The sequence below is a fragment of the Primulina tabacum genome, chromosome 15 (assembly GCF_025594145.1).
Source record: "Primulina tabacum isolate GXHZ01 chromosome 15, ASM2559414v2, whole genome shotgun sequence".
In the NCBI taxonomy this organism is placed as follows: Eukaryota; Viridiplantae; Streptophyta; class Magnoliopsida; order Lamiales; family Gesneriaceae; genus Primulina; species Primulina tabacum.
This window is the reverse complement of record NC_134564.1, coordinates 28,643,224-28,787,402: the sequence shown is the minus strand read 5'-3', so window position 1 is coordinate 28,787,402 and position 144,179 is coordinate 28,643,224. Positions and strand designations below refer to the sequence as shown.

Sequence of the window (144,179 nt, the reverse complement as noted above, 5' to 3'; positions counted from 1 at the left end):
GTAACCAAAAATTCCAAAGTGACTAATTATGATTTTATTTAGAATAGTTTGCGAAAATGCGAAAGAAATTCTACAAAAACATGTTCAAGATCTTACATGAAAATAAATTTTTGCACGAAAACAAGCAATTTATTTTGATATTAAATTTATCAAAGTAGATAAAAATTCCACACATATTTTTTTACTCCATAATCTTTCAAAATAGAGTCAATAGCACCTAAAAAGGATAAAGACAAAAAATCTACCCAAAATCATATTTGATTAAATGAAACCAAAAAGTTGGTACTTATGTGAGACGGTTTCACGAATCGTATTTTGTGAGACGGATATCTTATTTGGATCATCCATGAAAAAGTATTACTTTTTTTGCTAAGAGTATTTCTTTTTATTATGAATATTGATAGGGTTGACCCGTCTCACAGATAAATATTCGTGAGATCGTCTCACAAGAGACCTACTCTATCAAAGAAGAACTTAAAGATACAACTCGGTCAAAACATCGAATGCCCAAACAAGAAAATCATGATCTTGAAACCAGATTCCAAATTCTTGAAGCATCAGAATTCGAAAAAGTATTAGTAAAGTCCAATAAAAAGAAAATTCCGATGAAAAATCCTCAAAATCAATCCACGTTTCAAATACTTTCCGGGCAATACCAAAATCAAAATGATTCCTCAAAAATTTCACAAAAACAATCTTCGAATTCTTAGCTTTCTTTGACTCAAATTTCTCCAAAATCTTTCCCAAAATGTTTTGAAAAACCTCAATGACATAAAATTATAAATATTGAAAAATGATTCCATGATCAAGACCTGTTTCAAACTCTTCAAAATTACATTGGAAAAGAACAATCCTATAAACCATGGGATATAAACAAAATCCCTTACTTTTATCAAACCATTATTGATATCACCGAATATGCAAATTTTAAAAATTTCGTCCTTGAAGCAAAACATGGAGATCCAGCATATTCCATTTGTAAGATTTTAAAGTCATTGCTCCAACTGATTAAGGATTTGACTTATCCAAATCCCATATTTCCCAAAAAAATATAAAGAAACACCGTTCTTCGAAACCCCTTTAACTACTGGAATAATCATCAAGCTTGATACAATTCATTTTCATCCAAAACCAAAAGCACATTTTTTTTTGTTTTGATACCAAAGTTTGTGATATCAAACAATTTCCAAATTGATGGTTTCCATGGTGGGAATACTTCAGTTCGACCTATGAATTTCTAAAACTTTGAGTAAAAAACTATTTCAATCTATTCAAAATCCAGTACAAACCTTTCGATGAAGAAAAAATATTTTAACCCTCTCTCTTTTCTGTACAAAATTATACCTTTCATGGGTTCTTGCATGGACGGTTCAATATTTAGATAAAAAAAGTCGCATGATCAGAAGAAGATTCAAAGTAAAGTGGTGGAACAAATTCAAAATTCCTCCCAATCTTTAAATGACAAATGTATAGAATTGGATTACAAATCATAAAAATATTCCGACAAGGATTCCATTGAATATTGCAGAATTATTCCAAACACCACAACAGCTAGAATTCTTTGCACATAAATCTCAAATGACAGCTGTGCTCGCTGTAACAAAAACTCATGATGAGATGCAAACCATTTCGATAAAATTCATACCAGAGCTTTCATCGAGATCAAAGTCTTCGGAAATTTCAATTAATTTAGATTATGATGATGACGGACATGTATTTGGAAACAGTCGAATGTAAATAGATAAAATATATGTATGTGTGCGGTGTATATATATATGGCTTAAAAAAATAACGATAGCATAACAACCACAAATCACTATTCAATATTCCAAAAATATCAATGAAGATGCCTATAAAAAAAAGACCAAATAACAAGGTTATAATCAAGTTTATAAGAGAGAATATAGAATTCCATGTATCTTTCTTGTATACTCTCCACCATCAACTTCACTTCCAAAACATTGTATGATCTTAAAAAGAAGTATCTCAAATTTTGTAAGAGTGGATTTTCATCTTAAACGATTTTATAATATCTGGATTCCGTTTTAAGAGTAGGTCTCTTGTGAGACAGTCTCACGAATCTTTATCTGTGAGACGGGTCAACCCTACTGATATTCACAATAAAAAGTAATACTCTTAGCATAAAAAGTAATATTTTTTCATGGATGACCCAAATAAGATATCCGTCTCACAAAATACGATCCGTGAGACCGTCTCACACAAGTTTTTGCCCTGTTTCAAATATCTGCATGATATTTTATATTTTATCATTATAATTGCTTAACATTTATTTTTTAAAAAATCAGATTTAAAAAAAGAAAAAGAAAATTAAAAACACATCACCTAATATGTCGAATACATTAATATCATACTATCATTTTTTTTAATAATTTTTTTTAAATGCCATGTATCATAATTTAATACTTCAAACTAATATCATAAATTTTGAATTTGAATCTGATACAAATAAAATGTTTAAAAAATGTGAACATGAATTAGAAGAAAAAATAGAGATATATGCTAAAAACAAAAAACCGCTTAGGCGCTAGTCAACCGGTGGCCGCCGGCCCGACGCCTGATGCTTACAATTATCATCCTACCGCATCAAGGTCAAAACAGCATTCAAATTTTCTTCTGACTTAGATTTCGAATCATACCAGTGCTACATAGACTCATATTTATCTTATCATTTCAGAAAGGATATTTTTCAGAATATTCACTTATACCATCGATTTAAATCACGTATAAAAGGCAAAAGGCAAAAGGCAAAGACCAAAGCAGAATAGGGGCAACACTCAACATCAACAACTTCATCTGAACAAAGCTATGCAATTTCGGTCTAAATGCAAATTTTTAGTTTTTAGTTTTAATTCGATATTTCCATTTTTATTTTCCATCAGTTGGTTTATTTCCTACAGCTTTCAAAATTTATCTTTCAAATTTATTTCCTTGTAAAAATATTGTTTTTAATTCATGAGTGACATAATCTTGAACATCCAAACTTAAAATCACATAAGTTAAAATTACACAATCTAAGACTTCTACATTTGTCAGGTTTCTGATTACAACATAAATGAAGAGAATTTCACCAATTTACCAAGAAAGCAAGCATTCTTGTGAAGAAAACACATAAACCTACTAATACATAATCAATCAACAGCTCCAATTATGCTCAAGATCGTAATTACCTACCACTTTAGGACAACAACCTAACAACGGAAACTTCGATACAAACAAACCTCGATCATCTACCATACAGTGAGATCACCATAAAATAATCAACTCATCATTCGCGACGTATATGTACAAACAGCTGCCATGTCTGCTTAAACTCATCAGGCATGCATTAGGTCAATACCTGGATTTTTAACTCCTGCTCGTGAAACCGGTGGCCAAATGCTTGTCCAGGCTTTAGGAGTAAGATTTTGAGCAGAAGCATCTTTGTCCCGTGCTGCTGACTTCTCTGTAGATTGGTTGGTCGGAAAATTTTCCTCCCTCGTTTCAGACTCGGCTTTCGTTTTTCCCTTTGAACCACCATACACAAAACTGCATGCAACCACCTACAGAACCGTTTTTACACAATAGGGGTACTTCAGTAAGCTTTTTAAACAAAAAGGAGTACCATAAATATCTGAGGGCTATTTAATGTCGGCATATTTGTAAATCTTTGGCACAAATAAACAACATTAATACTATAAGGCCCGAGAATTTGATTTCCGTAATCTGAAATGATTTTGTGATAATTGATGTGGTTATAGACGGGGCACTCCGGAATTAGATATTGAGTTGTTGGAATGTTGATTTGGTGTGCGTGACCAGGAGGTCTCGCGCATATGCGCGAGGAGTAGGCGCGCATATGCGCGAGCTGTGTGGAAGCCATGGTACTGGACCGAACATTAGCACAAGTAAGAATTCCAGAGAGTTCGGCGCACATGCGCGGCGTGGAGGCGCGCATATGCGCGAGGGGTTATGCATCGAGACAGTAGGTCTCGCGCATATGCGCGGATGAGGTGCGCGCATATGCGCGTGCTGTCGAGAAGGTAATGTACCGAGACTGTAAGTCTCGCGCATATGCGCGAGCGGTGTGCGCGCATATGCGCGAGATGCTGAGATGATTATTGCGGAGACCCGTAGGTCTCGCGCATATGCGCGAGTGATGTACGCGCATATGCGCGAGACGTGCATCATGAAGAATGAGCCACGTTTTCTCGCGCATAGGCGCGAGTGATGTACGCGCATATGCGCGAGACGTGCATCATGAAGAATGAGCCACGTTTTCTACGGCATGCACGATATATATATATATATATATATATATACACATATACACACTTGCCTTCATATTATCAGAAAGAAAACGAAATTCAGGGAATGCTTTGAAATTCTGAGTTTAGGAATTGAATTACGAACGATCCGTCCGTCTGAATTTAGATCCGACTTCAGTATCGTGTTCCTATCGACACCAGCTACAACAGGACGTAAGTTTTATTACGTTTGGATATATTTCGAAAATATGATAGTGAAGGAATCGAATATGATTCATATATACTGTTCTTGGTATAGTAGACATTACATAATCGAGACCGGATTGAAGAACAGATACCGTATAGAATTATTATGATTTTCAGAGTTGAATTGACTGAGATTTGATATCAGATTTGTATTGTTATCGAGTATGAGTTACAGGAATTGATATCTGTTGATTTATATTGCGTGGTATATTTATATGATACCGTTATGCCGTTGAAACCGAATTCGATTAGGTTCTGATTTTATCTGATATTGATTATGAGCCGTATTATTATATCTGTAATGTTGAAGTTGACGGGGTTATCGAGGTTGTATTATTATGCCGTCGAAACATCAGTGAATTGATATTGATCAGATTCAGTATTGATTGAGATTGTATTATGGTGTCGTGATATCGATCAGATTAGGTCTTAATTGAGTTATACATTAATACAGTATATTCGATATTGTTATTGCCAGATTGATATAGATAGGCAGTGAGTCCAAGACTTCGACAGAGTCGGACTGAAGATGGACAGAGTTGAGTTTGAGGCTTCGTCTTCGTCAGACCGAGAAGAGAAAGGTATAAGTCAATGTGGTATCGAGAGATCGACTCGAGTATAGTATGATATACTTGAGTTTCCCTAAATCACATACTTCTTATTATTATGTTCATTGATTTGACTGGATATGCTTGTACTATGAATGTATAGAAAGCAGGTATTAATCGAGTGATCTTGTGACAGAAGTACCTGATAGTGGCGGGATCGCCACGGGCACATTGCACGATGTCACAAGATAGTAAATTGGCGAAAGTGCCAATGTCTATCACGTATAGGTCACCGGACGATTAGGAGTCGATGTGGATAGAATTGGAATTTCTTCTATTACTGGTGATCGATATCATATCGATGTGGATAGAATTGGAGTTTCTTCTATTACTGGTGATCGATATGGAATGCCAACGTCTGAAACCAGGATCCCTAGACTAGGAATGAGTCTAGTCTTAAATGTGGAGTCACGAGTCTGATTGACAGTTTTATATGGATTATGTTCTTAGGAATTAATATAGTATTACTAGTTCGTGTTCCCGATTGTGGTACATGTTCAGAGTATGATTTATAGTTTGATATTGATTCATGTTCTGATTGCGATACATGTTATGAATATATGCTTCATGCTTTTATATCTGTTATATGAAATGCATGTTTCGTTGATTTATACTGGGAATATAATTCTCACCGGAGTTATCCGGCTGTTGTCTTGTTTGTATGTGTGCATGACAACAGGTGGGACAGGTTCAGGGTCAAGGAGATGAAGAGAGATCGTGATTAGAGTGGAGACTACGGACTTTGATTAGAGATAGGATTTGGACACTTGATGTTTAGTTGTTAAACCTTAGTTTGAATAAATGTATGCTGTACAGGACTCGTACCTTAATTTATACTGATATGTATAATAGATGAATGCCATTACGTTCCGCATGTAATAGTGTATGTTAAAAAAAAAATTTAGACCCTGTTTATTATAATTGAGTAATTAGTCCCAAAGATGATTAAGAATCGAATTAGCGTCCGGGTCCCCACAACAGGTGGTATCAGAGCAGTAGGTTCCAGAATTGTAGGTTACCTTAGACTAAGATAGAAGTTAGTGAGCGGGGTAGATTGAGTTTTCTTTCCTTGCTTTTGATTGCTAGCATGATCTTATGATTTACTGCTTTGAAATACATGTTACTTGATTATCTGATTTGATTAATTACATGTATTATTTGAGAATGAATCAGAACTGATTCCCGATCAGCAGTAAGATGATCAGAGAATGACTGAAACAGGTTTGTTGTATTTGGTTACTAATTCTTTTGGTAATCAGATATACCTCCTCGAAGAATTCGAGAACCGGATAGTACTTCGAGTTATCAGATGGATGTGTCAGAAACTCCGATGGAAATAATGTTGAAGAGGTTTCAGTTATTTCAACTGCCGATTCTGAAGGGTACTGAGACGTCTGATGACTGTGAGAGTTGGCTGAATGATATTGAAGTGCTGTTTAATTCACTTGATTACCCCGATGAGCGCCGAATTAGACTGATTGGGCACCAGTTACACGAGGTCGCAAAAAATTGGTGGGTTGCAACCAAAGAAGCCCTAGAACAGCATGGTACCGTGATTACGTGGAAAATCTTTAAAGCTGAGTTTCATAAAATATTTCTCCCAGTATCGTACCGACAAGATAAGAGTATAGAATTTGCCAACTTGAAACAGGGCCAGTGGAATATTGAAGAATATGTGACAAAATTTTCTACCTTACTACGATTTGTTCCTAATGTGGCTGGAAATGATAAAGCTGTAGTTGATCAGTTCATCAGTGGATTGAATCCTGAGATATCTGCATTGGTGAATGTGGAACAACCCCAGTATTTTGCTGACGCCTTGAACTGGGCAAAGAGAGCGGAGGCAAATTTGATACAACAACGAGGAATGTCGTATGTTGCACAACCCCAGAACCAACGACAACCTCCAACTCAATTCCTGCCAGCACCATCTAGATTTGATAGTGGCAGAAGTAGTAAGGGAAAGGAAGATTTCCTGAAAGCTCGCAAGAAGCAGTTTAATAAGCTAGGGAGTGGTGCATCTAGCTCCAGTACTTCTAGCCCAAGTTATACAGGAGTTTATTGTAGCACTTGTGGAGGAAGACATTCCACAGAGCAATGCCGAGGTGTGTCTGGAAGTTGCCACATCTGTCGTCAGCCAGGACATTTTGCTAGAGTATGTCCACTGAGAGATTCCCGAAGATCCCAGGAGCAGAACCATCTGTATCAGTGGAACCGCCTGATAGACAATCACCGGGTGTTCACTCCTTCCAACCACCGACGACTCCCCAATCACAACCAAGGCCGGGACACACCTGACGAAGTAGTGGCAGGTAATTATTTCCTGTATTGATAATTTGCATATGTATTGATAGATACTAATGCATTCCATACGATTATCTTTGAATGAATTGCATTGATATATGCTTTGAGTATTGAGTTATTATATGCTGTAGTATCGATCTCTTTTCTGTTTGGAGAGGTTTTGTATTAGCAATATCTGTTAGACATGGTATGCTACAGTATGACAGATATGAGATTGAGTTAGATTATATGATACTTGGGTTGTCTGAGTTTGACTATATTATCAGTATTGATATGTGGACCAAGTACAGAGCCACCGTTGATTATTTCCAGAAGATGTGAGATTCAGACAGATATGATTGATGAATAGAAGTATTAGGGTAAGGATTCTAGATGTAGAATTCCTTGAATATAAACGATGTTGATGACTCGATTATTGTAGAAAAGGAGCGGAGAGATTCCTTATCTATTCAGTGGATTTACTGAAATCGAGCCTAATATTGGCTAATTTGCCAATTATATGGGAGTTGCTATTATTCCCAGATGAGATTCCGGATTTGCCTTCAGTCAGAGAGATCGACTTCAGCATTAAATTGAATGCTTATCATGTATAGTTTTTATATTTGAAATACTGGATAAGATAATACTGATTGTATTGAAAGAGCAGTTTGAATATTGATGAGTTCCGAACTATTTTGATGGTTTTGGGATTATTCTATTGATGACATTCTGATATATTTGAAAAACCTGATTGATTGTACTGTTTATCTGAGATTTGTGTTGAGTACTTTGAAAACAGAGAAATTGATGCCGAAATGTGAGCTCAGCTGAGACAGATTGTTTTGTTGGGGCACAGTATATCCGAAGATGGTATAAGGGTTAATCTGAACAGCGTTGCAGACGTGATCAGTTAGCCGAGATCGATAGTATTGTCAGAAGTTACAGTTTTCTGAATTTAGCAGATCAGTATCGATGAGTTATGTTCGAATCTGATTGAATATTGCTGTTGTTCTGAATCCGTGTTTTGAAACAGATAGTAGACCGGGAATAATTTATATTGTACAGGCCAGACCAGAGCTGATTTTGAAAATTAAAGCAGTTCAGGAAGTTGATCATAATGTTCAGAATTCGATATCGACAGTCAGAGTAGGGTATCAATCAGAGTAACAGGTTGTGACAGTATATTTGTATTAATAATCGTATTGTTGTGCCAGAGGTTCAGAGTTGAAACAGCAGATATGGTTAGAAGCGCATAGCAGTCGATTCAGTATTCATCTTGATGGCAGAAATATACAGTGATATGAAAAGACAGATTTCGAGAATCACAGATGAAATCAGATATTGCTGAATTGGTATCGAAACGTCTGAATTGCCAGCAGGTAAATACCGAAAGACAGAAACCAGGGGGATTGTGACAGAGTCTGTTTATTCCTGAATGGAAATGGGAGTACATTTCCATGGTTTTTGGTAACGAACTTACTGAGATCCTCCCGAGGTGGTGATGCGATTTGGATCATAATTGATAGACTGACTGAATCCACATGTGTTATTTAGTACTAAATGACGTACAGATATGATCTGATGGCAGAGAGCTATGTTCAAGAGGTGATCAGACTGCATGAAATACTGAAGTCGAGTGTTTTAGACCGTGATTTTCGGTTCATCCGCACTCTTGACAGAGTTATAGTGAGCTCTCGGTACGAAATTATGTTGAGTACCGCATATCATCCACCGACTGACGGACAGTCAGAGTGGATTATCCGGACATGGGAGGATATGCTTAGAGTTGTAGTGCTGGATTTTAGCACTAGTTGGCAGAATTCATTGCCACGATTGTGAGTTTTCGTACCATAACAGCTATCAGACGAGTATTGAGGAGATACCGTTTGCAGTGTTGTACGGAAGGAAGTGCAGATTTCCTCTTTACCGAGATAATATCTCTGAGATTCCTGAGATTGGACCTAATATGATTAAAGATGTAACTGAAAAGTGAAGCTTATTTAGGAGAAATGAAGACAGCTCAGAATAAACAGATTTGATAATAGCTGTTAATGTTGACGTGTTATGAGCTCGTGATTGGATATACGAATGTTGTATAACCAATATTTGAGATTGATTTTATTAGAGTTACTTCAAATTATATTATGATATTATATGTCTTGAAGTATTATTCCAAAGTGAAATCAGAATCAGTAAAAGAAAGATAATTCAGAATGAAGACTATTCTATTGGTGAAAGTTCAGTAGAGTGGTTAGAATATCAAGGAAGCTATTTGGAAGACAGAATCTGAGATAAGATAAAGATTCAAAAAATTGTTTCCTTACGGTGAGTTTTACGATTAACTTCCGTGATACATTTCTTCCTGATATGATATGATTACCTGTAATAGGATCTGATCGCTTGTGATTTCGAGGACGAAATCGGATCTTAGGGGGGAGAAATGTAAGGCCCGAGAATTTGATTTCCGTAATCTGAAATGATTTGGTGATAATTGATGTGGTTATAGACGGGGCACTCCGGAATTAGATATTGAGTTGTTGGAATGTTGATTTGGTGTGCGTGACCAGGAGGTCTCGCGCATATGCGCGAGGAGTAGGCGCGCATATGCGCGAGCTGTGCGGAAGCCATGGTACAGGACCGAACATGGGGCGCATATGCGCGAAGATGAGCGTGCATATGCGCGAGGTGATCAGTAGCACAAGTAAGAATTCCAGAGAGTTCGGCGCACATGCGCGGCGTGGAGGCGCGCATATGCACGAGGGGTTATGCATCGAGATAGTAGGTCTCGCGCATATGCGCGGATGAGGTGCGCGCATATGCGCGTGCTGTCGAGAAAGTAATGTACCGAGACCGTAAGTCTCGCGCATATGCGCGAGATGCTGAGATGATTATTGCGGAGACCCGTAGGTCTCGCGCATATGCGCGAGTGATGTACGCGCATATGCGCGAGACGTGCATCGTGAAGAATGAGCCACGTTTTCTAAGGCATGCACGATATATATATATATATATATATTCTTGCCTTCATATTATCAGAAAGAAAACGAAATTCAGGGAATGCTTTGAAGTTCTGAGTTTAGGAATTGAATTACGAACGATCCGTCCGTCTGAATTTAGATCTGACTTCAGTATCGTGTTCCTATCGACGCCAGCTACAACAGGACGTAAGTTTTATTACGTTTGGATATATTTCGAAAATATGATAGTGAAGGAATCGAATATGATTCATATATACTGTTTTTGGTATAGTAGACATTACATAATCGAGACCGGATTGAAGAACAGATACCGTATAGAATTATTATGATTTTCAGAGTTGAATTGACTGAGATTTGATATCAAATTTGTATTGTTATCGAGTATGAGTTACAGGAATTGATATCTGTTGATTTATATTGCGTGGTATATTTATATGATACCGTTATGCCGTTGAAACCGAATTCGATTAGGTTCTGATTTTATCTGATATTGATTATGAGCCGTATTATTATATCTGTAATGTTGAAGTTGACGGGGTTATCGAGGTTGTATTATTATGCCGTCGAAACATCAGTGAATTGATATTGATCAGATTCAGTATTGATTGAGATTGTATTATGGTGTCGTGATATCGATCAGATTAGGTCTTGAATTGAGTTATACATTAATACAGTATATTCGATATTGTTATTGCCAGATTGATATAGATAGGCAGTGAGTCCAAGACTTCGACAGAGTCGGACTGAAGATGGACAGAGTTGAGTTTGAGGCTTCGTCTTCGTCAGACCGAGAAGAGAAAGGTATAAGTCAATGTGGTATCGAGAGATCGACTCGAGTATAGTATGATATACTTGAGTTTCCCTAAATCACATACTTCTTATTATTATGTTCATTGATTTGACTGGATATGCTTGTTCTATGAATGTATAGAAAGCAAGTATTAATCGAGTGATCTTGTGACAGAAGTACCTGATAGTGGCGAGATCGCCACGGGCACATTGCACGATGTCACAAGATAGTAAATTGGCGAAAGTGCCAATGTCTATCACGTATAGGTCACCGGACGATTGGCAGTCGATGTGGATAAAATTGGAATTTCTTCTATTAATGGTAATCGATACTATATCGATGTGGATAGAATTGGAGTTTCTTCTATTACTGGTGATCGATATGGAATGCCAACGTCTGGAAACCGGGATCCCTAGACTAGGAATGAGTCTAATCTTAAATGTGGAGTCACGAGTCTGATTGACAGTTTTATATGGATTATGTTCTTAGGAATTAATATAGTATTACTAGTTCGTGTTCCCGATTGTGGTACATGTTCAGAGTATGATTTATAGTTTGATATTGATTCATGTTCTGATTGCGATACATGTTATGAATATATGATTCATGCTTTTATATCTGTTATATGAAATGCATGTTTCGTTGATTTATACTGGGAATATAATTCTCACCGGAGTTATCCGGCTGTTGTCTTGTTTGTATGTGTGCATGACAACAGGGTGGGACAGGTTCAGGGTCAAGGAGATGAAGAGAGATCGTGATTAGAGTGGAGACAACGGACTTTGATTAGAAATAGGATTTGGACACTTGATGTTTAGTTGTTAAACCTTAGTTTGAATAAATGTATGCTGTACAGGATTCGTACCTTAATTTATACTGATATGTATAATAGATGAATGCCATTACGTTCCGCATGTAATAGTGTATAAATTTAGACCCTGTTTATTATAATTGAGTAATTAGTCCCAAAGATGATTAAGAATCGAATTAGCGTCCGGGTCCCCACAAATACTCCCTAAGATAGAGCATGACTACAAACATTTCCAAAGGAACAACCCTAAAGATATACAAAATATCATAGCATTCAACAGAAAAAGAATCAAAAGAAAGGAGATTGGGAAAACATTTTATAGAGGCATGCATGTTTTAGCCAAAATGAAATCTAGTCAAGATGTGATGATGGATTTTGATTATAACCAGTTTGAAACCAATAACAAATCTTAACCAAAAAAAAGCTTAATAATCTTTCACTAGACATGATTTAAACCAAACCAACATAGTAAAGTTTTTGGGGTGAGAGAGATTCTAGTTTTTGCACAAATTCAAGCATGACCGTAGACTTGAGGCATTCGGGAAAAAGTCTTTGATTAGCTTTAATTATGATGGTTATTTCCTTTCAGGATTTTGAAGCAAGTGATGAGATGCCTGCATCGATGAACAGGGGTATAGTAATATTTACTAACACCAGAGTGCTTAAAATAATTTTAAAACTAATGAAAGATAATGTGGTGTAGTTGAAAGTACTTTTAGCTAAGAAAAAGGAGTGAATCAATATTCTTATTGACTACTAGTCCTGTCAAATTTAGTTCAAAATCTAAATGGGAAAAGATTAACAAGTTCATGAGAAGGATCTTTATTCTTATTTTGACAACAGTACGGTTGTTATGTAGTATATCTACATTCAAATTTGGTAATTCAACATCAGGAAAAAGTTGTCTCATTCTTTGTGCCTTCCTTTTTTATGTTAAATACGACAACCAACATTAGGTTAAGGAATGTATAGATCTAAAATCAGTCAACTAATATTTTTGTGTTCACGTTAAAAGTTTAAGTTAATATGAAAATTGTGAGGCCTGCTTACATCATTTTGATGCAGATATTCTTAAAATATATGGTAAGTTAAAGGAATTTAAGTAAAAATTTCAGATTCACGTTCGTTTCACTAACTTAAATTCTATCACAGCTGTCATAGATTTGAAATACTCCCAAAATTAGAATAATTTCAAATACTTAACTTCAACCCCTTCCCGAAATCCATATCCATCAATGCAAAAACAAGTTATGCATTTTAAGGAACTCTGTCAATAAACATTGTGCACTTTTTGGTGTCAGTGCTGAATTTAAGGAGTACATTGAAATAGTTCAAGAAGGCTTTTCGACACTTCTACAATCATGTGTGCTCGCCATCTTGCTATGTCTGGCACGATGTATTTCACTCAGAGAGCACGTAATAAGAAATTGGTCAAAGTGTTGATACTAGTTTGAATAGTTTATTGTTTAAGGTTAAGTTACACGGATCCATTGTTCATAACGTCATTTCCTGGATGTTGATTCCATCGCAGATATAATTATCCAGACTTGTATACCTGAGTACGGGCAGCATATTGTGCATTGAAGCTTTTGATCTATAAAATTTACTTCATGGATTTAAAGGAAAAACAACTTTTCAAGGAACTCAGGGAGTCAGGGTTAAATATCAAGCAACAAAGTGGCCAAACTGAAAATTAAGTCCCTGAAATAAAAGGCTAGACCAAGCAGAAGTATTTACCTGTACCAGGCTTGCTGCAATGAGCCTACCAGCCAATTGCACCTCCCATCACATGCCCATCAGGACCATAAACTGAAATACTTATACCACCAGTCCTATTTCGAGGACTGCCACTTTCAGCAACCAAATAGGAACCAGACAAGCATAATATCTCGAACCGACCCTAGATACAGTAAAATATGTCCACGTTAATTCCCTTCAAAAGATGAAACAAAATATCCAGTGGCTTACAGAAAAATTTTAAGCCTTACGAAATGCTCAGGAAGATTTGAGAAGATTGAGCAATTCATGCACAAATTTATCTTGAAACTGATTTGTTGTAACATGTTAAACTGCAACCACTCAAATTTTGATTCGCAATTCTGCATGATTTATTTTTTACGTCTTTTACAAGACATGAAAAGAAGTCAAGAAGCAAATAAATGATGCCGACACCAGCCTTATTTGAGTAAGTAATCCATATTTAGGAAAGGTTGTTTCTACTTCAATTATGACACGGATATGTTTCTGTCAAGGTAGAAGTGCCAAATAAAATATTATATCAGTAAATTTCATATTGAACAAATGATAGGTTCTGTTGGACGAACAGAAGTGGAAAAACTAGTTGGGATCATTAAATTAGAAGATATATCACACTGCGTAGTAATCAAATATAAACATATCAAAATGGGCTAGAGAGGTGTGCTGGCACGCAACCTGGAGCAAACCACCATTTTGACGGGTTGAACAATTATCAACCCAACCCAGCTATTTTATATGGGTGTAGGCCTAGCAAATTTTATGTTAAATTTAGCAGGACTGGGCGGCCCTCCAAAAGTAAATTGCCAACACAACCCACCTTGACGTAAAGCCTCCCGGCCAGCCCGTTTTGACAACTGTGATCAAATTCAAGTTTACTTCAATGTGAATGAGATTTAGGCTTCAGCACAACCAAATTTGAATACAAGGCCAATTTCCATAGATTTTAAAATTTAAGCCAAATGGAAAAATGATGAGATGAGTGCCCAAACCTCATATGTGACAGTGTCACCAGAAGCTGTAGGTTGGCGTAGAGTTGCTAGAGAAACCGATCCATTTGCTGACAAGATGCATAAAGCTCTAGGCCTTTGTTGGGCAAATGCCAATATTTTTGCTGCAATATCCTGCAGAGAACAGCACTGACTACATCTCTTTCCACTCCAAATGACAAAGGATCCAAATTTGTCATTGCAAATAAACATCACATAAATATGAAAATTTTCCAGATTAAAAAATTTGGTGCATACGAGGTCTATCATCCAGATAAAATGGAAAAACTTTAGCAACGTAGCAGAGAATTCAGGTAATCATACAGGAGGAAAATCGACTACGAGTACACCAAAATCATGCCATTGCTAAATATTTAGCGCCTCTTTTCTTTCAAGGACATTTAAATCAGATTTTATTTGTTTAGTAAAAAACCAATACCTCTCCAATAGCAATACTCAATATGTGTGGTGTAAAAGCTAGTCCAGCTGAGCTGTTCATCCAGTCACCTGGTCGAAAATTACCAAGATTTTGGTCAACGAAGGTAAAAAAAAGTAAATCTCAATTTACAGTGTTACTGGCAGACAAATTATAGATTCACATCAAACTCAAGACCTTCAAGAGAGAAGCAATTCCAAGATTTTTTTTCTCCCTTTACGACTATGCTTTCTTTTGTTTACACGTCCATAATAGTAACTTTATATTCTGGTGTGTTTGAGGTGAGAGAATGGAGGGAGGGACGGAATGAAATCAAAGCACAACAAACATATCATTGCAAATTAAATACTGTTAGGAGGGATGGAAATGTAATCAATACGTAACAAACAGATGATTGCAATTTAAATAGTGTATACAGAGATCAAGCAAGCACATAAATGAAACCAACAGGACCACTGAGAAAACCGCTTAAAGCTTCCACCGCATTCCCCAAACCCTCGAACGAGCGTAATTTCTTCCAGCATTAACAAGAAAATTAGAAAGCAATGAACAACACAATTTAAAAACTAGCTATAACACTAATATCATTTACATCTAACTGTTCAAATCAACAAAAAATGTCAGGTTAAATTTCGTATGTAAGTTACTTGACCACCAGATCAGCATCCTACAAACCCATTTTTATTACTGATTTTAACTTGATCAGTTTTTGAAGCCACCACTAGTATCAAGAACCACCCTTGTAACACCATTAACATAGTATGCATCAACTTATCTAATGCATTGTCTCAGTTAAAACAATTATAATCCATCAACTTAAGCAAACATAACAATTCATACAGAATTTAAAATCATAATCAACACCAATTATAACTCACCGAGTGGAGCAAGCTGCTGCTTCCACCCAGTCCCGCGTGGCCGTCCTCTCCGTGGTCTTTCCGCCGAGGTCATCGCTCCGAAGGACCGCGTGGAGGCAGATAGAGAAGACAATTTTAAAGACATATTAGCTTCATCGGGGCCATATTTCCGAGGTCTACCCCTCTTTTTCTTAACTGGGTCACTCCCTTGAGACACACTAGACGCTCTAACCATGTCCATTCCATGAGGAAAATTGGGTGACGGATTTCCAATATTAAAGGCTGAACCACTTACCGAACCACCACTAAAGCCTACACTTGGAACATTGGTATTTGAAAGATTCTTGAAAACAGGTTGGGCGTGTAATACAGGAGTCTTTGCTGTGGATGAACTCCCAATTGCAGTATGAACATTAGAATTATGCCCTGAATTACCTGACCAACTAATCCCACCTCTTCCATTATTAAAATAATATGGAGCCGACCCAGGTAATGTCATACCTTCTCTAACTTCCATGCATTAAGTTGGTTGAAAGAACACTAAGAATCGGTGTTTTTTAAGATGATTTCACCTTGAAAACCAACACGTACCTTGCAACTTTTCAGTCTTAACCTGAAATATGAAACAGACCCACGAAAGTTGAGGAAAAAAACTTCACAAAAATCCCAGGAAAAGCAGGAAACCGGAATTAGAGAATGTTGTATTTCTATCGATTTTTTTTACATGGATTTTCCAAGAATCACACGAAAAAAGCAAAAAAAATGAAAGCTCAAGCTCCAACACTCACAAAGAACAAAATTTAAAGAAAGAGACTGAAAGTCTGAATATTTTGACACAACGAATCTCAAAGGAACCGCATCATCAAAGCTTATTATCAGAAATGCAGAAACTTACTTCATAACCACTCAAACTTGTTGCTCTGCCATACTCAACCCCCTCAAACAAGAAACAAATGAAACCCTAAACTTGGACAGTGCGAGGAAAAAAGAGAGGGGGAAGAACGAAGGCAAAAGTTACCTTTAGACTTAAGCAATGAATCATTGGAGTTTGCAGGTGTTCATGTTGCAAGAATTCTGACTCCGTGGACTTTGAGACCATTGGGAGACAGTTGGGTGCACCAAAGAACATGTCTTTTTCAACAAAACGCAGCGCTACTTATTAATTATTTTATGTTTCACATTATTATATTTGAAAAAGTGTGATAGGATATTTTATTTTTTTAAAATAAAGAATAACAAAACTATTTAAATACACTTTCCAAAATATAAAATAATAATAATAAAGTATCTTATCACACTTTCCAAATATAATAATGTGAAACATAATAATTAATATATATAGCACTGCATTTTGTTGAAAAAGACATGTTTTGGTACTTAGTTTGGTGTTCCTATTGATATTCAGAATAAAAAGTAATACTCTTAGCATATAAAGTAATATTTTTTAATGAATTACCCAAATAAGATATTCGTCTCACAAAATACGACCCGTGAGATTCTTTTTTCACCAAGCCATGCTCGAGCCAGCCCGAGCCAACTTCGAACCAGCCCTCCCCTAGACCCTCGTGAACCCTTAGCACCCCTAGGACTTGACCCCAAGCTCGAACCGCAGCCTCCCACAACAGCAGCAAGCCACGGCCAAGACTCCTTAATAGACTAGGACTCTTCGTTTTGTTGCTAAGACCCTAACCACCGAGCCAGTCACCCAGACCCTTGTGCACCCTCTTAGGACCCTAAGGACCTAGCCTAACCCAGCCTTAAGTCCCCTAGCCGAGCCACAAACCCAAGCGCAACAGGTGCTCTTGCGTGCAACCTCACGCGGGTGGAGTCCTAGATTGCTATGACTCCTTCCCAGCTAGGACTCCTTCCCAACCACTCCTCTCGGGTCCTAGCGTGGCTAGGACTCCTTTCCTGACCCAAGCATGTCCTTAGCCCAGCCCTGGTGGCAACCGAGCCAAGCCATGCATGTATATCCCTTAAACCGAGCCCTATGATAAAAAAAAAACGTTTCAATTTCGGTTCCAACTTGATCAATTCACGTCTGCAGCGTTTTCGTGCTTTCTAGGACTCTATAAATCGTGTAAAAACACCCTTTAAACATTCCCTAATCATGGCAGCCCCTTCATGAACATATACATCAAGTTTTTGGATCAAAGCATGCTTCAAAAATTCACGTGTTGTGCAAAAGCGAAAATACATAAAAAGTGTCACATAATTTTCATACAATTCATGAATAAATACATAATATGGTGTGATGATGAGTAAAGGAAAGAATATGGCGTGCTTTTGTGTATTTAACGAACGAATAAACGTTGACGAATCGAAGAACGACGACGAACGACCTTGACCTGAATTTCCTAGCAATTTCGAAGCGTCCCTTGCTTGATATTCTTGTGTGCCGTGAGTTTTGAGTGCTTAGGAGTCTTGGTATAAAGATTTTAGGGTGTGGTGTGTATAATGATTTAATTATGGGGTCAGTTATGGGCTTATATATTTAATTAAAACACTAGTAATAGCTTAGGTCCATTAACAAGGTTAGTTAAGCCCAATAACTATTTTGCTTATTAGTCGGGTTGTCAAAACGTTCGTATTTTTGTTGAAATTCATATACCGATAAAAATTACGTCCCGGCATATAAAATCACCTCAAAACTCCTTATAAAAATCATCACCCATATTTTAAATAATTAAAAACAATTATTTAATAAATTTTTTTTCATTTTTTAGCCCTTAGTCTCCGTTCCTCGATCGCAACTCGAATAACCTTTAAAAATACATTTTAATGCATTCAAGTAGACAACAACTATAAAATCATATAAACATATCAATATAATCAATTTAGTAATTAAAATCAATTAATTAGCTATTTTCCATTTTCCCTAGATTTGCACGCATGTAGGTTCACGTAGACCTTCGAACTTTCGGGACGTTACAGAAGATATATATCCTTAGTCTTAAATTAACCATCTTTTTTTTGGTCCCACGTGCAGTAACTTGAGATAATAAATATGAAAATAAAGAATAAATTGGACACCGAGACGTGGAAAACCCCTAAAAATTATTAGGGTAAAAGTCACGGGTAAGATGAAAAGAATTCAACTATAATATTTTATTGTATACATTCATTGTGTTTCCAAAGAGAACACACATTCTCTTAATATAGGAGAACAAACACCTCAAAAATATTATAGAACTAAGCACTTAACGCTATAAGATGAGAGAAAACTCGATGAAGAGATGATTTTAGAATGAAGGGAGAGCTCTCCGTAAGTATGAAACCGCTAGTAGGAAATTTTCTTCTATTTGCAAAGCCTGAATTTTCCTCATAATTATTTCATACTTGTCTGCCCAATTTTTCCAATTTTCCAACTCCATCATTAAATGACATCTGCTGACAGTTTTTGTGCATAAAATTTGTTTCGCCAATGATGTACATGAATTTTGAATATTGAAATATTAATTGTAAAGTTTTAGTTTCTTAATTAAAGAGAATTATTATAATTATTATTATTACATGAATTAAGTAAAAAAAAAACAGGAAATTGGCCTTCAGTCCCCAGCCGTCGATTTTTTTTGTGTTCAGTCCCTGGGTACTTTTTTAGTACCACATTTCACATGAAGTGTACCACATTTTGTATGACATAGTACCACAATTTTGTGGGTAGGGAGTGAACCCAAAGAAATGTTTTGATTGGGGATTTTTCGCCAACTTCTCCTAAAAAAAATTGTATATTAATTATTATTAGTTTTGTTTGTGTTGCTGAAAAAAACGGTTTAAAACCATTGTAGAATGGTTGTCTTTTGAATTGAAAGACAAAGGCTTAAAACTATTGTTGTTGAGCGTACATGTAACGCCCCGAAAATTTAAAGGTGCACACGAACCACATGCATACAAATTATTAAATTCTTTGTGTATTTCAATTAATTGTTTTAATTGCATTAATTAATTATGTTGTGCATATTTGCATGTTTAAAATTATATTTTATACATGGTTGCATTAAAATGTATTTTTAAAGGTTATTCGAGTTGCAATCGAGGAAGGAAGACCGATGACTGAAAAATAGAAAATGTTTTTATTGGTAATTGTTTTTAATTATTCAAATTATGGGCGATGTTTTTTCTTATTTTTGAAAATATGAAGGTTTTGAGGTGATTTTATACACCGAGACGTAATTTTTATCGGTGTTGGATTTTTAACAAAAATGCGAACGTTTTAGCAATCCGGCTAATAAATTCACAAACTTTATTAAAAAAAATTATTTTAAATATTTTAATTAAACATAATTGGGCCTAATTAACCTTCCTAATGGGCCTAAAGTTTAATTAGTGATTTATTTACTATAAAATACACAAAACCCACCCCATAACATATCATGATCCTGAGATATGTTTCGCCTGAACTTTGTCTATACAATGGAACGAGATTAATATACCGCAGTCATGGTAGAAATTTTATAGATGCAGAGGACATAAGGGTAAGAGATTCTTTCTACATCAAATGCTCTTGAAAAGTAAAGATAAATTTGGATTATCATTTGAGCTGACAAATCGAAAGTTTTAATAAAACTTATTTTACTTTAACAATAAAGAAATCAGAAGGTCAAACAATCGCAAATATTGACATATTTTTGCATGACTATGTGTTCAACCATGATCTGTAATATATGACACTTTTAAGAGGAGTCTCACAAAATTCTACAAAATTTTTGGTAGAAGAAGGGAATTTAGAATGTCAATTTGGTGTCTACACAAGAATCGTTATTTTAAAATACGTATTGCTACATAATACATAATGATAAAAGTGTAAGTATTCTAATTTGTTGATGTTAAAAAGAGAGTTATTTTTTACAAATTTCGTTCGTAAAAGAAAAGAAAAATAAAATTTCTATGCAAATAAGTTATAACGACCATCCATTTTGGTTTTCCATACTGGTGTGCCACTAATCCACTAGAATCAAAATGTGTGTATTGTTTCATATATATTTTTGTATTATATTTTGCACAATTTCTGCCAAGTACATATCAAACATTTTTTTTAGATCCTTACTTAATATATTGTTTGACTTGTAGTTACGTGATAATTGAAGTTATATATCTTTATGATATATTTCAATTTATTATTATCATATTATACATCGTTTAGATAAATTTAAAATTTTACATCTATTATTTTAAATCCATGTCCCATTTTTTATATTATTATCGGATCTGAGGCCAACATTAGATGTTATCAAAGCCACGTTGTCAGTAAGAATACTGAGAAATAAGTGTTAAGCAGATGAAAGTGCTACGTTGCTTGGGAAACATCTGCTGAACCCACGGGGTACAGTGCTACATGCACAAGAGCAACATCTTGAACTCGTATTAACCACTTCTAGATTTCACGAAGCCGGTGGATCAATGGGGAAATTTGTAAAATACACTTGAGAAGGTAATTATTATTAAAAAAAGTTGATCAAGATTAAAAAATATTTCAACAATGAGTCAGGCAACGATGCAGACATCAACGTCGATAACAAAATGAGAAGCTTAAAAAAATTTGATATATATTATTAATATTAACAAAATAAATCTTTATAAGTGTACTTCACTTTGAACAATTTTGAAACGGTGACCCAAGATTAGTCAAGTGATCCCATAAACACGGAAGACCACTGTTGACAGGACAGTTATCAAATCGACGAGATTACATAATTTATTCTCAACAGAACAACAAATTTTGTATAAACAAAAATCAAAAGATTGGAATACAATCACAATTACGCCGACAAGATATACAGATCTTGGGAAATTCGAAGCAATTATTCACTCAACTGCACACACAGTAAAACTGAGCCAACATCACCAAAATATTCACCGAGAAGATTCATCAAACAAAGGCATCTAAGTGTCCGTTTCCTCGTCTTTGTACTCTTCTTCTTCATTATCAGCATTCGCATCCTGATACTGCTGATACTCTGACACCAGATCATTCATGTTACTCTCCGCTTCGGTGAACTCCATCTCATCCATCCCTTCACCGGTGTACCAATGTGATACCCCATGGATGGGCCAAATACCCTTGGCCCATCCCTAGCCCAAATGGAAGACAGGCCCATCAAAGGCCCATGTATTCTCCTATAAATACCAGGTTTGAGTTTTCAGTTGATTATTCACTATATTATTTTCAGCAGCACCCTTAGCTGCTCCCCCATATATCCTCAGTCACTGACTTGAGCGTCGGAGGGGCAACGTCAGGACACCCTCCTGGACCCCTTCTAACGGTCTTTTTCGTGATTTCAGGCCCAGGACACTTTCAAAACCCTGCGTCTGTACTAATGACGCTTGCAGGAATCGGACCCTAAATTTTCCGTGAGTATCACAATGCAAGAAAGCTTTTCTCCTGAACATGACGGTGAACTGATCGGATACACGCCCTGAACATTTCTTGAATTGAAGTCGAATTCCCTATGAAGGTCGATGACATCAACAGGCCGGTTGGTGCGATGTCGCAGACGCTCGATTTGGCGTTGTTGGGGATCCACTCGACGAAGTAGGAGGATTTCTTGTTCTGCACGTTGATCATCTGTTCGTCCACCTCTTTGGTGCTCATCTTTCCACGGAACATGGCGGAGGCGGTGAGGTAGCGGCCATGACGCGGGTCGGCGGCGCACATCATGTTCTTGGAGTCCCACATTTGTTGGGTGATTTCAGGGATTGTGAGGGCACGGTATTGCTGAGAGCCACGCGAGGTTAGTGGCTCGAAACCCACCATGAAGAAATGGAGCGTGGGAAGGGGATGAGGTTTACGGCGAGTTTTCTGAGGTCGGAGTTGAGTTGACCCGTGAAACGGAGGCAACATGTCACTCCGCTCATCGTTGTTGATATTAAATGGTTCAGATCGCCAACTGCGGTCATAAATTACAAAACCAACATCTCCATTTTCCTACCTATGCATTAAGCAGTCCAAAAGATCTTACATTGCACCATTAGTTAAACATCATTCCATTTGATCTTCATGTTTGTAGCTAAATGTAGAAAATGGCATCTATTTCGGGCAGTAAAAATTGTGCTGCGCAAACTGTTTTACCCAATACCTGACAGACTCAATGGATATGCTTAGGATCAAGTTAATGGTACTTACAGCTAGGATTAGTGAGCTTTAGCGTTCGGAAACAAATTTCATACAGAGCTTCATTGTCCAGGACCATGCATTCATCGGCATTTTCAACTAGTTGGTGCACTGAGGAATGATTTAGGCAATCTTTGGAACCATTTAAGTGACATAGGAATGATTTAGGCAATCTTTGGAACCGTTTAAGTCTTTGAGCCTACCAAATAAACATGAAATATCCCTAGTGTCCCTTTTTGAGTCTATTTAAAAAATCAAGTGGTGAGTGTCAATGACATACAATTTGCCCCCACTTGTATCTATTCTACATCCCACAACAACTACCTAATGAAGCTTATACACTTATTGTTCTACTTAATTTTGAGAGAAATAAGTTCATTGGTATTGTAACGATACAAGTACTCCTTGAAAAAAAAGAGAAAAAAAAAACGCGAAAAAAAAGAGTTGAAAAAGAGACGAGAAGAAGAAAAATAATCAAAGGAAAAACATGGGAAATGAAGGATATGATTGGAAGAAAACAATGAAGTAATGGTGAATGAAATAAGAGTGAAGATGATGAAAATTCGATTATTTCTCTCAAATTTTGATTTCCATACCTTTTATTGTAGTCATGAAGCCATAGCCTAACGTTACAAGCCTACAAGACCTATTAACCTTGTCACATTTATCCAATATACTAGTGGAGAAAAGCTGTTCAAGTCAAGCCTATGGATTACCTGTGAAACATGGTTAGTAAGTATGAACTTTAATCATTTTCATGTAAGCATCTCATTGTGTGACTTCATTTTTGGTATACTTGTGTTGAATATCTTATGAACCAAATAATCACCAATAAAGTCCTTTGGGATCTGTGTAAGTAATCTGTATGTTAATGAAGTATGTGTTAAACTGAATTGAAAATCTCTCGAGTTTATAAGGCTAGTAAGTGTTGTGAATCTATTTGAGCATTTGATTGGGTAAATGAACATTGACATATCACACATGCACGTGACTCTTGAGTAATTATGAATTACATAAAAATGGATTAGTCAGGAGGCCAAGATCAATGGTTGCATATCCATGACTTTAGTTGTTATCTTGACTTGTTGATTGGATTCCTAGTTTTACTTTTATTTTGCTCGGGACTAGCAAAAGTTCAAGTTTGGGGGGATTTGATAGATGCAATTTGTGCACTTAAATTATCCTTATAATTCTTATAGATTGTTAGTTTTTTGAGCGGAATTATGCGGCTTTTGTTATTTTTTGATGTGCCTACAGGAATCTAGGTAAGGCTACTACATGGGCGCGAAAAGGAACGAAAATGACACTTAGAAGAAAATTGTGAGCAAAGTCCAGCAATGAAGGCAGCGAGACCCGCGCATATGCGCGAGTCAGAGGTGCGCATATGCGCGCGAGAGAATTGCCCAACGCACAGAAAGACCCGCGCATATGTGCCGGGCAAGGGCGACGTGGTGTACAGATTTCTTAGGTTTTGTCGTGGGATTTAAAAGAAAAAGAATCAAGAGCCAACAAAGGACAGCCGACACAGGAGAATAAAGGAGAGCAAAAAAGTGAGAGCGGAGGACGGAACACGAAGAACAGAGACAGAAGACGCTTAATCCGGACACGGAGACGCACTTTCATCTCTCTTCAACACGTTTCCAATTCGGTTCTTTACTTTTACGTTTTTAATGTTTACAAACATGTTTTGTATTGATTTAGATTCGAGTATGAACTAATTTATTTTCTATAGATTGACGTAGTTGTGGTCGAACCTATGTTATTGACGTTTTGAATTGTCATTGAATTAATTCATCGTGTGTATTTGTGATTTCTTGTCGTTAATGCTTTTGAATTACTGGCCATAATTCGATTGATCAAATAATTAAGATCCAACACTCGAGAGAGGGGATTGACATTAGGACAGGGGAAATCACATCGTCAGATGTTTATAAATGCAAAAGACGCATGACTCTGGTGAATCCATAAAAAGAACCTTGTTTGCATATATTATGTGCTACGTGATTTTGAATAGACATATTAGAATTAGTAATAGATAATACAGTTCTGTTGATCACTTGAAAAATGGAATAGATAATTGCGAGTTCTTGGTTAGTAAACATGATGCAATTTAATAATGTGTTAGTCAATTTTAATTTAGCATAGGGGAGACCAGACGAAATCATATCTCTAGATTGGTTTACTCACTGAATTTCAACTGCGTGCTAAGAATAAATAGGATTCGTTATTTGCTTTGAATTGATTATCAACTATCTCTTTGATTTTTCTAAATAAAGTTGAACTATGTCAATTATGGTACTTAATATACAGTCTTAAATAAGTACTCCTCGTGGGATCAATATCTGTACTCAAACCAGTACTAAAACTTGACACCGTACACTTGCGGTAGTGAAAATACGCAACAACAATACACCTACTAACATAATATCTCCAATGTGGGCTCTGTTTCCCTACCCAAAATCACTAATCAATCCTCAACCCTTGGAGCTCATCTTATAAATTGTAATTTTGGAGTAACTATATGGTAATTTTTTTCATAGTATTAAATCGTTTTTACGCATCGCGCATGTCCGCAAATTTATTAATTTTTAAAATTTTTTATTGTGTAATCTCTAAAATATAAAAATAATAATTTACAAATATATATATATATATATTTATATTTTTAACGAATCCAACCGAGATCGGGTTGACCTTTTACGGATTAAACGAACAAAAGTGAAAATGACTTGTTTAGAACCCAAACATTCGCCGAGAATATACTCGTCATATCCGCGGAGTGCGTCGGCACACAATGCGTCGCCGCCGCTCTACAGGATCAGAGAGCAATGACGAAGAGGACGAAACGTCGCGCTCACGGCGTGGTGGAAACCTAGAGAAGCGTAAAAGAGTACCCGTTGCCGAGGACAACTGTGAGGCGAATGCTAGGGAGAACTTAAGATTGATCGAGTTAAAGAAGAAGACGAAGAAGAAGAAAAAGAGGAAGGACAAAGATGAGTCCGAGCCTGTGGCGGAGGCGGAGGGGGAGGGGGAGGCGGAGGACCCCGAGAGTGAAACCGACGAGCATGATGACCTGGCTCGGTCGATGGGTGAGGTGGTTAGGGTTTCGGGGACGGGAAAGGAGAAGAGGAATCATTACAAGTCTTTTGAGTACGATGGCTTCCAGTATCATCTCGTGAGTTATTGTGTTTTAATCCGATTGAGATTAGGGATTTCGGTTCTGCTTTTGCTGAAAATTCGTTTTTATTATCAAGAATTAATTTTTGTCATATTAATGTAATATGTAACGTTACCTTTGATTGAATCTTCTGAGTTATGGAAGCATTACAACAGCGTGCAAAATTGACACGAAGAACAATACTGTGCCTCATAATTTGATACGAGAATGTTCGTATAATTGCTTAAAAAAACAGAATGTTCGTATAACTCTGGAAAGAATGCTTGTGTGACCAATGACTTTGAAGGGCTAAGCCAAATGCCTTCAAATGGCATTTAATCCAATAATTATATGGTATGCAACTAATGCAAGCATTACGAAATTGCATCGATGCTGAAAGTTGAGAGTGATTTTGTTTTGTCTCTGCTTTGTTGATATTCTTTTAATCATGTGAGAGAATTGGATGGATACTTATTCTGAGTTCAAGTGCTCCTGTGTTGACTATTGGCAATATTTTTGTATGTATACATGAGTGAAGAATTGAGTTTATGGACCAAGTGCCTGCGCTCTTGGATATTGGACCCCTTTTGAATTCCGGGATGGAACTCGGCTTAGTGGTTGTAGTTGTTTGAAGTCTCAAAAAATTTGGTTTTTCTTATGTTCACACTTTTTTATTTATTTATTTGTAGGAGGATCCTGTTCTTTTAGTTCCTGAGAGAAAGAATCAGAAGCCTTGTGTGGCCATAGTTGAGGCAAGTTCTCTTTTTACGTGAGTTTTCTTAGAGAACACGAGCATGTGGAAAATACCTGTAAAACATTTGAGAATTTTTTTATCACCTTGGTAATCTTCTTTTTGTGACTGAAACTTGGTTATGGATGACATTCGGATTTTTCTGTTGGTACAAATCAACCTAAATTTCTTTTTCTTCTCTCTTGAACTTTGGAAAAAAGATTGATTGAATAAGAAGGGATATGATTGGGAAACATATGGAGCGAAATGTGATAAGCGTTGTAAATCTCTCATGGGTTTTGTTGTGATGATGATGCGATCTTGGCAAAGCTTTGAGGGGTTTTGTCTTTGTCCGTAAACCATAGTTATTTAGGACACAAGGCGCACTAAAACAATAGAGTACCTTAGGCGAAGTGCACGCTTTATCGACAACATCTAGGATAAATTAAATGTATAAGGAGTAGTGGACGATTCAACAACACATAAGAGATATTACCTTGATTGAACGTTGAGTGCAATGAAGAAACTCATAAAACAGCACACCGCACTGTCAGAAAAAAACTTAAAACGCCTCACTGCTTTGTCCAAAAAGAATTGGAGATGAAAAGTCATGTATGCAGGTTTTTTTTATAATTAAATAGCTACAAGCTTTCTAATTAGTTGGGTTGTGATTTAATTATTATTTATGTTAAATATTAACCTTCTTAAAGCGCACGCGTTTGCGCCTCAAGGATTCCTCGCGCCCAGGCAGAGGCGCGTACTTTTTTCAAGTGTTACTCCTGGCTGCGCCTGTCGCCTCGGCTAAGCCAGGCGCACGCTTTTAACAACTATGCTGTAAATGTGAAGCAGTCTTCAATATCAGGTTGTCAAGTGGTTTGCTTTGAGTCAAATCCTTTTCTTCCTCAATTATAGAAAAGAACAGATGGTGTCTTTGGTGGTTTCTTTGAGGTCTTTGCATCAATTTTCAGTTATTTTTATGCGCAGGACATTTACCAGACATTTGATGGAGCTATAATGGTAGCAACACAGAGATTATATCGTCCAGAGGAGGCGGTGAAAGACGGAGGTGGATATTGGCCGTCACGTAATACGAGGGAGGTGTTGTATAGTTTCCACAGAACTGAAGTACCTGCAGAATCTGTTATGCACAAGTGTGTGTTGCACTTCATACCTTCAGATAAGCAGATTCCTCCTCGCAAACAATTACCGGGATTCGTTTTCCAAAAGGTGTATGATACGGAAAGACAAATGGTCTATAAACTTACAGATCAAGATCATGAAATTTATTCAAAGTTTTTGGTGGGAGATTGAAGCAAACTTATTCTTGTAACTCGTTATGCCCATGTAATTCCATTGTCAGTTCTATCATAATCCCCAGGATATATCAATTCCAAATGATGCTCGCACCTGTTTTTCGCTTCTTCCTCCCTCCATTTCTTTCGCTAAATTTTCATTTCTTTTGAAGCCTTAAATACCAATTTCTGATACGAGTAGGGGTCTAATTAAGATTTTAGAAAGAGGCAGAAAAAAATTAATATTTTTTTTGGTGGACAAAATTATAATATATTGTATGTATTTTATTTTAAACACTTTTTACTATAAAATAATAAATTTTATTGCCAAACTCACATCTATTGGGATGGCTCGTCAAAGGATATATATGTTAAAAGGTAGAATCAATATATCATTACAGTGATATTTACAATCATTATATTGTGATATTTTATTGTTATATCATGAGATTTTGTATTCAATATATAGTGAAATTTTGATAAATTGTAAAAAATTTTTTGTGTTGTATAAATTGATGTACAAATATAGATGTACATGTAAACACACTTGTGTCAGAGGGGAAGAGGCTATGTTACTCATAGAGGATAAGTTTTATGTTATGTTAATTAATTATAAAAACGTAAAACCCAAAAAAAATTTAATACTCTTTTCAAACAATCAGTCTAACAAATTAATAAATGATCAAGCCAAATTAATACTGATATTCTATTAATTAATTATAAAAACGTAAAACCCAAAAAAAAAAACTAATACTCTTTTCAAACAATCAATATAACAAATTAATAAATGATCAAACAAAATTAATACTGACAGGTGTAGATTTAAATTCAGATCTAAATGGAAAAATTCTCGATTCATCAAGCTGTGACGACTTAGAACTCAACTCTTCCAAGTCGAAATCTGAAATTTTAGAGTATGCCTTCAAGAATGCAACGTAAAGGTTGTAAATACCCACAGGATATGCAAAATTTGGAAGTTATACGATGCTCATCGATCGGTGTCTTCTTCTTCCACGTACAATTCTTAATGATCGACCTCTTCTTTTCAACTCGTAAAACAACGATCACATCACCAGTCAAATATAAAGTTCAAGGCCCGAGAATCTGGAACACTTGGCTCAATCATCTTGATTATCTCCTCTATTCCTTTTGGAATTTTTTCGAGCATGTTTGAACTTGAGCGTTGGAGTGTTTGCGTTAAGCACCTCAATGCTTCCAGACTTTGCTTCGTAATGTTAGTTGATTACGATGATCGGCCATTTACTCAGATCTTCTCAAATCGGCTAAGATGATTTTTTTCGCAGCATGAATAGTCATTAACTATCATAAATGAATTGTATTTTTTTTTATAGGATCATTGAAAACCTTGATGCTGCTAGAACTTATTTTGAAGATTTTAACCGACTTTGCTAGAACATATTCTTTGCTTAATTGCAATAAAATTAGTATGCTACTATTTGAAAAAATATATATTGCTTTTATACTGGTATCATGTTTGACTTCTGTAGAATCACATTTTATGAGTCTTTGATAAATACAAATGATAAAAATATATCTCTACACTCTTACGAATCATTTATAGTAAATATCGTGCAACACTACTACAAGTACCTGAAAAAGTCGAAGAAGAGGTGTCAACTTTCTCAAGAAGAATCTCTTCCGTAAATCATGTCCAGACTGAGCTTCCTTCTCGCAGAACTCCTGCAAACACAAATCAAACACTCGTGAAACGATGCCATAAGGGTAGGAGTAGGTGTCTAGGAAATAAAATTGTGGTTTGGATTTTATTGACTCATATAAAAACGATCTTTATTTTAATGATATTTTATGTTTTTATCTAATTATTATTTTATATGTATACCCATGCAAAGTGCATGGATAAAAGCCTTGAATATAAAATAAGTACCATGAAATCTGCCTCTCAATATAGATCATGAAATTAATTAGGAGGTGTAATGTATATTCTAAAGTAGTTCCCAGTCGATTCAGCCTCCTAAAATAAGATAAAGATCGGTCAAGCTCAAGAATAGCATTTGTGATGTAAATTAAATGATAAGGGCATGAGATGTCCATTCATACTGTTGAGTATTCATTTGATGTGATACCAAACAACCCTCTCTCGGACTTTCTAAGTGGTTATCTTTATGGTGTGGATTAGTCTGCGATTATGGTTTGTACACAATTACTCCTTTGACCCACGACAACATGGAGGCTCTGCGTAGTAGCATACACTTTAACTCGTTTACCTACTCTATTGACGATCATCATGTGGCCAGGTTGTGTGTTGTAAGACACATTTATTATGATTATAATTAATTATCAAACAATATTGATTTAATTTAAAGTTACAGCAGAAAATAATTTAAAATAGTTAAAATCGACCTCATGACCTGGAAAAATTTCGGCATGACCTCCCCGTAAATAGGACATACCAAAAAAAATTTAAAATACATGTAAAAAAAGGTCTCAAGGATGACGCTGTTGTATTTGTGAAAAATCACACACAAGTGTCGACTATACACAAATTAACAATTCATAAGCAGCAGTTCAAATATGCGACAAGTTTCACAGCAACATATACTAAATACAAACTCACCATTACAGCTTCAAATAACCACACAAACATACAAGACATCTCCCCGAAAAAAAAAGACTACGACATAAAACTTACCAAACTCTAATATAATAAAAATGAACTAACAGAGAGACTTCAACCCTACCAACCAAGAAAGCCTATCTCACTCAAGAGCTCCACGGGCAGAATCTTCGCATGGTGCTGCAAAACTACTCGAGTGACCTACCATGACGCCCAACAACAACCACAATAGCTTCTTTCCAGTATAAAAAATTGATATTAGGATTCTGATATGAAACAATGCATGAACATGACAACATGATAATTTGAGTTAATAAATGGTAGATAACCATAGGAGTAATGCTCGAGCAACAACACACAAGGGAGCTACATCGTTAAACAGCTAAACTGCCCTGCCAAATATACGAGGTATGTCATGTTGTGTCCAATCAAACACCCATAACTCGACCTCTATACAGATGATAGGGATACAACAGGAAGGCACAATAACGAACAATGTACGATGTCAATATTTCAAGTGCATATCACACAGAAAATAGCACCAAAAAATAGACTAATATATTTCGGTATCAGGGATAACTTGACTCGAAAGTCGCTAAATGATTCCGAAATAAATCACCTCATGTGCCAAGAAAATAATACAACAAACAGAAAATGTAACAAGAATGATAGGGCTCAATATGAATGCCATAATATTGTGCCCTATACTAGATGCCATAAAATATGTCAAATAATTAAACATATAAATCAACATGACATTTAATTAACATAAATCACATGAAAAACTTTAATACGAGTAAAACATAATTTATAATTTACCATCATAAGTTACTGAATTGTAACATACCTAAACCTGCTTGAACAACTGCAAAACAACTATCAACTTTCTTTTAAAAATCCTCGACATAAAATTATTAAATGCCCTAAAACGACCGGAATAGCAGCCGGAAATAGGAGAAAAACCAACTAACATATTACGCTTCAAATCCTTATCAAAAGATCAAGAATCAACCAAGAAATCGAACCACCAACTCACCATAAACGAAGGAAGAAGCAGTGTGCAGGTGGGCTCGCGACAACGATCGACGTATCTTAGATTTTCCTCGATTCAGGTCGCTGCTGGGCTGGTTTTGTCCCGAGCTACCTTTGGCATGGTCGGATCCTCGTATCTCAGCAGCGAGGCGACAGTTGGTGGAGGAGGAAGGTGGCCAAAAGGCAAGGAAAAAAATGGAGAAGGGTTGGGGCTTGGGGGCATGGGTTTCTTTCTTTAGTATGTGTGTTTGTATGTGTACATGTATATTGAGTTACTAAAAATAGTAACTCAAGTCCATTTAACCAAGTTTTGTAATTAATTAACACTTGTGTGTCATTTAAACTCTATATGTATTTTATATCGTTTAAATCTCCATTTTTTAAATATATATTTTTAACACACTTACATAAATAATTGTTTTAAATTAATAAACTCGATAATTATTTTCATCATGTCAAATTAATGGATAATTAATTACATGCCATTACAGGTGTAGTTTCGAAATACAGAAGAGCTAATGCATTTTAGTATGAGATTCACCGCTCACCTGCTGGTGAAGATATCTTATGTGATTTGATGAGTCAATAGTGTAAAGAGTCTCTGGCTAAAGCAATACATGTGCTTTTGGGAAATGTGTTTTAGTAGTTGCATATACAATGTCATTATTATTACTCAAATATAAATCATGTTGTTATCAAATTCATTTTCAAATCTCGATAAACCAGTGGTTGCAGATTCGATAAGATATATAAGTTTAAGGGACCGTACTGTATGCTAACATAATCTACTGGTTCTTACAGATACTATCAATGATACCTAAGAGATCATGAAGTGATGCTACTATATGCTCTTATCATGATCCGATGCATGCAATCAGACTTAAGTTTTGACGTTCTTGATCAAGGGGTTGATGAAAAAAATGAGGTTGTTGGAACATTTATGTTTTGGTGTTAACAAATGACTTAGGGCAAAACTGATCTAAGCTAAACTGGTTTACCTAAATTGTACCGGTGAAGCAAAACTGACTCAAAGAAAAATTAATTGTCATCAAAACATTTATCAAGTTATCAGTTTAGAGATCATCATTCATTCTCAAGTATATCGGTTTACACCAGATGGCTAAACTGGTTATTGGATAAGTTTTTCTGTACATTTCTGATACAACCAAATTCAACTGAACTACATCTTGTACGGATGCCAGAGAATGATGACTTGAACAAAAGACGTAGCAACTGATCTTTTTTAGGGTTGTGACTGTTGCAGTTTGAAGTCTATAAATAAAGATGAACATCAATTGAGTAGCTAACACCAAGTTACAAGAACAACAGATATACACTTATAACGACTATTTGTTTCAAGCTTACAAGTTCAAGAAAAACTGATCATACACTCAGACACACTTTACAAAGTATTGTATCTGATCATTGAGGATCATTAAGTACTAAGAATTCTTTGTAATTCATTGTATTCGAGAACAATTTATATATTATTTCTTCGTTCAGTGGAGTAGACCAAAAGTTTTAGTTTTGGTAATGTTAAGTACAAATTGAACTGGGTCTTTTGCAAATTCCTTGTAAAGATTAAAGGTTTCTAGTGTGAGCTTTCCCAAATGGAAGAAGAGGTGATGTAGGAGCTTGAGTTCTCCGAAAATCCAGAAACAAACTTGTGTCTATTTACCATTCAGTTTACCTAGTCAAACCAGTTTTGAAATATTAGAATTTATCATTTTGGCTTCTTTTCCGCACATATTTTTGTGAGTCAAATGACATTGACATAGAGAATACCAAGTTTAGTTTCTAGCCAGACTAAATTATTTTGAAGTTAAGAAATTTGTTATGAGTTTTTATTCAGCCCCATTTCTAAACACTTACATCATTCCTACCAAGTTGTATAAGAGAGAGGCATATTGTTGTCTCTGAAAATTTCTTTGAATGGCTTCTTTTAAAAAAATTCCAATGTTCTCAAAGGAAGATTTCGACAACTGAAAGATAAGGATGCATGCTCATTTAGTTGCACAAAACGATGATATGCGGTACATCATTACTGATGGACCAATGAAAAGTATGAAAGCAAACAGTGTTGTTGCTATAACTGATGGGGCACCTTAGAAAATTGAAAAGCCTAGAAATGAATGAAAAAACAATGATAAGAAGAAAACCAACCTCGATAACGTGGCTAAAGATATACTATATAAAACTCTGAAAGGAAATTTATAAAAAACTGATTCAATTGTTCAAAGGAAATGAACAAGAAAAAGAAAAAAATCTTTATGTTACTACACAGAAGTTTGACAGCATCAAAATTAAATAAGGTGAAGTAATGAATGAATTTTTGATGAATGAGTTATCAACATTATCACTGAATTGAGTGCACTTAGGAAAGTGGACAGTAACTGAGAAGTTATCCTGAAAGTGATGCGTGGTTTGCCCAAGGAATGAATGTGAAACAATCAATGAGGTAATCTAAAAATTTGAAAAATTTGAGTTGCACGACCTTTTTTAAGGATTTAAAGGCGTACTAGTTTGAGTTGTAAATAAGAGAGGATAATAAGTCTAGTTCTCAGTTGACCAAGACCTTAACGAAAGTAAAATTGGAACCAACAATTTCGAGTGAGAAGTCAGCCGAGCAGTAAAGTAGTGATGTCATGTCATTGTTTGTGAAGAAGTTTGAAAATTTTCTAAGAAAGAATCAAGGCATTTTTCAATGTTCTCACCGAAGATCTTATCAGAAGAGAAAATCTACTGATGATTGCAACACTTGTTTCACTGTGGTAAAACTGGACACTTTATAGTTGACTATACCAAACCAAAGAAAGATGACAAGAGAGCTGCTGAGAAGTACAAAAAGTTCTTTGACAGAAGTAGGTCCAAAGATGAGAAGAAGTCCTTAAAAAAGAAACATAAGGTGTTGATGGCCAAGGAAAGCAAGTCAAATTGGGTTAATTCTGACAATGAATCATCTGAGTCAGAAAGCTCATGCAGTTCGAGTGATGATGAGAAAGTGAAGTGTTTGATGGCCATTGATGTTGAGCTGAAATCTACCAGTGAACATGTATTTAATTTTAGCTCAACTAATTCCGTGAGAGATAATCTTGTCACTGCACTGGAATAAGTCTTCAGTTTCTTTCAATGAAATGCAAGAATTGCGAAAATTATTTGGAGACAAAATTAGTCTCGGTTTCAACAACAATGAAAGCATTGCTGATACAAGTACTCAACCAAAATTGGAAATTTGCAAAAGAAATTTTATTCATATTTTTAGATCCACTTTGGTATGTGAACAGAAAGAACACATACCTCAAGTTGAAAAGCTTGTTGAAAATAATAGTAAGGGTAGAAAGTTTGATGTTGGTTATGTGCCTGAGAGTTCTAATGCTAAGCCAAATTGGAAGCATACCGAACCGGTTTTTCAATGAAAGGCAAGCCTAATAGATACTTTAACAGCAAAATCCTGTTCAGAAAAGAAACAGGAAAATCAATGAAGTTGGATGGCTAAACAATATTTTGTATCTACTGTTCACATAATACACCACACACATGCATATGCACAAACTCTTTGGAACACAACAAGTGACCCGTCAATTAAATTGATCCAAGTTTGGGTTCCAAAATAACTAATAACGTCTGGACCCAAGTAGATATGGATAAAAATAGTTATTCTTCATTTGTGATTGCAAGACACATGAACTGAACAAATCAAGAAGTCAGTTCGGTACCTGGACAGTGGATATTCAAAGCACATGACTGGCATTACAAAAAAACAACGGTTAACCGTCGCTAAAAGGGTTAGGAGACGGTTTTAATGATGGTTTATAGGTCCGTAACGGGAGGTCGCGTATAGCGACGGTTTTTTTATAACCGTCGCTATAATAAGCGACTGTTTTGTCGAAAACCGTCGCTAGCCGTCGCTACAATAAGTGACAATTTTTTTGAAAACAGTAGATTCATGAAGCGACGGTTTTTAATCAAAATACTACGCAAAATTTCATAAATAAAATACTACGCAAAAATTAAAATTAAATATTAAATTATCTGTAAAGAAAATGCTTTAAAAACCTGACGTGCGCGAAGATATGCAGATCTATGTAACGTTGGAAGATCACACCGATGAGCAAATCTACGAAATTAATACAAAAAAATGTTAGTACAAAATAAAAAAACCGAAACTTTGAAAGAATTTATAGATTTTCGCTACTACCAGAGAAAAAAGGCGCAAATCGCTGAAAAAAATGTTCGCAAACCTAAGTATATATAGAACCATAGCGACGGTTTTTGCAAAAACCGTGGCCATTAGCGACGGTTTGGAGTTAAACCGTTGCCAATAGCGACAATTTTTTATAAACCGTCGGCGATCTAGATCGACGACGGTTTTTTTCACAACCATCGCTATTGGCGACAGTATAGGAAAACCGTCGCTACTGGCGACGGTTTAGAAAACTAGTCGCCGAATATTGCGACGATATTGTTGAACATTACCATCGCTAATTTAGCAACGGTTATATAGCGACGGTTTAAAAAAAAAAATTTCCTTGAATACGTAATTATATAAAAATATATTTTGTCAAGTATAATTGAAAAAAAACTAACAACAACATTTGAGAAATGTAATCATATTACTAATCTAAAAATAATGATACAAGTGTTTGGTACAAATGTCGTAAAAAAAATCAGGAAAAAACGTGTATACGGTGACTGGGATGCGATCTCTCAGCATGACGTTCTCCGACGACTGACTGACACCCGATGACCCACCACGTCGACCCGGAGCCATCTCATCTGGATATAAGGTGCTGGCCATCGACCCACACCCATACATCATCCCTTTCTTCTTCCCCTCAACCACAGTCTTGAACATTCTGTTCACCGACTGTGGGCTGGGACAACTCTGATTTTTGTCATCGACTCAGCCATGTAGCGCTCCATCTCCTCCTGTGATGTTGATAAAAAATGAATCATATCGATTTTTCTTAGTGTAACGTTAATGTGAATAACGAATTTTCATAAACTTACGTGGTGCAGGCAGGGATCGCATGTCAGCGGACGATCCCTAATTGTTGTGCCATTAGCAACGGTTTTGAGTTAAACCATCGCTATGAGCGATGGTTTTAGACAAACTATCGCTATTAGAGATGAGGCGATGGTTTGAATACAACCGTTGCTATTGGCGACAGTTTTAAAAACCGTCGCTAATAGCGACATTTTACATATACCGTCGCCAAATATTGCGACGGTTTAATTTTATACCGTCGCACATGGCGACGGGTAAAAAACCTGTCGCCTAATATGGCTACGAACATAATTATAACGTCGCCAAAGGCGACGGTCAAAAAACCCGTCGCACAAAATGGCGACGGGTTTGTTCGAACAGTCGCAAATTAGCGACGATTTTTAAAAAAAACCGTCGCTATGTTAGCGACAGTTTTTGATTAACCGTCGCTATTCTAGCGACGGTTGTTGATAAACCGTCGCTTACTTTAATAGGCGAAGGTTTTATAAAAAACCGTCGCTAATAAAGCGACGGTTTTTGATAAACCGTCGCTATGTCAACCGTTTTTTTGTAGTGTGGTGTAGCTAAACTTCTATATAAGCTGGCTCCTTTGGAGTACATCGTACGAGGGATTGAAGAGGTTGATGCGGTGCCAGATAGGTGTGAGTTGATAGATGAGGAAGAGGCTTTTGGAGTGATTGTTGACCACGCACAAACTCTCTCTCAGTCGCAGGACATCTAAGTTTGGTTGTTTATAATTAGTTTCAGGGCCGATCCTAACAATATTTGGGCCCGAGTCTAACTTTTAAAAAGAGGCATCTGAATCATAATGTGTGTTCATATTTTTTTTAGTTTCATAACAATTTTTCAAATTAAATCAATACGTTAAAGACAATATAAAAAACTAAATGAATAAAAATATCAAACATGTCCAAAATGATCACTAAAAAACAACCCGCCTAATAGTTTTAGAGCTAAAAATACTAATCAAGTCTGTATAAACAAGTTGTTCAGTAATTTCTTTCTCAATCGATAACATAACCAATTCATTCAATTTTTCTTGTGACATGATCGGAGAAAAGATTTGATGAGCTTTAACTTGAGAAACTTCGCTCTGCACTTGCTACTGTGATCGGGGACAGTCAACAAGATTTTATAAGCAATATGAGCATTTCGGAAACACCCATCCATTTTCTTCAAGTAATTCACTACATCAATGACCAATTTTGCTTCTCTTGGTAATGAGCACCTCAAGAATGTCAACTCCGAAAATAGATCATCCCCATTAATATCAGAACAACCCTTATGAGTCAAAGAATTTTCAAGATTTTTGCAAGACCTCAAAAAGGTTTCATCGTCTGCACGTTGTAACCTCTCTAGATTGAACAAAAAACCAAATATTTCTTCATATTTTTGAAACTGTTCAAATCGAGCTTTCATAGAAGAACGAACTTGATCGATTATAAAGAAAAAGTAGTTAATTCGAAAAGATTCTACAGCTGACTGTATCACTTCTTCACTGTTACTTTCACCAAATTGTTTCTTTCTTCGAATAACATGTTTCTCTCGGAATACAGCTTCAATGCCCATCTCACATGCCATTTCTTTAGCTATAACCATGGCCTTATCGTAACCATCTTCTCTAAATTCTTCAAGAAATAAAACAATTCCTTGTAAAAGTTTGATAGCAACATCAATATCTATATTTTCAGATTAAAGAAATTTGCTCACAGGTGTTAATAGCATGCAACAACTTGTACCAAATTACCACACCAAGCAAGAATTCAAAATTCTCAAGTTCATATAACGCTAAGGACTCAGCGTCACTCTTCGTTTTGGGATCTTCACTATCATTTGCCAAGTCATACAACGCATCTCTTATTTGTGCAGTTTGCTCCATTATAGGTTTAACACTCTCAACATGACTTTCTCATCGTGTTTGTGACAATGGATTAACTGTCAAACCCTTCACGTGATCTTTGAAAATCTTCCACTGCTTGGTGGAAGAGGAGAACAATGTATAGATCCGTTGTATTACTCCAAAAAATGACATAGCCTTAAGACAACAAATATCATTTTTAATATTCCCCCAGTTCTAAACAAGTCACATATTTAATAGGAAAAATAAAGTTATTACGTGATATAAGCTATAATATTAAATGATCAATTGAACTATGGGCTATAATTAATATTAAATTTCATGCCATCAAACATGATTAGATCTAGCTTGAAGCTAGGTCAAAGATTATGTTGTGGTTTTCTGTTTTTATATTATATTTAGTTTGTCGTTTTGGTTATTCTTTTCAATAATTATAATATAAAATGACTGTTTTAAATTGATTTAATGAATATCAAAAATTTCTCAAGGATGCAGTGTATTAGTTTTTATCCAAATAAATAGTTGATAATAAATATTGTTTTTTCTTGTGAAGTTAAAATGAATTATGTTTTATTTATTGTTTATATGTAGTATGAAACTCAAAATCGGATTCAAACCAGGAAATTTTTCGCTTTTTTTTTTATAATTTTAAATTTGTGTCATTCGAATCCTTTTGGAAATACCAGGAAATTTTATATTTTGAGCTTCTTCAACATTCTGCCTGCACCTTATTACTTGAACCATTTCATAAGTGCGGCCTAGGCAAATTTGGGGCTACTAAATTTTGGACATTCTGCCTACACCTTATTGCTTGATCCATTAATATCATTTTTAATACTCCAAAATATTACATAGCCTTAGGACAATAAAGATGTTTTGGGCTATCTAGTATTATATATAAAAAAAAATTTAAAAATTTTTGGACCCCAAAAAAGAGATGGGCCTGAGTCATTGGACTCACTTGACTCTGAATAAGCACGGCCCTGATTAGTTTGGAAGTGTTTGTGGTCGTTTTTCCATCATTTCTCCAAACTCAAATATACTTTCTTAACTGCAGTTTTTACTTGGTGCCTCTTAGTTAAGAAAGTTGAGCAAAATAAAACAGAAGATTTTATGTTTTATGGTGATAAGAATTAGGGTCAAGGCTGTTATCGGCTCAAGTTTAGGAGGTTTTGAAGAATTTGATCTAGACAGGAAATACAGAAAAAGTTGAATTATTAGGTCAAAGCCTCCTATATTAAAAGTTTGCACTAGGTGGGTTCATAAAAGGGAGAGAGTGTGGGCTTTATGCATGCAGCGGAGGGAATAAAAAGAGTTGGAAAGTATATTTGATGATCCAAATGCAAACTTTCTTTATCTCACAAGGGAATCATGAGTTACCGTTGTGACCTCTGCATCATTTATGTATACTGTGAATTGGTTGTTGTCCATCACCATCAGCTAAGCATTTTCAGAAGTTTTGTGATCTAATGAAGTTTTGAAGGGCTATACATCAAAGATAAAGCTCGACGTACGTAAATGGTGCATGCATGCATGCAATAAAATTGTCTCGTTGGAAGTGTCCACTCTAGTCTTTTTGTTGAGGTCGGACTCTTTGTAATTTTTCATCTTTGGATTTGTTAAAGGAAGAAGTATTAAGCGCATATCGTTTTACTTTGAGATAAATTTAATGGTTTAATTTTGTGAAAGTTTGAAATTCGTTATACTAACTCTTCACTCCAACTCGTATTAAAATTAGCAACTTCAATGGGTAAAATTTCAAGATAACAAATTTAATCAAAATTATTTTGCTAAGTATCTTATCTAAACACACTAAAAATGCTATAAACAGAGTCGAGGATCATAACCACTCTTAAATGATGGTTAAAGTGGTTAGTTGGAACAAGTTGTATAAAATAGAATATAAGCTTGATGATATTCATTCAGTTCATGTTACAATAAATGTTCTCTTCCATTTTCTCTCTGAAATTATCTTCTTTTATTTTTCATCATCATTCTTAGGAGGCTAGCTATCCTCGAAATATGTAGAGCCCAAAATCAATATACGTAAACCAATGCATTTATTAAATTGTTAAATTAATTATTTAATTTTAAAATACTTTTAATGATGCATGATTTATGATTTGCATTATTTTAAACTATTACATGTTTATTTTATGCACGTTGAAGCGTTTTCTTGAGTTTTATGTTTCAGGCGAATATTCGATACGAGATCGGAAAAAGAGACCGGTGATGATTTAGACGATTTATGAAAATGTGGTATTTTATTTCAAGTCAAGGAAATTGATATTTTAAAATGTTTATGAAAATTTAAGCCTTTTAAAAACCTAATTTAATTCATTAGGTGAGTTTAAGATTTTAAGTTTTTCTAAAATACTAATTTGATTAGCTGGGAATTTTTAAATCTTAGAAGTTTAGCACATGTGTAGTTTATTTAAATTAGGGGCTGTTAATTGGTTATTAGTATTTTTAATTAAACTAATTATCTCTTAATTATCTCCCTAAATCTCTACACACACACTCTTGCACGCCACACACACACACTTAGCACACACATTTTTGTGCTCTCTTCTTTGATAAGAAAAACTAGGGTTCCTGAAACTCTTTCAGCATCCACCCTCTCAACCCTTTTCCCTTGCAAATTTTTGAAGTTTCACGTCCCTTTCTCGAGCAAGAATCGTGTAGCAAGCGTTCCCCGGTCGTCTCCCGTAATCCACCGCGTCGGTATTCGTTATCTTCGAGCGTTTAGACACAAAGGCATGTATATTCTTTTATTTCTGCATCGATCTTATCGTAGTAAGTATTTGAAGCATATTGTGTGTAAAATTTGTTTATTTTATGCAAAGTTTGAGCAAAAATGGTAGAAACGCTTTTGAACAAGTTTTTAGATCTCAAAAATCTAATATGCTGTCATTTCGAGTCCCGCGAATTGTTGGTCGATTTTCTGGAAAAACTTTCAACATGTAAAACGTAGTAATTTTTTATACCTTCGATTTGACAGTAAATTCATAATTTTCGGACAAGAAATGAGTGTGTTATGATCATTCTCGTGTGACTGCTCAAACTGTGATGTTATAAAATATGTTCTTCATGTTTCTTGAGTTTTATTTGGTTGCAAGCTTGGTTGGGAATCGCTTGGGGATCATTGCTGCGTTTAGGTATGTCATGGGTTGTGGTCAGATGCCAATCGGTGTTTCGTTTCGAGTCAGTATGGGTTTGATTACATTAGAAGTCATGGAGAAGTGAATGGGTAGAAGATGATACTTTTGGGGTTTTGTTAGCATCGCAGCACTGCATTTGGAGCGCTGCAGCCCTGCAGCTATGTGCAGGGTAGCGCCGCGGCGCTGGTTGGTAGCGCCTAGGTGCTTGACCAGGCGCTGCAGCGCCTAGGCGTTGGTTCATGGGTCTTCGAGCTTCAAGTTTAGGTGCTATTGCTTCATTTGGGTATTAATACGTCGTTATGTCCAAGCATAGTGATGGTTAAATTAGACGTTACGAAGTTTGAATAGGAAACGTTGAACTATGATTTAACCGAGGTCCGTGTCTTTCATTGCTTGTGAAATGTTCATACTCCATATAAAGATTGTTTCGAGGTTCGATGTCATGACTTAGTATGATGATTAAATATGGTCGAGTCTTGAGTGGTCTAGAAAGTCATAAGTTATTTAATTACTTCGGTGGTGAGTTTGATTGGTACAGTTAAGTTATGGAATTTTAAGTTGTTGGAATAATGTATTAGTATGTATGTGCAGCAGTATCCCAAGCAAAATCCAACGAAGCCCTCAACGCTATGTAAATATGTTCGATGTGCAAAAAGAAAATGTTTTGTGTTTTTGAGGTATGCGAATTGTCTTGTGACCAATTATATTAAGGGTTTGGAAGCCGGAGAACGTGTCTGGGGACCTCTCCACCCCGATAAAGCATGACCGGGTTTTGATCAGGACTGAAAAGCGGTAAAGCATGACCAGAGACCAATCCACCCGGTAAAGCATTACCGGGGATCTTATGTATGTGGGAGTGAACGTTCGGTCGAAAGACTGTGATGATCCCTGCCAGCCCAGTACTGTGGTTTAGTCTGATCAGACGCATTATGTTATGGGTCACTTGCTTTGAAACATATCTTTACGTAAAATGATGATGATTATGTATGTTGCAAGCACTGTTTATGAAATGATGGCACATCAATATTTATGTAAGTATGCTTAGAGTTTAAATATGTATTGGGCTACTTTAAAATGCATGTGGATTTTATTATTTGATATTCTCAGTTTATATATGTTGAGTCTTTGGACTCACTAGACATGAACGATTCAGGTGATGACGAGTTTGAGGAGACGAGAGACGGAGACCAGTGCGATGGCTCGGACTGGGCGGAGGACTAACCCGAGAACCGCTTAAGTTTTAAGGACTTTTATGCATGTTGACCTCATGTACTATGATTTTAATGAATTACTTTATGTTGTTTTAAACAAGTACTTGTTGCAAGTTCGTTTACAGTTCAAATAATTGATCAAGCATTTTATTTACAAGTGTATTTGAGAGATGGTTAATTATTTAAGAAAAAATTTTATTTTCCGCAAATTTTAAGCATGTTCAAAAGTACAGTACGTTACAAAATAACTCTTGCATATTGCTAATAATAGAAGAAAAAGATTTGGATATGTCGAATTTTGCCATAGATGAGTGGCTGAAATTAAGATTCGCTTATATTCTTTATATTTATAATCTCGTAATATTTTTTTTATCTGCACGTAGAGATTTGTTACAATTGGATCTCAAACTTAAGACGATAAATTGTCACAAACTTGAAACTTTGGTGGTAGATGAGCTATCAACATTGACCGTAGTATTTTATGTTTTTAGTCAGGAGAAGGGGATTGTTACAATTTGATCTCGATATATTTATATATATTGTCTCATCTACTCGTGGTATCTTATTTTGATATGCATAGTCTTATCAAAATGATATATCTATATCTACACTGTTCTAAAAAGTGTGAATGAAAATCCAAAGTTTTTCAACTGTGAATTAACAACGTAGCCCAAATATATATATATAACAATCCAAAACTTGCAATGGTAATCCTTGGAAAATTGATTTCAAAAAACAAGGATATAAAAATGTCATTTGCAATCAATGTAGGGGTAAAATACATTAATCTGATCGGTAACAATTTTTCTAATAGAAAATGAGATGATATCCTTGTGATATTATTCAAGGGTGCATCTAAGTATGAACATTTATCAATATATATAGGGTCGTGGTGTTGTGTTGAAAATATTCTATGTTTTGGTGATAACAAAATAACTTCGAGTTATTTTGGGTCCAGCTGTTCTTGTAAGTGTAATTGAATGGTCCAAGTCATGTATGCAAACTCTTTGATCAATATTTACTCAGTTCATCAGTTTTATTATAAAAATATATATATCATAATGATCACCTCGTTGGAGATAGTGAAATGCCTTTTTTCAATAAGGGGAAGTCACTTAATACTTCTTTTCCTATGCCTTTGATCTATAGCAGCAGACTGAACGGCTCCAATTGCTTCGTACACCTTCCACTCCATTTGGGTAAAATGGTTTGAGCTTCATTTGGATTCTATTTGCAACTTTTAATAACTTATTGATAAATTATGTTATGACTCGTCGGCAATATGCTAGGTAGGTGGCAGACAACATTTATGAAGGTTGGTGGCAAAACGCGTTGAGTCATCTTGAGAGGTTGGAAGAATACGGACGAAACGCATTGAGAGAGAATAGAACTCTCCTCTCCTCATTTCAGATCATCCCTTCATCGAGTTATTATATTATCTTATAACATTTAATTACTTAATTATATAATATTTGTGAGATGTTTGTTCTCCTGTATTAAGAGGGAGTGTGTTCTCTTTGGAAACACAATGAGTGATTTGGAAACACAACGAGTAATTGTACACTATAAAATATTATAGCGAAATTCATTTTATTTTACCCGTGTTTTTTATCCTGATAATTTTAGGGGTTTTCTACGTAAATCTCGATATCCAGTTTTATACTTTATTTTCATATTATTATCTAAAGTTGTGGTACGTGAGACCAACAATGATGTACTCGACTTGAGTCAATACTGTTTTGGCACACCACAAAGGTAAAATAAGATTCACCAAATTCTTAGGTAGTGGCATTTGAAAGGGATTATTCACCGGTCGAGCTAGTAGAGTGCAAAATAATTTAACCTAGGCAGGCCGGTGAAGGGTCGGGGTTTTCCAAACCCTGCAGCCAAACCATGGAATCTTTGCGTCAAGCTGACATTTCTCTTAACCAAACTTCTTGTTCAGTTGTTCTCTGCCAAATTCAGGCTGAGTGAATTCGTATTAGTAATATTGACTTGCCACTAACTCCCTTAACCTGTGGATGGAGAGCTACATAGCATGTTGTTGCTGCTCCCCAATCTCAATGAACTATATGACTTCGGTTCAAACTTCAAATGGTTAAAGACGATATCTTAGATCTTGATTTAAGAGATGACATGTGAGAAAATCACTTAGTTTGGAGAACTAATATCTATGTAGCCGACCTAACAACTACGAGAAATGTCCTAATGATTATGTCTTGCTTTCAAAATAAACCATGTCTCTTCTTCTCATCAAGATTTCTGAGGTCAAAGATTGAACAATTATATATATATATATTATTATTTTGTAATCCAAAACGTGAATTAATTCAAACTAAGGAAGCATTAATTCTATATAAAAAATATTATCATACAAATATATCAAGTATGAGCAAATAAAAGATGGCGGCAACAACGCGCACGTACGTATGTTCCTTTGTTAGATGTTTATGACAACGAAGGATCAACAACATTCTTAATTTTATTTTATTTTTTATCAGGAGAGGGAAGTATTACAATTGGATCTTGCGCATGAAACCTCCTAAACTAAATATCTTGGTATCAGATGAGCTATATGCCATTATATAACATTATTAAACTTAGTCTTACATCGAAATTTATAATTCCAAAGACCAAAAACAGAATTCCAAGACTAAGAACGTTGTTGGTCCTCCATGTCATAAACATCTAAGAGAGGACGAGGAACTCTGCCAATAAAATACATAAATTGGTTAATCAGTCGCCAGATGCTAAGTAACTGCACAGAATGGTGCATACACGTCTGAACATTCCCATATCAGAGAGGGGTGTATGCAACATGTAAACAAACAAAACTGCAAATTGAGTTGCACAATTTTTATTTTTTTATGAACAGAGAAAAGATGCCCTAGCCCCTAAGGCTAGCTAAAAAGAAGCTATATCATACATCAACAAGCTTAACTGGCACGATTGTCGTCTGAATTAAAAATCATTGCCATCACCTTGAAAATGAAACAGTTCTAACTATATCAAAAACTGAAACAGTTCTAACTATATCAAATTATCCTAACTTACAGAAAAACGAAAATACGTATACATCAAGAAGTTTCCATTCGGGGTATTGCAGTACAGTCAGTAACCTAACTAATTCACTTTCTAGATAAGGAAGTGCGCAAAAAACTGCCTTCAGTAATAATCAGTCCTGCAAAACGTGAATAGCTAAATATTCCATTTGACAGTGTAAGGTCAAATTGTACCAAGTTGTCACTGGATGTGTTCTAACTTTATATAAGTGATGTCTTCTTTCGTGTTTGCTGCAGCTAACTGACACCAGTCGGCATGAGTGGGAAGAAAGACCAGTCATTCAATGATGCTCCCTCCTCACCAAGAATCTTCTCATTCGCCCACCAATCAGACCCAACTACAGGTTCATCGCAATGTCCATCTATATTGTCAAATTTGAACTCTTTGGCTGATCCAAGAGTGATTGTTCGGGTTTTATTATGACGCGGCCCATTCTCACTGTCGCTCTGAGCTTTCTCAGAGATGCCAATGATAGTTTGTCCAGTTTTCTCACTGTCGCTCTGAGCTTTCTCAGAGATGCCAATGATAGTTTGTCCACCTGAATCACCAGTTTCATTAGTTATTTGTAATGGCTTTTCTTCTCCTCTGAATTCTACATTCTCAACAGACACTGCAACGCCTTTGGGTAACAAGGTCACTGGCTCTTTTTCCGCACATTTTAAAACTTCTTCGGCCGGTATCTCGAAAGAAACTCGGTGATCAACCATGGTATCATCATTTCTTGATCCATTATGTGTATCTGGAAGAGAAGCAACGTCTGAATCTTGGCGCTTCACAAGGCAAGGCTCACAAGATGTAGCACCAGCAGCATCTGGAGTCACGGCACCTGATCCTTGGCATGACTCCCATCCACGAAAAATTATCTTGTCGAGATCTAAAAGTTTAGGTGGATTTCCAGTTCTGAAATCAAGGAAAAAGGGATGTCCACTGGCAAACTCACAATCAGGGAAAGGTGATGCGGTACCCGAACCAGAGATGCCCGAGCAAGGAGAGATCAAATGGCTGACTGGACTTCCAGGTTGAAGCTGATAGGATTGAAATTCATACTGGGATAAAGGGTATCTTTGATCACCTTCACTATTATGATGGAGGTTGGGTTCGAGAAGCTGAGCAAATGGCACCTCGGGAGAGGATGGCGTGGTCAAGTGGGCTGATTCTGGGGGAGGAGTATAGGGTGCAGTTGATGGTTCGGTGCTGAAGGTCGAGAAGACTGGGGGTGAGACTAACTGGGTCTCATAAGCATAAGGGCCAATAGCAAAAATTGAAGCAGGGCCACCAGGAGAATACATGTTTGCAGAGGCAGAAGTGAGGGATAATAAGCCAGTCGGTGACTGAGTGGCAGAAGGTGGTTCCGAGGGAAGAAATGATGCCGGAGATGAAGGCGGGGCGGTAAAAGGCATTACTATTGAAGGTGGATGGGATGGATCTTCAGGTACAGAAGCATCTGCTCCTGCACCCGCAGTTTCAGGAACAAGAACTGCATGTCCAATTCGATGGCTATTCTTGTGCGATCCAAAACACCAATAAAGGCTCATGCAGCTTCCCCACCTTCTTTTCTACAATAACAAAGGACAAGTCACATTACATGAGAATGAGAATCGCTATACAGAAAATCAATCTGATTTAGGAAAAATGAAGCCCTTGAAAGTTTAATGGCACAAGACAGTAATAAAAATAAAGCATATGTACAGCATCTTCATTAAGTTCAAAGTGGAAAATTTACAAGATTCAGAAATTCACCCAGAAGTTAGTAGTATCATTATATTGTAGTACAAAGTAAAGATACAATACAAGGCAACATCTAACAGTGTCCACAATCACAGTGAAGAAACTTCCTCCCTTCGTCAAATTATAGTGCACGAGGGCAATTAGACATAGCAGCCCAAAAGAAATTATCCACTGTTACAAAAAAGAGTGCTAGAATTAACTTCACCAGGAAAATCAGAGTTCAATAACTTCAGTTTTCCGAACGAGTGTTTTGAGTTTCTATGTAACCTCAAAGAGTAGTAGAACAGGGAAAAAAAGGCAAAAAAAGAGCACCACTGGGGCTACATCATGGTACTCTAGTCTACAGTGGGTATTGAAATCTACAAAGGATTAAAAATTCTGATTACAAATTATTAAAAAATTCTTCAGCTTCAATAAGTTCTAAAAAAACCCAACAATTCATGGCCAGCAATTCTATATGCATCAAGAGTTGCGCTCCTGTTTCAGGTTTATCCTAGCAAATAAAGAATTTAATCAAAGTAAACACTGACTGTGAAGGTCACTGCTAAAATGGTAACATTCGAGACTAGCAAACCAAACCACAATAAAACAGGCAGACCACTTTGATCAACATTCCTTGTCATTTCGTATGTGTATTTATAAACTAAATAAATATCTCAGTAGAGAACTAGAAATCTGCTTCTACAATCTTTCTCTATTGACGAATAAATCCTACAAGGTCGATATAATCTTGAAACCCTTCTATCAAGAAATTCCGTTAACTGATGACCAACGACGTTCTGAAATTTCGTGTGATATTCTTAAATTTCCTTTACAAAAAAAATCCGGTTCACGCAAAATATCGACGTTCTCAACAATACAATATTCATGCCTAAAACACATCAAATTCAAATTTTTCAACAGCATCGACAAATCATAAGGACTAAATCATCAGATCTGTAACCCATTAATAAAAAAAAGAGTTCGAAATGAAACGAGCATTAAACACTCAACTAAGCGAATTCTAGAACACCACCATCAAACTACAACCAAATTCAAAGGTAAAGAAATCGTCACGGAGTTGCTTTCAACACGAACCAAGTATAAAACGCTTAAATCATCAACCTTTTCCCGGAGAAACACAAAAAAAAAAAAAAGTTACCGAATAGCTCTAATGAAGACAAACTTTCCACACCTGAAACGAAGCTTGAGGATCGCGATTCTCCAAAGATGCGACCGCCGTGGCGGCAGCGCTTATCGTGTCTATCGCATCCGTTCCATTCACTCTTCTCATTGTTGACCAGATCGATCACACAAAATTTCAGTCAAAAATTCAGATTATCGAGCTTAAATTTCACATATTCATCGAAGAAAAACCAAAAGAAAGAAAATCAAATTGTGATTGAATAACGACGATAAAGAAAAATGTAGATGTATGTATATGTGTAAGTATAGATTGATTCGGAGGTCAAACACGGCAACGACTTGAAAGGAGGTTGTCAATTATCCAATGGTGATGAATATTAGGGGAATGAGTACAATTACATTATTGTACACGAAGGAAATGGCATAAAAGGGCTTCCATCTAGGGGCTATTATAGGTATATTTCGGTTTATTTTTTTAATTTTTAATTATATATTAAGATGGTTCATTTTTAATAAATATTTTAAATATAAAATAATATATAGATCTTGGCTCAGTTTGAATAAGTATTTTTTACGGAATTTTTTATAAAATATTTTAAAAGTTTTTTAAAGAATAAATATGTGTTTGAACAATTATGGTATAAAAATATTTGGCAAAAATTTGTGTGAGACGGTCTCACAGGTCGTATTTTGTAAGACAGATCTCTTATATGGGTCATCCATAAAAAAATATTACTTTTTATTGTGAATATCGATAGATTGACCCATCTCACAGATAAAGATTCATGAGACCGTCTCACAAGAGACCTATTAATTAAATAATTAACACGACATTATTTTCAATTTATAAGAATTGTACAGTTTAAAAGAGAAATTTTGTTTAGAAACAAAAGTGATTCGAAGAATTTTTTAAAGTAATAGAATGTAGAAAGAATTATTATGAAATTAAATATTTTCGTGTATTCCAAAATAATTGCTACGACGACCTATTTTTTTATATATAAATAATAAGGTTTTATTAAGTTGGGAAGATAATAATAAATTAAATAGTTTAAGGGTAATTCGGTAATTGAAAACAGCACTGAATCAATTTTTAATGAAATAGATGCTTGGTGGACGCATCTAATCGCTCGTGCGCACATCGCTTTTCGTTGGCACCCCGGCGTACGTTTGGGCCCACCGTGCAAAATTCTCCCCCTTTACCTGCAACCCAAACTAACTTGCACGGTTGGTTCATGTCTCCAACGCAAGTTTTTTTATTTTTAAAAAATATTATTATATAATTTAGTTGATAATGGAAGGTCCTGTTTCCGCTGATTGGCCCAAAAGTTGTCGGTCCAAAACTACCATGTTCACTTTGACCTTTTTTAACTTTTTTTTGGCAAAAAACCGTGTGAGACAGTCTCACGAGTCGTATATTGTGAGACATATATTTTATTTGGTTCATTCATTAAAAATATTACTTTTTATACTAAGAATATTAATTTTTATTTTGAATATCGGTAGAGTTGACCCTCTCACATATAAAGATTCATGAGACCGTATCACAAGAGAGACTACTCTTTTTTTTTTACCCTTTGATTGCCTAGCTTTTTGCTTATGTTGGTTATGAAGTCGACATTTTTGCGCCTCATGTTTTAACTTGCTACAAGATTTATGTTTTTTTTTTTGAGTTGAAAAACAATTTATTATAATAGGATCTTGAATATGAGATCTCGTCTCAAATTTTGAGACTTGGTTTCATATGGACTATAAGTTATCAGCATGTCATGTAAGATTTGAATTGCGTTTGGTTGGAGAAGCCAATAAACTAAAAACTTTTTTTTTAAAAAAAAAAGTTAGAATGCTAGAACTTATAACATGATTTTTTAAAAAATTAGAATTTCAAATTATTGGGTTTCTGCTTTTATAAATTTTTTTAAAAAATCAATATTTCACATTTATTTAAACACCAAAACCAGTTTCTTTTTTTTAATAAATTTTTTTTAAAAAACCTGAACTTATTTAAATGTTTTTCTTAAGCTACAATTCCTATATTTAAACTCTCTTAAAGTTCTTTTGGTTGGAGAAACCAATAGATTAGAGTATGCTTAGATTAAAAAGTTTGAGCATGAACAGTGTTTTTTTAAAATATAAAATGCTTTTATAATTTTATATATGTTTAGTGCTTTAAAAAGTAATTAATTAGACTAGCTTTTCAAAACTACAAACTTATAACACCAAGCCGTCATTTTGAAATTTCAAACCATCTCAACCTAAATTCCTTCATTCTACATGTAAAATTTTCAAACTATTCTACTACAATTTTACGTAAAATAAAAAAATTTGAATTTTTTATTTATTTGGTTTTATTCACATGAAATTATTGACATCATGTTTCCTATTCGTATATTTGTTTTATGATTTTATGAGTACATCTTGTAGGAAACTAACGACGTCGTACAGTAACCACGGGCGGAGCCACAAGTAAGAGTACCTGGGCTGTAGCCCGAGTGCTAATTTTTTTTTAATTGAGTCTGCTAGGGCTTCATTTATTTTTTTAGGTTCAAGTTGTGATATGAATGCAGCATGCATAAAGTCATCTAACATTTGTCCCCTAGAACTAAGAGGTGCGGTTGGGTTACGAACCAGTTCGAGTTGATGATTCTTATTCCAGGCCGAAGACTAGGTCCAAAGAGATTTGAATTTTGATGTTTAGTAGATTGATCCTCATTGGCGTTTGCAACATATTTTTTGGAGGTATTTCTGGCCGGTGGTTATTCACTAGTTTGACTTCATCTGCATCTTGGTCAACTGTGGTTTCTTCAAGTCCAACTTGACGTATCTCTGAAGCAACTCTAGTTGTTTTTTTCAAATCTATCTCATCATCACTTTTATTATAAAGATTAGTAGCATATAATCTATTTCTTAAGTCATGAATATTACTATTTTCGCTACCTTGACAGATATATATGATCCATCAAATACAATATACATAGATTCTTCAACAGACAGAGTTATATTATCATAAACTCTATAATATTTGTTAACAGAGATGAGTATCCTAGGAATACACCAGCATCATATTTAGCATAAAAAAAAATTTAGATATGTTTTACCATTGTTATAAATGAAGTATTTGCTAAAGTTTGATACATCATGAATATTTATAATTCTCGATCTTATATGGAGCCTTATTATGCTTATTATTTATCATTGATATGTTATAAGTGTAGCAAGCTGTATGAATTACTTCTGTCCAAAATATCTGAGTTATCCCAGAATCAGCTATCATTTTTCTGGCTTATTCCTTCAAGATCTGGTTCATTCTCTCAGCAACATCATTTTGTCGCGGTGACCTAACAGTAGAAAACTTATGCTTGATTCTTTGGTCATCTAGATAAGAAATGAGGGTTTTGTTTGTAAATTTGGTGCCCTTATCACTCCTTATCATTTATATCACAAAGAATTTCTCATTTTGAAGAGGTTTTAAAATCTTGACGAACTGGACATGAGTTTTGGAAGGCAAGAAGATCCCCCAAGTAAACTTGGAATAATCATCATTCATTTACTAGAATATATCTCATTCCACCTAAGATTTTAAATTGTATAGGAATAAATATACCAATGTGCAGTAAATCAAGCATTTTGTTGAAAAGTTATGCCCTATATTTTTAAAGGTAGATCTCATTTTCTTATCAAGTTGGCATACAGTGCAGATCTTATTTTTGTTAAAATAATTTTTAGGCAATCTAAAAACCAACTCTTTCTTACCAAGACTGGAAATATACTTGATGTTTAGATTATTTAGTCTTTTGTGTCATAATCAATTTTTATTACTATTCAAAACGAGAAAAGCAAATAAGAGTAACAAGTTGATCATCATTTCAACTAACTTTATTTCATAAGTGTTCGTAGAATTCAACTGAGTTATACCATAAATTTTCAAGCAACAAAATATTTTTTAGTGATTACTTTGCCGCAAATAATCTTACCCTTAACCATAGACTTACTTTTACAATCATCTCCAAAGATGATTCTTGGTCCTTTGCAATTAATGACTTTTGAGAGCAGCTAGACACTTCCAGTCATATGTTTGGAACAACTCCTATCCAGATACCAGATGGATTATTGACAAAAAATTTCTTGAATAATTGCAATCATCGAAATAAAACACTAGGTACCCAAATCTAACTGGGTCATGATAGGATTAACTCTTTTGGAACTCACACTTGAATTAGTCTAGTTGGTCTACTAGTATGTGTATCCAAAATAGTGCGAGATTGTGCTACAAAAATGTGTGGTTTTGTGTTTTATTCTTTGTTTCACATTATTTTGTTTGGGTCATTCATCCTTATCATTTATTATGTAAATCTTTTGAACCACGTTGCAATTGTAGTACAAAATAGGTTTTCCCTTCATAGATTAATGTCTGGCTGGACTAGACTTATGATTATATGTTTTTACATTGTTATGTTAACCAAAACCAGTGGAACCTTTTCTATAATTTATCCATTTCTGACTGGACATAGAACACCGCTGTTCAACATAGCCAAATCCTCTATGCTTAAACTTTTCTCATAAGTAATAGTCAGACGGGTTTGGACTTATTGCTAATCATGTTCGAATATCATGCTGGACTAGACAAAGTATAACATTTTAGACTTGTCCTTTTATAGACACGATTGAGTACGCTCCGTAAGAATTGCATTTAGTGTTGCTAAACCCTAAGCCGGTTTTATCTCATGTTGGTTTTTTCAACTCATTAATTTTCCCAATAGAAGCAGAAAATTTGTTCCAAGAATTGACTTATTATTCTCATCGATAGATGCTTGGAACACTCTTTGTAGATCATCATTCTCAGTTGCTAGCAGATTGAGCTACACCTTTAGAGTGTCAAGTTTTTTGTATTATCCAGCTAAAGTCACTTAACTTGTCTGTTAGGCTATTCTTTTATGCCTTAACTTCCTATAATGATTGCAAAATTCTTTTAAACTCATCTGACATGCCCTGAAATGCATTAATAAGATCTTCATTCGTAAATTCATATGAGCTAAAATCAAATACCAAATGGCAGTTTTCACATCAAGTTCTATAGTCTCCAGCTCGACATATCCCATTAGGATTTGAACTCATTTTTCCTCACTCTCACTGGATGCGGTTTCTAAGCTTAAGGAGTCTGAATTTGAGTCTGCCCATTTTCTTTTTCTATCCTCATCAACAAAAATTTTGGCCTTTTTTCTTGTTGGAGGGTTTCTTATCATCTCACCTTCTCTTCTCTTAATGCTTCTTGTCATTCTTCTTTGTCCCTGTTACAATCAGCAATGAATGAACATTCTTTTCACTGTTAAAAAAAGCTTGATTATCATCATATTAATTTTTTTATTATAAAAATTGAATTTATAACGATACTTTTTCATAATTATTCCAAATTTATGAACAAATAATGATATGGTTCCATTCCTTATCTGATCAACAGATTTTCTGCTATAGGATTCTTCAATATTGGTTGATGTAAGGGTTGTAGTGACTAGAGAATTAATAGGCTGAGGGGTGGTATTTGAAAATTAAATTTTTGGTGATTTGAAAAATAATCTAAGGCTGCTGAACTCAAAGTAACCAATTTAAAGAGTCGAGCTAAACTGAATTTTCGAAAGACGTTGATTTCTCAAAGACAATATTTTTGTTATCTAGAGAATAAATCAGGTAGGCACATTAAACCTCATTGAACTTATAACAATCAAAATTTGAGTCATTCGGGATTATTATTTAAAAGATCATATCAACATTATTCAGTCAGGCTTATGAAATCAGAATAATATTCGTACAACATTTTGAACAGATTTGAAAGTTGAAATTCTTATTGAATTACTAAATCTTTGAAAGCCTTATTGATCTAGAGTTGTTATACCACACACTTAAAGTTTTATTCGATTATTGTGAAGATCCAATTGTGCTAGATTATTTCTTTAAGAACTACTTGTAACTGACCGAAAGAGTTATTCTATTCAGATTGTTAAGTTGAGTGATAGCTAGAAGTTTCAAGCAGGCCAGATTTACGCCCTTTGAAGTGGTTTTTTGAAAATTGTTTGTAACTTCCAAGGTTCTTATATTAATTCCTTTCGACAATAAAAGACCAGGAGACATATTACACCATTTTCGAACTTTAATAAAAAAAAATGTTTGTGCACTTTACCTTTTATTATTTATTTATCCAAGGTGAATATTGGCCCCATGTTATAACTATTTGAGCGAGCTCCATTCCACGCAGTTACACTTATTACTGGCTTGTTGAGATAAACTGATTGGGATTATATTCAAGAGTTACTAACCCAAATGAATTTTTATAGATTTTGAGGAGTAGATTTCTTATACACTGCCTCTAATCAATATCTCTTTCCTAACAAGTGGCATAAGATTAACTCATATAAGTAGGATATAAAAATGCTTAAATAAAATAAACTAAAAATAACATAAATAATAAATAAAGATTAAATAATATTACTTTATTATCATACCGAGAGTTTCACATTTTCATCTCGATTTTGGAAGATCAGCTACTCATGATGGTAATGAAGAACTTGAAATATATACTTAACATGATAATTGTATTTAAGTGAAGAATTTAAGAGAATATAAAGAGAAAATTATGAAATCAAAGTTTATTTCATAGAATATTGGATGATTTTATTTATCAGAATACACTCCTATTTATAGGTTACTTTAAAGAGACAAATAAAAAATAAAAAATTATTTTGTCCATGTAATTTGTGCAATTTCATGAATGACTCAAACATATATTGTATCTTGCACTCCATCTTTGACAATCTTCCCAACAGATTTGATTCTTTCACATAAAACAAATGTTGTTCAAAATTTAGTTTTCTGAATTGTGATAAATTTTCATATAATTTTACCAAGTATTTTGACATATATTGTCAAAATATTCAAGTTTCGTAAAATTACAATTCCACTTGTAACACTTTCATTTGTTATTCAATTTGACGTTAAATGTGCAAAGAATTTTATCTCACGATTTTCATCAATATTGTGAATGTTGAAATCAAATTTATACAAGTTTGCCCAAGTGTTGCACGATGCTCGAGTTTGAATAATTCAACACATGACATTTGGCTTTCTGAGTTAATTGCAAGCAATTAATCTTGCAAGACCTTTGACAGACTTTTGGATACTATAAATAGAAGTCACATTTTCACAATCCAAGAAATATAATCAAATGAAGCAACACAACACAACACTGACAAAAAGATCTTTGAAATTCATATTGGTGGATTTGTCCACATTTTTTTCATCATTTAAAGAGTTCGAGAAACTTCCAAAAGTTCGCTAATTATTGTGATTTGAAGTGCTAGTATCACAAAAAAAAAAAAATTGTTGTAACTCTAGAGACAAATGTGATATATCATTAACACTGTTTGTTACGCAAATTCGTCTTGAACACGTAGAGTTTAACTACATCCTCGATTTCAACCAAAATGGTCCATTTCATATTTCGTTGCAACAAAAATTGAGACAAAGTTCCGTCCAACAAAGATATCACATCAATACACCAAACAATCGTTCCCTTGAGTAAATATTTGGTCTGCGAACACACAGCTTCAGCATTCAACTCTTTCATCAAAGTTCCCTAGTTTTAACAAAGAACATTCAAGAAGATGCAAATGCGAAGCGAACACGAGAGAGAGCCCACGCACCAAATGAACCTTCACCGACCAATATTTATAGGAAATTATCCAAACTGATATAATATGATGGAAAATACAATAATGCATATAGATATCTTGAACTGACTCCAAACACATTTGCATCAATAGCAACAGTACATATTACAAGAAAAGCCTAGACTACATTTTTTTTTTAAAATAGAAACATATGCTTGGAATCCAAATTTTATAACAACTTCGCAACATACAATGTACAAACAGAGACAACAGAAGGGATTTTATATTCGTCTACTTATGGATCAGCTTTTCCAGCTACCTCCTCGTCGCTTGAGGCATATTCATCTTCACTCAGCTCCTCATCACTAGATTTTTCATCTTGCAAGGCTCCAACATCTTCAGCCTTTGCATATTTCTCACAGTACTCTAAAACAACAATAACGTGACATCGTTGGTGGAACAGAAACTACAGCATGTTATTGAAGAATACTAACGTTTAAGCTCAATCTGCACGAACTCCAGAAACACAAAAGGAACACAACATGGCTAGAGACTCATGACATTTTCACTCATCATAAAAAGGGAACATTCACATTAAGATGGCAGCTGGACAAGGAGGAGATGACAAGATATCAGGAAATGGCATTAAAAACTTTAGCAGTTTGGTTGAACTCTGGAGTTCATGAACTCCAGAGCTCAGACACATTTTGGATTAAAAATTACCTATTTAAAACTTATTCATTGCACAATTATTCTCGTCTCTCTATTTCTTTGTTCCAAAGATTTAACATTTTACCTTCTGGTACAATCATTATACTACATAGAGTTTTAGGCATCACATCAACGTTCAAAATTTATATCCAAGTAACTTTTCAAAATTATTTCAAAACATTTTTCTAAAAACTTTCGGGTTGAGTTGGATTAAAAGCCCAACGGAACACCACACTACCTTTGTTGTTTTGTATTTAGTTTGTAGATTTCGAATTCAGCATAACCACCATGCAATGTGCAATGGTTCAATGGAATAAATTACAAGGATTATGAAAGAATATATGTGTAGCCAGCCATGTATGACCCCTTGTTGCTCCATACTTAACCACATGTAACTGATAATGTTTATATAGAAACCTCGATAGCTGTCTTCTTATATACTTTTCTTTCTTCAAATGAAACAAAAATAAGGAAAAAAATTACTTCCTATAAGCCTCCGCTAAGAAGCATGGTGCATACCTATAGAATGTCTCTATTCATCAAAAGGTTTTATAGCTGAATATCACGAGGCACTTATCGGGTTTTGAGGCAATATTGCTAGTGTGCTAAACATGCTTAAGACCCAGGAGGTAAGAAATCTTCATCACTACATTCACATCAAACCGGTTTCTTCCCTCCTGTTCGATTGCCAAAATGACAGCCTCTAAACCAAGTCAACGGATTTTCATCTCCTCCCTCCCTCTTTATACCACCACCAAACACTCCTTCGCAGTATGAAAACATAAAAGTTTCATAAAATCATGTATAGTTTAGATTGATAAATATGTCGATATATTTTGGTGGTTGAATATTCTTGGGTTCCACAAATTTGACAGTTCGCAAAAACAATTATTCCAGACTGTAAATTTGACAGATCTAATATGGGAAACTTTCAAACTTTTCATATTTCTTCTTCCAAACTATAACCACTGTCTTTGGAGAACAGAAAGCTATTTTCAGTGAGCAAAACAAGAGAGTGCGTGCTTGTGGAAGGAGCAAAAAGTCAAGCAGGTGAATGATGGAAAATTGGTGAAGCTCTTTCCATTACTTTCCAGTTCTGCAACAGAGATAATTACTATTTGACAACATTCCATCTCAAATCCCAAACGACAGAATTAATGCATAAATATTAACAAGATATAAACAGTAACTCTAAAGTTAACCTATTTGTTTATATGCAGCAGTATGCAGTTTAATCGTACTACAGAAAATTATGATAGAATTTCTGCTTGCATATATGGTCTGAACTTTTAGTCCAAAATGAGCTCAACACTAGCGTGAGACAGTCGCAAAACAATCTATTCCTGTTTTTTTGTGCTTCTTCGGTTGAAAGAAAATTGCTCATGTATTAAGGCATATTCGACAATTTGCAGCCAGCCATAACACCTTCAGCAGAACAAATTAAATCGACAACGGCATCAACACGTGTATAGAAATAATTTATTCCTGAATCTTGGATAAGATTAATCTCTAGCACCATGATTTGTCCTCGCAGATTAACTCTTAAAACTGGACATACCAACAAAAAACTTCACCGTGTTCCCAATAGTTTCAATCTGAATCACCAAAACATAGATTTCAACCTGCAGATGGATGCATATGACTGATCTTTGAGTTAACTAAAAGGTTCACACTTCACAGGATGAGACTAAATCTGATTCATCTCTCACTCACGTGAAGCTTTTTACCTAAAAGGATAGACAGTGCCTTATTTACTTTTTCTTGAGAATCCTCACATGAAAACTAGCTAAAAATGATGAAAGCCAAATCAATGAGCTTTTGACAGATTCATTTATGGAACCAAGGCTAAACAAGACAAAAACACTACCAATCCTATTCTCACCACTCAACAGAGTTCTAAACTAACATTACATCAGAATAGCATCATCTACTTTTGTTATGGATTCTATCACTAAATAAACCATAAAATAGTGACTCTAAAACAGTGTACTCAATGATTCAATATATTTTGGATAAAAGCATGCTGTCTTGAAGATTAACGTGATAGAAAAGCTTGTACTCAAAATTTTATAAGGAACCAATATTAGGTGAAACCTGACAAATGACAATATTTTATCACAATGACCTGAATTTCCATAGATAAATTCAATCCTAAAACAAGTAACAATAAAATGTCAAAAACTATCCTTTAAATAAAGTAACAGTGCTAAATTTTTTTTCAGAGTTTGTTAACTAAAATATTAACAGGTTCTGTGTGGCACCAGAAATTTCGACATCAGGGACAAAGCCCAACAGCCATCTAATTTTCAACACATCCCAACAAGATGAAGCTACTTCACAGACAAAACATGTGATGTTACTTAGAATCTAAGAAAATATTCGGGAAAATTTTCATTCAGTGCAAGTACAACATATGCAACCCTCTAAGACCTTGAACACCACAGGCTTCTATCATCTACAAGAATAGTTCTATCAGCTTCTGTAGCTCAAATTTATACTAAACAACATCCACGGATTGAAGCAACTTAAATGCTTAAGCAATCCAAGTATAATGTACCAAATCACGCAGGAATTCTCATTCAAGAAGAACACCGAACCTTGCCAAAACATTCAAATGATATCATAAGTGAACTATGAATAGCAGAATCAATCATTCAAAAAACGAAGTGCTTTGCCGCAGTTGTAGTTATGGTATGAAAAGTTAGGCATAATTTGGTAAGGAGCCTCAATCAGGAAGGCATATCTATTTGCTCAATATCAATTAATATATTCTAAAGAAATTTCCACCTTTAACTCTTTGTTCATATGCATTGCGGTCACGCATCATCAGAGCTGCCGCCTCTCCATTCAGAGGATCTGATGGATTTGGATACAATAGAAGTTGTGGAAGAAACACTTCAAACACATTAACTAGGTCTGAAAAGAAGCAAATAAAATCATCATCACCACTTCATTGGGAAAAATATGAAGTAAAGCATTCATCTTGTTCACCAAAAAGGAAAACTATCTATTTACCAAACATGGGGCTCCATGCCTGATTGATAACATCTAAACACACAGACCCTGACCTGGAAAACAAAGAACATAAAACTTTCAGAACACTTAAGTAGCATATTTCTAACAAGTTTTAAGAAAATTCATGGGCAAACAGCTGTAGTAAAGAACATTAACTATTGGGCAACCAGCTGTAGTAAAGAACATTAACTACAACCGTCAAACTCACATTTCATCAACATTTGGATGGTAAATCTTGTTCACAAAACCAATGGAGGGAGATTTATATGGATAAGCATCAGGAAGCTCCACTCTTATCCTCCAAACACCTCCTTGATAAGGACCTGTCGTACAAAAACTTCCATCTAGATGAACTTGCACAAGTAAGAATTTCTCATGAGGTAAATTAGTAAACAATTATACCGCAAATACATAATTAAAAAACCAATAGAACAAAACAATCGGGCTGCAGACACTCAAGTCTGGCATCTGATTAGTTAAACTCCACAAGATAAGCACAATGAGAATGCACAAAATCTTGTAAATTCAACATATAGCTCGAAGCAGCTCATTCTAATTTCAAGGAATTCAAGCCATTCAACTCAACATTCAAAAGAAAAGGATGCAGCTCAGTCGAAGTTCCGAATTATCAAGATTTTACTAAGAATACAACCCAATTCAATCTTCATTTTGTATAAACCGATTCATATCTATTATTCCAGTTGAATATACAGTCTGAACAAGTCAAAACACAGCCGAAAAACTAATTTTAAATAAAACAAAATCATCATTCACAAATAACAAAACCCAGAAAAATTTACCCAGCTCCAATATAAACTAATCTTACATAAAACAAGATAAAAAACCAGAGAGAAAGACAAGATTTTTCTAGAAATTCTTACTGTCTTTGGGTCCATGGAATTCGACATTGAACTCCTGCATGCCTTCATTGATCATCTCCACCTTATAATCAGTCATCATCCTAGCCGAAACAAATAAAAACAGAAAAAACACAATTAAAAAAAGAAAAAAAAAACACACGAGCTCCAAATGGGATCAGATACTTTCCCAAAAATAAAATAAAATGAGAAGTCCAAAAAACATTCATTACAGTTTCATCAAATCCATTTCCCTGCGTTTGCTGGGGGAAGACATGATTCTTGATTTCTTTTCTGTATTATTTTCGACTTTTTCCTGGGATTTCAGACTGAATAAAATGAAAATGATATATTCTGGTTCGGTGTACGTATTGTATACGCTAGTGCGCGTGTATGATAATAAATAAGCAAAAAAGGGAAGGGTGGTCTAAACTCTAAAGGCGGTTCACTGGTCCAGTCATCAATGAGCAAAGATATATGAGATTTATTGTTGAGACATCCTGTTCTCGTAGTCAAGACATAGTAGAAGTTTAAAATTTTTGTTCTTGTGTATCATGTGTTCAAAATATTCATAGAGTGTTGTAAAAATTATACATTCACATATATAAAGCTGGACTCCAAGCTATTCCGCATTTTAAGCGTATATAGTGCTTCTTGTATATCTCTACGAACGACTCTTCAAACTCGATCGTCTAATTATTTATACGATCAGAAGCTATCCTCCTCGCTTAGATTGTACTAGAAATCGCAAGCGATTTGTGTGTTGAGACTTTATGGAAGAGGAGGGGAGAATTTTGCAAGCTTTGTGTGCAAAGTTTGTGTGCAAAATTGTGGTTATTGAATTAGCACCCATCATGGTGTATACATAGAGCAAGACTCTTAATCTAATCAGGAGTCATCCCTCTCCCACAAAGACTCTACATATATAATTATATTAAAACTCACATATAATTAATATATAATATATTTATTAACTTTTAATAATACGTGATATAATAATACAATATACACATATTTTATATCACCATATAATATATATATATATATGTATGTATATGTACATTAAATTAAATAATCATTATTTAATTTATAACCTAATCTTTTGGTTAATTTAATTCTAGACTTTTCTAGAACGTTTATGAGAATTTGTACATGTTAGTAGTCATCATTACTAGCACCAACATTTAATTTCGAACTCATTATAATCATAATCGACGATCTGAGAGCGTTGATATATCAAGGATACAAGTCTTGTTCATATAATGAAAATAGAAAATTTCGAAGATCAAAATTTTCATTTACCATATTGGACAGCTGCCAATTCTAGTGAACTCTTTCACAAAAAGGAAGTTCCACTCTCCTTCCTTATTTAGCAATCATGTTAACTTCTATTTCTTCCATCCTATGTTGAAAATCTCGTTCTCTTTAAGATAGTCTTGAAAATTTGTAATCAAGTATTCTCCACCTCGATCTGATCGTAGTGTTTTAGTACTCTTTCTGCTCTGAATTTTTTGAACTTTTCAAAGGCTTCAGACTTGTATTTCATTAAATGCACATATCCAAACCTCGAATGTTCATCGGTAAAGGTAATGAAGTAAGAATGGCCAAATTTCATGCTAACACTTAGCGAGCTACACACATCTGTATGTATCAAATCCAACATATCATGTGCACGTTCCATTTTCCTTAGGAAAGGGGCCTTGGTCATTTTTTTTCTTTCAGACGGGACTCACATGTGTAACGTCCCGAAAATTTGAAGGTCCACGTAAACTACATGCATACAAGTTATTAAATTTTTTTTATATTTATTAAATTGTTTTAATGCCATGAATTTATGTTTAACTTCATGGTTTGTTAAAATTTCATGCATTAGACTTTTAAGTTGTTTTTCGCGCTCGAACTAGTAACAGAAACCGGGGATAATCAGGAAAATTATTTTTATTGAATAATTAATTTTAATTATTTAATTTAAGATGTATTTAAGTATGATTTTTGTAAATGGACCTTGGTTGGGTATTTTTACTCGCTACGTCATATTTTTAGCCGATACGCAAATTTTAACGATTCAGATGACTTTTTGAGGGTTCGAGCAATATTTTCTAAAATGTAGCTAAACGATATTATTTTCGAGAGTGTTAGTGGACATGATGGGTTTATTCTAGAGCCTAATGGACTCAAAACTATTTTAACTCCTCTAATTATTACTATTGGCTTATTAGTGCGTAATTATATTAACCTAAACCCTACTTTGTGAAGCCCTAAACCTCCCTTTCAGCAGCAGACGTCCCTCCCTCACTTCAGCAACATCACATTTTGAAAATAACAGCAGCCCCTCCAAGCTCCTCCTTAGGTTTTCAATAAAAAATCTTCTCCGCCTTTCCAATGCATTTTCTACGTGAAGTTCTTCAAGTTTTTTAGCACAAAAACGTTAAGGCACGTCTTGTATCATCATTTTTCTCATCATTCATGCTATGTATGCTGATATATGTGTATTTTCATGAAGAAACTTTTGATCTAGCGTGTATCAACGTTTTTGGCATGGTTTGACAAGAAAGAATTGCATACTTTGATCATGACTCACGTTTTTGTTACTTTGGTGCTAAGGGCTGCCGAGTGTTAGTCCTAGGGGGCTGTTTACGTCAAGGAATTATGTGTCAATAGATTGGAATCTCAAGTGGTTCACGTTTTGTTGTAGGCCGTAGAGTGTTCTTGTTTGCGTGAGTTGGGGGGGTGGCTAGATCGGAGGATATGAGCGAGCCGGTGGTGCAAGGGTCGTTCCTAGCCTTAGACCAGACCCTGGTGGGTCTGCGTCATGGTCTAAGATGGTTCGAATGCTGCTGGACTTGACCACGAATCCGATCGAGCGAGTTGTTCCAAGTTTGGTCTCGGTTGGGGCTTGTTTTGTGTCATTCGAGGAAAGAGCATGCAACAATGTGCATGGGGCTAGGGTTCTTGGTTATATTGCTCCAGGAGGGATCCAGTGGTGAGCTAAATGTGGTGGTTCGAGGCCGGTTTGAGTTGTTTAAGAGTAGGGTAGAATTTAGCTTGGATATGTGTGGATGCTTTTCTGTCGCAGGGTTAGCGGCGCGAAGCTTCCCTTTAGGTGCCGCAGCGCATAGTCTTCGAATTAAATAGCACTGCAGCGCTGATGCCGGGTGCCTAGGCGCTAACCAAGCGCCGCAGCGCCACAGTGTCAGCGCCTAGGCACTAGTCCAGGGTTTGAGGTGCTTTTAGTTTAAGTGTTATTTTCTTGTTTGGGTATTAATATGTCGTTATGACCGAGATTAGTGGGGGTTAGATTAGGTCATGTGAAGCTTGATTAGGAATCTTTGAATTATGGTTTAAGCGTGGTTGTCTTCGGGTCGAGTTAGCAGTCTTGTCAGCAGCCCTACTTAAGATTTTGACATGTTTTAAATGTTCATATTATCTTGAATATGACTTTTTTTATGAAATTATGAAAAATATGTTGCATGCTTGATTTTGAAGGAAAATTATGTATATGCATGATTTTGATAAGTGATGAAAATGATGATATTTTTGAAGGATGGGAGTTGGTTGTGAATGACGATATATGTATACAATGAGCTGTAAGGCCAAGGCTCGGTGGATGGGTAATGTTGTCGCTGATGTCCCTGCTACCGCTTACCACGGTTATATATAGATGGATCCATCGAATAGAGCTGATATGAAAGTCACAATTAACGAATTGAATTTGATTAAGGAAAATGAACAAGTATATGATGATATGATGAGATGTTTTTGACACGCTATGCTATGATATGAAATGTTTAAGTTCATGCTTCTTTTGAAGTTCATGAAATGTATTTTTAGTACGGTACTTTTCACTGTTGCATGTTATGTATATGTACTTGCTATTAACGTTACAGGTGTGTTGAGTCTTTAGACTCACTATGTGTGAATGATGCATGTGATCATGTTGATGAGGAGAGTGGAGGTGCCGAATTTTGAGTAGGCAGGACTGGATGTGCGCACGTGAAATAATGAACATATATTTTTCGCACTTCATGGTTTGATATAGGAGTGGACATGAATAGTTGTACTCGTTCATTTTATTATGTTATTGGTTATCAGGATTTTTTTTACCCGTTCATATTTGTTTATTTTTAAACTGCATTATTTTCATGCGGTAGATGATTACTGTTATTTTGAAATGTGAAATTTTCAGCAGGGTTTCATGCATGCATAAGTTATGAATTTTCGAAAGTGAGTTTGTAAAATAAAAAAAAAATAGTAGCATTTTTAAGTCGTAGATGTTTCAGTTGGTATCAGAGCAAAAGTCTTGTATAGGGTTGTGCCATCGCCAGCTCCTGCGGCTCTGTCTTCAAGCCTCAAGTCTGTAAGTTTGTTTGATTTTAAATGTTTTAAATTAATTAATGATATCACCTGCATGTTTATGCGATACATGTTTTTAGCGATTTTCAGTAACATGTCTAGCTGTTTTTATGATTTGAAGAGTATAAGTTTTGAAAACTAGATTGGATTGCATGTTGGTTACGTTTGGAATTGGACATGTCTTAGAATTTATATTGAGTATTAAGAGAGGTTGAAAATGATTTGAATATATTTTTGGTTAGTAATACTGATGTTCTACTTATAGGTCATAAGCTAATCATGAAGATTATGAATACTTTTGGAACTTGCAGATTTTCTAAGAAAATAGTGATGAGTCGTGGTTATTAGTTGAGTTAATTTCATATAAGAAATTTTAATGATTCGAAGACTACGACAATCTTAGAAGTATAAAAATGTATAACTTGGAATTTTAAGTATTTATGGTAATATAAGATTGGTTAAGGGAATTGATTTTTGGTTTAAGAAACTTAAGGTTATTGAACTTTATGATACTGAAAACCTATAAAATGGAATTAGAAATGCCAAAAACTTATGGGTAATTGTAGGATTTTTGAAATTTAAGGACCAACTGGATAAGTTTCGAGGAAATTAGCAATTAATTTTGCAATGACTAAGAAATTTGGGGACTAGCTTAACAATAAGTGAGAATTGAATGGTTTTAATAATAGGAATTTTCGATGATTTAACCTTGAAGGGATAATTAGAACCTTGAAATATCTGGATTACAATGTTATAAGGAATAACAATCAAGAAAATTGTAGGACGAATCGATATTGGGCTTGAAAATCTAAGCATTGGTAGAATAATGCTATGACAAATTAATAATTTAGATTGATAACAATTTGAGGTAAAGATGATCAATTAGTTAAGTTATGGGATTAGATATTAAGTTAACGTATTTTTGGGAACTTAAGTTTGATGTATCATAAGTTTTAACCATGATCTTAAAGTTAAAACTATACCTTTGGTAGAGTTAAATTTTTCTAGAAAGTCGGGTACGATTGATGATTAGGTTACTTGATAGGCGCATCTAAAAAGTGAGGTAAACACCATGTTTTGAGGAATATTTTAAGTCACTGAGAAACTTAGGAATAAGTGAATATATATGTTGGAATTATGTATCTAAGACTATTTGGGTTGCGTAAGCTTGAATTTCAAGTTTATGAGATATACGTTTATGTAAAAATTTTGAGTGAAATTAAAACAGAAGGGAATTACTTGTGTTCAACATAAGTTACCCATGATCGAATATTAAGATTTTTGGTCGAGTAAGTAATCTAAAATCTTGATATGGGGACTCTAGAACTCTATGGGTTATAAGTGAAATTGATTTATTAGAGTTAATCCATCATTAACAGAGGAAAACTTATTAAGTTTTATACGCTAGAATTAATTAAGCATTGATGATAAGTAAGGATGCGACATTTGTTTAAACGAGAAAAGTCCAAGGTTTTAGGCCTCAACTATATGGTAATTGGGAAGAAAATAATTTAAGCATGTAACTGATGCTAGAAGGGTTTTATTATTTAGACAGAAGATCGATATTGTATATTTAGGTTTTATGGCTTGACGTTACTCGAAATTTAAGATTTACAACAATTATATATTTGGGATGTACTTGTAAGTCGTTAAGTTGTGTTAGGTTGGTGCCTTAAGATAAATATTTGATTCAAGGATCTTAGGCTAATATTATTATGGGATTGAAATAATGATTAATTTTAAATGTATTACCGAGAATAGAAGTCGATTAGGAAATTTTGATGCTAAGATCTTCTAAGTCGAACTGTATGAATGCCAATATTTGGATTTGAAGCTTTAACATAACTTGAGTTTAATAAATTTAAGAAAATATGTTGTTGGGATTTTAATATTGAAATATAATAGGTCGATGAACATTATGGGTATTGTATTAGCAAAGTAAAGTGCGATAAGTTTCGACATCCATTTCTAGTATAAAGAATTGCGAGAAAGGTCAAATTCGAGGTCATAGTAGAACAGAACTAAGTCATCATAGCCCGTTTTAAGTTGGGATTTCGCAAATGAGAATTTTGGTAGGAAATTTAATTAGGATTGAGGAAATATAAGGACAGCTTAACACTTATTTTATCAGAGTAGCGCAGCGAAAATTTGGATTATTGGGATACTAGAATTAAGAGTCTAAATTTTTTATTATCTAAGATAAGAGAATTTCAGGGACGAAAATCAATTTAAGGGGGATAGATTGTAACGTCCCGAAAATTTAAAGCTCCATGTAAACCACATGCATACAAGTTATTAAATTTCTTTTGTATTTTATTAAATTGTTTTAATGCATTAAATTTAAATACTTGTTTATTTCATAAATTTGTGTTTAACTTCATGGTTTGTTAAATTTTCATAAATTTGTGTTTAACTTCATGGTTTGTTAAATTTTCATGCATTAGGCTTTTAAGTTGTTTTTCGCGCTCGAACGAGTAACGGAGACCGGAGATAATCAGGAAAATTATTTTTATTGAATAACTAATTTTAATTATTTAATATAAGATGTATTTAAATATGATTTTTAGAAAGGGACCTTGGTTGGGTATTTTTACTCGCCGGGTTATATTTTTAGCCATATGCAAATTTTAACGATTAAGAAGATTTTTTGAGGGTTCAGAAAATATTTTTTAAAACGTACCTAAACTATATATTTTTCGGGGGTGTTAGTGGACTTGATGGATTTATTCTAGAACCTAAATGAAGCCCTAAACCTCCCCTTCACCAGCAGCCATCCCTCGCTCACTTCAGCAACATCACATTTCGAAAATAACAGCAGCCCCTCCAAGCTCCTCCCTAGGTTTTCAAGAAAACCTCCTCCATGCCTCTCTGGTGCACGTTTTACGCGAATGTCTTCAAGTTTTTGAGCACAAAAACATTAAAGCAAGCCTTGTATCATCTTTTTTCTCATCATTCATGCTATGTATACTGATATATGTGTATTTGCATGAAGAAACTTTTGATCTAGCATGTATCGACGTTTTTGGCATGGTTTGACAAGAAAGAATTGCATACTTTGATCATGACTCACGTTTTTGTTACTTTGGTGCTAGGGGCTGCCGACTGTGAGTCTTAGGGGGCTGTTTACGTTAAGGAATTATGCGTCAATAGGTTGTAATCTCAAGTGGTTCATGTTTTGTTGTCGGCGATAGAGTGTTCTTGTTTGCGTGAGTCGGGGGTGGCTAGATCGGAGGATATGAGCGAGCTGGTGATGCAAGGGCCGTTCCTAGCCTTGGATTAGACCCTGGTGGGTCTGAGTTATTGTCTAAGATGGCTTGAACGCTGCTGGACTTGACCACAAATCCGATCGAGCGAGTTGTTCCAAGTTTGGTCTCGGTTGGGACTTGTTTTGTATCATTCGAGGAAAGAGCGTGCAACATCGTGCATGGGGCTAGGGTTCTTGGTTAGATTGGTCCAGGACGGGTCCAATGGTCAGCTCTATAGATGGATCCATCGAATAAAACTGATACGATAATCACAAGTAACGAACTGAATTCGATAAAGGAAAATTAACAAGTATATGATGATATGATGAGATGTTTTTGACACGTTATGTTATGATATGAAATGTTTAAGTTATGCTTCTTTTTAATAAGGTACTTTTCACTGTTGTATGTTATATATATGTACTTGCTATTAACGTTATAGGTGTGTTGAGTTTTTAGACCCACTAGGTGTGAATGATGTAGGTGAGCATGTTGATGAGGAGGCTGGAGGTGCCGAAGTCTGAGTAGGCGGGTCTGGATGTGCGTACGTGAACCCGAGGACCATAAATTTTCCACACATCATGATTTGAAATATGAGTGGACATGAATAGTTTTACTCACTCATTTTATTATGTTATTGGTTATTAGGATTTTTTTTACCCGTTCATATTTGTTTATTTTTAAACTGCAGTATTTTCATCCGGTAGATGATTACTATTATTTTGAAAAGTGAAATTTTCAGCAGGGTTGCATGAATGCATAATTTATGAATTTTTGAAAGTGAGTTTGTAAAAAAAAAATTTAGTAGCATTTTTAAGTAGTAGACTTTTCAACATGTCTCTAGAGAGTTTATGTCTGACGAGTCAAACATGTCCTCTCCCACCAGCTTATGCATCCTTTTTTGGGAAATATGTCCTAGCATAGCATGCCACAATTGTGTTTGGTTTAGACTATCTTGTTTTTTTGTTTGTCGTTGTTGTTATCGTGTTTACTTGGACATGGTTGTTTGGAATATATTTTATTTTTAATTTATAGAAGTTGTTTTGTATTTCACAAGTTCCAATCAAACATTCATTCTTATAAATATTGCAAACACATTTGCTAAATTAACAAAAAAAATACATCTTTATCAAGCATAGAAATGGAAACAATGTTTTTAACTAAGTCTGAAACAAACAAAACATCTCTCAAAAGTAACTTAAAATTATTGTCTAATATTAAATAAACGTCCCCTATGGCATGAACATCAACTCTTGCTCCATTGTCCATCCTTAGGAAGATCTCGCCCTCCCCCAATCTTCTACTTCTTATCATTGCATGCAAATTATTGGAAAGATGAGATCCACAACAGGTATCCATTACCCAAGAATTTGAATTAATTGAGACATTTATTTCAATATTGAACATACAATTGCTAGAACTCTTCTGGGCAAGATATTCCTTGCAATTGCGCTTCCAGTGTCCAGGCTTCTTGCAGTTGAAGCAAACAGCTTCTCTTTTGTTGGGATTTTCGGGCCCCTTAGAAGTGTTTGCTACTTGCTTCTTGTTGGGTTTGTTTGTCTTGGAAGGATGAGAATGCTTCTTTCCCTTCCCCTTTGGCCCATTTTTCATCCCAGATGAAGAACAAACGAGGAAAACAGGTGGCTTCAAAACTAGTCAGCATATTGACTAACTCTTTAAGGCTGTCCTCCAACTTGTTCATATTGAAGTTCACCACAAACCCATCAAACAAAGATGACAGTGACAATAGCAAAATGTCCGTAGACAGTTCGTTGGGTATAACAAGGTCCAGGCCCACTAGCTTTTCAATGAGCCCAACCATCCTCACGCCATGCTCATGGACCGAGGCTCCTTCTTGCGGACGTGATGTCATGAATTCTTTGACAATAGCGTGCCTCAGTGGACGCGTTTGTTCACCATACAACTCTTGTAGGTGGCCATAAATGTCAGCAGCATTCACTGCTTCCTCAAAACACGTCTGCAGATCGTTTAACATAGAAGCTAACATATAGCTCTTGGCTTGCAAGTCATGGTCTCACCATTTGTCAAGGTCAGCCAGCTCCTCCTTAGTGGCATTTGGCTTAGCCGTCTTAGGAGGGGCCTTGGTGAGCACATATACTATCTTTTCCGAATTCAAAACAATTTTTAAATTCTTCAGCCAATCATGATAATTCGGTCTTGTTAGCTTGTTTTGGTTGAGAATAACAGATAGTGGGTTTCGAGACGACATTGTAAATATACTGAAAAGGAAACAGAATAAAAGTTACTTACTATTTTAAAATATTTTGTAAGAAGTAAAATATGGACTTTTATTTTTACTAACTGCCTCCCATAATTTTGATATTTTCACCACCCTCTGCTGAAAAACGGGAAATCCAATTTCTTTAGTGAGTACACAAGGCCCAATTGCGAAATTATGATCCCGAATAATATCAGTCAATCATAATTTCCAAAATATAGAGCCCAATTGCAACTCCTTGCAACCCTTACGTAATTTTGTCACACGTTTGAGGAGGGTCCAATAATATGATCTCATTCCTCTTCACGTGTCAAGCCCGGCCCATCAATATTGAACTTTAGTGGACGATCACCATGAGATCCTCCAATAATATGAGCCGAAGTCTTTAGAGTTATACGTAGTTCACATCAAATATGTCAGTGGAAGTCACAGCTTTCCGGCGTCCAGGCCTCCCCAATAATATAAGCCAGACACTGACCGCGGGTAGCATTCATCATGCAACCACCGTTGATGAAAGACAATGAATTATTAATTTTTTTAATTATCTTTTTAATGGGCTTGATTTAAATTTTAGATCTCATCCAAAATAAGGAATTTTAATTTTAAAAATTTGTCTCATCATTAATTTTAAAATTTGTGTCATGATTATTTGTATGATTGCCGGATTCATGCAACACTTGTTATTATATTAATAATAACGCACATACCGATTATGTTAGAACATTTCTTGTTCGCAATCTTGATTTTGATATTAATAAAACTTGTTATTTTGTTTATAATGATTTTACCTAAGTGCGCAACTGATCGGGATTCGAACTGATCAGTTATCCAGCCAAAACTGAAGCTATCGAGATGCAAACCGAAAGCGCCAACTGATCGCGCAAACTGAACCAGTTCAATTGATATATCAAAAGAACAGTTCAACTGATTGTCCAGCTGATAGGTGGTTCAACGGAAGACCTTTAGAAGCCCGAATAGCTGATGAAGAGCTCAACCGATGAAGAGTCCAGCTGACTAGTTCAACTATAGCAGTGAAATCAGTCCAGCTGACGAGCCAACTGATTTCACAAAACCAGTTCAAGATCAGTTCAAATGACCAGTTCGAAAAGTACAGACATGTTGCAACGAACATATTTGATGAGTCTTGGTGTACGATCTCATTGCTTCTATAAATATCAGACTAAGATCATCAATACAAGTGTGTGGAAAATACACAAGTGTGTGAAGATCAGAAAAGAAGAGAAAGAAAGGCATGCCAGCTGCTTAGTCTAGAAGAAAAAATCTCAGTGTGTGAGAACACTTTCTTGTTGTATTCATAGATCAGTTCTCATACACGCACACACACAATCACTCACATATACAGAGAGTTAAGCTTATTGAACAGTTGAGTAAGCCTTGCACAATGACAATAAACTTGTGTATGTAGTCTTTGACACATAGACGTTAAACAAGTGTTGGCTGGAAGGTGTTGCCTTCAGTCTAGGCTAGGAGCTCAGTTATGCAATAGGGTAAGTCCTAGGTTGAGAGGGTTTGTACAAAGTATTGTATAAATCAAAGTCTTCTAGTGGAACCTACCCGAGGTGGTAGAAGGGGTGACATGGGAGCAATTGAAGTCTCCGAACATCCATAAATATATCTTGTGTACTTAACTGTTTGACTATTGTTTTCAAATTAATTTGATCACTTCGAGCTGCTATCAGTTCAATTTTAACAATAACTGAACTGATCTATGCAAGAATTGATCCCTCTTATATCAGTTAATCAGTTTACACAAGTTAAAAGCTTTAAACTGATTAGTTTTCTTAAAGAATGATTATTTCAAGTATTCTCCGTTTGATTTAAAAACAAACTCGATTTAATTCATCGATGTTTACATTCTTAGAACACAAGCTATTGCAGCTTATTGAAAATATTGTGTTTGAAGCACCCTCGCAGGTGCCTGAACCGATCCAACATATTATTTATAATATATCACATATATCATAAATAATAAAAAATGATCGATAACCGAGACCTAATTGATCTGTACGAGCCACATACGGATCTATGTCAATATTACATAAGCTTCCAATATTTTACAAGTTTTCGATCTTCAAACTCTTTCCGAGGAGCCCATCGTCTTCATATCATGATCTCCCACTAATTCTAATATTTACATAAAATATTCGTGGCACATTGAGATACAAACTTAGGTGGGAAAATACCATAAACCAGGTCCACTTTTAATATCAAATAATCAAAATTATAATATGTAAAATATCATAACATAAACCTAGCACATTGGTCATGTCTCTCAATCATCCTTTTACCATATAATATCACACATTATATAAATTCAATAATATAATATATTATCAATAAATCGTGTATCTTGTAAATTATCCTAATCGTCATAATTATGAAATTAAATAAACACTTTTATTTAATTTCAAATAATTAAATTTCTTGTAAAACACTTTTTACCATAAAGAACTAAAATCATATTTCAATCATTTATTTTGTAAGAAATTAATTTTATCAAAATTATTGTAGGGGGTAAAATCGTCAGTATTTTCATAAAATATCAATTTAACCCAAAATTTTAAAAAAATCAAAAAATCACCCCCTAGGCCTGAAAAATTCAATCTCACGACCCAACATGGTGCCAGAGACGTTCAAGAGCACCTGCCCGCCTGCTGCTCGATTCGATCAGGCGCGCCCGTGCGCACAGCCCGTGCGCACGCGGTGCGCTGGCCACAAGTACGTAGCGCATCTGCCTGGCCAAAAAAATTTTAAATCTGGTTTTCAAAAATAAATTTGAGGGGTTTTTTTCTTAAAAATTCTTACACGGTTAGAAATAATAGACTCAAAACAATTTAATTAAAACACATGATTGAGAATAACTGGCTTTGATATCACTGTTGAGACATCGTGTTCTCGTACCCAAGACGCAGCGAAAGTTTAAAATTTTTGTTCTTGGACATCGTGTGTTCAAAACAGTCATATGATGTTCTAAGAATTACACCTTCGCGTATATAACGCTTATATATCTCTACGAACGGCTCTTCAAACTCGATCATCTAATTAGGTCCACGATCAGAAGTTATCCTCCTCGCTTGGATTGTACTGCGTTAAAATTCTCATATAATTAATATATAATGTATTTATTAACTTTTAATAATATATGATATAATAATATCATATACACATATTTTATACCACCATATAATATATATATATATATATATATATATATATATGTATGTATATGTATATTAAATTAAATAAACATTATTTAATTTAATCCTAGGCTCTTTTTTAACATTTATGAGAATTTGTACATGTTAGTAGTCATCACTATTAGCACCAATATTTAATTAATAAATTCCAAATTCACTAAATAAATGATTCTGAACTCATTATAACCCCGATCGATGATCTGAGAGTGCCGATGTATCAAAGATACAAGTCTTGTTCATATAATGAAAATCGAAAATTTCGAAGAGCAAAAATTTCGCTTACCATATTGGACAGCTGTCAGTTTTATTGAACTCCTTCACAAAACATGCAGTTCCACTTTCTTTCTTTATTTAGCAATCATGCTAACTTCCATTTTTTTCATCATGTGGAATCAGCTCATAAACTCCTTTATAAGCATCCAGTTTGATCTCTATCAAACTATAGTTGCCGAATTCCAACTCCTTGTAATTTGACTATCTCAACGGGAACACAGAATCCAATATTCGTGTAACCCTCAATGGTTCAGGGAGACAGCTAGCCGTGGTTCACATCTCCATGTGATTCAGAATAACATTTATTCTTATTCGGGTTTACCCTAGTTAACTCATTCCTTACATCAACTCCTTGATCAAGAATGTTAGATTTCATTTTTGATTCCGCCCATCGGATCATGATAAGAGCGTCTGGTAGCATTGCCCCATGATCCTCTAGATACCACTGATAGTGCCTGAAAGAACCTTTAGTCATGGTTAGCGTACAACAGTTCCTTCAACACATATATCTCGATCGAATCTGCAACCATTAGTATATCGAGAGTTGTATATGAATTCGATAACAATGCGATTTATCTTTGAGTATTAATAGTGGCATGGAATATGCAATTAAGAAACCACATTTCCCTAAAGCACATTTCTTGCTCTGGCCAGAGACTCTTTGCATTATTAACTCATCAAATCGCATAGAATATCTTCACCCATAAGCGAACGGTGAATCCTCGACTACAATGCATTTTCTCCTACGTATTTCGAAACTACACCCGACCTCGCTACCTGATGACCCTCGATGGAGTCAGTAAACGGATCAAAGAGCATGATAGTACGTATAACCCCTACATTGTCCCGGGTCAAAGGACTAATGATATACAACCATAACTGCGGACTATTGCATTCGATAAGTGAGAACCACTTGGACAGTTCGATGGAGGGTTGTTTAGTGCATCATCATATGATCACTCATCCGTGTGAATGGACATCTCCATGCCCTTGCCAATGAAACACGGCGTTTACATCACATATATTAGTCTCGAGCGACCTTTATCCTTGTTTTAGGCAGCAGATTCAACTAGAAACCTGTTTAGAATATACGGTACGCTTTCTAATGAGTTTCATGATCTTACGTTGTAACGCAGACCTCATGATACCTATTATATATTGAAAAACTTTATATATACAGCTTGCATGGATATAAAATGATATACAAATAAAGTATAATGTTATAATCGAATAAAATCGTAAAATATAATTAAAATAAATATTATTTTACACTAGAGTCAATAAAAGCTCAAGCCACAAGTTGGCTTGCTGGGCATCTACTCTAACATTTTTAAGGGAAATATTTCAGGCTACATTGCACCAAAAGGAACGCGATATTATATAGAAATATATAATAATTTTTAAAAAATTATATATATTATTGTCGTAAATTTTCACTAAAAATATAAAAAACTTCTTCTGTTATTCTATTGGATTATAAAATTATTTCTTTTTTAAATTGATTAAAAATTGTGTTTATAAATCTGATTTTCGACATAAATGCTTATGTTATGAAACCGAAAATTTATTTTAAAATAAAAACTTTTTATTTAGCACCCGAAATCGTAAAGTCTATATGTACACCATAGGTATTTGTATAAAAAAAATGTGGTGATGTAATTTTTATTATTAATTTTTTGTTGGAAAGATTGTTAACATTGTATAACTATATATGGGAAATAATAGAGTTAATAAGGATGGTTAAAGTAATCTCTAGCTCTAAAAACATTAAATGTTGTTTTTAAAAAATATACAAAATTGTTATAAATATGTTTTTAATCATCTCCGACTTGGTAAGTTACCCTTCGACTGACCTAATAAATTCCAACATTTTCCTCATTCTTTCTCTTCAAACTCGTACTGAACTGAACTGAACTGTCCTTCCTCCTTCTCTTTTATATATGACAAATCAAACATGTTTCCTCCTACTAGCTCGTGCATTTTTCTTTGATAAATATGTTCTAATCTAGCATGTTATAAGTTTACTCGGTTAACTTCATCTTTTCTTGTGTATTGTTGAAATTATGTTAACATGGACATTGTTAAATGACATATATTTTATTTTAAAATTATAGATATCGTTTTTCAATTCGCCCATTCTATATATCATATGTGCATCCAATTCCCTTGTGAAACTTTTAAGTGACTTAAAACCCCTTGAAAAATTTAATAAGCTATTAAACCCTTCATATTTTTTTTCTAGAAAAGTAGCTAGATACTAGTGGTAGACAACTTCTAGAATTTGGCCTGAGTTAAACTTTTTTTTTTTTTTTTAAGTCTTCTAGAAGACTAAAATTTGGTAAACTTTGTAATGCAATGAGTAGAATATAGCTGTAAAAAAAAAAAAAAAATAGTTGCTCAGATTATTTAATATATACTAGTTTCATGAGCCCGACAACTTTCTAAACAATATAAAACTTATGCAATACAACTTAAGTTCAATATGTAGTCATTTATATTAAATTTAGTTCAGTCTATTGAATAACATACGAACTAAAAGAAATACAAACTTCTATCGAGGGTATGTTCAACGTGCGTGGAAGGCGTGCTTCAACGAGCGTCTTCTGCAACCGCTTGGCTTCCTCGCCCCTCCAAGATCCGTGGAAGACAGTGGTTTCTCTCCAACGGTCAGATCATATTGTTTGCCAAATTTTTTTATTTTTTTATGGTTTTTTAAAATTTTTATAAATTTAAAATATAAAATCTGAAAATTGGGAAAATTGTGGAATTTTTTTAAAAAAATTCGGAAAAGTACGATTATATTTTATAAAATTCAAACATTTGTTTGTAAATAAACCTTTATTTTGTTTTCATTTTCCACACAATCTTCAATTTCTTTCGCATACACAATCTCCTATATTTTCTCGCACGTATTTTTCGATATTTCTCATTTCAAATATGGACTCTTCATCATCGGACGACGAAAATCTGTCATATTATGTGATGAACCAATTGTTGTTCTTGTCAAGATGACCACCGATCCAGATATTATTAGCATGTGTTGATGTAGCACTTGAAGCGAGAGAGTCAAGTAGCGAATATGACTACAAAAGGAAATTAAAAAAATCGAGAACATCTTGCTATGACTGAAAGATTATATTAAGATTACTTCTCCGATAATCTCGTTTACAGTTAGAAAAATTTTCGAAGACGGTCCTGAACGAAGAAATCTTTGTTTTTAAGAATTGTGGAAACTTTACAGACCAATGTGCTTTAATTTTTCCAACGAAGGGATGCAACAGGTGATCTCGGGTCATCATCACTTCATAAGGTTTCGTCTGCGATCCGACTGATTGCATATGATGTTGCAGGCGATGCTGTTGACGAATACCTGAGGATGGGTGCATCGACAACATTGGAATTTGAAAACATTCTGCAGGGGATGTATGATATATTTTTTGAGCAATATTTGAAGCAACCAACACCAGGGGACATTGCTTGAATAACTGCTAAAAATGTTGAAATGGAATTTCTCGATATGCTTGGAAGCATTGATTGTATGCAATGGGCTTGGAAGAATTGTCTACCAGCTTGGGCATGACATATCAAATTTGACTCCAAAATGAACTTTCAATCATACTACAAGCAGTTGCATCGATAGATTTATGCGTTTAACTTGCATATTTCGACCTAGGATGATGCAACAACGACATCAACGTGCTGGATAGGTCCGATTTATTCTTATGACCTCGCAAAAGGTGAATCCTCTCCAATGCATTTTGAGATGAACGGAAACGAGTACAACATGGGTTACTACCTCGTCGATGGTATTTATCCATCTTGGGCTGCCTTTAAGAAAAACATCTCTCAGCCTCTCTCGCAAAAATATAAGATTTTTGCATGCTATCAAGAAGGGGTGAGAAAAGATATTGAACGCTCATTTGGTGTAATCCAAGCACTCTGACATATAGTAAGAGGTTCATCTCTCATGTGAGATCCAATTGATTTAAATTATGTAATCAAAACTTGTATCATTTTCCATAATATGATTGTTGATGGCGAAATGAATGATATGTTGGAAGATCGAGATTTCCCAGCTCGAGATGACGAATAGATGCCCCTAGATGTTGTCCTTTTAAGATATCATACCATAAAGTTCAAATCTTTTCTGGAGCGATGTGTCGACATTCAGAACCGAGAATTATACTACATGCTTCAAAAGGGCTTGACCATACATATTTAGAGTTTACAAGTGGATGCATAGTTGAATTATTCCATTTTTGTAATTATGTTTATTTAGATTTTTTTAATTATGTTTTAAAATTTAATTATAACTGTTTTTTTTAATTATATGCAATTGTAATTTTTTTCAATTAAGTGCAATTTTATTATATTTTTAAATAAAAAGTTATTAAAAGAAATAAAAATTAATATTTCAATATCATCTTTATGACATCAACTTAACATCAACACGACCAACTTCATCTCACCACTTTCTTCATGCCATTGAACATGCTTGTAGAAATTTCAATCTTTATCTACAATGAAAGTTTTAGCCGGCCAATGCAAAAAAATTGAATTTTAAATTATTATATTTAAGAGAGTATTTTATTGGTAAAAGACAAACACAAAATCGTGTGTTTCAACCAAGAGATTGATTTTTTTTAAGATAACAGTTTTTTTTTTACTGGATGAATTATATTAAACAATGAAGATGTATGATTAAATAATAATATAATACTCGAGTTTGAGTTGTCAAATTAGTCAAAACCACGCCAAATAGGAATTCTTAAATAGTGAGTTGTATTGGAGATAAAAATTTGTGTGCGACGATCTCATGGATCGTATTTTGTGAAACATATTTCTTATTTGGGTCATTCATGAAAGAATATTACTTTTTTATGTTAAGAGTAGTACCTTTTATTGTGAATATTGTTATGGTTGACCGTCTCATAAATAAAAATTCGTGAAATCATCTCACAAGTGACCTACTCTTATTATTGGTTATGAACTGAGCTGCTTCGTCGCTCAATTGAAAACTCTAACCGGAATCAATGTCACGCGTTTAGATTTTTATTAATTATAAGTTGTTACCATTATTTGGACAAGCATATATTATTATTTTTAAATATTAAAAAATATATGATATAGAAAAAAGGATTAAAAATTGAACGAAATAAATTAAATATCAAAATAAATTATTACATAAAATATATTTTATAAAGTTTTTTTTCTTTATATTTTCATTTCAAGGTGCTTTAAAAAAAAACGATTCCGTGTTCTAATTAATTCTTTATGTAAAATTTTGACTGATATTAATTTATAATTTTTAATAAAATTTAATATTTATATTGCATATATATATTAAATATTCAATGTATTGTGAAAGCAGACGTTTCTTCAAAACCTCGGAAAAATCCCTTTTTCTCTCTCCCATCCCCAGCTGTATATCTACGCTTTCCTCTTAAATCTCAGTCGATCTTTGGAATTTTCTCTTCTTCTTCCCTAAAAAATCAAGATTCTGGTTCAATTTCGGTTTCTGCGGAGAAGTACCAGCAGCGGAAATGGGGTCGCAGCAACATTTGGAGAAGATGCAGCAGCGGCAGAACTATCGGAACCTATGGCACACAGATCTTATGCGCACTATTCAGAATGATCCTCCCTGTATGTTCGATTGCATTCAAACTTCTTATATTTATGTAGTTGTTTCTGTAATTGATGTTAATTGTTTTACCTTTTTACTAATTTTTTGTTTTGGGCAGATTGCTGCTTTGCGCTGTGGTGGTAAGTAATAGAGTTTAGATTTGTTGCACTGTGATTGCTTGGTATTTTTGTGTTGATTAAAGTTGCCATTGCTTTCTGATCTGAGTTTTTGCACGGGGTTCAGTATTTTTATATGAAAGTCAATTGCTCTTTTTTGGGGAAAGACATTGGTACGACTTTAAAACTTTATTGTGACAAGAGAGTTGCTTTGAGGAATTTATTTAAATTTCTTTCTTTAGTTTTTTTTTTGGTTGCCAGGTCTTAGATTAACTTTGACTTGCACACATATTTAAATTTCTTGGCACATGATTGCACATCACAAAAAATGTATGTATATAGATTTTAATTGATGTACACGACTAAGGAGTGAATTTTAGTCGTTGAATGAATTTACCATTATTCAAAGGTTGATGTAGAACAATGAGTAATGAAAGTTTCTTATCCCATGGGTATTATTTCTTACTGTGAAATGGATCTCATGATCCCTTATGCTTTAGAGGTATTATTATGATATAAGTAACTTCATTCCTTTTTATAATTATGTGTTTGGTTATGATCTTGACTGACAAACTTCTTTTTACAGAATCAATTCATTTCTAATTTGGCAAAGAGTACATATTGTTTTTTTGTCTCTGGCCATTGATTATTGCCTTGTTGGAATTAAATGTGAAATGGTACTAATAAGGGACTGTAACACTGCTTCAAAGTAAACCAAAATTCTGATTGATATCCCTCATAGTTAAATAATCAATGTAAAGTTGAATCAAGGCCTGATTATATGATATAAATGAAGCTTTCTATATAATATGTATGTGAAATGGAATTCATGTGTTATGGATCGGTTTTACGGATGGAAAGGATTGTTGATTGAACAATATCATAGTTCTTTTGAAAATTATTGTGTTGTAACTGACATGGTGAAATTATACTTATTTCGTGATTTTAAATTGCAGTGGACCCTGTGTTTCTTACATGCTTCGGAAAAGAGCCCTTTACAATGACATGTCTCGGTAGTTGAAGTCTCCTCCCTTGTTCTAGCTTGTTATCGGATCCACCTCCTTGATCATTAAAGTGTAATTGTGTGATCAACAGGTATGTATGCTGTGCTGGCTATATGCCTTGCAGTGGTCGATGTGGAGAAAGTCGTTGCCCGGAATTTTGCCTTGCCACAGAGGTAAAATAAATGTTGATTTTTATTGTTTTTAAGAATTAGTAGTGTTTTATCCCCCAAAATGAAACCATTATATATGGTCACTTAATCACCAATTTTTCAATTATGAATCATAGTAGTGAACTGAGACTGATTCTTATTATCTATTTATTGTCTTTCAAAATTCAGGCGTTCCTGTGCTTTGGAAATTCAGTAGCCTCAACAAGGTTTTTATTGCAAGATGAGTTTAACATACAGACGACACAATGTGATAATTGCATAATTGTACTGTTTCTCTCTGGATCTATTCCTCCATCGATCCTCGTCTCCACTACTAAATATGCCAGTATCTTTTGAGGTTTCCATACCCTATTTGATCCAGTCTTGGTTTCTTACTTTAGGGTTTCATGTTCTGCCTTACACAAATTGCTTGCATTTTTTCAATCGTTGCTATGATTGTTGGAAGCGAGGAACTTTCAGAGGCTTCTCAGATACTCTCTTGCTTGTCTGATATGGTGTACTGCTCGTAAGAAACTTAGCTTTAGCTCATTTGATTTCTGGTAAATGTTGTTAAGGTGTAATGATATCTTCTTAGAATAACTATACATTTTTATTTTTTTTGCAGGGTTTGCGCTTGCATGCAGGTTAGCACAAATGTGATTATTTTGTGGATTATGGTACAGTAAAATGCTTGCTTATAGCCTTTGCGACGAGAAATATGGGCCGACCTTTTCAGTATACATGGAGGGAAATTGCCCCACTTCAAATGCAAATACGTTCAATATTAAATATATGTTATATATTTGTTTAAAAACACAACTTGTTGACTTCCAAAGTGTAGTAAGTTGCACCCTTCATCTGATGTGACACAACGAGTAAGTGACTTTCTAAACATTCAGAAATTGTGAAAAGAAAATCAAATCGATCTTCTGAAAATTCTTATAGCATTGTTCGTTGTAGACATTGATATTCTCTTTAATCCTTTGATTCTATGTGGTAAAACTAAGAAAATTAATGTTTTTTTGTTTGGTTTTAAAGACTTGAGTGTTTGCATTATTCTGTTTTATATATAATTTTCTAGTTTTTACTTTTTTTTTAATATACTTTTCAGCCTGTTTGACTAACCTACAGTAAATGTATCATAAGAATGTAATCAATCCTGACTCTTTGTAAGAAGAATGGAGTAAAAACAAGTTTTCTTCTTTCTCTATCCTTCTCACTATCTCAACAAAATCATGGATTCAAATGTGGCATGATGTTGTCATTAACCAGCTCATGGTTTCTCCTCTTTGAACACTGCTTGTTTGGTCTTGATTTTTCAGACGCAACACAAGATTGAAATGGACAAGCGAGATGGAAAGTTTGGCCCACAACCAATGATGGCTCCACATGTCCAGCAAATGTCACGTCTCGATCAGCCATATCCCCCGTCTGTTGGATATCCACCTGCATATGGCCAACCCAATTATCCTCCACCTCCTCAGGCCCCTGGCTACCCTCCTGCCGGCTATCCACCAGCTGGCTATCAGAGGTGGTGATCATTCCAGTTTTTAACGTCTTTCTACTACAAACTCGGGACCATAATTTTCCATTGGCGGGCATGATTGGTTTGTCACTAAACGTATTCTCAATATTTGGAACTTGGAAGAACATGTTAAATGGCTATATAGTTGCACATTGACAAATGATTGTAAGTTTCTCAATTGATTGGTGAACATGTGTGATACTCTAGTTTGCAACATCTGTATTCGAGCTTGTACATGTTAAGACTTTTGGGATGATCCCAATATTTCGATGCGTTGATATTTTTATGTGGATGGGGTGAATATATTGTTCTATTCAGTCAGTCATTTATGCGCCATTCTTTTGTATTTTGTTTAGTTCTACCTTGAGCAATAAACACTAAATTGTGTCCATTTTTCTTTGCGAAATGGGTATTTTCCATGGGTTTTATGAGGTGAATTGTTCGAAGTCACAAGAAAGGTCGTTAAGCAATCGTGTTATGATGTTGGATACGACTTGGTATGGCTATAGGAGAATTTGGAACCTAAACTGATTATTTTTTTTAAAATGTTAATAGTGTCCGAAAAATTTATGGATATGATATTTTACAATTTTCAAGAATATGGAAGGGTAATCTGCAACTTTAAGAATTTGAGGTTGTGTTTTGGGTCGATTGAATTAAGGGATTTTCTTTGAGAATATATTTGAAATAACTTTTGAAGTTCATTTCATTCACTATCATATCTGCCTAAATTTAATATGTTTTATTGAAAATGCATCTATGTTGTATTTGAATGGAAGAATTCAAATGATAATTATGTTAGTTTTATTAAAATAATTTATATTTAATATATTTTTTTAAAAAATAAACTTGAAATCTCTTGATTAAATTAGCTGAATAACACTCAATTCAAATACATCTTGAACATAAATTTATACAAACAAATAAAAAAAAATGAAATCCTGAAATGGATTACTTCTAATATCCAATCCAACATTACATTATAATATTTTCACCGTATTTGAGGATTTAGAAACAACTAAAAATAAAATATAATTCCTTTCCGACTTTCTTCACTGCCCTCAATTCTGATCCACTTTTAATTTTTTTTGAGACATGTTTTTCTTTTCCATTGCTATTAAAGTTATATTATGGCGTAAAAATCATGATGATGCAAAGTAAAACATGAAGCTAGTAGCTTTCTTACTAATTAAAATATATGTCCTGTTTAAATAAATAAAATAAAATTGTTTTATGTGTACCACATTTTGTTTTTAAGTTATTTGCTTTAGTTAAGATATTACCAAATAAAATAACTTATGGTTAGTAGTTTACTTGAATAAGATTTGACAAATGGGTAATTGAATACAACTATCTACACATTCCAAAATTGAAAACCTATAGCCACATGAATAAAATTTTAGTCCAACATCATCAAAGTCAAATCAGAGTCTGAAAATGAATAGTAGGTCTCTTGTGAGACGGTTTCACGAATCTTTAGCTGTGAGACGGGTCAACCGTACCGATATTCACAATAAAAAGTAATACTCTTAGCATAAAAAATGCTACTTTTTCATGGATGACCCAAACAAGAGATATGCCTCAAAAAATACGACCCATGAGACCGTCTCACACAAGTTTTTGTTGGAAATGAATAAAAATGCAAATATAAAAATTCAAATCTCGCAACGAAAAAAATTTAAAGTGGTATAAACAAAAATACCGTACTATGTTAATATTACATTTACTAAATGATGATAGTCCAATTAAAAGAGAGAATTTTGAAAAATATTGACAATTGTATTCAAATATACTTGAGCTGATTAGTTTTTAAAAAATAGTTTGATTAATGTTATTTTGCTAGCTATCTCGAAAATATCTTATACTTCTCGAAAATATCTTATATTTCTATCAGATGTTAGTCTATGTTACATTGAGAGTATTTCTTCACCTATTTTAATATCATTAGAATATGTAAGTCCCTCATATTTTTACGAAAGTTGACATATATGTTGATGATGCAATGACTAAAATTTGACCGCATAACAAGATAAAAAAAAATACTCCAAATATAACATAAAATAATCCTTCTAACTGCAATGCTAATACTATATATTTACTAAATGGTGCAGTTCACATAATAATGCTATGGATAACCAAATCTGATTCAGCTATTAGCCGAAACATGACTGGCCAACCTTGAGTTCCTTTATCTGTATAGAAAACAAAATCTCAATATTATTTATTGATTCAAACGATTTAAGAATTTGGATCCTATTGGTGTAAATTGTATGTAGAAACTTTTACTCATTTTTCTTGTAAGGAGAATGTGCATTTCCGAAGCAAATTTTTAGAAATACTCACTTCTCCTCGCAATCCGCTTCTTTAAAGTTTATGTTATCATTCAAAAAAACAATCATCCATAAAATATCATCAAGTGTATGAATTTAATAATTATTATTATAAATAAGTACATCAACACTATATAAAAATAAAATCTCCAAATTTTTAGTTCGAGCTCATAATCAAACCCAGTGATAACACAAAGAGTAGGTCTCTTGTGAGAAGGTCTCACGAATCTTTATCTGTGAGACGGGTCAATCCTACCGATATTCGCAATAAAAAGTAATACTCTTAGCATAAAAATAATACTTTTTCATGGATGATCCAAACAAGGGATCCATATCACAAAATACGACCCGTGAGACCGTCTCATACAAATTTTTACCTAACATAAATGATTTTTTTCCCAAAGTCAAACAATCCATGTGATTTAGTAAAAAAAAAAATGAGATTACCTGAAATACAGAGATTCGAGTAGCAAAATCCTGGATAATTGATCGGTGGGTCCAAGTAGTCGATAAACAACAAATTTAGAGGTTGTTATTTATGTGACAAAAAAATTTTAGAGATACTAGAGATTGTTCGATATAAACACTCTTACGCTAAAATTAATTATCACTTTAAAAAAAAATTCGTAAAAAACCAGATATCTTTTGGATCGAGAAATGCGAGTATATCTTGCTTTGCGAGAATTCTCCTTTATTTATAGAGTTTTGGCCTCGGCCTATATGGTGGGATTTCCATAATAGAATTTTAGTAATTAATTAGTTATGGGATTCATTATAGTGATTAGTTTGTAATTGGCTCGGAGAATTTATGCCTACTTTAATTGACCTCTAATGATTAATCAAATATGATACACCCTAAAACTGGTATATTTGGGCGGATCCGAGCCCATCTCAGAACGACCCCTAGCCCACAATTCCTAGTCCACCAAAGAGTCAGTCCAAGCCCACAGTCCTTAGCCCACAATTCCGACAATTACGAGCTCACCTAGAGGTCAGAAATTCTGGACCCTAACATGGCTAAGGGATGCGAAGATATGCTCATCAATAGATAAAGGACCCAAAAAATTCAGGATACGAGTAAATCTGGACAAGATAAGGGTAAAGACACAGCCGCCATGGAGATAGAGTCCTAGTATTTAAAATCCCCTGTCTCAGGTAAGGATCTATCTTGATAGGAGTTTTACCCTGGCATGAAAGCTCATCCTCCCCCTATAAATACCAGGTATCGACGTACGGTTTGATTCATTCATACTCTCTTATTCACTTAGTACTATTATAGTGCACACTTAAGTTTGCTCATCAGACTAACTTAAGTATCGGAGGGTCACGCTGGACAATCTTCTGACGCCCCCTAACCCTCTTTTCATATGTGCAGAATTCAGAAATCCGGCCCGACCTATATCCAACTATGAAGATGTGAAGACCCGCTCTACAGATCGAACCTGATGTATAATTTTGGTATCATCAAAATACAAGGTCATTATATTAAACCTGTATTGCCTGAAGTAAATATCACAATTTGTTGATGGCAAAAACTTGTGTGAGACGGTCTCACGGGTCGTATTTTGTGAGACGGATCTCTTATTTGGGTCATCCATGAAAAAATATTACTTTTTATGCTAAGAGTATTACTTTTTATTGCGAATATCGGTAGGATTGACCCGTCTCACAGATAAAGATTCGTGAGATTACTAAATAATTAACGATTTTTAAAGAATGAAATATGACATATTTTTGTCATATAAAGTCCAAATGATTTGAAATTTGGATATAACGTAGAAAACTCAAAGATATAAAAGTTTTATATTTTGAGTTTTGAAAATTTTGATCGTTTGACTTGTCTAAAAAGATATATCGATATTAAAATGTTAAATATTAAATATTATATTATATTATTAATATAATATAATATAATATTAAAAAAATGAATTGAGTCAGGGTGGAATTCAAATATGAATTCAAATATGAATTCCACCGAACTCAGCAGCAGCAATATATACAGAAGAGAGGTGAGAGAAAAGAGGAGATAAGGTTTTTGATTTTCTTTTCGATCTTGCGACTTATCGGTTTATCTAATCGACGAACCGACTTCAATTCTGGGATCATTGACACGAGGCCTTCGATTTGATGTATAAATTTTATATTTTTGTTGATGTTTGAAATTCGTCGGTTTCTGAAATAAATCCGATAAATTATTAAATCATACTGAAATAGAAGATTGTTGAATAGTATATGATGTTAACGAAGTAGAGAAGATTATAGTGATGTTATTTTGAATTATTCCTAATTTTTTTTATAATTAGGGATTTTAATCGTTTAATTGAGATTGAAAAGTTTTTTGTCAGTTGTTATTAATTCTGATTATATATTCGGAGTCTACGAAGTATATGTTACATGTTGATATAAAGTTTTTTGTATTTTAATAGATGTTGTTAAATAGCCTATTATTTGAAGTTAATTTATTAGGATGTATTTGGTGTTAGTATTGATAACTAAATACACCGAAATATTAATGATTGAACGATGAAGATGTATAATCGAGTTTTATATTTTGTTTAAATAATTGTTGTTGGGCTATCTGATGTTATATATTGAGGCTGTTATGACTATGTTGATACGATGACAATGATCTGATAATTGTTGTTGAATTATTTAGATACGTCACAAGCTTCGGGATCAAAGAAATAGCCAGATTTTATATATACTCGATTATCAGGTACGTGTTGACGTACGAGCATATGTTGTTATTGTTTAGTATTGATAAATACTATTGTATTGAACGATAGTCAATCACTGGAATTGAGTGATTTGATATTATATTTGCTATTGTTTATTATTATTAATGTTGTTGGCTATCGTTGTTGGGATACGTCTCGTTGACGTTGTTCGATCGACGATATTGCTAATGCCGGAGTAGGGGTGCGACATATCGTTGATGTTGTTGCAGTAGTATGGAAGTGATGTCGTTGATGGTTTGATTGTCCAGAAACAACAAAGTAGGTATTTCTGTTATAGTTTCAGTTATATTTTATGTTGTTGTTAATATAACTGTTATGTATTACGATGATGATTGTTGTATATGCTCACCCTTTGAGGGCTGTTTCTGTTGGACATGTTACAGGACTATGCTGTGAGACATGATAGAGGTTAATGACTAGGTATGTCTAGCCAAACAGTCTTGTAGTTGATAGTAGATAGAGATAGTATAGTTTATTGTCTTATTTGAGTTGTGTGTATGTATTTATTATACTGTTTCTGCTATACCGATGTAGATAGTGTGATAATTGCACTATTTTATCATATATGTATTATATTATTACGTCGTTGAAATTTTTTTTATGCATATAACGTCACATGTTATATGATTACTTGGCGGGATTTGGGGCGCCACAAAACCAATGTTCTAAAAGACGCCGTCGCCCCATTTTTTAGAAAAGTGACGCATCTGAGTGTTGTTAAAAACAAGCAGCTGCTTAGACGATCATCTAATGTAATATATAATTTTTTAATTTTAATTTTAAAAAAATATTATTCAGCATATTTTTCGGTCAATTTGTATCAAATAAATAGAAGAAATATATCATTAATTTTGAATTTGAATCCGATATAGAGAGATTATTGGAGAAATATGGAATGAACAAAAAGAATTATATATTTATGTAAAAAAGAAAAATAGTCTAAGCAGCCGCTAGGCGCTATACAGTGGGTGGCTGTTAGAACATTGGATTAAATTATAATCCATCAAAAACCCGCTATTCTCGAGCAGCATCATGAACCCCCTACTCTAGAGCTAGCTTTATTTCCAAGTCATGAGAATGATTAACACAAGTTTAAGGTTTACCTTGATTTCCATGCATAGGCACCTCATCCTTCGCCTCCACTTTTGGTTTGATCAAGGGTTTCTCCTATTTCTTAGACGTGTTTGAACGCCATGGAGGTGCCGAAGTCGTGCCTTTTATACAACCAACACCACTTCTCATCTTGAATTGTTGCTCCACTTCAATCGTCATTTGTACAATCTCCTACAACTCTACATAGTGTCACAATTCAACTTGGTCTTAAATTTCTCTATTTCACCCATACACAAATATAACCATAGTAACCTCTCGATCTTCTTCTACACTGTCCTTAATCATGGCAACCTCCATCTCCTGTTAGTAGTCCTCCACACTCCAAATACATTTCCTAAAACTTTGCAACATATTATATAACTCTCTATAGTAGTGGCTTGGAACAAAATATTTTCTCATCAACATTTCCAGTGGGTTCCTCATTCGGTACGAAAAAGCCTCACAAAACTTGAGAAAGAAATGTTCTGCCCCTCAAATGAAAAATAACCTCAACAAGAATTCCACTCCGAAGCACACTCAAGGTTCTCATAAAGTGATAAGTCAGAACGATTTTGTTTCCACTGCAAGAAGCTTTGACATTGGCAGCGCAGTTGCACGAAGTATCTGCCCAGAAGCGTTCTGACAATAGTATGTTCTATATTGATATAAATGTCTATATTAAGTCTTCTTGGATATTGGATACCAGATATGGATCTAATCTTTGCAATGATTTGAAGGTGATGACAATAAGCAAGAGGCTTAGTTTATGTGAAACAGACAGTGGAAGACATATTATATAATAGATCCATTTTTATGCTACTTTGTGGAATATACAAAGATTTCTTTTAGATATTATTTCTATTATCCAAAAAAAAAATTGTTTGTTTTCAGAAATATCACTAAGAAAAGGTTTTTCTATTAGATTAAAAAGACGGAATGATATAACATAAAAGAGGTTCGAGAAACACCCACAGCTGAGATATTATAACCCACACATCAACCGCTAGTAGAAGAGATAAACGTACCTAGGAGATCCGAAAGGATCTCGAGACCACCTGCAAGGTATGGTATGCTTTTTGAAGATGTTCAAGATGAGTCTGACCATAGATGTGATCCAAGAAACTTCAAAGAAGTATTATCAGATGGTAATTCGTCTAAATTTCTTCAAATCATGCAGTCTGAGATGGAATCCATTTATTCGAACCAAATTAGGATATTGGTGGATCCTCCCGAGGGAATGGTTCTCTTAGTATGCAAATGGATCTAAAATAGAAAACTTAGGGGGAATGAAAATGCATTGACTTTCAAGGTTAGACTGGAAGCTAAAGGCTATAGTCAAAGGAAATGATTGACTATGGGAAAACATTTTTCCTCTGGTAGCAATTTCAAGTCCATTAGGATTTTGTTAAACATTGCAGCATGATATGACTATAAAATATGAAAAATGGATGTGGAGACAACATTAATTAATTGAGTTATTAAGGAAGATATTTACATATTTCAGCTAGAAAGGTCACATCAGCGGGAAGTGCGCATAATATATGCAAATATCAGATATCAATCTATGATCTGAAGTAGGTATCAAAGAATTGGAACCTCATATTCGATAACAATATCAAAAAGTTAGATTTTGTCTTGAATCTTGAGAAACCATGTATGTACGAGAAAATTAGTGGAAGTACAGTATAATTCCTAGTACTTTATGTTTTGATATCTACTAATTGTGAATGAATTGTAATGAACTAAAATATGACTAGTAAGTAAATTCGAATATGGGTGGATCATCCTATGTATTAAGAATCAAATATGTAGAGGAATATCAAAGAAGATGGTAAGGCTCAAACAAGCCACATACATTGATACCATAATTAAAAAATTCTCTATTGAACAGTCCAAATAAAGATATCTATCGATATATCATGGTGTGACTCTATCCAAATTAATGAGTCCCAAAACTGACTATGAGAGAGATGATGACACATGTTCCCTACTCATCAGATATTGGTAATATAATGTATGATATAATATCACACACATGGTGTAAAATAGTGTATATAATATAAATTTCTAATTCTAATACATATTTTCATTTTTTACAATTTATACTAAATTGAAAAGAATATTACTAATTTTTTTTAAAAAAATTATTAATTTTTAATCCTTTAATATAAGATAGGATGTTTGAAAATTATAAGAATATTTTAGGTAAAATAAAAATCCACGCCAAATTTAATTACTATTTAAAAATCTCTAAAAAAATTTAATTATTAATAGATATTAAAAATTAATTACTCCCTAAAGATCTCTCACTTCACATATAGTAATAGAATATGTTGATTTCAGGTAAAAATGTTGCTATACACATCTACTCATTCGTAAGTCGATAAGGTTTTTTTGTCACCTGGTAGGTTCAAATGATATATTTGCCTATACTCATTAGTTTCGCTTTTGCGGTATTTGGATTCTGGCGGATTATATTTGTACATTTATTTTTTATTCATATAAATTATATTGTTGAGATGCTAAAGACCATTGGATTTGAATGGAAAAATTGGGCACGCACTCATTGACTTAAATTTAAAGTTTTATATATAAAAAGAACATTATTTAATGCCTGTTGGAGGCTCAAACTCGCGAACAAATAAGACTCGAAGCCACTCAACAAGCTCATTAGCTGGTTCAATTCATGTGTAAATTGATGTATGAAACTTGGCAACCACATGGATGAACTAAAAGACACTGCACATTTTAACGTAGAGGCTAGAGCCAAAGTGCAGCATATGAAGAATACACCTGGAAAGAAAAATGGCATACACAATTGCTCAAACAATTATCTACACAAGGCAAGGCTAAAAGGTACTCTTTCTGTCTGTTTCATGTCTAACATTCGACTTCCCTAATTCGAATAATGGTACACAACATCGAATGACATCACCACATTCACCTAAATTTGACACAATATGTACAATGAATTGATTCGGAGCAAACGACAGACAAAAGTGAATTTACATTATACGAATTCAGCTAACCTTCGGGTCGATTCCACTTCATTGGCACGACGACTTTCCTGAACTTCTGTTGACCAATACCAGGCCTCTCTGCAGCACGTGGCGGTTTCATCATATATGGTTTCTTTACAAGGTGGTGGTTGTAACGATCTATTTGTGGTTTCGACGCCCTGAATAGTTTCATGGGAGGTGATCTAACAGGTTCTGGAGTAGACCAGTCTAATGCTTGTTTTTTTAGGGAATCAGTACGACTATTGTAGGTGTTTCTTTCGTCTGTTGTGAGCTTGAGCTTCTTTGAAGGAAACCCTTCATCGCCAAGTTTTATGAGATTCATGGTCCCATTTATTGATTTTGGTGGGTCGGAAAATTTATCAGATCTCTCCACGGCTTTAGATTTGCAAGCTTTCATGGACATCTGGGAAGGTTTTCCAAGCAACTTAACGGTCGAATGGTAATTTTTCTTTGAGGAATGAATAGTCAATTCACAAAGGGCTTGAGCGGCAGCATACATGCGGGAGTGCTCATCTGGCATCACCAACCAGCCAACATAAGACAAAAAACAAAGTATTTTCACGTGCGGTATTCACTGATAGGTACTATTTCATGCCAAGGATCCAGCAGTTAGTCCACATACACGTAATTATTCAAATATCATGCTTGTTTGAACAGGCGTGCCACAAAAAACTTTCATGATCATAGCATAATAAATGACTTTGTTCTCATCAAGTGTATATCAAGCTGACTAGTCTTTCTGTCGTGGCTTAAATTAATCCAAAACAGTATTTTCATGATAAAATAAATAGGGATGAAATAGATAAGACAAACAATATGGTATCAAGTACCATAATTATCAATTGAAACTAGGGCTTAGATGAGATTTACCTGCTGCAGATATCTTAGAAGTTGAGCATGCTTCCAAGGAGGGAAGAAGCTTTTCACTTGGAGCAATTTGATGTTCTGGACGTTCAGGTTTAAGGTTAAGTGAAGGCACTAAACTGTGATCAAATTGTAGTGATTCTAGGTCCATCTGTAAATCAGTAGAACCTCTCTGAAGGGCGGTAGAATTTCTAACTTTTACCCATCTACCTTGACATATTGTACGACTTGCCGATAACTTACTGGCATCAGCACCCGACTTATTATGTCCAGAAAATGAATTGGACCAAGGAAAAGGTGGTAGGCCAGCTCGGTGAGAAACTGATTTGCCCACACGAGGATCATTGCCTTGTTTCAGAAAAGATGTTGCAGGCTTGGCCACATCAAATAGAAACGACTCCAAATCCTTTGGTGGAGCAAGCGCGAGACGCTCCATGATTTCTTTCGGCTGATATAGAGGGGAATCGGAAATTAAGGTAGATATATTCATCTTGCCGACAGATTCTTGAACCTTCAAAGATAAGCTTCAGTCAACTCATTATATCAAATTTCAAAAACACTTGGAGATGCACTTCAAAAGTATGATATAATTCTCAAGTATGATGAGGTATGCCAACAATAGAATCGCATACATTCCTAGGGTTTCGGTCCAAAAATCTAATATTTGTGGTCTACAAAGGCAGAATAATATTGCGAGGAATTGATCAAAGGAATTAAATGCTTTGATCTTAAAATGCATATGATAATATTTTCCAAATTTATAGCCAAGAACAAAACTGTTACTATAAAAATACTAGCTCCAAAAGTTCATTGTTCCACTCCACGTGTGAGTGAGTGTATGGAGCCAGGATAAAATCATGGAGTTTCTTTCACTCTCTTAAAACAAGTAAGGAGTTTCTGGACCACATCAAGTATATGATTTCAAACTATACAGAAAATGTTAATTTATTTATCACCACACCATCCCTAGCTACTTAATAAAGTTTAGGCAAAACTCCATAGTCAAGTATCCAGACATACATTGTCAGAGGATGGAAACTCTGCATCACAACTCTCTCCTTTGTCACTTTCACTTTGGCTTGTCGAGGAACTAGCAGTGACCAAGCTAGTCGAAACCTTTTGGTTGCAACTGTGATCGATTTCAGCACATTTTTCAGCGTGCAAAACCTTCCTAGCTTGAAGAACAGAGTATGCCTTTCTTACCGACTGCAAAAGACTGCTGTCTGAATTCACTGCTTTCTTTCCCTTGTCTTTGGCAATACTAGCACAGTGATACTTTCCATGCAGAATCTCATCAAGAGGAATCTCATTGAAATTCTTTGTGATGTCAAAAACATCAGCTTTTAAACCATAGATTCCTGAAACTTGTTCATATTCAGCTCACTGATGTAAGAAAATAATATATAAATATAATGCTTGAAAATTAATGAACTCTTTCGTTAATCAAACCATATATCTATTTAAAATTCAATGTTTTCATTGTGCACAGAAAAGATAAAACAATGCAGATTATGAAACCAAAAAAAAAAAAAAAATTAAGAGAGAAAAAAGTTATCACTCCTGGAGATCCATCCCATCTTCCATAAACTTGAAACTATCAATCTAACATTAGATCTTAAAAGTGCAAATATGCATAAATGATCTCGCAGTGACACATCGGAAACGTATCGTTTACCAAGCAAAAACTGAACCGCTGAACCATTTTCCTTTTGACGATAGAAATTTTGTAGAATGGAAGACACTGAAATTCCCATTTACAAAAGGTAGAACAACAAAAAGCAAGGGTATTAAAAATTTAAAACAGCTACGCCAGCGAAATACTAAAACCAAGGCATAGAAATAGAACAGATCCCTAGAAATACGGCAACAAAGCACACTAGGCCACAGTCGATAAACAAACAGAACTAAGAAAGTGATGCTTAAAATTCTACCGTTCCCCTTCAGTTATACACCAGATGACAGCCATTGAAGTACAACTTGATAAACACTGTTTTTCTTGACTCTTCCAAAACTAAAAAATGTGAAATATAAAACATGTTCCGCAGATATAAAAGTTAGTCCAAGTTCCAACAAATTCCCAAAACATGTGCAACTGTTTATCAACACATCTCTTCCAACATACTATTCAATTTTGTAAACGTCAGTACCAATATTTCCAAAAAACTAAAGTTTTCATCACATTTTTTACCACCAAAAAATCAAATTTCTAGGCCATATGATTACGCAAGAGGAACCTAACCACCTGAGTACCCACCTATGGTCTCTGTGTGTATCTTATACTTCTTAAAACACCCCTTCTCATATTATATTAGTATATCTTCTCTTGTACGGTTAAACTTTTGATATATGTTTATTATTATATTTATTTTCTATATTAGCATGAAATTTTAAATTTATATATGTTAGTATATATCTTGAAGCATCTTTTATTTTCTAAAATACCTCATACATTTTAATACTGATATAATACGTATTTAATACATAAAGACATTCAATGTTCAACATAATTAACAAGCACGGAGTGCATGCAATATTACTAGTAATTATTAAAAAAGCAAGAGTCTCATGAATTGTTTTGTAAATCCATTTTTAATATCTTAAAAACTCACACACATATTTATGGGTAAACCTTTTAATAATCCCTTTTTTTAACCCACTACAAAACATTGTTCAAACTTCAAACTTCAAACTACAAATATGACTTTCTATCTTGCTACTAAACCAACATCTGTGACTCAATTAAATCATCATGGCACTACCATACAGCCCACATAAACGGTTGGAGGAATCAAGTCAATAACCACATAAAAATAAGAGAACGGCAATACCATCCTTTTTCAAGTGGAATTTGCCCCTAATAACTAGATAGTCATATGTGATGGTGAGCTACAGACAAACTTGCCCCAATGAAACATTATTTTCAACACAAGCAAATGTTTCAACTCACATTAGAAATAATCAACTAACTAATCCTCGAGCTAGAAGTCAGTTGAACTCTTGACATGAGAAGAAATTTGGCCCATCAATAACAGAAAGATCGGGAATAACCCAATTCATACCGAAAAAGTTATTCCCTCCTGCAGCTGAATTGAAGCTAACCAAGCCATTCTTCAAAGAGATTGAATCACATCTATTCTTGTGTGTTTTACCATTTCTTTTATCCCCGCGTTTGACAATTGAACTTTTCCTTTGCTTAGCCACTTGGGTTTTCTCTGTATAAAGAGTAAAGTGGAGTACTATAAGAGTGGTTTGAGAAAGTTGTAGACTTTTTAATAACACAGAAATGCTCCAGCAGGTCATATGGAATAGAATTTATTTCACAGTCAAGAATAGTTATTATAGTTACCATGTTGATGCTATTTAAAGTCAGAACAGGTGCAATTACATATTCCATTTAATGGTTCGATTACTTTGAAATAGAAATAAATTGGACGTCAAAATCCAAATACTCAAAGGATGAGACTCCAGAAAAAAGAACATGAAGATGTTACATAACTAGGCTACAGAAATGACACTATGGTAAAAATTTACCATTTCTTTTATCCCCAGGTTTGATAAGAGAACTTTTCCTTTGCTTAACCATTTGGGTTTTCTCTGTATAAAGAGTAAAATGGAATACCATAAGTTAATGGCTTGAAAAAGTTGCAGACTTCTCAATAACAAAGAATGCTCCAGCACGTCACATCGAATAGACTTTATTTCATAGTTACTCAAGAATAGGTATTATAGATACTAAATACTATTTCAAGCCAGAACAGGTGCAATTACATAATCCATTTCATGGTTCAATTAGCTCATCCACCCAGGCTTGCCAGTGATGTTTGGTTGGAGATAATTGATTCAAATAGAAAAAAGTTGGAGGACAAAATCCAAATACTCAAAGAATGAGACTCCAGAATAAAACACCGAAATGTAAACTAACCTACAGACATAACATTTTATGAGGAAAAAGATTTGCAACAAAAGCTAAAAATGTATGTTTTCTTTCATGTGATCACAGCCTTTGACATGGAAAAGGAAATGTGCACAAGAGCAAAAAATCATGGACATGGTCCATTGACTGGAAAAACTAGGCACAAGTTTATGAAAATGACCAGCTAAAGATAATCACAAACACAATCTGATGGTACCTGCGATACACATCTGAAAATATATAATATTTTAGCCACCAATCGCCACCTAATTATCGTCCATGCACATACATTTAAGTATATACAAAGTATATACTACAAAAAATCTATCTATATTTTTTCACATAAAATTATGTATAGTAATTAGGTGGCGATATGTGGCTAAAATGATTCCACATAAAATGCAGTATGCATCTGTGCATCTAGATGAATCTGGAACCTTATTAAAGATCATTGGCGTGAAATGGTACCCAGTTCATCCAAAACCACACATCAATTGGTACAAACATTGTCTTAAGATGGATATCTGATTCTACTCAAACTCATGTGCTTAAACTCTGGCTAAGGAATCCTTTCTTGTAGCCAAGTGTTCTTGTACAATAGTAAATTCAAAATGTACAACAGTAAATTCAAAAAGTGGATACAAAATTCAAAGCTTAACCATTATTCCCAAAGACTCCAAAAAGAAAATAGGAGATTGAGCATACAGGTATGTTAAACATTAAAAATCCATCTTTCAGACAATACAATGACCACAATGACACTGTGATGAGTAACACGCCGGTATAAGAAAAAAGAACAAAGTCAAGAGACACGGATATATTGTTAAGAATTTAATATGATGGAACTAGGGTGTTTACTGTCTATGCTGAAAGGGGGGAGCATAGTGCTCGCTACTGTGTGTAGCGACGCAAAGCGAAGCCCCGTTGCCTATCATCGCGATAGCGGTGATAGCATGAACATTTTTTTAAAAGTAACACATGTTTTGTAGGCCCATTTTGCACAATTTTTAGGCCCAATTCTATTTCAAATCAACGCTGCTTCTCATCTTCTGTTCAACCTTCTCCGCTTTTCCCGATCAACCATAACATAAACCTTATAATTCTCCACTGCTTATCCTCTTCTGTTGCTCGTGGTTCGTCGAACTTCGGGCTGTCGACCGCCGGACTTATGTTCGTAAATACAGCTTCATTCCAAGAAAAGGAATATGTTGGAGCAAAAACGCCTGAATGATTCGGTGTTCGTTCAGTATAACAGAGCTTTGAGGCGTAGATACGATAGTCGTGATATCATTGATCCTATCATATTGAGTGAAGTAGATGATGGCAATGAATGATTGTTAGGGAGACTGGAGGATGAAAAGCCTAACTTTGTTCATGATGGTGATAATTTAACTTGGTAAGATGTTGCAGATGTTGTTGGAGTAGATGAAGCTACTTATACATTGAGGAATCCAAAGGGGCCTCGAAGGTGACCCCTACATCTACACGTGCCTCAAAGGCGACCACATCTACATCTACAGGAAGCTCAAAAGCGGCCACATCTAAGTCTAAAAAGGAAAAAGCCAATAGGAACATCTACTACACATAATCTTGTAGATGAAGATGATGAATTCGACTTTGGTAAAGAAAGTGAAGAAGAGAATGATGACGAGCGTAATGCAATTTCAAATGAAGAAGATAGTCTCGATCTTGATGAAGAATATGAAGATGAATTTTAGATTATATTTTTCCAGTTTTATAATTGAGGTTTTATATCCTTTGAACTTATATATTTGTTACTTAAGCATGAACTGTTGATTTAATGTTACTATATTTTATATATTATATATTTATATACTTGTGATACTTTCAAATACTCATCGCTACGCTATAGGGCGCTACGCGCGATATACAACTATGGGGGGAGAACAAAATTAAGGATCAAATTCAAGATTTTCTGCTCAGATAGAAACTAACACCAAGAACAAAGTATTAAACATGAAGGTACTTTCATCTGGGAGATTAATTCACTAACACTCCATCAACAAAAAATTATTAGACTGGTACCAGAAGTATTACCGCTTGCGGGACACGATGCAAGCTCAAGAGGCATTCCTTCTGCATCTAATAATCCAGATTTACTATCAGAAACTTCCATCGGTACCATCCCTGATCTCTTAGAGCACACACTATTGCTTCTTGGTATTTCACAAGTTTTCCCAATTAAAAGCTTGTCCCCTACATCCAGTGCCCAGGAAGGAGAATTCATGTTCTCCAAGCAAGAATTATTTGCAAGATCCTTGTTGTGCAATCTAGGGCCTTGAGAAGCTTGCCTACGAATTTCAGAAACAGGTATATTGCCCCATGAATCCGGTACTGACATGTCATCATCCTGAATATCTTCCAATACAATCATATTTAGAAAGAAGGTTAATTGTAGATGAATTGAAGAAACAGCTACATCAGATGCTATGCAGCACAATATGTCAAAGTGAAACTAGAAAATACTTGTTACATCTCAAATAATCCATAAACAGAATAAAACATTCAATAAAATAAGCATGAAATATCAATTTTATACAATATCTCACCTGTCATTCACTAAAACAAAGCATGAAATAATGGATTAAAATGGTACTTAGAAGCGAGGGTAAAACACTTTAAATCCACAATTGTAGTAGGGTTACAAATTGCAACCTTAATACAGTTTCTTCACACAGGGGTAAGCCCCAACTCATAGTTTTAAAAGGTGGGTGAGCCTGCTGCAGTTGGGTGTATACCCAGGCGCAATCTTTTTTTAAAAAAAATTCAGGGAAGTTGCATTTGACACCTCTTTTCTTTAATGAGAATTGGTTGCCTCTTCTTTACCATCAAAAAAGCCCAAAGAGCAAAACCTAAGAAATAAGAAGCAGCACAGCAACGATCAAAACCCCAAACCCCAAGAAATAAGTAGATAAATGTGTCATTAAAGATTTTTTTCTTTGCACACCTGAATTATTTCAATAATAACATTCTTTCCATATATAATATAGTAGATAAATATGTTTTTCTATAATATCGATAGTGTGTGTTGCTTCGATAAGGCGAACGCCTTAGGCTCCGGGACCCCTTTGTGCCTTGCGCCCCTTACAACCATGCTCCAAATGGTATAAAAGCATTGTCAATGCTCAGGAATGCTTTCAATGAAAGAAAACATGTGGAAAAAATGGAGGACAGACTGGACATCATAAAGCATATTTAATGCTAAAATTAGTTTTTTTAGGTAACAAGTATCCCCCTAAGAAAAAGAAGGTAACAAGTATCATAAATGGTGAGGGGGGAAAAAAACCTGCTCCTAATATTAATTGTCACTACCACAAATCCATATAACAATTGTTGAAGTAAATACTTGGAAACAAGCACCATCATTTCATAACTGTTTCGTTATGCCAAGTAGCAGTAGAAGTTCCGCCATTTAGATTCTTTGTAGAGGAATAACTACTGCTGAATTTAACACGGGCAAACGAAACTGAATAGAGAAGCAATACTCCAATGCAGTCATAACCAGACTAACTGATTTTCAGCGACCCAAAATGCATCAGAATAAAATAGCCGAGATTTCGTCAATCAATTATATTTAAACAATACTGGCTTGGTACTTTTGACCATCGAGACTTGTGCGTTGCAGCTTTTGAACCAACTGCACCAATAGTGCCAAAACTTCGAAAGTCTTAAAAATGGAAAAACAAAAAATTCAAGTGATTACTACCTCAATACAAACACAACCAAAACCAAATCCTAGAACAGAAGTCAATACAGTTTTTAGAAGCTCACCTTTTTGAACCCCTGAGCTGCAGGCACCCCCAGACAGCATCCCAACTTTAGTCACCACCACACCTCCTCCAAAACCCTCGGCCGATCCCATGATTATACCCACGCAACCGCTACTGCAGCTTCAATTCAACCCAAGGAACAACATGACACCACAAGCCCTGACAAATTCCACAATATTTCCATTCAAATAACTAGTCACCCGCAAATCCGACAATGTTTTGAACTAATATATCAAATATGAGCTGAATTGAAGCCGTTGACCACAGTGAAAAGACATATGAAGCGGAAAATCTGAGGAAAGAGGGAGGTTTGAATAGTGAAAAGGTAAATTCCGGCGAAGGATCATGATGCGGCCGAGGGGGGAGAGAGAAATTAGGGCACGAAATGATGATTGGAAGATGAGAGTATTTATACTTTTCGGGAAAGGCATAAAATTGAGGGATCTATCCAGAGCGCGTGGCGTCAACTGTTATCCACTGAACTTGAACATATATATATTGCTGCACGTGCTTTTCAAAGCTTCTCAAATGCGATGTAAAAAACTTTCACGAGTTAATATAGTAAAGCTAATTATTGAAAATATTCCATTTTAAGAAAATACAAGCATATAACGGTTCAGACAGTGCCACGTGTATGTAAAATTAATTTTTTAAAAAATGATTTTTAAAGCAAAAAAACGTATACAATCTCAACTATGGTTACTCTTTTGATTTTCTATGATCAACACAAGTCAAAATTTAGAGTCTCCCAAATCTTTTTTGCCAACCATTTCCCCCCGCCTAAAGGTCAAAATTTTCGAAACCAAAGCTTCCCCCAAAGCTTCCCCCATTTCCTTGAGCCAAATCCTCTCCATCTTTTAGGTTCTGTATTTATTTGCAATGCGGTTGTCTTGTAGTGTAACAAAGGTATTATATGAAACCTTGAAAAATCATTTTTCTTGCATCAGTGTATTTTATAAGATAATACATTCATGTAATATTTATTTGAATATTTGTTCCAGCTTTTGTTGCTTACAATGGAAGATGACAACTCAATAGCACTCGAAGAGTTGGAGGGAGACTACGATCAAGAAGCCGAAATTCATCCTAGTTCAAAAATGCAATGTGGAATTTCTGATTTGTCAATGCTAGAAAATATCGAGGTACAAAGTGAAAAATCTTTCGTTGACATTTTGGAAAGTAAACTTGAAGTGGGTACAATTGTGAGCAGTATCGAAGATGCATATTTACTGTATTGTCAATATGCACATGCTAAGGGATTTAGTGTGAGAAAAGGTGATCAACGATGTTTTGCACGTACAAATGGAATTCAATCAAAAGAATTTAATTGTTCATGTGAAAGTTTGAAAGATGAAAAGTCTTCTAGTAAAAGGGAGAAAGGGGGTGAATGGCGAGTGATTAGAACTCAATGTAAAGCTAAATTGAAGATTTCAAGGGAGAAAGGGGGTGAATGGCGAGTGATTAGATTTTTTCAAGATCATAACCAATAGATGTTTGCACCTGATCAAACTCATTTGTTAAGATCTGCACGCAATATCTCACATGCCAAAAAATCTACTCTAGAAGCTATGGTAAATGCTGGAATCTGTGTCTCTAATGCTGTTTCTTTTATGGAAAATGAAGTATGTGGACCAGAAAACTTACGATTTAATAGAAAAGATGCATATGACCACATGAGTCGGATGAAAAAACATACCAAAGTTGAGAATGGTGATGCCACTTCACTGATTCAATATTTTATGAACAAGGCGAATAAGGAAAATTATTTTTATTGGAACATGCAATTGGATGATGATGATAGGGTGATGAACTTTTTCTTCAGGGACTACAGATGTGCTGTTGATTATGAATATTTTGGTGATGTCCTATCCATTGATACCATATCGAACAAATAAGTACAATTTGATATGTGCTCCATTTGTTGGTATAAATCATCATTTGCAGAATGTTATGTTTGGCTTAGCATTTATGTCAGATGAAACAGAAAGTTCTTTTGAATGGTTGTTCACGACATTTCTTGATTCGATGAATGGAAAACAACCTCAAACTATTTTTTCAGACCAATGCCAAGCCATGATGAATGCCATTGGGAATGTTTTTCCATGTTCACATAATCGTTTATGTCAATGGCATATAAATCAAAACGCGCCTTCTCACTTTGGTAGTTTAAATGGCGACCCAGCTTTCAAAAAATTGTGGTATAAATGCATGAATTATTGTGATTCTGTAGATGAATTTGAGGCCACGTGGAAATATATGATTGAAACATATCATTTGGATGGTCATAGATGGTTTAATGGGATGTACAAACTTAGGGACAAATGGGTGACTGCTTTCAGTGATGCAAAGTTTAGTGCAGGGCTTTTGGCCACTTCGAGGAGTGAGGCCACAAATTTGACTTTAAAAAAATCAGGCAACAAAATGAGTTCTTTGTATGAATTTGTGATGAATTATGAAAATATTCAAAATAATTGGCGAACAAAAGAGAAAGCTGAGGATACACGTTTTCGACATGGTAAGCCTGCACAGATTTTGAAAAATCATCCATTGTTGATTCATGCTGCTGATGTTTATACGATGACCATATATCAGTTATTTGTAATTGAATTGGTTAATTCCTTGAATTGCAAATTTGTGGAACCACCGACTTGTTTTGGCAATGACTGGAATTTGATTGAGGTGAACGTAAAATCTCATGATGAATATGCAAGGGTTAGACATGTGGTGTTCAATAAGCAGACTCATGAAATAAGATGTAATTGTCACAAGTTCGAGACAATGGGGATTTTGTGTAAGCATGCTTTGCTGGTATTTAATTGTATGGATGTCACTGTTTTGCCCAAATGTTACATTTTGAATAGATGGATGAAAAATGTAAGAAACAGAGTTAGCTCCGATTTTGAAGAAAATGGCAGTGGTGGTCATGTTTCTGAGATGGTGTTTGTCAATCAAATAATGAGATCGATGTATGATCTAAGTCAACAAAGCAAACCACATGAGGATGCGAGAAAAAGATTATATACAATTGTTGACACTGCAAAAGAGGAGATCTCCAACCTTCTACAGAATCTGAGTGTAGATGATGATACACCTTGTGATGCTATGACAAATGATGGTCACATAGATGAAACACGCGTACGTGATCCACTTACTGCTAAAGCCAAAGGAGTAACAAATACAAATATTACACGACACTGAGATACTAAGAGCAAAAAGGGAAAAGGAAAGCGAAAAACTGAAAGTTCAAGTAAGTTTTCATTCATTCTAAAGCTAAAAAACTGAAAGTTCAAGTAATTGTTATATATTTCACATATTTTTAATTTTATCGTGCTTGGTAGGTACAAAAGGATCCGAATTAAAAGGGCAAAGTTCACAAGAACAACAAAATGTCACACCATCGCAATATCCATTTACATATCCTCAAGTTCCAATGCAATATCCTTTTGCATATCCTCGTGTCCCATCGCAATATACATTTGCGTATCCTCAAGTTCCATCTCAATTTGCAATGGTAAGTGACATGTATAAAATGTACTATGTCAAAAACAACAAAATATGTATTACATCTTATATTTAATTATAAGTTTGTTATCATGCAGGAAGGAAATACAAACTTATATTTAAGTGGACAGATGAATGTATTACCGTATCCATATGGGACTTCTCAATCATCACAAGTAAGAAATTTTTGCCAGTTTTTTCATTACGTTTTTTTAGTTTTTCCCCAATTTAATTTTGTCACTTTCTGTATAAACTTTATATTGTTTAGGGACATCATCAAGATAAATAAAAAGGCAATTTCTCAAGATTTATGCTTGATGTTTTCTCAGTAAGTGTTCTGTTTTTAACTTAAAGTTAAACAAATTATTCTACTAATCATCCATTCTCTTGCATATGACATGTGATTCTGAGAATAGAAATATAAGAAGAAGGTAAGTTTATATTTTTTAAAGGTTAGACAGTACTATTGCTGCACACCGTTTAATTTTCTGTAGCAGCTTATATTGATATTTAACTACAGGTTTGGAGGTTATTTCTGCAGAGAAAGATTACTTGCATTTGGCTGTTCCAATTCCACCAGATTATGGTCTTTCTCATTTATCCAAGACGATCCAAGGAAACTAAACTTTGTGTTCTGTATTATTCTAATATTCAACTTTATTTGATGCATTATCAATATTTTGGACAACTGAAATGTTTAGACAAACAAAGAGTTGCTGTGTTGGATTGGTCAACTGACAATAAAAAAAGTGTTGGTGCAAAATTATGGAGTTTTGTTTTGGTAATGTTGTGTGTTTATCTTTTTGAACAATTGCTGAGCATGTAAGGCAAGTTTTACCAACGTATAAGTCATTTTGATTTCTCTTGTATATCTAATTCAAGATACTTACAATGTCTATGCTACATTCTCAGTGTCTTAAATTTTCGACTTTGTGCTAGCATGCATGTTTTAGCTCTTCCAAAAGGCAAAAATCAGATTGCAATAATATAGATGTAGATATCAGATAAACACACATGGTCTCAACTCAACTATAATTTTTGTCTGAAAATGGATAAAACATAGATTCCAACTGAAAATAACTACATGCGACTAAAACTAAATACAAATACTTAAATCATCATAAATGAACTACAATGATTTCAATATATTTCGCATTTTTTCAGATATCTCTGAAATTCTTGAAGCATGTCTCTGATTCTCAACGTCTAATTCCAGTTGAACATTTCTTAGTTGAACTACTTTTTCATCTTCTCTTGATGTTGAGCTTGAACAATTCTCTTTAGTAGCGGTAGAAGAGGCGGCAGCTGCACCTTGTTTATGCATAAATGCATCAAAAGCTTCCACAGCCTCTCGCCTGTTATGATATGAGTTGTGAGAAGCGCCACTAAATTTATTAACTTGGGCATGTGCTTCATTCCAGCTATCGTAAACGCCAGGTTTCCGTCCAACAAACACGACATATATTTTGCTCTGCATTAGAAAATAATCGAAGTTGAGGGAATAAACATAAAAAACTTTCAAAAACTCAAACAAACACAGGCAGGCTACTTCCTAAAATCAGAATAGAATGGGTATATAGGCTATAACACATGCATGATCGGTTTATAATACATTAGACAGTAATTTGATCGGCTTGCTCTCAACTAATATAGGGTGGGGCGAGTTACAAGTGTAAGTTGGTCGAATATTAGGAATACCACCACGACCAACTAAACAAAACATACAAGTGATATTAGGAATACCACCACGACCAACTAAACAAAACATAGCTCTGATATTGTATCAAAATCTCAAGCTCAAGAAAGCACACAATTGATAATTTATATTTCAACAATATGTATACATTACAATTAGTTTGAGCTCAAGTAAACCATAATTATTCAGAAGCTGGTAGTTGCTGAAATGCCCTACAAATGTTTATAAAAATATATTACTGAAGCAAGCACATGTGATGTATGTACGAACTCTACTTGATTTGTTGCTCAAGAGTTGGATATTTTCTACAAAGATTCAAAAGAAGACCAAGTCTTCTTCAAACATTAAGTACTATGAATAGAAAAGAAGGGACAAAAACATTCACCAATAACTAAAAAACTGTCCCAGCCACTCCACAACATGGCGTGTGGATGCATATCCGAATGATTATATCCGAAAAATTAAACAATTTAGAACTCAAATAATTTAATTTTTTGTGCAGGAAGATAGGGTGGGGCGAGTTACTGTTTCTGTATTTAGAAAAATATAAATAGTGAAAATAGACACAAACATGAAAATACACGAGAATCACTAGAGAACTCAAACCATTTAACTCGAAGTCGTAGTTGGAGGCAGAGATCTTCACGGGATTCAGTGGTGGCCAGAGATCTGCAACCGATGAAGTGTATCAGAGATAATCGTCGGAAATAGTCGTGGTCGACGAAGTAGATCAGAGACGGAGTCGGAGTCGGAAATTTGGAGCACTGGAAAAGGAGAGGATTTGGCTCAAGGAAATGGGGGAAGCTTTGGGGGAAGCTTTGGTTTCGAAAATTTTGACCTTTAGGCGGGGGGAAATGGTTGACAAAAATGTATTTGGGAGACTCTAAATTTTGACTTGTGTTGATCATAGGAAATCAAAAAAGTAACCATAGTTGAGATTGTGTAAGTTTTTTTGCTTTAAAAATCATTTTTTAAAAAATTAATCCTACATACATGTGGCACTGCCTGAATGGATTCAGGCAGTGCCCATGTATGTAGGATCGACGAAGCCGCATATAACTAGGGGACGGGGTTTTTTGTCTAGATCTGAACCCGACCGAGTGCGTTTTTTGGGGTAATTAAGTACCCGAAAACCAGACTTTGATTTATGATGTGATCCGGTTGAATTGGGTAAATTGGGTCGGGACAATCCAGCAAATCAGATAAGAATTTTGTTTAGGAAATTTAGCTTGCGGTGAAGGTATATGTATATTGGATGACTCGTGAATGGACGTCGGAGGGGTTTTCGACGTAGCCATTCCGATGCTTAACTCAGCAGGTGAAAGATGATGAAAAACGAATGTGTATGTGTGAAGGTAAATACATGTGAATATAAAAAAACTCAGAATATTTCCATTTTTCAAATGTAAAACATACATGTTATTTATAGTAGGGAAATCTCATTATTACATTATTTTCAGTGATCACTTACTAATTAGAGTAATATGGTTGTTCATACCCTTGTATTTCTGACAGTAATGATTGTCAAACATAATGTATCTCATACTGATGCACTCGAGTGATGTGCTGTTTTCGAAGTAGCCCGGATAGAAAGCCTCCCGGGAACTTGTATGAAAGTCCGAGCTTCTGGCAGCCCGGGGAGAAGAGGTCACGGACATTCACTTGCCCGACTTCTGATGAACTCCTCCTGCAATCCTACCCTGACTTGGGTATCCTTATAATATCCATGACCCGGACAATTACGGGAACTCACCAATTTATTTTTTATATAAGTAACGTACATGGGCTTTGGTCTAATGGTCTTGAATTTGGAGCGCCTAAAGTTTTGTCTGAAGAGTGAAGAGTGAACACCATCTTCCCTCAAACGTGAACTGGAAGCCAGCGTTGCCTTGCTGGTTCAAGTCGTTTGAGTCCCATCTCTCGCAGCAAGCCAACAACTAGTCGAGCAATTTCCATTAAGCCGCAGACATATTTTTTTTCCTTTCAAATTTTCGGATTTTTGTTCATTTTTCTATATGGATTCTGCGTCCATGACTCCTTGTCTGTTAGCTGATCCGTAGTCTTGTAGAAGTGAGCACTAGGAATGCTCGGTTTCCGACTAAACAAAGATAAAAGAACAAACCCAACCCGAAAATGAAAGATATGATTTTTGGTTTAATCCATGTCCATAGTTTTGCCCCTGAAAGCATCTAGATTCTGATTTAAGATTGGATTTCCACTCATTTCGAATTTTCGAGTCTGCCAAATGATCCACACACAACTGCCTTCGTTCATTTTTTTCGGGTGGTTTTCATTTAGAATCAAGATTTGAGAAACTCTTCTATTCATCCTTGCTTTTGGTGTATGCTCTTCTCTAGCATTTGTGGAGAAACTCTTCTATTCATCTAGTCACAAAATGAGTAAATGTCCGGAGTCGAGTTCGGTTTGGGTACTAAAAACACTATTTTGAAAAATCGGGTACTCGGACCGAGCTACCCAAAACCCGAAGTGTCTTTTGTTCGGTTCAAGGCTAGAAGTCGATTCCCCTAGTCCGAATATCTCATCTCCGACGAAAAAACTCAAGTTTAATTCAATTTTTTACTTACTATCAAAGCAATAATTATTTACTTTTCTTTTCACGTGTGTGTGTGGATTGATTTTTTTTTTTTTGCATGGTAATTCCTTTTATATGAGTATTATGCATATTGATGAAATAATTTATTGTAATTACGCAAGTATGATATCTTTTTATATCAAATTAACGAACACAACTTTTTACTGTTGAAGCATGAATAATTTTCATAGCATGAAGGGATCTATGAAAATTATGAAGGATATTTCAATGTTTGTATGAGCACTTGTGGTGAAAGTGTCGGCAAACAGGAGGTGATTAATTTTGAGGAAATGACCGGTGGTATTTTGCAGGCTGTGTTGAAAAGTTGCAGAAGGAAGGAAATTTCATACGCAATTCAATAAATGTACGTGGTTTCACACCTCAAAATTCGATTATAAATAGAGACACAATTCAATCATTTCATTAATCCTTTTTTTTCGAGTTTTCTCTCATTCTATAACATTTTGGTGTTTAGTTCTACAATATTTGTGACGTGTTTATTCTCCTGTATTAAGAGAGTGTGTGTTTTCTCTTTGGAAACACAGTGAGTAGTTGTACACCGTAAAATATTATAGTGAAATTCTTTTCATCTTGCTCGTAGTTTTTACCATAATAATTTTTAGATGTTTTCTACGTAAATATCGGTGTCCAGTTTATTCTTTATTTCATATTTATTATCTCAAATTACCACACGTGGGATCAACAGAAAGCACGGGACTTGTACTTCGGGATGAGCTCTAGAAGGGTTAATCCAAACTTATACGGATGGAGCGTATTGTCTTTTGGTTAATGCAGGTTATGTCACATGTTATGATAAGATTGGCCAACTATAAACATGATCATATAGACGATACAAGCTTATATGAATGGTTACCACATTTACATTATATTTCATCTACGAAAAATGATATATGTTTTGAAGTCAAGTCTATGATCATATCATACATTTGTGATATATTTATATATATTTTTTATTACTTGAATATCCTCATTGAGTCTTTAGAATAACTATGCTCCAATGGCGTAGATGAGAATGATGCTAAGGATGTTGATATTGGGAAAGCGACAGAGTAGGTCACAGAAACGAGAGGATTGCATGGCACGACACTCAGCCGAGAACCTTTCGCAGCCTAAGATTTCTTTATGAGTGGACACATTATTGTTTCTTATGGTTAATTATGTGCACAAACATGTTAGGATGCTTTCATTGTATTATTTCATGAGTTATTGTATGGTTGTCTTTGATTGGTTAAAGTATGGGACATGACACATGAGATTTGATATTGAAGATCATTATGTTTGAGACGAGTTAATTTATGTTTGAGTTCTTTCGGACGAATTTTTAACAACAATGTTTTAAGTGTTATGGTATGTTTAGGAATGGATGTTGACATTGTAAGTCGATGAAAGCTTGAAAAACATCGTCCCTTGCATTTTGCATGATCCAAGACAGTAGCCTAACGTTCGGCATTGATATGTCTTCTTCTATATTTACCTTGTGGTACATAATGTTTTATTTTTAATTTTTCCACATTAATTACATGTATATATGAAAATGACATGTATATATTAATGGTGCAATAAATACTCGTACTAGATAAAGTAACAGTAACATTTAATATAGTAACGATCAAGTAAAAATCGTTAAGTTCTGATCTTGTATAGGCCGAGTTCTGCTTCTGTTTATTTAAGTTGATAAGTACTCGAAGAGTACTGCTTTGTTAAGGCGATACGAGAATTTCTGCTTTTATACTATCTTCTGGTTTTACTAACGCGATCTACTGGTTTTGACTCTCATCACCACAATTAAATTAAGTCTATCAAACTGTTTTCGTCCAGGGTGTTCAAACTATGGATAAAATCGAAAAAATCAAAAATTCAAACCGAAAAAATCAAACACCGAACTGAACCGAAAGCGTCGAATTTTTTAATTAGGATATAAATGTTAAAATCGAAGTTTATTTAATTCGGTTTTTGGATTATATATGTCAAAATCGAAAAAACCGAAATTTCATTAAATTAATAATTTTTTTTATTTATATTTATATTATATATTTTGATATGATATTTAGTGCATGAAGAACCATTTTGAATAATTTTTAGTTGACTGTTGTCTGTTTAATTAATTTAGATCTTATATTTAAATATTTTACTAAAAAAATCATGTAAAAAGTCAACATATTATATTTTACAAGATATTTATATTATTAATTTAAATAATTATACCAAAACCAAAATAACCGAACCGTTTTGGTAAAAAACCGAACCGAACCAAAGGAAAATGATTCGGATATCGGATTATATATTTGTAAACCGAAAAAACGAAATAAAAAATCAAAAACCGAACCGAACTGACCGATGAACACCCCTATTTTCGTAATAGGGTCTAAAGAATCTAATATAATGTTAACATTTCTTGTAATCCGTCTAATTTAAGTCTATGATCTAAATAAAAGCACATAAAATATTTCATGAATATAATTTCTAAAAAATATTTTTCTCATTTCCTTTTCATGACATAATTATATTGAACTAAAACATCATTACTAGATTTAATAATTTACTAAAAATACGTTCAATATTGCAACAACGTGTTAAAATTAAATTAAAAATAGGACAATAAACACCATATAATTGTTCACCAGTATAATTAAAAACTTTTAAAATTTCACAAATACTAGCGCATATATTTCACTTATTCGAAAACAAATAAATATCACGAGCTTGAACATGATGATTAAAAAATATACATAATAAATCATTATATTCAAAAAACGATAATAACAATATATATGTTTAATTTCAACGAGTAGTAACATCTCGTGCAAATTGTTTAGGCCTTATACCATTTATTTTGCAAAAAATTTCCCATTATTTCATAACTGGGAGATGCGTTCATAGATAACAAATTGTGGTCCTTATGGATTGACTATGTGATTCTAAATTTTTTAGTTTATCTTGAACACATAAATATAAAATATGACATGTTCACATAATATGAAAAAATTTACTACACAGTGATGGTTTGCATATTTGAATAAGTTCACTAATATTAGAAGTACTTGAACTAGCATTATCAAAAGAAAATGGAAAAACTTGAGAAATTAGATCATATTCTTCTAAAATAAAAAATATAAGTTGACAAATATTTTGTGTTGTATGTACTTTGTTAAAACATATATATGCAAGCAATTTTTTTAATGTTCCAAGAACTATCAATCCAATGCCATGTAATACTCATATATGAACAACTTTATCAATGATCATTCCAAATATGTGAAAACAAAGAAATTTTATTATTTAGACTAACAAATTCTTTTTCTTTGTTTAGTGGATAATTTTTTAGTGTGCATTTGATGATGTTTCGTGGGGTACGTCTAATAGAAAAATTTGTATTTGTAGAAAGTCAATTTTCAAAAGATTATTTATAACTAAAACTAAAACTAAAATAAAATTGATCAACTGCACAAAATTTAGTCTTTTTTTCCCTAAATTTAGTTTAGAAAAAACTTAAAAGTTGAGATTTGTTATCCTATTGAAAAGATAATGTCGGAATTTGAGTATGAGAACAATCAATACCAATTTTCACATGATAATTTTTTCTCGACATTCTACTTTAAAGTTTCATAACCACATCCTTCTTGAAATTTATAACTATTTGAAAAATATTTGCATTTGACTTTCAAATAACCGGAGGGAAGCGTCGCCTTTTCAAAATTTTTGGTGAAGATATCGAATATAGGGCAAGGCACCGCTTGAGTTTTAATTTTAGGTGTCGTCAGATGGTCATACTTTCTCAAATTTGATAATGATGTGTTTGTTGAGCCTCTTGTTCTCGTTCTTGATGTTCTTTATCGGAAAATCAAGATCATAGTCATCGACATCGAATGACAGAAAATTGTGATGCTCGAACTCGGGTGACACGATTCCCTTTTCCTTTCCCTTGTCACACCTACGACTTGATCCGGATCCGACCATTTGTATAAATATGAAATTAAAGTAATTAAGAAAATAAATTAACAATCGACGATAAATCAATTATTGAAACTTGGTATTTTGAGGATAAAGAAAGAATTGAAAATCAGAAATAGAGAAAAAAATTGTGTGAAAAAAATTGATAAGATGGACGGTATTTATACGGGAAAAATCAGACCTAAAAATCAACGATTGACCAGCTGTTCCGAGTCGGTCGACCGTTGCACAATGACACGTCATCGATCAAAGACCACAAAATCATGGTCGTTGAGTTCAAAGTCAATAAAAATTAATTAATTATCAAACGAAGGGTCACTAACTAAATGGTGACCGCTGATTTTCAACTGCGCTATTAATTAAAAATTTAAAAAAAAAAACTAAAAAATGTCTGACCCTTCGAGTCGACCCGTCCAGCCCAACGGATCGACGAGTTTTCTATCTTTTTAAACTGGAACCGGACGTCATTAAGACAGTTCAGATCAAGGTATCCGGTCAGAGTTTCATATCAAACCCGTCTACCTAGACCAGATGCAAAGGAAACGACAAACGGTCATGCTCCCCTTAACCAACAATACTAGTCAACGTAATAACTGCCACACCTCTGTTTTCCATCAATTCCCCGTCATTATCCCAATCCAATTTCTCTTTCATTACTGAGTTAAAAATGCCGACCACCGATAATCAAGGATCCTTCCTTAATCTTATCAGCATCCGCCGCAACCAGGTCACCGCCATGGATAACGACCAAGAGCTTGAAGACCTCGAACTATTCCAAAAGAACGTCGCTGATCTGTTTTCCGGCCTTTTCGCCTCCACGGAAGAACCTTCGTCAGCCAAATCTGGTGTAGAAACCACAGACTCACCTGTGACTGCAAGAGATAATTACATCTCGCCGCCGCCTCTCCTCTCTATTTCCTGGTTCCGAAACCTTCTTGACGCGTTCCTCTGCTGCGAGGCTGAATTCAAAGCGGTTCTTGTATCAGGTCGTGACCCGAGTCAGTTCACCCGGCCTCCTCTGGATCGCTTGATTCCTGATCTCCTGGAACGATCGATCAAAGCGCTCGATGTTTGCAACGCAGTCACTCACGGCGTGGACCTTGTTCGCCATTGGCAGAAACTGGCGCAGATTGCGGTGATAGCCTTGCAGCAGAATCCGATTGGCGAAGGACAGGTGCGGCGCGCACGAAAGGCGCTAACTGCTTTGTTGGCATCAATTGTTTTCGACGTCAAGGAGAATTCCAACGGAAACGTTCATGGAAAATCGGCAGAACGATCATGGTCATTCGGCCGCCGAGGCGGAGGTGGCGGTTCAACCATGAATAACAAGGATCCAAATGGGAGGAACTTAAGCTCCTTCTCCTGGTCTGTGGCTAAGTCTTGGTCATCCGCTAAACAGATTCAGGCCATGTCAGCCAACCTCTCCGCCCCTAGGGGCGGTGAATCAAACGGTTTGGCTCTCCCGGTTTACATCATCAGTACGATCCTTGTGTTCGTGATGTGGGCTTTAGTGGCAGCCATTCCTTGTCAAGAACGAACCGGGTTGGCTACACATTTACCTCTTCCAAAACAGTTGGCATGGGCGCAACCCCTGGTTTCTCTGCAAGAGAAAATCGGCGAGGAATGGAAGAAGAAGGAGAAGAAAGGGAATGCCGGATTGTTGGAGGAAGTACACAGAATGGAGAAGCTGGCGCAGTCCCTGGTTGAGTTTGCTGATTCTTTCGTTTTTCCGATGGAGGAGGAGAAGGCTACGGCGGTGGCGGCACAGGTGAAGGAGCTGGCGGAGATATGCGAGAAGATGGAGGAAGGGCTGGGGCCGCTGCAGCAGCAAGTGAGAGAAGTGTTTCATAGGATTGTGAGGAGTAGAGCAGAAGTTCTCGATGTTCTTGATCCAGTTAATAAATTACCCACACCAGTTCCATATTGATGCATATTAGAGTGTTCATTTCACTTAGGGCTGTATTGATTTTAGACTTCCATGGATTTTAAAAGTTTGAGAGTATTCAATATAGACTTTTATATACTCTATAAAAATTTAGTGATATTAAGTGTAAACTTTTGCAGAATTTTAAAAAGTCACGTGGTATTCAAACTTGACTTTTAAAAACTGTACAAAATTTTATGACAAAAATTTGTGTGAGATGGTCTCACGGGTCGTATTTTATGAGACATATATCTTATTTGGGTAATCCATGAAAAAATAGTACTTTTTATGCTAAAAGTATTACTTTTTATTGTGAACATCGGTAGGGTTGACCCGTCTCACAGATAAAGAGTCGTAAAACCGTCTCACAATAGACCTTCTCAAAGTCTATAAAATCACTTGCACGCACTTGTGAACATATAGAAAACCCTTTTAATGTTAAATAAAATATTATTTTTAAATTTATTTTTTTCTTAGTTAGGAAATGATTAACTTTTCAAAAGTTTAGTTAAGAGTGATACGATGATTAAACATTCAAAAGTTCAGATAAAGATAAAAAAAATATATAATAATTTCAAAATTTTTAAAAGTAGATGAGATATCTATATTATATACTAGAGATCTTTTTACTAACGGAATTTGAAAATCAGCTTATTTTTACTCTGCTATATATCATAAAATCGTGAATATAAATATAACATACTAATTGATAATGAGCTTATTTTTACTATATTTTGTAAATTTGTAGGAAACTATTAATTATATAAATTTTAATACTTTTATGTTCATTAAAACTTGAATGCAGTTGCACACTCGATCGCTTCTTTTGCTATTTCTTCCTCATCTCATTTTGTGTGGGAGACTGAAGATTTTCTTATTTGATTCGTCTTGTAACAAATGATATTTTAGATATTCAATAAAGTACAAGCATTGACGTTCAAAAAAAAACTTAAAAATTTATTCATTCAATATTAAATTTGTTTTAATTCTATTTCTTTTATTTATTGTTTGGTTTAAAATAATTATAATTATAATAAAAATCAAAAGCGTATGCTTAAGCTCGTAATAATTTCGTTTAAACTTAAAAACTTGAAACTTGACCTCCACAGTTGAACATGTTTTGCGTGTTTTAGAACCTTATTTTTAGTAAAGACAATTGCAATACTTGGCCAGGCAATATACCATCAGCTTGCATCTCATAAAGCAAGTTCTCGCTTGCTAAGAGTTGGGGATTTTTAAATGTCAATATTATTTTTTAGCTCTAGATCAACAGATAGGATTAATGTAATTGAAATGTTTGGTTTGGATCGTGTTGTTGATTTACATTAAAATGGAAAGAAACAAGAATAGAAAAGAATGGAAGGAACATGACGCGAAGGAACCAAGAATTCAGCGCACCTGATTGCGAACAGTCGCATCTGTCCATCGTGTTGCTTTGGGTTATAACCATTTTTTATGGTTAACTATGGTGGCCTTCAATGTTTTGGGGGGTTTTTTATGTTTGGAATGAGTATTATCCAAAAGATATGTCATGTCATAGAGAATGATTTAGAGACTATAAATAATGAATCATTCAACATTTCCAAATAGATTGAAAAATTTGTATACAAGTTCCACTCTATTTTCTGCAGAAACTATTTTATCTCAAAATGCATATTGTTTTGATATTGTTATACTACAAAAACAATATACAAACATTAGATTATCAAGTTTGAAGAAATTCAAGGTATTCGGTGTTGTTTCCAAGTGTGTACTTTAGAAACAACACTATTCGGAATTCATTGTATCTTAAAAGAACATTTGCTTAATCTGAGTGCAACAACTTGGTGGGAGTAGATAGTTTCTTCAGGAAAGCAAGTGTACGCGCCTTGGATTCATTTTCATATTTATTGAAGGATTTACGGAGTTCCCTGACAGCAACAGTTTACAAGAAGCAGATTCAAAGAATCCCACCAACAATCTTAAGAAACTATCTTGCTATCGATGGCATCTCAGGGAAACTCTCTTTGTAACTTTGCTGTGGATTTTGTCAAGTGCGAAAGGTTTGATGGAGCAAACTTCCGACGTTGGAAAATTAAGTTGCATTTTCTACTCACTTCACAAAATGTGGTATATATTCTTACCATACCGAAACTGGTGGAAGCAGAAAATGAAACCGTGGTACAAACAAGAGAGAGACAAAAAATGGGATCAAGATGACTTTGTGAGTAAGGGCATATTTGCAATGCAATACCCGATGCTTTGTTCGACCGATACTAAAACAAGGAAGCCACAATGGAAATTTGGGGCTCACTAGTGGAAATGAAAAGTGGAAATTGGTTGATCATCCACATGGCACAAAACCAAGCGGTTGTAAATGGATCCTTTAAAAGGAAAATGAAACTTGATGGAACTATAGACAAGTTCAAGGCAAGGTTAGTAGCCAAGGGCTTTAAACAAAAGGAAGGCCTAGACTATTTTCATACGTATACACATGTTGCTAGGTTCACTACTATTAGAACCTTGACTGCGTTAGCATCAATTTATCATCTAAAAATACATCAAATGGATGTGAAAATGGCTTTTCTTAATAGTAAGATAGATGAGGAGATCTATACAGAACAACTGGAAGAATTCATTATGCATGTACAAGAGCATAAAGTGTGTAAATTGGTTAAGTCATTATATAGACTTAAACAGGTTCCTATACAATAACATGAAAATTTTGATCAATAGTTGCTAATGGATTTAAAATCTATGAATCTGACAAATGTGTGCATAGTAAGTTTAACAATAATAAATGTGTTGTTATTATGTGTCTTTATGTAGATGACATGTTGATCTTTGGAATTGATATGATTAGTGTAAACACACTAAATCATTGTTGTCATCCTGCTAACATATGAAAAACTTGAGTCAAGCATATGTGATCTTAGGCATAAAGATCTTGAGGTCTTGTTCTTACCCAATCTCATTACATTGAAAAATTATTGAGAAAGTTTGATCAATTTGATTGTAAGACAGTTACAACACCTTTTGGTTCTAGTATTAAATTGTATCCTAATACATAAAGGACAGTTAACCAATTAGAATATGCCAGGTTTATCGATTCCCTGACGTACGTGATGATATCGACTAGACCTGATATTGATTTTGTAGTTGGAAAATTGAGTAGATATACAGGTAATCCGAGTCAATTTCATTAGAATTCAATTTATCGATTATTGAACTACTTAAGGGACACAATGAATTATGGTATACATTATCCTGGATATCCTCAAGTTCTAGAAAGATATATAGATGCTAGTTGGATATCCGAACTAGAAAATCATGCATCCACAAGTTGATGGATATTCAGAATTGGTGGAAGCGCCATATCTTGGGGTTCCAAAAAGCAAAATTGTATTGTTGATTCCACAGTGGTGGTCGAGTTTATAGCTCTTGCTTAGTATGGGAAGCGGAATGGTTGAGAAATCTGTTAATGGAAGTTCCTTTGTGGCCGAAACCAGTGCCTCCAATTGTCATACAGTGTGATAGTGAGGCTACACTATCAAGGGCCTACATCAATATTGACAATGAAAAGCCGAGGCATATCGGATTGAGACATAGTCAAGTTAGACAAATAGTTTCTAAAGGTTTCATAATTATCAACTATGTGAAGTCAAGTTGAAGCACTTAATTTGTCCCAAGGAAGTGCTTGGTTCATGTAATGGAATGGTTAGAAAAAATTCTAAGCTTGAATGGATTTATTAAAGGAAATCCTATGGAATACTTAGTTACGTGGGTATTCTTTATAACATCCACCTATGTGAATATAGGAGAAGGTGTCGTCTACTGTGTAGTTTGGCTAATTCCATAAAAATGGAAAGAAGCAACCAGAATGGAATAATATGGAAGGAACCAGGTTTGAAGGACCTAACAAGAAGGAACCATGAACTCAGCGCAACTGGTCACGAACAGTTGCATCTGTTTACCATGTTTCTTCAGGTTATAACCATTTTTGGGTGGTTAACTATTGTCTCTTTTCAATGTTTTGGGGTCTTTTGATGTTTGGGCGACTGAGTATTATCCAAAAGACATGTCCTTTCATAGAGAATGAGTCAAAGACTATAAATAATGAATCATTCAACATTTCCAAATATATTGAAAAATTTGCACAAAGTTCCCCCTCCATTTTCTGGAAAAAAAAACTGTTTTACCTTAAAATACATGTTTGAATATTGTTATACTGCAGAAACAATATAAAAACATTTGATTATCAGGTTCGAAATTCAAGATATTCGTGGTTGTTCTCAAGCGTACACTTTAGAAACAACATTATTAGGAATCCGTTGTATCTTGGAGGAACGTTTGTTTAGTTTGAGTGCATCACCGTGGTGAGAGCTAATAATTTCTTAAGGAAAGCAAGTGGATGCGCTTTGGATTCATTTTCAGATTTACTGAAAGATTTATGAAGTTCCCGACACAGCAGCAGCTTACAAGAAAATTTCACATAAGCAAATTCGAAGAATCCAACCAGAAAATTGTTGGCATGCTTCATTTAATGTAATTGGTTGGTCATGTTTGAAGTTAAAGTTGATACAATCTATATTACCTATAAAAGCGTGGATAATCTGCAATGTTTTTCAATTGTACATTGTCTATAATACCCTTCATGCAAAATTCAACAAGATAAATGACATAAATTGCTCACACATTTTCCTCATCATTATTACTAAAACCTTTGCATGTGACCGTTGTATATTCATTATTTAGAGCCTTATAAATAATACCCTTCATGCAAAATTCAACAAAATAAATGACATAAATTGCTCACACATTTTCCTCATCATTATTACTAAAACCTTTGTATGTGACCGTTGTATATTCATTATTTGGAGCCTTATAAATAATATATATCTATATATATACCTATCATGAGTCGCGATTTGACCATCCTGATTAATAATTAATAAGAATTGATTATCCATTGTTATTACTATCTCATTATTATTTATTATCTCATGCATCACCATTTTGTGATGTTGAATTTAATTGTTTTTAATTAACAAAAAAGAAGAAAAATTTGAAGAAGTTATGCACGATATTAATCTAATTTATTGATAACCTTCTAATAATATTCAATTGAATTGAAAAATATTATTATATTTAAGTAATTATAAATTATTCTAATTCAAATTTATTAACTTTTTAATGTCCAATATATATAGAATTCATTAGTACATGATTTTACTTTTCAAATGATAATAAGAAACATCTTAAAATATAAATATATAGTGAAAACGAATTCAAATTTTCTGTTAATAGTTTCGAACCTTAGCAAATGTAATTCTAAAAAAATGAGAGGATAATGATTATGATGATACATGTTACTGAAGATTAATTTAGAGTAGTGATATTTTTTTCTCTTTTCTGAGATAGAATAGTGATATTTCAATTATTAATTTAAAGAAATGAATCTCCATTTAATAAAATTGTTGGAAATGAAATTTTCTTAGTTCACTGCTTTAAGCAAATATAACTAGGGCAAAGAAGGGGTTAGGGATGACAACTTTCTCCCACAGGTTTGGGACCCTGCGGGGAAAACCCGAAATAGGGATGAGATCCCCGATTTTTGGGTTAGGGTTCGGGATCGGGTATTTTTTAAAATCTTCGAAGTAGTTCGGAACGAATATGAGCTTACTATCTCCATCTCCGAACTTACCCCGTCCCCGCCCCATTGTCATCCTTAGAAGGGGTGAATGGAGTATTTATTTACTTTATTTTCAATTCTTGTGTTTAAATATATTAATTTTTTTTTTCTCAAAATACAATTTGTGTCCATAGGCTTTCTTCAGCTAATGTAATGTTTTATTATTATTTTATATAATTTATTGACTAACAAGATATAGGTTTTTAAAAAGTTCGAATTTACGATATTTACGTTAGAATATAACTTAAAATGAAAAATTGTTGTCACATGTTCTTAATTACTCCAAAATTATAAGTAAGTACTATTTTAGATTTTCAAGATGTAATTTTTATATTTTAGGAACATATTTATCAATTAATTGATGTAATGAGTAGATAAATATCAACATCATATACTAAAATGTTTTCTTCCACTTTTATATTGCTTAATTGATTAAAATATATTCATATAATTCTATGTACACTCTTATATTGCTTAATCAATTCAAATCCTTTCATATCATTGTATTTGTATTGTTATATTGATCTATCTTTTTTCGAACGAAATGTTGTTTGATGGATTAGATCGCTATGCAAAGATTAAAAATATTTTTATTATTAATTTATTTTTTAGTTATTTAGAATATGAGTTCACGTGCGAATGCACGTGCTTTTATGCTAGTTGCCTATAAAAGGAGTCATAGGTATGAAGAAATATATATCAGTTTCTAGTTAATTTTTATTTCTTTACTTCCTCTTCCAGAACTTTTTTTATGAACTTTTTTATACTCACTGATTTAATTTTTTTCCCCAATTCCCAGCTTTGAGTCATTAAATGTTAATTGGTACCCTACAATTAAGTTGTCCTTAGCCAACGGTCGATAGCCATCCAAGCTGAGCCAATGCTGCTCATGATTGACAAAAATTTGTGTGAGACGATCTCACGGGTCGTATTTTGTGAGACGAATTTCTTATTTGAGTCATTCATGAAAAAGTAATACTTTTTATGCTAAGAATATTACTTTTTATTGTGAATATCGGGTAGAATTGACCCGTCTCACAGATAAATATTCATGAGACCATCTCACATGAGACCTACTCCTCGTGATTTAATGGTTTGTTTTGTTCATCTTATTTGAGATTTTTTTACTAACCCTAGGATTTAGAGGTCGTTAAAAAAGGTCAAATACAATTTTTTTAATCAATGGATTCGCTTTCAAAAACCCATATATATAGTACAATTATAATATTAAATAAATACATTTTGAGTCAGACTTTAACGTTAAATATTTTGATCTTTTGTTATGATAGACTGATGATAGACTGTATACTTTTATAGCGTCAAATATCATAATCTTTGAAGCATTGGGGACAATCGTAACCAAAAATGATACCATTCATACAAAAGTTGTCTTTTTCACCTTGACAAATACGGATACCATTTACAAATCAAAACTTGGAATCTGATCAATCGAAGCTCCTGGAGGTCGAGCTTGATAAAGAATCCTGTCAATCATGCTTCTGTAAGGATCTTCATGTCTTTTCTTTAGCAGGTAGGACAAGTTTGTTTCGACTTCCAACTTTATTTGAAAGTACAGTTCTCTAGCTTTCTGTCTGTCCTTCAACAACTCATATCTTCCCTTGATTTGAATTGGCTTCCCAAAGAGGTAGTACAGCCGGCCAGCTGGAATCTTCGGCAGAAGTGCCGGAAGATGGAGAGGTTGGTTTCCAACCTCTCCGGCCATTCCATCCCTATGATTAGATTACATGAATATAGTTTCTAACAGTTTATGTGAGGACAAAATACGAGTTCCTGATAAATCTGGAAAGTTTCATCTCCTACTCCCAATAAGTTATATTTAAATACCGAAGTAGGCTTATCCAAAAAATTTCCAAGCTTTCGAAGGTACGATGCACGTGCTTTGCACGTAATATCAATTATATTACAAAAATTAAAAAAAAAATTGATTTTCTAAAAAACAATTTGAATCATTTTGTTATTTATCTGGACTTAATTTCTTATCATATTAGACGATTTATAAGAACTTATATAACTTACTTTCAAAATTGTTTCCCAAATTAAAATTCAAGCAGTTGATTTTATGTTATATAATAAATTGTAATGAAAATAATATATAGAACAAAATGAACTGAAACAAATTTTTTTAAAAAAATTATATATTCAAACACCACATATAAAACATAATAATCTAAAAATCAACCAAATTATGGATTATATCAATGTATAAATCATAATCTATAATAGCGAAGCATACTAAAGACAAATAATTATTAATTTAAAATCACTTGTGGCTAACTCATAAAATATTAAAACAAATGAAATAGTAATATTGATAGTAAAATATAACTCATAATATTTAATTTAACCTCCTAAAGAATTTTTTTACTTTTTATTTTTACAATTCTATATCATGGATAATAAATTCTATATATCAATTTTACGTATAATAACATTGATGACTATTAATTTCTTGTTAAATAAGTTTTAAAATAATAAATAAATCAACATATGTAAAGAAATGCACATTCAAATAAGATTATATGGTAAATATCAAATAAAATCATATAATAATTATTAAATATAGATTTTAAACTATTAATTTGATCTTTACCATTAAAATTTGAAATATAACAGAAGAAATAAATATAAATTTTAAATTATTGGTACTATTTTAACCATTAAAATTTGAAATATAACAAAAGAAATCAACTTTCATATATATTTTTATGATATTATACTTTATTACTTAATTAGAAATTGTATTAAAAATATAATTACAAAATTACAATAAATCATTGGAAAAAAAAGTAGATATTAAATTAAAAGGATAAAACATTTAAATGTAGTATAAAGATGAATTATTTGATAAAATTAATTAATATAGGAGTTACATTATATTCTTGAAGTGTGTATAGAAGGTTAATTTTGTAATTGCACAATTGAAAACAATGCCCTCATCCACACTTTTATAGGTATATAGATTAATGCGTTTACAGTAATAAAAACATGCAATCCTTTAGTAAAACACATACCACCTTGTTCTTGAGGAGTATTTTCGTGTACTCACGAGAAGGCAATTACTATTTATCAGTATAAGCTGGTTACCTCACATTAAAGGACGCGTAGCGTTGATTATCTCTTCTTATTTTGTCACCCAAAAACGGTACTTTCATCATGTCATCATAGTCCAAAACTACCTGCAAGTAGCAGCAGTTAATAATGTAACTGAGAGCAACAAAATTGCAATAATCATAATTTAGTAATCAAAATTTCACAGTTTATAGGCCAATTTAATTAAATGCTCCAATCATGATTCACAGATGCTAGTTGCATGTATTCTCAATTACTCATGAGCTCCACACCATTAAACCAATAAATGACACTTCTTACCTTGGCTATGTCATCTTCACCAATGCCTCCAAACGGCACAATTGTAGCCCCGAATCTTGCAGCCATCCTCACAAATTCTGGCTCCTCGGGCCAAAATAATTTATACTCCTCACCCTTCAGAACACAAGACAAAATGTTATCTTTGAAACATGTTGAACTGAAGAGATTCAAAAGCAGTGTGTTTAAACAACATATCCACTGACTAGAACCCAACTTAAAAGGCTAGTTCCATATTAGGCGTGACTAGATTTTAAATCAAGTATCCATCCACAATTTCTCTAGGAAGTAAACGTAGGGTTAAGAAAATCAGCAACCCCTTGAAAAATAAACCACCACTCAATGGCTTTCAATGCGCATACAATATATGCTCCAACCTGTAGACGAGAATAAGTCACACTATCAAGGAAGACCCAAAAAAAGTCATTTTTATGTAGTTGTGTCGATTCCAAACGACAACACCAATAATATGATCTAAGATCCAATGAAAAGTACGCTAACTTATTAGGAAAATCTCAAATACCATCATTATATTCCCGATTATTTGTAAAGTTGATGTAGGACTTGTAGCACAAACCTTACGGTGTAAAGCCTCACGAGCACCACCAGGATAAAGAAGGACATGAGATTTCATCCCCAACAGCTTGAAAAGATTACTTGGACTTACACACAAGGCACCATATAACCTAACAAAATCACACACTGAGAATTCTTTGGTTTCACCTTCAAGAAGATGTGAGAACAGCGTGGGGTGTGCGATCCCACGAACCATGACTCCCCTCTCCCGCAGAAACTCTGTGATTAATGGGAAGATTTCTAATCCCATCAGCATGTGATATCCAACTAACAATACCGGGCCTTGTGTAGGAACCCCAGATAGGCCTCTCACTATCGTTCCATCTTCCATTGTTGATAGCATTACAGGACTTGTGTAGGTGTGATACCATCTAATAGAATTTGCAATTTCCAAGAAATTAAATAAGGAGCTTAAGAATTATTTTATGCAAAAGTCTTTTCGCAACTTGTTCTCGTCCGTAATTTTCATTTCAAATTGGTGTTTTGATCCATATATATTATATGATAAACTAATAACAACTACATGTATGAATATTATTAAAAACAAGGTGGTAAGGTATTCAGGAACCGAAAACATGAAAAATCCTTTAGCATAATATAATAGATTGGGTCAAAAAACTTGTTTGGAGAATATTACAAGGATCACTAAAACCAAAAATACCAGAATGAAGAACTAAAATTGTAGATCCTAAAACTCAATTTTCAAGAAAAATTTATAGTTAAATTACCTATAATTCTCAAGTAGTTGCCTAAACTCTGAAAGACTTGGAGGTAGAAAATCCACGACAAGATCATGATTCTTTGTGCGGCGGTAGGTGCCGGTACCTTTTATAATTGTCAATAGATTAAATCCATTCTCCTGCATAATTAGATGTATGTAAATAATAGCAGTAAAAGGAGTTAAAAAATTTCATCACCCACCATTAATATGTTGTGCCTGTTGTCTTTAAAGCATCGTATTTCGCAATTTTGTATTGATCTCAAAATCCTCCAAGCTTCTTCTCCACTAGGAAGCATATCATCCTTTCCACTAAGATTCCAATGCAGCATATAACTTTTAGTCTCAACAATGTTCGTAAAATGTGCTACTTTAATTGCACATGTGGTGTAGAGAGAGGGTAGCTAGCAAGAACGATCTCCTCCTCTCTCTTAAAATTCTCCACTGACATCTATCTACATGTGTGTGAGTGTGTGTCATATGCAAGCCATAATTATCCATCACCTTCCCTCAACTATCCCTAACTTTGGCCTCCACGGCTACTTCACAATTTTCTAAAATTTATAACTTAAAATTTTACGATTGAATGGATACCATACAAACATGTCATAATGATATAGATCACATATTGAGAATTTTCCTTTTAAAAAACATTATACTTAATAATCTATTAAAAACATCAAGATGTGAAGAGACCTAGCAAGAACAAGTACTTGTGCTGTAATGGAACGAAGACGAGAGTTAGCATAAGCTGCTGCTTGTTTGAGCTGCTTCAATCTCCAAATAAGGGTTTCTTTAGGCAGGACCTCAGCCAAATCCTATCAATTTGCAAGAAAGAGAAATTTTCAGTATACAAAATAAAGGAATTCTCCATGTTCTAAAAATAGATTTTGTAAGTGGGTAGGTTGTATAACAAATATCCACTCTAAAATAATTAACCCAATTTCTAATCTCAAACAAAACGTTTACTTAAATTTGATCGACTTAGGGAAGATTATCTAGGATTCAAACCTTACAAGAGGCCCTTTAAGGCCAATGGCCTGAAACCTAAGAAAGGATGGGTAAAATTTACTAGAAATGGCTTCAAAGGTGATGCAAGAGAATCAAAATACGGGGATCACTAGAGATAGCTCAGAAACCTTCATGCTTACTACAAGTTTCTTGTGTTCTTTACCTCTTTATTTATTTCAGGTCTTGCAGCCGCTGGTCGTCATTCCCAGTTGAACGAGCATTTCTCCTATTAGCGCCACCTTCTTCATATTCGATCCATTGCAGAAGCTGTGTCGGGACTAAGGTGCTTGGAATATCAGAAGCTAGAATGATACCTAATTGGTGTCGGGTCCCATATCCAGCTTGTGCTTGGTAAATAGTCCCAGAGATGATAGGGTTGATGTTTTCTGCAAAGGTCTGCTATACACTGAAAAACTCTTAGAGGTTGTTATGTTTCCAACAACCAAAAAAACTCTTACAGGTTGTTTCCCCAGACATAGTTGATTATATATTGCAGTTCTCAATCTTGGAATCTTTGACCAATAAATTTGTTTGGAAATGGATCATTTACCACTAGGATAGTGTTTGTAAATTTTAAAAAAATTCATCATGGATTTTTCTTTCACAAATACTCACTAAATCTGTGGCAACTTATTCTCTCATCTAAAGATGTAAATGCTATCTATATCCCGTGTTGGTCTAATTTACTTTCTCCCATCATTTTCTTTCTTTTGTTAGAGGTTCCCAGCGATTTCAGTCAGTCATATCCTAAAAGCAGGGAATTCAACTAGCAACGAAATGTCAATATTGCTAGAATGAGGAATCGATGGACCATTCTTCTTCTCTAGAAAGATTGCTACTTAGGTATGACACATTTGCTCATTTTTTCCGGGGTTTTCTCACTTTGAATTTTGATAGGTTGGAGGCTTGGAAGCTTGGCGAGAAGTGGCAGCAAAGGGGGCATTTTAAGGAGATTATCCATTTCCTTATTGTTTGATTCCTTCGGGTGGCTCGCAACAACTCCAAGCATCAACAAGATATCAAGTGCTCTGCTTGTAGGACCATTCACGCTATGCCATCCCATATCTCTCAATGTGCTGAAGTGGGAATGAACAAATCTGAACATTGAAGAGGATTCTCTCTACTGCAAAAGCTTGGGGAATCTAACTTGCTGTGGAATGACTTACGCGGGTGACTGTGGTTAGATAGGTTAAACCTTATTCCGCCTCCTTTAGACTTAATATGGAAGACTGCTCTCATGGAAATTCATAAAAATTCCCAATTCGCCTTTTGGTAGGCTAATCTTCTGTCGGTGCTATCCTTCATGATCATGAAGGGAACTTTATTTGGGTATTTTATGATTTCAATGGAGTTGGCTCCAATCTTAGGGCAGAATTTATGGCTATAACGATGGGATTGGAACTTTTCTAGCAATATCATTGCTTCCCTTTATACCTTGATTCAGACTTGCTCGTTCACTGTTCATCAATTTATCTGACCACTTGGCTTGGGAATTAGATCAAATTGGAAGTTTTTGACGTAGTCCCCTTCCTATGTAGACTTTTTTCCTAACTTCAATAAGATGACTTTACCTCTAAAAAATTGGGAAAGGAGTTTATTTAAGCAAGCTGGCAAAGTAAACAACATAGTGGCAGACTTAAATTATATTTATTGGAGCCTCTACCAATTCAATGGCAATATTTCATTCAGTCTGACGGGAAAGTATATGTTCTAACAATAATTTATCTCATTCAACATTCAGATACAGGGAAACGGAAAGATTTTGGCCCTTTTTGAAACCATTGAATTTCGTTAAAATTACAAGTATTTTAAGAGAGGAAACAAGATTGTAGATGTTATGGCCAATGCTGGTTGCTCTTCTCAAACTTCTTCTCGTTTGGAGGGAGCAAGAAATAGTGTCCTAAGAGGCAGACTTAAGCTGATAAATTAGAGCTTTCTGATTTAAAATTCATTTAAATTTGTTTCACATTAATTTGAATAGTACCACATAGTATTATACGGCTTGCCCTTCATAACTTGGTTTGTAGGACGCTGGTCGGGGTCTTGACTAACCCCACCACATAATTGGTGGTTTTATTACATAATAAAAAAAAGATAAAAGAAGAAGAAGAAGAATGTACTCACATGAAGACACAGGTGCACGGTATCGAGGCTTACCGACCAATTGTTTAAAAAATTGCATAGGATGCAGCATTGGATTATTGATATCAACTGACACCATCTTCATTGGATCAACTACTTCATAAAAAGCGTAAGAAGGAAATTTTGAGCAGTTTAAATCTTTAGATGAAGAACCAAATGTGCAACCAAATATTCAATTCATATTGAATCAATAATTGATATCTATGATTTAATTAGTTACTTCTAGGGTGTAATCGAATCGTATAAATAGAGCCAAATGCTATTCATATCTTCATATTCGAACTCAAATATTAGAGTCAACTCAAAGCCAAGCTATATACTCGAAGTATGAACTGTTTGGGCTAAAGTATGATTTGAATTTGAGTTTCAGGTCAAGCTTAATACCTTAGACACCAAGTTTCATTGTAACTCTACTAGATAAAGGCTCGAATTTGAACTCAAACTTGTGATCTCGTTTGACTTTAGATATATTTGCAATACGAATGCTCCAAACCTTCTTTGATTTTAGTATATATTTGACATACAAATTTTGCTTGAAATATATGTTCGTGCTATGTATAAATTCGACTGATTTTGAAAAAAAAAAAAATCACTCAATCCTGCTCAATTTGTTTGCAAACTTCTGGGTTCTGTGGCACATTCAAGGATTGAAATCAGACTAACAAACGAATACATACCCAAAATCAATCCTAGAAGATAAGGAACTGCAGCGTGAAGTTCGTCAGACAATGTCTCCAATAAATGTAGCAAAAGCGGCAGTCGCGACCTGTCAAATGAAGTAGCTGAAGGAAATGATAGTACACATCAGTTAAACATGCCCAACAACTATTAACCACAGATCAAGCTTAAAGGCACAAGGCATACCCGGGTTAGCTAGTATTAATACAAGGTCTATCTGAGGATTACGCGCCGCCACGGCAAGAGCCAAGCACCCACCGAAAGAATCTCCGACTATATAAATGGGTTTGTTTGGAGATACAGAATGCTCGTACTTTAATGCTTCTTCCACCCATTCCAACAAGTCTGACATTTAATCAAACAGCTCGTTCTTAATGTGGAACCATGGTGAAAAACGGATTAAAAAAATTAATGGGCAAGAAAAGAAACGAGGTCTTTCAAAAACAAAATCGTGAACAATTACAAAAATTTAACATGAAAGTAGTTGAATTTGCAGTTAATCTCTCCTCTTGGTTCGGTGGGCTAATAGAGAATTGAAACCTTGAAACGTTGTTCGATCCTGAACTGGGATATGCATGCATCGAACGTGAAAGACCCTGTGGACAAGAAGAAGAAATTAACATTTAATATTATTAAATTAACTTATTTTACCTGAAATTTTTTTTTTAAAAAAAACATAAAATCTATCAAGTATCTTATAAAAAACTTAAGCATTTTTGTAAAAATAATAATTCAAACACCTTCTAAAAACTTCGAAACAAATAATCGTAAAAGATTTATAAAATATCATAAAAATGATGAAAATTAGCCTATAATATTAATAGAAAACCTACTTTCCAAGAGAGATGTGATGCATGATAAGGCCAAGTCCAACTCCATCAATTCCTGCACCAAAAATGTACATAACACACGATAATAACTATTTCGTAGCTGTCATCGCTTTTTTTCTCGAAACTAGTTTAAAATTCTATATATAGTCGAAACGAGCCGGAACTTCACTTAATTACCAGGCAAGAAAAAAAGAAGAGGTGAATGTTTCAAAGGAGGTCCACATGACAAAGGTGTGAACCATCTTGGTGGCCCTCCATCATGCCTAATCAACTCTTTAGCAAAATCAAAATAATCCTTCATACTTTGAGTTCCAAATCCATCATCCCATAAAGCCTCCAACTTCTCATCATTTTTCAAATCCTTTTCTCCCTCATTAATTCCTTCTGAATATAAATTTCTTTTGCTTTTTCCTAAATCCAAAGAAGCCCTTTTACTCTCCTCCTTCACTCCAAAACATATCCCATTTATCTGAGAAAATGATTTCTTGAAGTCCAAACAATGGACAGGGAATCTTGAGTGGATAATATTGTTTGGTGTCCCCAAAACTTTGATAGTCGAAGCCATGGCTGGCATAAAAAAGTCCTTGGAAAATTTCAAGAAAACTTTGAACTATATAGTTAATTTAAAAGGTTTAAAAGAAATTAATGCTCCCATTTTCATGTGGAAATACTCACCAAAAACTGAAAAGAATTCGAGGAAACAACGTAAAACCAATCGAAAGCTTGCAAAAATTTGCTCAGAAATAGAAGAACAAAACCAAATGGTTTTCATGAGCCATTAAGAAATATTATATGAAAAAGAGTGCATCGCATGGGAAATACTTTATCATGGAGTTTTACTAAAATATTCTGCTAACAAATTTTTAAATCTATATTAAATGAAAAAATAAGGTAGATAAGACGACAGTCTCAATTAAAATTATGGGACAAAAACTTGTGTGAGACGGTCTCACGGTTCGTATTTTGTGAGACGGATATCTTATTTGAGTTATCCATGAAAAGTATTACTTTTTATTTTGAATATCATTAGGGTTGGACTCGTCTCACAGATAAAGATTCGTGAGACTGTTTCACAAGAGCCTACTCAATTTATGATGAATTATTATGCCAAGGTGGTGTTTGATTTGATGGGAAATCTAAAATAACTTAATGTATTTATCACAGACAAAATTCGTAAGAGAGTCAAATATATATATATAATATTTTATTGGATAAATCTAAACTTAATTGGTAGCTCTTTAATTTCTTGTCTAGTTAATGTTACTATATTATTATCTTTGTTATTTGTACAAGCTACCTGCCTAGAAATTATTAATAATACAACCAATCTTGATCTGTTCTTGATATTTTAATTATTTTATTCCAGGTGAAGGAGGAGCAGGTGCAGATAAAATATATTATATCAATCGAACGGGCATAAAAAAGGTTTATTTTTATTGTGTAGCTACAACAATATATAATGCGTCTATTTAAAATTGAATCGTCGGTGGATTTCGAGATTGAGTATACGATCTCACGAATCTTTATTCGTGAGACGGGTCAACCCTACCGATATTCATAATAAAAAATAATACTTAGCATAAAAAGTAATATTTTTTCATGGATAACCCAAATAAGAGACACGTCTCACAAAATACGACATGTAAGACCGTTTCACACAAGTTTTTGCTTTCGAGATCTGAGCAGTATAATTAATTAATTGTTCTAAAAACTTTAAAATCGAACTTTATATACACTTGATGTTATAAATGACTGATGACTGGTTCTTCCCAATTGTCGTTGCTGTGAGTCTACTGTCACTTCTGAATTTGAGGTGTCCAAAAAGAGGGATAACAAAGATTATATAAGAGTATCGAGTGTGTTTGACATGCAATGCTCACTGGCCCGATGTACTTAGCCGGTAGGTTGGCCCCGACCCCATCAGACAGACTTTAAGATAGCCCAGCTCACTTTATTATTTTGCCGATAGTCGGGATATTTGGGAGAATAACTGTGGTCAAACTTCATTTTTTAAAAAATGATCAGCTCCAAGTGTATTTAAATGTTTTCAAATACACTTGACAAAGTTACTATTTTTAAAAAATATTTGACCAAATCTTATTTTGCTAACTACCATCATCTTGGCCATTAACAAGCATAATTGCAAGGTCTCCTCATAGTAGCTATAAATACGAGGTTTGTCAGATTTATAAATGATTCAACATATTTTGTTCTTTGAGCTCTTACTCTGCCATTTTCTCAACTATCGGCACCTGATTTGAGTGTCGAAGGGGATACGTCGGAGCTCAAGTTTGGTCTCTTTCTTAATGTTCTTGTTCTTGTTCTCAAGTGTTTCTCAGGTCGTTTTGTAGTAGGTGAGTTGTGTTCTGTGATGTGAATCAAAGAATCATAAACGTCATAATTGAAAGAAACTCTCTTTTCAAATTTAAAATTTTTTTTATCAAAAACTCCATATACAAATGCTAATGATAGTGATAGGCCGCAACCTCAGTTGTGTTCCTGGCATACTCTTAATTGTAGGTCGCAACCTCACAATCCACATAATGTTTAACATATCTTATGTCAAGATCACATACACAATCTTGAATGTCTTTGTGTGAAAACTCACTCAATTAAATTTTGAAGTTGAACTTTCATTTATATGTGTGAGGATTTAATCCATTACAGTGTATGTGTATCTCTCAAATGTACCCTCGCACATTGGGTTTACTCTCATTCTAGCTCATTTCTTCATGTAGGATGTTCATGCTTTGAATCTCCTTCGAAAAGTTATATTTGATATTCAATATGTTATATTTATAGGCTTCAACAATAATATATATCTTAGACACAAGAATATGACCGTTTGAAAATTTTATGTACTGTTTCTGATATTGAAACGATAATTTCTGCCTCTCTGGCCATTTTTCAAAGAGCCCAACTGATTTTGACTTTTTTGTTCAGTTTTGCTTTTGCGCAGAACTCGTAACTTCATCGTCATTTATCAGTATTTATATACGGATTTAGACTTTGACTTGTGAATATGATTTGTAGATTATCGTCTTAGCTTCGTAAAGCATAATTAATCATTTCATCTGGATAACCGAGTTGATAAAACTGACCAAAATACTGCAACTGCTTATGCTAAACTTATTGTTGTTTTTGTGCAATCAGCTTTGGTCTTGAAACCATCAATTTGCCTAGATAACATCTGATTTAGCCCAACTAACATCAAATAAAACTTGTCCCAAATTGAGTTTTTTGTTAAATTGTCTTGGCGGCTAGTCATTCAGATCACCGAACTATGAGATATAATCAAAATAATGAAAAAAAATGCAATATCGGAGCCTTTGGATGTAAAAAGAAAAAAATTAAGATGAATCCAATTAGATTTAAATTTTAAGATAAAATAAATCACATTAAATCATATTTTATTAAATTGTCCCACTATGTTTATAATTTTGGGAAATTCGATTCATTATCAGTTTATGATATTGAGAGACCATAGATTTATGATAGATTTATGTGAGCGTCTTCCAAAAGGGTTTATTTCATCCTACCTATGTGGACATTGCCCTCATGATAGGATGGATGATCAAGATTTGCCCATGCATACGTAGGACCCACCTTTTTTTTTGAAATTGTATGTGTGATAAGATCTTACCCGTTGAAATGATGTGAAGTTAGTACCCACATAAGGTAGTAAGTTGGACCAAGCCGAGATCGAGAAAAAATATTATCTTAGATATTAATTTATCGAGTATTAATAACAGAAGTTTTACTGTATTTAAATTATATCAAAAAATAATTATAAAAATTAAAGAAGAAATAAACTGCAATTTTAAATGACGAAAAAATACAATATGAAATAATGTCATTTTTAAAAAAAAAAATTGACAAAACAACATATCATGATACTATTTTGACTGAATCGTACATATTTATTTAGCCATCGAACATTTGAACGTGGAAAGCTAAGATAATGGAGGAGCAGTATGGAAGGTGACTGGGCGGGCAGCCTCACCAAATTCCGTGTAGTGTAACAAATACGCGTCCTTGGAATAAAGTGTAGAAATAATTTTTTTGTTTATTGATATTGATTGAGACACTTAAACTTGCCATTTGCCTTGTATTTAATCATCTTTTCGTAACTAATAAGAAAAAAAGTGCACGTCGTTTAGTAAACAAAGACCATAGCTGGAAAGTTACGTTTCATACCCACGCGGAATTTACAAAATAATATATATATATATAGTTACGTTTCATACCCACGCGGAATTTACAAAATAATATATATATATATATATATATATATTATGTATATGTATATATTATGTATATGTATATATATATATATATGTATTTAATCATCTTTTGGTAAGTAATAAGAAAAAAAGTGCACGTCGTTTAGTAAAGAAAGACCATAGCTGGCTGGTTACGTCTCATACCCACGCGGAATTTACAAAATAATATACAAAATAATATATATATATATACACACACGGTGGATGAGCAACATATCAAAACTATATATATATACACACAAACATAGTTTATTTCATATTTTAGATAGTAATTTTGACATTGTCTAATAGAGTTGACCGTTGATGGTTTATTCTTTATATATGTTAGAGTAGGTGTCTGTAAGTCAACTGTTGGATTAGACATTATTAATTTTAAGTTACAAACGATCTTTGTTTAATAATATTTTACATTTTATTCATTCTAACATTTAATTTATTTGTATATTCATACAAGATACATAGATAAAGATCTTGAATATACTATACTACAATAAATATGAGGTCGTACATATGATGTTGATCATGAAATACATATATTAGTTATTATATATTCTAAACACGTTCCTAGTCGATTCAACCGGCTAAGAAAATGATAAAGATCGTTCGAACTCGAGACTAGCATATGTATTGTGTACCATGTTTAATTGGTTTTGGACATAGAAATGTTCAAACATATGAGTTCACTGAACAACCCTCCAACATACTTTCCAAGTGGTTATCAATTATTTAGTTGATAAGTCCATTGTTATGGTTGTACTCCATTAATCCTTACGACTCAGGACAATACTGAGGCTCGACGCGCTAATGCTACACTTTGACTCGTTTACGGGCTCCATGAGGGCCATCAGGTGATGAGATTTAGTGTACTAAAGACACACATAGGAGACAGTTCATTGTATTCGCGGATTTACTGCTCGTCTACTAGTGTGGATATCCTATATGAACTGATGAATTAATAATATATGGAATATCTGACGAAAGTATGAGATGTGCACAATGATCATTCAAAGATAAATCGGATCGTTACCGAATTCATAAAAAACCTCGATATACTAATGATGCAAATTTGATCGTGTTATATAAGATGAAAAGACTGTATTGTATGCTAATCATAATCTAGTGGTTCTTGCAGGCACTATCAGTGATATTTAGAAATTGTAGAGCAATGCTACTAGATACTCTTACCACAATTCATTGATGCAATAAAAAATGAGTTCTAACGTTTTTATGATCAAAGATTTGATACATAAAACGGGCTAACTAGGGTAAGCCCAAATAAAGAATAAATAGTATCATGAATCACAATGAGTTGTGAATTCACGGCTAGTTGTATCTTTGAACTATTGAGAGTCACACAAATATTTATTTATTTGTTCTCGTCGAGGTAGTAAAATTCATGGAGCTGAATTTGACATCTGGAGTTTGATATGATCAAACATTAGATGCTTATAAAGAAGTTTGTAACTATATTCCATTGATAAAATATGGAGAGAAAAATTAAAACTGGTAAAAGCAATTAGGACAGTACAACTACCTAATTCGCGTGGAAATGTTCCAAAATTTGTTGTAAGGTCTAGAAAATTTGAACTACATAACCTGACTGCATGCAATTTAGAGTTTTTCTAATATGTGTTTAATTATTTTGGCTGCATTAAATGCATGATTATTGCATGGATATGTTTTTTGTTTCATGGTTGTTAAGGTTTCATGTAATACGGCTTTTAATAGTTTTTCGCGTTCGAACAAGGAACAAAGACCGGGGATAATTAAGGAAAAATATTTTTATTAAATAATTATTTTTAATTATTTAATATATGGTGTAATTAATGGTATTTTCAAAAATGGGCTTTGTAGGGTATTTTTACTCTCTGAGGCATATTTTAAACCGATATCGCTAGATTGGGTGAAAGGGATGGGAACAGCCATGCATGGCTCAGTTTCGGCCGTGGTTCAGACCCTGGTGGGTGAGCACCAAGGCTGGGAAGGGGGTCGTGAGTTGCTGGAGGTTGATGGGAAGGTTGAATGGCTAGTTGGGTTACTTCTTAGTGGAGCCGAGCGATCGGACGGGAAGGGGATGTAGGCGTGAGTAGGATTGATCCAGGAGGGATTCCACGACTTGATCTTGGCCTTAGGATAATGGTCTAAGGGCTGGTCACGTTGGTTCGGGTCTACGGTCGAGTTTTGAGAGGCTAGGTGCACTAGGGTTTGAATCTTGAGAAGGGCCAAAATTTCCAGCAGCTGGTCGAGGGTTTTCGAGGGTCTTAGGCTGGTGTGAAATAAGTGGTTTAAGGTCTGGTCATGTAGGCTCAAGTCATGGTTTAAGTTGGGAAAATTTTGGTTGAGTTTCGAGTTGATTCAGGTTAAAACCGGGACACCAATCCAAGTTTTAAAATGAATCGTATAAGCTATCGAATGGTCTCGAGTTTACGTCTGAGAAATGATTATAAATATGTTTTGGGGTGTTTAAGGAGTTTGGTTGGCTTCGAGTCGAAATTTTGAGGTCCAGGGGAAAAATGGTCAATCAGGGTTTCCAGGAGAAAAATGGTCATTTTGCACCCAGGTCTGGCAGCGTCTCGAGAACTAAAATTGCTTGATTAAAATGTTTAGGCTTATTATGAATATAAATTTTTATGAAAATACGGAAAATACGATGCATGCTTGGTTTTAAACAAAAGTACGTATATGCATGATTTTTATAAGTGATGAATACGATGACATGTTTTTGAAGGAGTGGAGTTGGTTGTAACTAATACAAACACGAACACGAACACAATTATGTAAGGCCAAGGCTCAGTGGATGGGTAAAACTATCGATGATGTCCCCGTCGTCAGGTACCGCGGTTATACATAGATGAATCCATCGAATTAGAGCTGATACGAAAGTCACAACTCATGATCTGAATTCAATAAAAGAAAATGAACACGTAAATGTCGATATGCCAAGATATGTTATGGATACATTTATGCTTTGTTATGTTATGTTTAAGTTCATGCTTTTAAGATCATGATATGTATTTTAATTACAGTACTTTTCATTGTTTCATATTATATATATGTACTAGTTATCACGGTTCAAGTGTGTTGAGTCTTTATACTCACTAGGTGTGAATGATGTAGGTGAGCATGATGATGTGGAGACAGGAGGTGCCGAAAACTGAGTAGACGGAGCTGGGTGTGCGTTCGTTAACCCGAGGACCATATTTTTTTCGCACATTATATATTTATGAGTCAGGAGTAAAACATTGTAATTTTTATATATTTTCACCTTTTACTATGTTGATGATTTAGCAAGATTTTGAATGTTACATTTGAGTTCCTTTAAAAACCATAGTCTAAGAATTTTGCACGACTAAAATAATTTAGCTGCAGTATTTTCATTTAGTAGTTGAATGATATTTTCTTTTTTAAAATGCATGTGGTTGAGAAAATTTCGAAAATAGCTTATATATAAAAAAAATTCTAGTAGTATTTTAGCACTAGACGTTACATTTGTAGTCGCCCTAAAAGTGTTAAGTGGATCGAAAATCAAAACACAAATCATGACAACGAGCTATTTATAATTTCACATCGGTAATATCTGATCGTCGCTCGGGAATATTAAATAAATAAAAAATCATTTCTAATTTAATTGAAAAATTTTGATTGATTTGGATTGTGCAAGTCCTAATTTTTAAGATCAAATCCTAGGTCAATCAAAATTGTAGGTGACATACATGGTGTTGATCACATATCTATAAATAATATATGAGAGCGTATGGTTAGATATACCTACCTCAAATTTTTGAAAACCATCATTCTATCTTCCATCAATTGGTCAAATCATGTACCTAGATTTTAGGGATTTTATTCGCCACTTTTTGTCATCATCTCAACGAAAAATTCTTCTATTTTCTAGTACAATATAGAATAGGATCAAAGTCACCTTTCGTGACCTTGATTGAGGAGATCCGAAGAAGGATTCAAATAAGATTTTTGAAATCTTCAAGGAAGCACAATCAATTTGTAGGGATTTGCAAAAAAAGAGTTATCAACGCTGATCCCGAAATAGTTGGAGTAATTCTCAAATATTTAAGTTTAGAGGTAAATTCCAAAAAAAAAAAACATCCAATTTGTTATGATTAAAACCAAACTAGTGCACAAGCTTCTTTTTATGATCAAAATAAAATTTAATCTTCCACTGAATATTGGAAATGAGAAAATAATACACCAACATTGATATCATAGCACAAGTTTCTCTAAATCATTTGCTTGCGTGTTTATTGTGTAATCAATTTAAGTTTATTATATATAATGGCTAAAGAAAAATTCAAAAAATTGTAGCACACGGAAAAAATTATTGTTCAGAATAAACAAAAATAAAAAATTAATTTACACGCTCCCCAAAATAGTTTAGGGATGTTGAGAGTATTATTTCTAGTGGGAGTGAGCATGTTGACTGATCTGACATAAACTCTCTTCTTACTTGTGATTCCTCTCTACAAAAAAAGACACCAATTTCTCTTTCCAATGGAAAGTGGAATATACACATGACTTATTGGATTTTATCTATACGGTTGTATGTGGCTCGCTAAGTTTTAGCAGAAATACGGGCATTCCTAATTCATTATCTTCGCTGATGGGGAAGCCTCCCAAGTATTATTATCTAAGAATATGTGGATGCCCTGCTTGCATGAAGCAGACAATGGAAGTCCAATTGAATAGTGGATCCAGTTTTGTAATACTTTGTGTGATATCTAAATAACTTTATTGGATACTACTTCTATTATCTCAAGGTAGAGTGTTTATAGGATAGAAAAGATGAGATTATAGAACCCAAGGATGTTCGAGAGACATCCACACCTAAGATTCTAGAACCCACACCTCAACATCCAGTTGAAGAGGTACACGCTCCTAAGAGATATGAAGAATCTCGAGACCACCTGTGAGATATGGTCTACTTCTTTAATAAGGCCAAGAAGAGCCTGGCCTTGGATGTGATTCAAAGAACTTCACAAAAACAATATCTAATATCGATTCATCTAAATGGCTTGAAGTCATGCAGTTTATGATGAACTGCATGTATTCGAACAATATTTTGACTTTGGTGGATCCATATGAGGGAATCGTTCTCATAGAATATAAATGGATCTACAAAATGAATCTTGGGGCAGATGAGAAGGTATTGACCTTCAATGTTAGATTGATAGATAAATGAAATATTAAAAAGTAAAGAATAAGGAAACATTTTATCTAGTTGCAGTGTTCAAGTCTATTAAAATCCGGCTAGCCATAATAGCGTGATATGACTATAAAATATGACAAATGGATATGACGACGTCATTTTTTAATTATGATAATAAAGAGGATATTTGCATATCTCATTATGAATGATTCACATCGGTGGGAAACGAGCATAATGTATGGAAACTTAAGATATCAATTTATAGTATCAAACAAGTATTGGGGAGTTGGAACCTCAGTTACGATAACACTATCAAAGAGTTTGAGTTTGTTAAGAATCCTGAAGAACCATTTGTGTACAAGAAAACTAATAGGAGTACAATGACATTCCTAGTACTTTATTTTGATGACATTCTACCATTGAGAATGATATAGGATTATTGCAATCAATTAGAGTATGGTTGGCAAAAAAATTTTCTATTAAAGACATGGGTAAGTTATCTTATGTATTGAAAATATAAATCTATAGAGATAGATAAAACAGGATGTTTGAGGCTCACCCAAGCTGCTTATATTGATATCATACTGAAAAGATTCTTTATGAAGGAATCCAAGATATTATATATACCAATGTGTCATGGTGAGACTCTATCAAATTCTATATGCCCCAAGAATAACGAAGAGCTAGAGACGATGACACAATGTTCCATATGCATCATAGGTAGTATTATGTATGATATGATATCTAAACGACGTGATATAGATTTTGCATTGAGTGTTGAAAGAAAATATCAGTAGAACCTAGGTCCAATGCATTGGAAAGTTGTAAAAGATATTCTTACGTAATTAAAAATGACTAAGAATTTGTTTATGTTTTATGGGGGTAGAGAACTAAAATTGGAAGGCTACACTTACTCTATCTTGTAGAGTAGGTGCCAGTCGAGCCAAGTGTTGGCCGAGTGTTCACAATGAAACTCTATTTATAAACAATCTTTATTTTAATAATATTTGAAATTATTGTTTCGTCACATCTTTATCTGTATACACATGCTAGTTGCATATATGAAGTCCTTGAATATACAAATAGTAGAAAGAATATGAGATGCTCATATGATGAGTATCATGAAACTCATATTTGCAATACTGTATATTCTAAACAGTTCATAGTCGATTCAGTCGCCGCTAATAAGGATATAGGCCGCTCGAGTTTGAGACTAGTATATGCGATGTAAATACAATGTTTCATTGGTAGGGGACATTGTGATGTCCGAACATGCAGATAGATACTCCTTGTAGAGTGCACTGAACAACCCTCCATATAGGACTTTCCAAGTGGTTCTCACTTATCGAGCGAAAGTGTCCTAGTTTATGGTTGTATACCGTTAGTCCTTATGACCCGGGACAACATTGAGACTCTATATGCTAGCATTGCACTTTGACTTGTTTACCGACTCATATGGGGTCAGTCAGGTGGCAAGGTTTGGTGTTTTTTTCGAAACATATAGGAGTCGATGCATTGTAGTCGGGGATTCACCGCTTACCTTCGGGTATGGATATCCTATGTGATCTCATGTATATGTAGTATGAAATCTCTGATCAGAGTATGATGGTAATTATGAAATGGGTTTCATAGATTACACCATCGATGCAACTACGACATGACACATAGTATCGATTCTTTGACAGCTCTCGATATACCAATGGTTGTCGAATCGGTCGGGATATATGAGTTGAAGGGACCGTACTGTACGCTAACCATAATTGAATAAATCTTGCAGGCACTATCATTTAATACCTAGGTAATCATGTAAGCGATGCTGCTAGGCGTTTAACATGATTGGTTGGGTACTATCAGACTTGAGTTCTGACGTTCTTATTATCAAGGAGTTGATAAGTAAGAATGAAGCAATTGGGGTATGCTCATATAAGGACATGTTTAGTCCCGAATCACATGGTGATGTGAACCCACGGTTAGTTGTATCAATGAACTATTGAGGGCCACACAAGTGTTAACTTTCTAGATCCCGTTGAGAAGTTAAATAGTTCAATGTGTTGAACGGCTTATAAAGGAGTTTATAAGCATAAATAAAAATAGAAGTATGACTTCTATAAGGGAAATGTAACTTTTAATTTGAAGAAGTGTTCCTAAATTAAAAGTTGGCCAAACAAATAATGTATTTGAAAATTGTGATTTTCATAAACATTATTATGGACTAAATTAAATTAATTCAAGTGTTGAATTAATTAAACACTAGTGGACCTAATAGAGTCCAAATAATTAAATTAATTCAAGTGTTGAATTAATTAAACAATATTGGGCCTTGTAGAGCCCAATTAGAGATAATTATTAAACTAGTGGGCTTGAGTAAAATCAAGTAAGGTTTAAATGGTCTCAAATATGTTTGAGATATTTAAATTAAAGTTCATGAGCCTTGTAATTGTTACAAGCCCAAACAAATTGCATGCTTGGAAGGTAAAGGGTTGGAGGCAACTTTTGAGTTAATGGCATGGCATGCACATGCAACTTACTACTACAACTTTTTCCACAACCAAGAAAAACACTTTCTTCTCTTCACACAAGCATGTTGGATGAAATTTTGAGCTTCATTCTCTCCATTTTTGCTTCTTCAATTGTTAAAGATTGCATACTCTTCTCAAAGAAAAATCCTCTAATTTTTCTAGTGCAAAATTAGAGGGGATCTTCCTTGTTGGTGGTGAGCTTAATTTTTGAGCAAGGAGTGCTCAAAAGAGACTTGAAGATTTGTCTTGCCATTGAAGAGCTAAGTTGTTTACAACTTAGTTGGAGCCATCATCAATCTTTTAAGATTGATAGGTATATTTCCTAAACACACTATGAATGTCATTTTGTGTTTTATTGTATTTGCTACACATCTTAGTGTTTAGGGTGCTCGATTTCTTGTATGAAAAATATTTTGAAACTTCCGTTGCGCAAGTGAGCACCTTAAACTGATCCCCTTTCATATCTTCCAATCAGATATGGATGATTCAAAATCAACATTTGGATTTGTATTCATGATCAATGGTGATGGTGTCTCTTGGAAGAGTTTCAAGCAAAATGTTACAGTAGATTTCACCACTGAGGCCGAATACATTTTTGCATCGGCTGCAACAAAAGAGGCAGTTTGGATGAGGAATTTCATCCAAGAGTTGGACGTCATTCCAATTGGATTTGATCTAGTCCCAGTATAGTGCGACATCGCAAGTGACATTGCACAAGAAAAAGAACCAAGTGCTCATCAGTGATCCAAATAATATATGTCCCGTAAGACATCAATTTCTTTCATAAAGACTTGCCTTCATTATTCTTTTAACATTGAGATATTATATCATTTTCTTTAAAGGGGTTTTTCTTCGCTTCAGAAGAGTTGTGTAAATTGTTCAACTAGAACATTAATGAAGCTAAATAGTATAATCGATCTTATACACAAGATCAAATTAGGGGTGAGCATTCGGTCGGTTCGGTTACCGACCGAACCGAATTAGCCATAACCGAACTGAATCGAAATAATTAGTCATAACCGAACCGACCTAATTAATTTTCATAACCGATGAAAACCGAACTGAATTAAAATCGGTTAATTCGGTCGGTGATCGAATTAACCGATTAGTTTTTTTAAAAAAATTTGTGATTTAACTTTAATTATATATGTACTTTTTCTTAAATATTACAGTCTATACAAATGCATAAAAACATAAAATCACACACATCACAAATGTATAAGTTTTGTTTGAACACAATTAATACATATTATGATTTTAAAATTAAAAATTAAAAAATATATAAAAATTGATAAATAATAAAAATTTATTAAATAATAATATTTATAATATCGGTTAATTCGGTTAACCGATTTCAAAATTTTGAAAATCGTAAGCGAACCGAATTAACCGGTATAACCGAATTTTTTTAATTTGAAAACTGAATTTCTGAAATAACCGAACCGAATTTCCGAATTGGCTCGGTTCGATCGGTTAATTCGATTTAACCGAAATCTTGCTCACCCCTAGATCAATTAACATATTTTGAGATTTATCTTACATTGGGATCGATCTCAAAAATATTTTTTGAGCTTCTATTTCCTCCCTTCAATGTTGGAAATATCATTTTACAAGAATAACAAATGAGAAATTGTGTCATAAAAATATCATTGATCAAAATATTTGATCATAAGATTCAAATTATTTTCAACATATCAACAATCTCTTCAAGAGATTTACTCTAGTGCATTTGTCGCACATAACACATTATTAGTTGGCATAGTATATACAACATATATATTTTAGATATCCTCAAAATATGATGCATTCATTATCAAAATCAATGGTATCATTAGTTATTGGAGGCAAAATAAATCACTAAATCAATGTATTTAAAATCATAAAATTGATATTCATGTTTTTTTCTTTTAATCAAGCTTGTCTTGATTATATATTTTGGAAATTTTTCTCAAAACGTATTTTCGCTAGATAGTATGGGGATTTCTGCCAATTTGAGCTTATGATAGTAGTATCAAATTAAATAAGCCATAAATAAAAATTCATAAAATTTCCTGGATATTTGATTCAAAAATCTTCATATTTATCGATCCAGGAACTTTTGGCTTCACATTAACATCTTTGTACACTATCAATAATTTCTTAACTATTTATATAATTTAAATGATCAACTCAATCGATTACGTTAAACTCTGAAAATATTTGTATCGATGATATTTTTGGAAAATATTAGCTCTTCTAGAAATTATATTGATTTGTAATATATTATTTATACCAAATCAATATTGGCATTGGATTCTCAAATCCATATACATTAATGTTTATCACTATGTTATTGGGTTTATTTCATCCTACCCATGTGGGCATTGCCTCCATGATAGGATGGACTGACCAAGATTTGCCTATGCATATATAAGACTCATTTTTTTTTTGAAATTGTATGTGTGGCAAGATCTTACCCGTTGAAATGAAGTGAGGATAGTGCCCACATAGGTAGGATCTCATTAACCGTTATTGTATCAAGCATACATTTTCTTTTCATCATCAATCGAATGATCTTCTAGATCATTAATACATTCATATCGACATACGATGAAAATATAATTTGGGCAGACATCATTGACCTCCACAAATTTTATATCGAGCTTGATGTATATCTCAATATTTTGTGCCAATTTTATAATTCATATCTC

The 144,179-nt window shown here is 34.2% G+C and overlaps 11 protein-coding genes and 1 pseudogene across 17 annotated transcripts; 4 read left to right on the top strand and 8 right to left on the bottom strand.

Moving 5' to 3' along the window:
• Positions 1-3,074: 3,074 nt before the first annotated feature.
• On the bottom strand, positions 3,075-17,155 carry LOC142527347 (AT-hook motif nuclear-localized protein 5-like; annotated as a pseudogene).
• Positions 17,156-21,901: 4,746 nt separating this feature from the next.
• Positions 21,902-23,741, bottom strand: LOC142526040 (tubulin beta-1 chain-like). Its single transcript, XM_075630315.1, is given in 6 exon segments — positions 21,902-22,032; positions 22,381-22,432; positions 22,434-22,783; positions 22,786-22,905; positions 23,142-23,240; positions 23,726-23,741. Coding segments are annotated over 6 exon segments (768 nt in total).
• Positions 23,742-25,808: 2,067 nt separating this feature from the next.
• Positions 25,809-28,381, top strand: LOC142527765 (ASI1-immunoprecipitated protein 3-like). Of its 2 annotated transcripts, XM_075632689.1 has the most exons (3): positions 25,811-26,304; positions 26,976-27,038; positions 28,001-28,381. In XM_075632689.1, exons 1-3 carry the CDS (start codon positions 25,924-25,926, stop codon positions 28,325-28,327), a joined length of 771 nt encoding a protein of 256 aa, XP_075488804.1. In that variant the 5' UTR covers positions 25,811-25,923; the 3' UTR covers positions 28,328-28,381. The 2 variants fall into 2 exon arrangements, with proteins under 2 accessions (XP_075488805.1, XP_075488804.1); XM_075632690.1 differs by lacking the exon at positions 26,976-27,038 and having other exon boundaries at positions 25,809-26,304.
• A 9,592-nt stretch (positions 28,382-37,973) lies between these two features.
• On the bottom strand, positions 37,974-38,823 carry LOC142526039 (uncharacterized). Its single transcript, XM_075630314.1, has 2 exons — positions 38,697-38,823; positions 37,974-38,623 (listed from the first exon to the last, which is right to left on the bottom strand). Exons 1-2 carry the CDS (start codon positions 38,821-38,823, stop codon positions 37,974-37,976), a joined length of 777 nt encoding a protein of 258 aa, XP_075486429.1.
• A 7,333-nt stretch (positions 38,824-46,156) lies between these two features.
• LOC142527446 (uncharacterized) lies at positions 46,157-49,429 on the bottom strand. The gene is made up of 2 exons (XM_075632254.1): positions 49,140-49,429; positions 46,157-47,793 (listed from the first exon to the last, which is right to left on the bottom strand). The coding sequence occupies exons 1-2, from the start codon at positions 49,236-49,238 to the stop codon at positions 46,474-46,476; spliced, it is 1,419 nt and encodes a 472-aa protein (XP_075488369.1). The 5' UTR covers positions 49,239-49,429; the 3' UTR covers positions 46,157-46,473.
• Positions 49,430-56,780: 7,351 nt separating this feature from the next.
• LOC142527506 (ubiquitin-conjugating enzyme E2 5-like) lies at positions 56,781-61,771 on the bottom strand. The gene is made up of 6 exons (XM_075632326.1): positions 61,568-61,771; positions 61,359-61,438; positions 60,686-60,800; positions 60,478-60,530; positions 60,250-60,378; positions 56,781-57,177 (listed from the first exon to the last, which is right to left on the bottom strand). Exons 1-6 carry the CDS (start codon positions 61,609-61,611, stop codon positions 57,047-57,049), a joined length of 552 nt encoding a protein of 183 aa, XP_075488441.1. The 5' UTR covers positions 61,612-61,771; the 3' UTR covers positions 56,781-57,046.
• An 8,680-nt stretch (positions 61,772-70,451) lies between these two features.
• LOC142526038 (uncharacterized) lies at positions 70,452-70,940 on the bottom strand. The gene has a single exon (XM_075630313.1). It carries the CDS (start codon positions 70,938-70,940, stop codon positions 70,452-70,454), a length of 489 nt encoding a protein of 162 aa, XP_075486428.1.
• Positions 70,941-80,026: 9,086 nt separating this feature from the next.
• On the top strand, positions 80,027-83,400 carry LOC142527328 (uncharacterized). Its single transcript, XM_075632103.1, has 8 exons — positions 80,027-80,305; positions 80,404-80,425; positions 81,358-81,414; positions 81,497-81,578; positions 81,744-81,839; positions 81,956-82,080; positions 82,180-82,198; positions 82,877-83,400. The coding sequence occupies exons 1-8, from the start codon at positions 80,206-80,208 to the stop codon at positions 83,090-83,092; spliced, it is 717 nt and encodes a 238-aa protein (XP_075488218.1). The 5' UTR covers positions 80,027-80,205; the 3' UTR covers positions 83,093-83,400.
• Positions 83,401-92,025: 8,625 nt separating this feature from the next.
• On the bottom strand, positions 92,026-101,262 carry LOC142526508 (uncharacterized). Of its 5 annotated transcripts, none has more exons than XM_075630958.1 (7): positions 100,829-101,262; positions 99,095-99,415; positions 96,655-96,717; positions 96,183-96,335; positions 94,144-94,481; positions 93,130-93,634; positions 92,026-92,772 (listed from the first exon to the last, which is right to left on the bottom strand). In XM_075630958.1, the coding sequence occupies exons 1-7, from the start codon at positions 100,917-100,919 to the stop codon at positions 92,264-92,266; spliced, it is 1,980 nt and encodes a 659-aa protein (XP_075487073.1). In that variant the 5' UTR covers positions 100,920-101,262; the 3' UTR covers positions 92,026-92,263. The 5 variants fall into 5 exon arrangements, with proteins under 5 accessions (XP_075487073.1, XP_075487072.1, XP_075487076.1 ...); XM_075630957.1 differs by having other exon boundaries at positions 99,083-99,415; positions 100,829-101,260; XM_075630961.1 differs by having other exon boundaries at positions 99,083-99,407; positions 100,829-101,260.
• Positions 101,263-102,230: 968 nt separating this feature from the next.
• On the top strand, positions 102,231-104,970 carry LOC142527213 (protein FAR1-RELATED SEQUENCE 5-like). 2 transcript variants are annotated; one of them, XM_075631951.1, is made up of 4 exons: positions 102,231-104,074; positions 104,166-104,338; positions 104,427-104,504; positions 104,597-104,970. In XM_075631951.1, exon 1 carries the CDS (start codon positions 102,673-102,675, stop codon positions 104,023-104,025), a length of 1,353 nt encoding a protein of 450 aa, XP_075488066.1. In that variant the 5' UTR covers positions 102,231-102,672; the 3' UTR covers positions 104,026-104,074; positions 104,166-104,338; positions 104,427-104,504; positions 104,597-104,970. The 2 variants fall into 2 exon arrangements, with proteins under 2 accessions (XP_075488066.1, XP_075488065.1); XM_075631950.1 differs by lacking the exon at positions 104,597-104,970 and having other exon boundaries at positions 104,427-104,559.
• Positions 104,971-113,131: 8,161 nt separating this feature from the next.
• LOC142528121 (protein ROH1A-like) lies at positions 113,132-114,606 on the top strand. The gene has a single exon (XM_075633201.1). The coding sequence runs from the start codon at positions 113,257-113,259 to the stop codon at positions 114,514-114,516; it is 1,260 nt and encodes a 419-aa protein (XP_075489316.1). The 5' UTR covers positions 113,132-113,256; the 3' UTR covers positions 114,517-114,606.
• Positions 114,607-121,508: 6,902 nt separating this feature from the next.
• LOC142526784 (phytyl ester synthase 1, chloroplastic-like) lies at positions 121,509-130,332 on the bottom strand. Its single transcript, XM_075631372.1, has 13 exons — positions 129,704-130,332; positions 129,530-129,581; positions 129,237-129,292; positions 128,883-129,041; positions 128,696-128,800; positions 128,017-128,111; positions 125,562-125,683; positions 125,069-125,177; positions 124,876-125,006; positions 124,149-124,518; positions 123,575-123,688; positions 123,290-123,381; positions 121,509-121,914 (listed from the first exon to the last, which is right to left on the bottom strand). The coding sequence occupies exons 1-13, from the start codon at positions 130,098-130,100 to the stop codon at positions 121,605-121,607; spliced, it is 2,112 nt and encodes a 703-aa protein (XP_075487487.1). The 5' UTR covers positions 130,101-130,332; the 3' UTR covers positions 121,509-121,604.
• Positions 130,333-144,179: the final 13,847 nt, after the last annotated feature.

What these genes read in the sequence shown, in the direction of transcription:
- LOC142527765 (XM_075632689.1), top strand. Translation starts at nt 25,924, where the DNA reads ATGCGTCGCCGCCGCTCTACAGGATCAGAGAGCAATGACGAAGAGGAC. An exon ending in ATGGCTTCCAGTATCATCTC is followed by an intron (nt 26,305 to 26,975) that starts GTGAGTTATTGT and finishes ATTTATTTGTAG; the next exon opens with GAGGATCCTGTTCTTTTAGT. An exon ending in CTTGTGTGGCCATAGTTGAG is followed by an intron (nt 27,039 to 28,000) that starts GCAAGTTCTCTT and finishes TTTTATGCGCAG; the next exon opens with GACATTTACCAGACATTTGA.
- LOC142526039 (XM_075630314.1), bottom strand. Translation starts at nt 38,823, where the DNA reads ATGGAGCAAACTGCACAAATAAGAGATGCGTTGTATGACTTGGCAAAT. An exon ending in GAATTTTGAATTCTTGCTTG is followed by an intron (nt 38,624 to 38,696) that starts GTGTGGTAATTT and finishes CTGAAAATATAG; the next exon opens with ATATTGATGTTGCTATCAAA.
- LOC142527446 (XM_075632254.1), bottom strand. Translation starts at nt 49,238, where the DNA reads ATGAGAAGAGTGAATGGAACGGATGCGATAGACACGATAAGCGCTGCC. An exon ending in ATCCTCAAGCTTCGTTTCAG is followed by an intron (nt 47,794 to 49,139) that starts GTGTGGAAAGTT and finishes TTGTTATTGTAG; the next exon opens with AAAAGAAGGTGGGGAAGCTG.
- LOC142527506 (XM_075632326.1), bottom strand. Translation starts at nt 61,611, where the DNA reads ATGTCTTCCCCCAGCAAACGCAGGGAAATGGATTTGATGAAACT. An exon ending in GAAATGGATTTGATGAAACT is followed by an intron (nt 61,439 to 61,567) that starts GTAATGAATGTT and finishes TGTTTCGGCTAG; the next exon opens with GATGATGACTGATTATAAGG. An exon ending in GGCATGGAGCCCCATGTTTG is followed by an intron (nt 60,379 to 60,477) that starts GTAAATAGATAG and finishes GCTTCTTTTCAG; the next exon opens with ACCTAGTTAATGTGTTTGAA.
- LOC142526038 (XM_075630313.1), bottom strand. Translation starts at nt 70,940, where the DNA reads ATGTTAGCTTCTATGTTAAACGATCTGCAGACGTGTTTTGAGGAAGCA.
- LOC142527328 (XM_075632103.1), top strand. Translation starts at nt 80,206, where the DNA reads ATGGGGTCGCAGCAACATTTGGAGAAGATGCAGCAGCGGCAGAACTAT. An exon ending in TGCTGCTTTGCGCTGTGGTG is followed by an intron (nt 80,426 to 81,357) that starts GTAAGTAATAGA and finishes TTTAAATTGCAG; the next exon opens with TGGACCCTGTGTTTCTTACA. An exon ending in AATTTTGCCTTGCCACAGAG is followed by an intron (nt 81,579 to 81,743) that starts GTAAAATAAATG and finishes TTCAAAATTCAG; the next exon opens with GCGTTCCTGTGCTTTGGAAA.
- LOC142526508 (XM_075630957.1), bottom strand. Translation starts at nt 100,919, where the DNA reads ATGGGATCGGCCGAGGGTTTTGGAGGAGGTGTGGTGGTGACTAAAGTT. An exon ending in CGCAAGCGGTAATACTTCTG is followed by an intron (nt 96,718 to 99,082) that starts GTACCAGTCTAA and finishes CTCTTTATACAG; the next exon opens with AGAAAACCCAAATGGTTAAG. An exon ending in ACCTGGGGATAAAAGAAATG is followed by an intron (nt 96,336 to 96,654) that starts GTAAATTTTTAC and finishes CTCTTTATACAG; the next exon opens with AGAAAACCCAAGTGGCTAAG.
- LOC142527213 (XM_075631951.1), top strand. Translation starts at nt 102,673, where the DNA reads ATGAATATTTTGGTGATGTCCTATCCATTGATACCATATCGAACAAAT.
- LOC142528121 (XM_075633201.1), top strand. Translation starts at nt 113,257, where the DNA reads ATGCCGACCACCGATAATCAAGGATCCTTCCTTAATCTTATCAGCATC.
- LOC142526784 (XM_075631372.1), bottom strand. Translation starts at nt 130,100, where the DNA reads ATGCCAGCCATGGCTTCGACTATCAAAGTTTTGGGGACACCAAACAAT. An exon ending in TCTTCTAGGATTGATTTTGG is followed by an intron (nt 128,112 to 128,695) that starts GTATGTATTCGT and finishes TTTATGAAGTAG; the next exon opens with TTGATCCAATGAAGATGGTG. An exon ending in GTGAAGATGACATAGCCAAG is followed by an intron (nt 123,382 to 123,574) that starts GTAAGAAGTGTC and finishes TGCTACTTGCAG; the next exon opens with GTAGTTTTGGACTATGATGA.